The following is a 144,179-nucleotide window of genomic DNA, read 5'->3' as shown; positions in this document are numbered from 1 at the left end:
TTCTATCCCTTTACTTCTTGGTCACTTAGCCCTTACATAACCTGCTTTGGGCCATTGTCCTATTTCCTCACAAATGATGAGTAGCCGTCACCAGCTCTGCAAGTCCTTGGCCTTACCTCGTGCTCTTCAGAGATCTAGTCCTAGTCCCAGGACCTCCCAACACAGAGGCCATTCAGGATCATGGCCTCACCAGGTGCTATTCAGGACGCCTGTCCCCGGCTGGGACTGTTCAACACACAGGCCACTAGTGCCAAAGCCCCTACATGTGCTATTCAGGGAGATAGCACTCCCAACACATAGGCTTTTCCGGGACCTTGCATACGGACCATACAGATCCAAACACTCTCCTCTATGTGACCCACACCCTGGTCACATTATCAAGCTGTAACCACTCCCATAGATGGGTGGTGGTGTGTGAGTGGCTAGTTCGACCCACCCAGCTCTCAGAACTAACTCTGCCAGCCTCCCTACAAAACAACATAATTACTTGTGGGACTACAAGTCCCAGAACAAACTTACTTCAGGCTGGCAGTGCAGAGTGTCTTCCTCTGCGACACACATACCGGCCATTCACAATAATGCCAGACTTTGACTCATCACCACAGTTATACCTGAGATTGCCATGCATTCCTATGGCCTCAATACGCCTCCATGCGTATTCTGGGAAGACCATGCAGCACCCCTTACCTGTAACAGGGGTCACTGCATCACATATTCCCACCACTGTTCAAACCTGTGGGATTGAACATTTGTCACATACCAAGGGTCTCAAGACTGGGTACCCAAGTCACCTTGCCCTACCAGTCGAGAGGACCTTCTCAGTCAGGTTTGAGCATCCCTCATCATCATACCCTTGTTAGGTTTTTCCTGCCCCCAGCGGTCAACATGTAGACCTTGAGCTTTGGCCCCTAAGTCAGAGTCTGTCTGTGTCACCAGACCTTTAGTCACCACATTTTTCCAGTACGCCCTTTTTACCTAACCATTCTCTCCATGGCCGCCAACCACGGTTGGTGCGGTCATGAGACCCACTTACAGTCGAGCCTGCTGTCTGGTCTGGGTCTGAGTCTGGCCCATCTAACACTTGACAGGGGCTATTGTCCAGTTCTCTCAGTCTTGTACTGGGAATAGAACTGCTACTTGCAGATTCACGGCCTCCTAGTCTTGCTGAGCATCTTTGGTTGTCAGCCATCCCATTATTTGGAGGGCCCCTTCTTTTCCCTGTAACTTGGGTTGAAGGTGGCAGCCATCTTCTGTCAATTTGGTGCAGCATCCCTGTAAGGCGCCGTCTTTCAAGCCTTAACTGCTCTATCTCCCTTAAATATGCCACACGGTACTCCAGAAGAGTCCGTATTTTGCTAAGACTCTCCTCTGTTCCCACAATGAAGAAGGGAACCATACCCTTTTCCCGGGGTAAATGGTCTTCGGGGACACCTGGTATTCTCGACCTCACCACTCCAGACTTATCCACCACCTCTTGCATGGCTTGACCATTCCTTCCAATGACTTTCTTCACCATAGAGACAGGCATCTCTATTACACCTTCCTGAAGATTCCAAGCTTTTCTCACATGCTTCAGCCGCCTAGCAGCATCTTCATTCCTCAACTGGATCAGCCACTTTGTACGCACATATCTCAAGTACATGTCACTCATGGTAGCTACTCTTTTTGCTGTGACCTCAATTGTGGACAGTATCACTAACTGACTCGTTTCCGGGGTCCAGTTCACCTTACACGCCCTCACAGCCTTCTTGAACTCTTCATGCATAGACTCCCTGGCACATGTGTTGTGAATTCTGTTTGTGGGCTCCCTCTGGTGGCGACTGGTGGTACTGGTTGACTTTCGTTCTTTATCTCCAGTGCACCTGTTCCCATCAGGAAATGGGAGTTTCCTATATAGTCTGGCTTTTCAGTCATTTACTTGCCGGCTATCAATGTTACCAGAGCTCCTCTGTTACTTGCTACCTGCTCCAAGTCTGCTGATTCAGATAAGTTGGATCATTTGTATCTTTTTGTCCAGCGTGCATTTATATGAATCTTGCTGCTGGAAGCTCTAGTGAACTGATATGACCACTCCGGTGTCATGAGTTGATACCGGAGTTTAAAGTTATTTCAGGATGGTATTTTGTAGGGTTTTGAGTTGACCGCGCAGTCCACTTTTGTATTTTCTGCTATCTAGTTAGTGGGCCTCTCTTTGCTGAACCTGTATTCATACTACGTATGTGTTTTCTTCTTAACTAACCGTCATTATATGTTGGGGGCTACTATCACTTTGGGGTTTTCTCTAGAGGCAAGCCAGGTCTGTGTTTCCTCTATTAGGGGTAGCTAGATCTCCGGCTGGTGCGAGACGTCTAGGGATAAAACGCAGGTACGTTCCCCGGCCACTGGTAGTTGTGCGTGAGGTTCAGCATCGCGGTCAGCTTAGATTCCATCTTCCTAGAGCTAGTCCTGTTTTTGCCTATGTCCCTGCCATTGGGAACCATGACAGTATAGCCGGCCCGACTGTGTTAAGTATTGGCTGAAGAAGGAGAGAAAAGAAGTCTTTGACACCTTTTTTTTTTTTTTTTTTTACTCTGAAGTCTGTCTAGCCATAATTGCAGTCTGCTTCTTTCCCCTCCTCTTAATCCCTGAATGGCTCAGATCTCAGCTGCTGAGAAATGGATATCCAGAGTTTAGCTTCAAATCTGAATGATCTGGCTTCTAAGGTTCAAAATATACAAGACTTTGTCATACATGCTCCTATGTCTGAACCTAAAATTCCTATACCAGAGTTTTTTTCTGGAGATAGATCTCGTTTTTTGAATTTTAAGCACAATTGTAAATTGTATCTTTCTCTGAGATCTTACTCCACTGGAGACCCCGCTCAGCAGGTTAAGATTGTTATTTCCTTGCTGCGGGGTGACCCCCAGAATTGGGCATTTGCATTGGCGCCAGGGGACCCTGCGCTGCTCAATGTGGATGCGTTTTTTCTGGCGCTGGGGTTGCTCTATGAGGAACCTAATTTGGAGATTCAGGCTGAAAAAGCCTTGATAGCCCTCTCTCAAGGGCATGATGAAGCTGAAGTATATTGTCAAAAATTTCGAAAATGGTCTGTGCTGACTCAGTGGAATGAGTGCGCCCTGGCGGCGAATTTCAGAGAGGGTCTCTCTGACGCCGTTAAAGATGTCATGGTGGGGTTTCCTACGCCCACAGGTCTGAATGAGTCCATGACAATGGCTATTCAGATTGACCGGCGTTTACGGGAGCGCAAACCTGTGCACCATTTGGCGGTGTCTTCTGAGCAGGCACCGGAGAATATGCAATGTGATAGAATTCTGTCCAGAAGTGAACGGCAGAATTATAGGCGTAAAAATGGGTTGTGCTTCTATTGTGGCGATTCTGCTCATGGTATATCAGCATGCTCTAAACGCACAAAAAGGGTTGATAAGTCTTTTGCAGTTAGCACTTTGCAGTCTAAGTTCCTTTTGTCTGTGACTTTGATTTGTTCGTTATCATCTATTACCGTGAATGCCTATGTGGACTCTGGCGCCGCCCTGAGTCTTATGGATTGGTCCTTTGCCAGGCGCTGTGGGTTTAGTCTAGAGTCTCTGGAGGTCCCTATTCCTTTGAAGGGTATTGACTCCACACCATTGGCTAGGAATAAACCTCAATACTGGACACAAGTGACTATGTGTATGACTCCAGACCATCAGGAGGTGATTCGATTCCTTGTGTTGCATAATTTGCATGATGTCTTAGTGCTTGGATTGCCATGGTTACAAACTCACAACCCAGTTCTTGACTGGAAAACAATGTCCGTATTAAGCTGGGGATGTCGGGGGGTTCATGGGGAAGTACCTTTGGTTTCCATTGCTTCATCTACTCCCTCTGAGGTTCCGGCATTTTTGTCTGATTATTGTGATGTTTTTGAGGAGCCTAAACTTAGTTCGCTCCCTCCTCACAGGGATTGCGATTGTGCTATAGATTTGATTCCTGGCAGTAAGTTTCCTAAAGGTCGTTTGTTCAATCTGTCTGTGCCAGAGCATGCTGCTATGCGAGAGTATATTAAGGAGTCCTTGGAAAAGGGACATATCCGTCCATCCTCATCCCCTTTAGGAGCAGGTTTTTTTTTCGTGGGTAAAAAAGATGGTTCCCTGAGGCCTTGTATTGATTATCGGCTGTTGAATAAGATTACAGTCAAATATCAGTATCCTTTGCCACTGTTGACTGATTTGTTTGCTCGTATTAAGGGGGCAAGGTGGTTCTCTAAGATTGACCTTCAGGGTGCGTATAATTTGGTGCGGATTAAGCAGGGAGATGAGTGGAAAACTGCATTTAATACGCCCGAGGGCCATTTTGAGTATCTGGTAATGCCTTTTGGTCTTTCTAATGCCCCTTCAGTCTTTCAGTCCTTTATGCACAATATTTTCCGTGATTATCTGGATGGTTTTATGATTGTGTATTTGGATGATATTTTGATTTTTTCTGATGACTGGGAGTCGCATGTTCAACAGGTCAGGAAGGTTTTTCAGGTTTTGCGGGCCAATTTTTTGTTTGTAAAGGGTTCAAAGTGTATTTTTGGGGTTCAGAAGATCTCTTTTTTGGGGTACATTTTTTCCCCTTCTTCTATTGAGATGGATCCTGTCAAGGTTCGGGCTATTTGTGATTGGACGCAACCGACTTCCCTTAAGAGTCTTCAGAAATTCTTGGGCTTTGCTAATTTCTATCGTCTATTTATAACTGGTTTTTCAAGTGTTGTTAAGCCTCTAACGGATTTGACTAAGAAGGGTGCTGATGTTTCCAATTGGTCCTCGGCGGCTGTGGAGGCCTTTCGGGAGCTTAAGCGCCGCTTTTCTTCTGCTCCTGTGTTGCGCCAGCCTGATGTTTCACTTCCTTTTCAGGTTGAAGTTGATGCTTCAGAGATCGGAGCGGGGGCGGTTTTGTCGCAGAGAAGTTCTGATTGCTCGGTGATGAGACCATGTGCGTTCTTTTCTCTAAAATTTTCGCCCGCCGAGCGAAATTATGATGTTGGTAATCGGGAGCTATTGGCTATGAAGTGGGCCTTTGAGGAGTGGCGTCATTGGCTTGAGGGTGCTAGGCATCAGGTGGTGGTCTTGACTGATCACAAGAATCTGATTTACCTTGAGTCAGCCAGGCGTCTGAATCCTAGACAGGCACGCTGGTCGTTGTTTTTCTCCCGGTTTAATTTCGTAGTCTCGTATCTGCCGGGTTCAAAAAATGTGAAGGCAGATGCCCTTTCTAGGAGTTTTGAGCCTGACTCCCCTGGTGATTCTGAGCCTACGGGTATCCTTAAGGATGGGGTGATATTGTCTGCTGTCTCTCCAGACTTGCGACGTGCTTTGCAGGAGTTTCAAGTGGATAGGCCTGATCGTTGTCCGCCTGGGAGACTGTTTGTTCCAGATGAGTGGACCAGTAGAGTCATCTTGGAAGTTCATTCTTCTGTGTTGGCAGGCCACCCTGGAATCTTTGGTACCAGAGATTTGGTGGCCAGGTCCTTCTGGTGGCCTTCCTTGTCTCGGGATGTGCGTACTTTTGTACAGTCTTGTGATGTTTGCGCTCGGGCCAAGCCTTGCTGTTCTCGGGCTAGTGGATTGTTGTTGCCCTTGCCTATTCCGAAGAGGCCTTGGACGCACATCTCTATGGACTTTATTTCGGATCTCCCGGTTTCTCAGAAAATGACCGTCATCTGGGTGGTGTGTGACCGTTTTTCTAAAATGGTTCATTTGGTACCCTTGCCCAAGTTGCCTTCTTCATCTGAGTTGGTTCCTCTGTTTTTTCAGAATGTGGTTCGTTTACATGGTATCCTGGAAAACATCGTTTCTGACAGGGGATCCCAATTTGTGTCTAGATTTTGGCGGGCGTTCTGTGCCAGGATGGGCATTGATTTGTCTTTTTCGTCTGCCTTCCATCCTCAGACGAATGGCCAGACAGAGCGAACTAATCAGACCTTGGAGACTTACAGTTAGGTCCATATATATTTGGACAGAGACAACCTTTTTCTAATTTTGGTTATAGACATTACCACAATGAATTTTAAACAAAACAATTCAGATGCAGTTGAAGTTCAGACTTTCAGCTTTCATTTGAGGGTATCCACATTAAAATTGGATGAAGGGTTTAGGAGCTTCCGCTCCTTAACATGTGCCACCCTGTTTTTAAAGGGACCAAAAGTAATTGGACAATTGACTCCAAGGCTATTTCATGGACAGTTGTGGGCAATCCCTTCATTATGTCATTCTGAATTAAGCAGATAAAAGGCCTGGAGTTGATTTGAGGTGTGGTGCTTGCATTTGGAAGGTTTTGCTGTGAAGTAAACATGCGGTCAAAGGAGCTCTCCATGCAGGTGAAACAAGCCATCCTTAAGCTGCGAAAACAGAAAAAAACCCATCTGAAAAATTGCTACAATATTAGGAGTGGCAAAATCAACAGTTTGGTACATCCTGAGAAAGAAAGAAAGCACTGGTGAACTCATCAATGCAAAAAGACCTGGGCGCCCACGGAAGACAACAGCGGTGGATGATCGCAGAATAATCTCCATGGTGAAGAGAAACTTCTTCACAACAGCTAACCAAGTGAACAGCACTCTCCAGGAGGTAGGCGTATCAATATCCAAATCTACCATAAAGAGAAGACTGCATGAAAGTAAATACAGAGGGTTCACTGCACGGTGCAAGCCACTCATAAGCATCAAGAATTAAAAGGCTAGACTGGACTTTGCTAAAAAACATCTAAAATAGCCAGCACAGTTCTGGAAGAGCATTCTTTGGACAGATGAAACCAAGATCAACCTCTACCAGAATGATGGAAAGAGAAAAGTATGGCGAAGGCATGGTACAGCTCATGATCCAAAGCATACCACATCATCTGTAAAACACTGCAGAGGCAATGTGATGGCTTAGGCATGCATGGCTGCCAGTGGCACTGGGTCACTAGTGTTTATTGATGATGTGACACAGGACAGAAGCAGCCAAATGAATTCTGAGGTATTCAGAGCCATACTGTGTGCTCAGATCCAGCCAAATGCAGCCAAACTGGTTGGTTGTCGTTTCATACTACAGATGGACAATGACCCAAAACATAAAGCCAAAGCAACTCAGGAGTTTATTAAAGCAAAGAAGTGGAATATTCTTGAATGGCCAAGTCAGTCACCTGATCTGAACCCAATTGAGCATGCATTTCACTTGTTATAGACTAAACTTCAGATAGAAAGGCCCATAAACAAACAGCAACTGAAAACCACAGAGCATCAAAAAGGAGGAAACACAGCGTCTGGTGATGTCCATGAGTTCAAGACTTCAGGCAGTCATTGCCAACAAAGGATTTTCAACCAAGTACTAGAAATGAACATTTTATTTACAATTATTTAATCTGTCCAATTACTTTTGGTCCCTTTAAAAACAGGGTGGCACATGTTAAGGAGCTGAAACTCCTAAACTCTTCATCCAATTTTAATGTGGATACCCTCAAATGAAAGCTGAAAGTCTGAACTTCAACTGCATCTGAATCGTTTTGTTTAAAATTTATTGTGGTAATGTCTAGAACCAAAATTAGAATAATGTTGTCTCTGTCCAAATATATATGGACCTAACTGTATTTGAGGTGTTTTGTGTCTGCTGATCAGGATGACTGGGTCGCCTTTTTGCCGTTGGCGGAGTTTGCCCTTAATAATCGGGCTAGTTCTGCCACTCTGGTTTCTCCTTTCTTTTGCAATTCGGGGTTTCACCCTCGTTTTTCATCTGGCCAGGTGGAATCTTCGGATTGTCCTGGAGTGGACACTATGGTGGATAGATTGCACCAGATTTGGAGTCATGTGGTGGACAACTTGAAGTTGTCCCAGGAGAAGACTCAGCAGTTTGCTAATCGTCGTCGTCGTGCTGGTAATCGTCTTCGTGTTGGGGACTTGGTGTGGTTATCTTCTCGTTTTGTCCCTATGAAGGTCTCTTCTCCTAAGTTTAAACCTCGGTTCATAGGTCCTTATAAGATTTTGGAGATTCTTAATCCTGTATCGTTTCGTTTGGACCTACCAGCATCTTTCACTATTCATAATGTCTTCCATCGGTCTTTGTTGCGGAGGTACGAGATACCGGTTGTTCCTTCTGTTGAGCCTCCTGCTCCTGTGCTGGTGCAGGGTGAATTGGAGTATGTTGTGGAGAAGATTTTGGACTCTCGCATTTCCAGACGGAGACTTCAATATTTGGTTAAATGGAAGGGATACGGTCAGGAGGATAATTCTTGGGTGACTGCCTCTGATGTTCATGCCTCTGATTTGGTTCTCGCCTTTCATAGGGCTCATCCAGATCGCCCTGGTGGTTCTCATGAGGGTTCGGTGCCCCCTCCTCAAGGGGGGGGGGTACTGTTGTGAATTCTGTTTGTGGGCTCCCTCTGGTGGCGACTGGTGGTACTGGTTGACTTTCGTTCTTTATCTCCAGTGCACCTGTTCCCATCAGGAAATGTGAGTTTCCTATATAGTCTGGCTTTTCAGTCATTTACTTGCCGGCTATCAATGTTACCAGAGCTCCTCTGTTACTTGCTACCTGCTCCAAGTCTGCTGATTCAGATAAGTTGGATCATTTGTATCTTTTTGTCCAGCGTGCATTTATATGAATCTTGCTGCTGGAAGCTCTAGTGAACTGATATGACCACTCCGGTGTCATGAGTTGATACCGGAGTTTAAAGTTATTTCAGGATGGTATTTTGTAGGGTTTTGAGTTGACCGCGCAGTCCACTTTTGTATTTTCTGCTATCTAGTTAGTGGGCCTCTCTTTGCTGAACCTGTATTCATACTACGTATGTGTTTTCTTCTTAACTAACCGTCATTATATGTTGGGGGCTACTATCACTTTGGGGTTTTCTCTAGAGGCAAGCCAGGTCTGTGTTTCCTCTATTAGGGGTAGCTAGATCTCCGGCTGGTGCGAGACGTCTAGGGATAAAACGCAGGTACGTTCCCCGGCCACTGGTAGTTGTGCGTGAGGTTCAGCATCGCGGTCAGCTTAGATTCCATCTTCCTAGAGCTAGTCCTGTTTTTGCCTATGTCCCTGCCATTGGGAACCATGACACACATGCCTCTCTCAGGTCTTCATGTACGTCTATCAAGCATTTAAACAGAGAAATCTATTTCTCTCCTGTTGTCATTAGACACCCATCTTGTTCAGTTCTCAGGGCCATCTTCCTCTGAATGTCACCTGCTTCCAGATGTTTGGCCAGGATAGACACCTGACGATACATCTTCTCCCAAGGCTGCTTTATTCATTGACTGGCTTTCTGCCAGGCAACCTCTGAGCTCCGCCACCTCTTTCTCCAAGGCACCAACATGGCACTCAGCAGCCTGTCTCCGAAGCTCCTCTTGCTTCAACCAGGCTTCTACAGTCTCTTGGACCCTCCTTAGCTCGCTTCCTCCATCCTCTGGATTGTTGGAGCTTTCATCACGTGAGGAGGTATCTACTTCAGGCCCCACTTCTTTGGTGGGCTCCTCCACTTCTGCACCCTCGGTCTTCACCTGGGATTCAGCAATGGCATCTTCAACCCTCTCTTGGGTATCCGGGTATCCCAACTCTTCCGCATCAGGTACTATGGAGCCTTCATACTCCGCTATTTCACCCCTCTGTAATAATTATAGGGGATAACTCAGGAGACTCTTTGCATGGAACAAGACAACTACAGAACACAGTTTTATAAGTGGTAAAGTCTATATTATCACACGGTGATTCAAACAGGTGCAGAGAGAAACTCAAGTCCACAACACTTGGTGCAAATATTAAACGCAGCTTAGCAGTCTTCAGAGAAAAATGCAAACAAGCAGAAAGTCTATAAAGCACAGTTATTCTTGAGGATACTTGACAAGAATAAATCCTTGTCTTAGTCCAGACACAGATAGATATGCTTATAGGCAGTTCAAATCATATCTTAGCTCAACCAGGGAGGCCTGGTTAATAGTCTCAGGTTATAGCAAAGCAGCAGCAGCTTACATGTCCAGCAAATGCAGATGAAGTAAACACGAGCAGCAGATGAAGGAGGATTACTAGAAACTTGTGTATGCAGCAGGAACTCAGAGCAGAGTAGCAGGATCACCACACAGGTTCAGAGGAGCAGGTGTATAGCCAGGGAGTAATCAGAGGTCAGGAGCTGGATGCAAGACAGAATATTCTAGCACAGACTGAAGGCTGGGATGGAGTTTTATAGCAGGAAGACACAGTGCACATGAGACCAAAGACGCCATCTTGGAAGAGGGCAGTAATGCACAAAAGGTAAAAAATGTTCAGAGTCCTGACATTACTCCCTCCTTAGAAGCGGCCTCGGGATGATCCTGGACCTGGTTTCTCAGGGAATCTCTGATGAAAATGAGAAATCTTCTGTTGGGCATTAATGTTTTCTACAGGTTCCCAAGAGTCTTCCTCAGGGGGATATCCCTGCCATCTTATCAGATATTGGAGCCGATTCCTGTGAATCCTGGAATCAATAATTTCCTCTACCACAAATTGTTCTTGCCCATCAATCACCACAGGCTGCGGAGGTGGCACAACACGTCCCTGGAAGGTATTAGGAGATACAGGCTTTAGTAAAGATACATGAAAAACTGGGTGTACCTTCATTGTCCTAGGCAGCTTCAGCTGGCAGGCCACAGAGCTCACAATACCGTTGATCTTGAAAGGGCCAATGAATTTCTGTCCAAGTTTTTGTGAAGGAACGTTTAACTTCAGATTCTTAGTTGCTAACCACACGGAATCACCTACCTTGAACATGGGTGCTGGTTTACGGAATCTATCAGCCGATCTCTTATAACGTTCTTGAGCTGTGGTCAGGGATTCCTTCAGAACCTCCAGATTTTGTCTCATTGCAGTCAGCCTTTCCTCCACTGCTGGAACTGGAGAATTAATTGGAGACCTAGGTAAAATACACAGATGATAACCCAGATTGACAAAGAAAGGTGTAAATTTAGTGGAGGCGCTCTGAGAATTATTATATGAAAATTTGGCTAACGGCAACAACTCCAACCAATCACCCTGGAGATGACTGACATAGCATCTTAGATATTGTTCCAGCGTCTGGTTGGTACGCTCAGTCTGACCATTTGTCTGAGGATGGTAAGCAGAAGAGAGACAGACATTAATATTGAGTGCAGAGCAAAACCCCTTCCAGAATCTTGAAGTGAACTGTACTCCATGGTCAGAGATGATACCACCGGAACCCCGTGCAACCGAAAGACATTCTGTATAACCAAGTTCACTGTATCTTTAGCTGAGGGGAGGCCGGTGCACGGAATAAAATGAGCAGCTTTAGTCAGGCGATCAACTACCACCATGATTGTATTCATGCCCCCTGATGTAGGCAGCTCCACAATAAAGTCCATTGATATAGACCCCCAAGGGCGGGACAGAACAGGTAATGGTTGTAGAAGACCCGTAGGTGCCACATGAGAAGTCTTGTAATGGGCACATACCTCGCAAGAGAAAACATAGTCCTTGGTATCCTTCAGGCAAGTTGGCCACCAGAAGAATAGGCACAGGAACTCTTGTGTCTTCTGTACCCCCCCGTGACCAGCCAACTTGGAGTCATGTACCAACTTGAGGATCTGCAGACGGACGACCTCCGGGACGTAGATACGTCGATCTCTGAACCACATGCCACCCTTAAAGACAAGATTAATATCCACAGGTGGGTTGGCCAGAAATACATCACCTTCATAGGCCACCCTGCACTCTTTCCACAAGTCCTGATTGTGAATAACTCTGACAAAATTGGCATCAGATAGAATGGTCTTGGAAGGGGCTCCAGGTACGGAATCCGCAGCATGGATTCGGGATAAAGCATCAGCCTTCCCATTACAAGAACCTGGACGGTACGAAATAACAAAGTTAAATTGATTTAAAAATAAGTTCCAACGAGCCTGACGAGGAGAAAGACATCTAGCGGATCTAAGGAACTCTAAATTGCGATGGTCAGTTAGTACTATGATCTGTTGTGCAGCTCCTTGCAGATGATGCCTCCATTCTTTGAAAGCCGCAATAATAGCCAGCAATTCCTTGTCTCCCACGTCGTAGTTCTTCTCTGCTGAGGTTAGTCTATGGGAAAAGAAAGCACAAGGATGTAGCAGACCCTTCTCTCCAGTTCTTTGGGAGAGAATAGCCCCCAAAGCATTATCAGAAGCATCCACCTCCACAATGAAAGGAAGTGTTGGATCTAGGTGTATCAACAGCGGTGCTGATGTGAAACAGATCTTAAGCCGATCAAAAGCTTCTTGAGCCTGTGACGACCACTTAAAGGGCTTTTCCTTCTTTGTCAAGGAAGTAATGGGACAGACAATATCAGAAAAATTTTGAATGAAGCTTCTGTAGAAATTTGTAAAACCAATAAAACGTTGGACCTCCTTAACGTTCTTGGGTACCGGCCAGTCAAGGATAGCCTGAATCTTACCAGATTCCATGTTCAGCCCCTGGGGAGAGATTATATAACCTAAGAACTGTATCTCAGAACGATGGAACTCGCATTTCTCTGGCTTAATATACAGATGGTTCTCTTTCAGACGTCTTAAAACAGTTTTGACATGTTCTTCATGTTCCTGTAGAGAGTCAGAAAAGATTAGTATATCGTCCAAATAGATCACTACAAACTGGTCCAACAAATCTCTGAAAATGTAATTAGCAAGGTGTTGAAATGTTGCAGGGGCGTTACAAAGCCCGAAGGGCATCACAAGAGATTCAAAGTGTCCATACCGGCATCTGAATGCTGTCTTCCACTCATCCCCTGGACCAGGGGTCCCCAACCTGTAGCTCAGGAGCCACATGTGGCTCGCGGTCCCATGAATTGTGGCTCGCGGCTGTCTGTCAGCTTGGTGCATTAGCTCCAGTTCTAGCAAACAGGTATGAAGAGCACGTCTGAAACTGGGGAATTTTGTGAGTAGCCCTGCAGAGAAGAGCAGATCTGGATGCACATATACTGGTCTTAGGGGTTTTGAGATAATTTAAGTATGGTACGCTGGAGACAAGATGACACCACCTGTCAGAGGAGATGTTTGAAGCTGGATGTGACTGTGTGTTGGGAGTGCTTTATAGGAGAATACTGAATGGGGGTATTGTAGGAACCCCTGGATCTTTTTATACTGGGAGTAATCAGAGGTCAGGAGCTGGATGCAAGGCAGAATACTCTAGCACAGACTGAAGGCTGGGGTGGAGTTTTATAGCAGGAAGACACAGTGCACATGAGACCAAAGATGCCATCTTGGAAAAGTGCAGTAATGCACAAAAGGTAAAAAATGTTCAGAGTCCTGACACCCTCTCTGTCATAGCAGATGCGGGTCTACAACAGGTCAGTTTCTCATTACCTCCGTGGATTCTCAGGGCAGGCCAGACAGGTGCTGGTAGTGGGGGACTCAATTATTAGGGGAACAGATAGGGCAATCTGTCACAAAGACAGGGATCGTCGAACGGTGTGCTGCCTACCTGGCACTCGAGTCCGACACATCGCTGATCGGATAAACAGATTACTGGGAGGGGCTGGTGAGGACCCAGCGGTCATGGTGCACATTGGCACAAAGTTAGAGGTAGGTGGAAGGTCCTTAAAAATGATTTCAGGGAATTAGGTTGCAAGCAAGGACCTCCAACGTGGTATTTTCCGAAATACTGCCTGTACCACATGCCACACCAGAGAGGCAACGGGAGATTAGGTACGTTAATAAGTGGCTCAAGAATTGGTGTAGGAAGGAGGGGTTTGGGTTCCTGCAGAACTGGGCCGACTTCTCAGTTGGCTACAGGCTCTACGCTAGGGACGGGCTGCACCTCAATGGGGAGGGTGCAGCTGTGCTGGGGGAGAAAATGGCTAGAAGGTTGGAGGAGTGTTTAAACTAGGGATTGGGGGGAGGGTATTCATTTTATAGGAGGGGAAGATAGTGCAGATAGAGACCTGGGCACAAATAAGGAAGTTGGGGGTGGCAGCGGCATGGGGGGTGGAGTTAGAAGAGTTATTAATTTAAGAAAGAATAGAGGTACAGAGAGGAACATCAAGTGCATGTATACTAATGCCAGAAGCCTCGCCAACAAAATGGACGAATTAGAATTAATGTTGTTGGAGCATAATTATGACATGGTGGGGATATCTGAAACATGGCTGGATGAGAGCCATGACTGGGCTGTTAACTTGCAGGGCTATAGCCTTTTCAGGAATGACCATACAGATAAGCGAGGGGGAGGGGTGTGTCTGTATGTAAAATCGTCCCTAAAACCCATCCGGCGTGATAATATAGGTGAATTTAATGAAAATGTAGAGTCCCTGTGGGTGGAGATAAGGGGAGGGGGAAAAATAATAAATTACTGATAGGGGGTTGTTATAAATCTCCAAAAATAATGGAAGCAATGGAGATAGAATATCCTTGTAAAGCAAATAGATGAAGCTGCGACTCAAGGAGAAGTCATTATTATGGGGGACTTCAACTACCCTGAAATAGATTGGGGAACAGAAACCTGCAGTTCCAGCAAAGGTAATCAGTTTTTGACAACTATGAGAGACAATTACCTTTCACAACTGGTTCAGGACCCAACAAGAAGGGGGGCACTGCAAGACCTAATATTAACCAACAGGCCAGACCGCATATCAAATATAAGGGTTGGGGGTCACTTGGGGAATAGTGATCACAAAATAATAAGTTTTCATGTATCCTTTAATAAGATGGGTAGTAGGGGGGTTACAAGGACACTAAACTTCAGGAGGGGAAATTTCCAACGGATGAGAGAGGATCTTGGTGCAATTAACTGGGATCGATCCTGAGGCATAAAAATACACAAAGTAAATGGGAGACGTTTATTAGCATCCTGGATAGGACCTGTGCACAGTATATACCGTATGGGAATAAACATACTAGAAATAGGAGGAAACCAATATGGCTAAATAGAGCTGTAAGGGGCGCAATAAGGGACAAAAATAAAGCATTTAGAGAATTAAAGAAAGTAGGTAGTGAGGAGGCATTAAATAAATACAGAAAATTAAATAAATTCTGTAAAAAGCAAATCAAGGCAGCAAAGATTGAGACAGAGAGACTCATTGCCAGAGAGAGTAAAAATAATCCCAAAATATTCTTTTACTACATAAATAGTAAGAAACTAAAAAATGAAAGTGTTGGCCCCCTTGAAATGGTGGATGAGGATGAGGAAAAAGCTAATATACTAAATGACTTTTTTTCATCAGTATTTACAAAAGAAAATCCCATGGCAGCCAATATGACTAGTGATAAAAATTCCCAATTAAAGGTTACCTGCTTAACCCAGCAGGAAGTACGGCGGCGTCTAAAAATCACAAAAATTGACAAATCTCCGTGCCCGGATGGGATACACCCCCGAGTACTGCAGGAATTAAGTACAGTCATTGTTCAAAAAAACATTATTTTTAATCTTTAAAGAGTCCATAATAACAGGGTCTGTACCACAGGACTGGCGTATAGCAAATGTGGTGCCAATATTCAAAAAGGGGACAAATACTGAAGTCGGTAATTATAGGCCAGTAAGCTTAACCTCTACTGTGGGTAAAATCCTGGAGGGTTTTCTAAGAGATGCTATACTGGAGTATCTGAAGAGAAATAACCTCATGACCCAGTATCAGCACGGGTTTACTACGGACCGTTCATGTCAGACTAATTTGATCAGCTTCTATGAAGAGGTAAGTTCTGGACTGCACCAAGGGAACCCAGATGTAGTGTATATGGACTTTTCAAAAGCTTTTGATACGGTGCCACACAAAAGGTTGATATATAAAATGAGAATAATGGGGATAGGGGAAAATATGTGTAAGTGGGTTGAGAGCTGGCTCAGGGATAGGAAACAAAGGGTGGTTATTAATGGAGCACACTCGGACTGGGTCGCGGTTATCAGTGGGGTACCACAGGGGTCAGTATTGGGCCCTCTTCTTTTTAACATATTTATTAATGACCTTGTAGGGGGCATTCAGAGTAGAATTTCAATATTTGCAGATGACACTAAACTCTGCAGGGTAATCAATACAGGGGAGGACAATTTTATATTACAGGATGATTTATGTAAACTAGAAGCTTGGGCTGATAAATGGCAAATGAGCTTTAATGGGGATAAATGTAAGGTCATGCACTTGGGTAGAAGTAATAAGATGTATAACTATGTGCTTAATTCTAAAACTCTGGGCAAAACCGTCAATTAAAAAGACCTGGGTGTATGGGTGGATGACAAACTCATATTCAGTGGCCAGTGTCAGGCAGCTACTACAAAGGCAAATAAAATAATGGGATGTATTAAAAGAGGCATAGATGCTCATGAGGAGAACATAATTTTACCTCTATACAAGTCACTAGTTCGACCATACTTAGAATACTGTGCACAGTTCTGGTCTCCGGTGTATAAGAAAGACATAGCTGAACTAGAGCGGGTGCAGAGAAGAGCAACCAAGGTTATTAGAGGACTGGGGAGTCTGCAGTACCAAGATAGGTTATTACACTTGGGTTTTTTTAGTTTGGAAAAACGAATTCTAAGGGGTGATCTTATTTTAATGTATAAATATATGAGGGGACAGTACAAAGACCTTTCTGATGATCTTTTTAATCATAGACCTGAGACAGGGACAAGGGGGCATCCTCTGCGTCTGGAGGAAAGAAGGTTTAAGCATAATAACAAATGCGGATTCTTTACTGTAAGAGCAGTGAGACTATGGAACTCTCTGCGGTATGATGTTGTAATGAGTGATTCATTACTTAAATTTAAGAGGGGACTGGATACCTTTCTAGAAAAGTATGTTACAGGGTATATACACTAGATTCCTTGATAGGGCGTTGCTCCAGGGAACTAGTCTGATTGCCGTATGTGGAGTCGGGAAGGAAATTTTTTCCCCAATGTGGAGCTTTCTCTTTGCCACATGGGTTTTTTTTGCCTTCCTCTGGATCAACATGTTAGGGCATGTTAGGTTAGGCAATGGGTTGAACTATATGGACTTAAAGTCTTCCTTCAACCTTAATAACTATGTAACTATGTAATAATGGAGGTGGTGGAAAGGGCACTGATGGAGGTGGTGGAAAGGACAATGATGGGGGTGGGGGAGAGGGCAATGATGGAGGTGGTGGAGGAGAAGGCAATGATGGAGGTGGTGTAAAGGGCAACGGATGGGGTGGGAGGGGAGAACAATGATTGGGATGGTGGAGAGGTCAATAATGGTGGTGGTGGAGAGGGCAATAATGGTGGCGATGGAGAGGACAATGATGGATATGGGGGATTGGGATGGGAGTAAGGGGGACTTAAAATGGACTATGAACAGGAGGAGGGGGACATTAGATATGGATGTGAAATGAATTGAGTGGTGAAGGAGGGTGCTAAGCCCTTGATAGTATCCTCCTCAATCTCACAATTCATTGTGATGCTATTGGGGACTTAAAATTTATTGTGGAGAAGAGGCGATAAGGTGCATAAGACACTTTATAATAAACTGAAAGGTGGGAGAAGACGCTGTCATGAACTTGTAATGAATTGGGAGGTGGCAGAGGATATTCAATACCTGATAGCATCTTCTCCCACCCCCAAATTCATTATGATGCTATGAAGGACTTATACTGAATGGAGGGACACAGGATAGGGACTAAGGCTATGTGCACAAGTTCAGGATTTTGCAGGAGAAAATTCTGCTGCATATTCTATTGTGTTGACAGGAAGGATGCTGCATAAAACGCATTTTTTTTGTCAACGTTTTTGCCATGCAAAAACGTTGTTACGTATTTTTTCCTATTAGCATGAGTGAAATACGCTGCAAAAATTGACATCTGCTTAATCTGCTTTAATCTGCTGAAAATCTGCAAAGAAAAAATAACCGTGTGCTTGAGACTTCAAGGATCTCATTCACTTTGCTTATAATGTTAGCCTTGCATATTTTCCGTGCACACATAGCCTTACAGTTAATTGGGGAGAATCCCAGACTAAATAATGTATATTATTGGGCAGAAGAAATTATAGTTACTGGGGGGGCACGGTGCTGCTTATCACTTTATATTTTTAATAGTGGGGAACATATCTGTATTCAGGGGGAAACACATGTATGTATACAATGTATGTGACCTTGTTATTTTCAGGGCTGCGAAGATCATCGTGATTAGACGGATTGTGGCTGGGAGATGTCGACATGAAGGTCTGACCAGATGGAGAAGAAACAGGAGAAAGCGGCTCTAATTAGGCGAGATGTCAGCAGTAAGTGCCTGGATGTAGATATTATTCTGTATCTGCACTGTGTGACATGGAGTGATAATGTTATCTGTAAAATCCCTTATTCTACATTCTCACATTTGCGTGAAATGTCCGTGTGCTTCCAGATTTTTTTATCAGACAGCACACGGATTCGTAGAGTTTTATAGGTCTACTCACACATACATGAAAATCACGGATCTAAGAATGTTTTGTTCTGATCCGATTTTGAGGATCAGCATAGGACATGCTCAATGCGTGTGTAAAAGCGCACAGCACACTGACACTGCACACGGTTACAGGAATGTAACCTTAGTATTTATAGCACAGTCCCTTAGTATATAGTGTACTCACTTATTATGTATAACACAGCCCCTTAGTATATAGTGTAGTCACTTTTTATGTATAGCACAGTCCCTTAGTATAAACTGTGCTCACTTATAATAGTAATAATAATAATTTTTATTTATATAGCGCCAACATATTCCGCAGCGCTTTACAAATTATAGAGGGGACTTGTACAGACAATAGACATTACAGCATAACAGAAATCACAGTTCAAAATAGATACCAGGAGGAATGAGGGCCCTGCTCGCAAGCTTACAAACTATGAGGAAAACGGGAGACACGAGAGGTGGATAGTAACAATTGCTTTAGTTATTTGGACCAGCCATAGTGTAAGGCTCGGGTGTTCATGTAAAGCTGCATGAACCAATTAACTGCCTAAGTATGTAGCAGTACAGACACAGAGGGCTATTAACTGCATAAAGTGTATGAAAACATGATGCGAGGAACCTGATTATGGTTTTTTTTTTTTTTTTTTTTTTTTTTATTAGGCCACACAGGGATAGTTAGGTTAATGCATTGAACTCACTTAGTATATAATGTACTCACTTATTATGTATAACATAGTCCCTTAGTATATAGTGTACTCACTTGTTATGTATAGCGCCATCCTTACTTACATAGTTTCCTCTTTTATTATGTATAACACCATCCCTTATTATGTACCATCCTCTCTAGTTATATATGATGCCATCCCTTATTATATAGCTCCCTCTGCTGTTATGTACAGTACTTTCTCTTACATAGTGTATTCTTGTTATTATTGTTATTCTCCTCGCCCTTCTTTTGTAACATAGTCCACTCTCTTGTTAGATATAAAATGACTGCTGATGGAGCAGCCGATGACCAGACGACCAGTCCATCAGCTCCTCCATTAGAAAATAAGCTTTCCAATGGTACATCACTGCATTATATATCTAACAATGCAATAAAGACAGGAAGGTATGTAATAAAGACAGGGCTCTATATAATCCGATATGTAAGGGACAGAGCTGTACATAATAGAGGGCACTGTGCAATAAGAGGTTGCAATATACATAATAAAAGAGACAATATATACAGTACATGTATGTGTGTGTGGCTATATGTATATATATATATATATATATATATATATATATATATATATTTATACAGTATATATATATATATATATATAGTTTGCCCACTGACAAAGACATGAACAGTTTATAATTTTAAGGGTAGATTAATTTTAACATTGAGAGACGGAATATCAAAAAATATAATCCAGAAAATCATATTGTATAAATTTACCAGAATTTTGCAGTGAGAAATAAGTATTTGATCCCTCTGGCAAACAAGACTTAATACTTGGTGGCAAAACCCTTGTTGGCAAGCACAGCAGTCAGATGTTTTTTATAGTTGATGATGAGGTTTGCGCACATGTCAGGAGGAATTTTGGTCCACTCCTCTTTGCAGATCATCTCTAAATCATTAAGATTTTGAGGCTGTCACTTGGAGGTTCATCTCCCTCCATAAGATTTCTATGGGATTAAGATAATGAGCAGCGGTAGCACACACTGCTCTGTGTCTTTACTGGATGGCAGGCTATATAGTTGCATCATGCAACAATGCAGCCTGTAATCTAGATGTGCTTGAAAAAACAGCCGCACTCAAGATATGGATTTTCAAATGCACCAAATTGAAAGCACCACAGTGATAATAAAGTGTTGCGGTAACGTTTCGACCTCGTGATGGGTCTTTATCAAACCTCACTGAAAGAGACATAAACATGCAATATATTAAATTCCAAAAAAGGGAGAAAAAGTTATACAGCAGATCAATATTGTGCAAAGAATTATATCAGTGGTCACACAGAATATATTGGCTATGTACAAATATATATACCAATATATACAAAATTTTATACAAAATGCCCATACAGAGAATACGTATATAGGTCTATCACAACTGCGTTACAAATGCAGGCATAAGTTAGATATGGCAAAAACGGAAATGGAAAGCAATACATGTGGTCAAAAACATACAGCACATAGACATTAAGTCTCATAGATATAGGGGAGGTGTGAACAGGGAGACAGACCTTAAAGGAAGAGAGAAACAAAAGGACAAGAAGATGCCGCGCTGTAGATAATTATGGAGGTTCCTGGAAAGAACTGTGAAAAGAAGGGTATATGCTGGATGTAGGTAGGAGGAAAAAGGACAGCAATCATGGGTAATAGAAAACCAGGGGGGAAGGGGGGGAGAGAGAGCATTCCTAATAGTGTAGAGTTCAGGGGTCCAGTAAAGCACGGAAGGGGAGCATGATCCCAAAGGCGGCTGGAATAGAATATACAGATATAATTATACAGATATAATTAATGGAAGCTGAAAGGTGCCTAAAGATATGACCGAAGCTGTCAGGGTAGCGGTGCCTTAAGAAAATACCTGCGGGTCCGGAGCGTGGAGCTGACTGTGGTGATGTGCGCCATCATTGGTGTCCAGTGAGTTTATGTAGCGCCAGGACAGGAAGGGGAAAGGGGCGGGTGCGCATGCGCAGTATGAAGCCTGAGGCTGAGTCATGGGACGCAGAGAGCAGTGGACCGCTGTGAGCAGTAGGCGCCTACGTGGTAAATGAGGAGGGGTGAGGGCTGTGTGCGCATGCGCAGTGAAGCGCTGGGACCTGCTGCTGCAACATAGTAATGCAGGAATCAGCGCACGGAGGAATAAATACAAAGTGTGAGGCAAGGGAAACTAATAAGTTTTTCAAACAATCATGCTTCTTGGTCAGTCATACTACATTATGCATTGATCATATCAATCTGCTTCTTATTTGTTTTTACTTCTGCTTTCTCACAACTCGCCCGCCCTTTAACACATTCTGGGCACTCTCTCTATATCCACCCCTTCCTTCTCTGAAAATCGCCGCCAGGGCGCACTCATTCCACTGAGTAAGCACAGACCATTTGCGGAATTTTTGGCAGTATATTTCAGCTTCATCTTGCCCCTGAGACAAGGACATCAAGGCCTTTTCCGCCTGAAGCTCTAAATGAGGTTCCTCATAAAGCAACCCCAAGGCCAGAAAAAACGCATCCACATTGAGCAACGCAGGATCCCCTGGTGCCAATGCAAAAGCCCAGTCTTGAGGGTCGCCCCGGAGCAAGGAAATTACAATCCTGACCTGCTGTGCAGGGTCTCCGGCAGAGCGAGACTTCAGGGACAAAAACAATTTGCAATTATTTTTAAAATTTTGAAAGTGAGATCTATTCCCCGAGAAGAATTCAGGCAAAGGAATTCTAGGCTCAGACATAGGTGCATGAACAACAAAATCTTGCAAATTTTGTACCTTTGTGGCGAGATTATTCAAACCTGTAGCTACACTCTGAAGATCCATTTGAAACAGGTGAACACAGAGCCATTCAAGGATTAGAAGGAGAGAAAGAGAGGAAGGCTGCAGTATAGGCAGACTAGCAAGTGATTCAATTAAGAGCACACTCAGAACTAGAGGAAAAAAAAAAAAAATTGTAGCAGACTTCTTTTTTCTCTCCTTTCTCAGCCAGTAATTTAACCCTTTTTCGGGCCGGTCAAACTGTCATGATTCTCAATGGCGAGAGAACATAGCCCAGCATATATGAGAACTAGCTCTTGGAAGATGGAAACTATACTGACCATGAACTAAACCTGCCGCACAACTAGAAGTGGCCGGGTAGCATGCCTACGTTTTTTAACCCTAGATGCCCAGCGCCAGCCGGAGAACTACCTAATCCTAGCAGAGGAAAAGACAGTCCTGGCTCACCTCTAGAGAAATTTTCCCAAAAGGCAGACAGAGGCCCCCACATATATTGGCGGTGATTTTAGATGAAATGACAAACGTAGTATGAAAATAGGTTTAGCAAAATCGAGGTCCGCTTTCTAGATAGCAGGAAGACAGAAAGGACACTTTCATGGTCAGCAGAAAACCCTATCAAAACACCATCCAGAAATTCCTTTAAGACTCTAGCATTAACTCATAACACCAGAGTGGCAATTTCCGATCACAAGAGCTTTCCAGACACAGTAACGAAACAGCAGCTGTGAACAGGAACAAAATGCAAAAACACACAAGGACAAAAGTCCAACTTAGCTGGGAGTTGTCTAGTAGCAGGAACAAGCACAGAAGGCTTCTGATTACATTGATGACCGGCAAGAAACTGACAGAGGAGCAAGGTTATATAGCGACTCCCACATCCTGATAGGAGCAGGTGAACAGAGGGGATGATGCACACAAGTTCAATTCCACAAGTGGCCACCGGGGGAGCCCAGAATCCAATTTCACAACACTCACCCATGTATAACTCTGAGGCTCTACTGACATTTCTTACCCACTCCAAACCAGCCACTACCTCCATGTAGCACTCAAAACGTTCATACAAATCATCCCACCACCTGCTCTTTCTGTTTTTTCTCCTTCTACTATTTGCAGGAGACATCTCCCCCAACCCTGGGCCTCCCTCCACCAGCATACATTACTCTCCTCCAGCTGCATATAGAAACCCTGCTAATCTTATTTACATTCAGTGCATGCCTTCTCCTATCACTTTACACTGTGCTCTCTGGAATGCACGGTCTGTGTGTAACAAACAAACTTACATTCACGATCTTTTCCCCTCTAATTCCCTTAACCTTCTGGCTGTTACAGAAACCTGGATCCAGTACTCAGACACCCCCGCTGCTGCCGCTCTCTCGTTTGGTGGGCTGAAATTTTCACATACCACCAGACCTGAGAACAGACAGGGTGGAGGTGTTGGTTTGCTCCTTTCATCACAATGTGCTTTCCAGGTCATCCCCCCAGTTCCCTCACTTAGATTTCCTTCCTTTGAAATCCACGCCCTTCTCCTTGCAGGTGGCGGTTGTTTATCGCCCTCCAGGCTCCTCCCACCTGTTTCTAGACCACTTTGCCACCTGGCTAACTCACTTTCTATCCTGTGACATCCCCACCCTCATCATGGGAGAATTTAACATCCCCATCAATGATCCCCTCTCCCAATCTGCCTCTCATCTTTTTTCTCTAACTTCTTCATTCGGCCTCTCACAGTTCACTAATTCTCCTATGCATGAGGACGGGAATACTCTGGACCTGGTTTTCTCCCGTCCTGGATCGCTGCATGACTTTACTAACTTCCCTCTCCTGCTCTCGGACGACAACCTTTTTTCCTTCTCTGTCAAGAATTGTCTCCTCACCCAGGACACCCCCACTTACCACACTTATCGGAATACACGTACCATTAATACCCAGAGGCTTATGGACAACCTCCACACATCTTTAGCCCCCATCTCCTCCCTCTCCTGTCCAGACTTAGCATTGTCACACTTCAATATTACACTGAAGAATGCCCTAGATGAAGCAGCTCCTTCTACAGGCAGAAAGACCAGACACAGACAATGGCAGCCCTGGCACACTATGCAAACATGCTTTCTTCAGCATTGCTCAAGGTGTGCAGAGTGGCAGTGGAGAAAATCTCTCTTAGCAGAAGACTTCATTCACTATAAGTTCATGCTCAAAACCTATAATTCTGCCCTTTCTCTGGCCACCCACCACTTCACCACCCTCATCACCTCACTATCCAACAACCCAAAACGACTTTTTGAAACCTTAAACTCCCTCCTGAAACCTAAAGTACAGGCCCCCATCACCAATCTCAGTGGTGAGGATCTGGCCACTTATTTCCTAGAAAAAATCAACCACATCCATCAGGATATCTCAGCCCAATCTCCTCAGTGCCTGGATCCCCTTCCCTGCCGCACCACAAGCCCACTAGACCTCTTTGAGCATGTTTCAGAAGAAGAAGTTTCCAAGATCCTCACTTCTGCTCGGCCTACAACCTGCAACAGTGACCCCATTCCTTCACCTCTCCTGCAGTCTCTCTCATCAGTGGTCACCACTCACCTGACTAAAATATTTAAACTCTCTCTTTCTTCAGGTATCTTCCCCTCCTCATTTAAACATGCCATCATTACTCCTTTACTTAAAAAGCCATCCCTGGAACAGAACTGCACTGCTAACAACAGACCTGTCTCAAACCTTTCCTTAATCTCTAAACTCCTGGAACGCTTGGTCCACTCCCGTCTAATCCGCTATCTCTCAGATAACTCTCTTCTCGACCCCTTACAATCTGGTTTCCGCTCTTTACACTCCACTGAAACTGCCCTCACTAAAGTCTCTAATGATCTAACAACAGCTAAATCCAAAGGTCATTGCTCTCTGCTGATTCTCCTGGATCTATCTGCCGCATTTGACACAGTGGATCACCAGCTCCTCCTCACTATGCTCCGCTCCATAGGCCTCAAGGACACAGCCCTCTCCTGGTTCTCCTCCTACCTCTCTGACCGCTCCTTCACTGTATCTTTTGCCGGCTCCTCTTCCTCTCCTCGTCCCCTTACTATCGGGGTTCCACAGGGCTCAGTCCTAGGCCCCCTCCTTTTCTCTCTATACACTGCCCCTATTGGACAAACAATCAGCAGATTTGGGTTCCAGTATTATCTCTATGCTGATGACACCCAATTATACACTTCTTCCCCTGACATCACCCCTACCCTAATTCAAAATACCAAGGATTGTCTGTCTGCTGTCTCTAACATCATGTCCTCCCTCTATCTGAAACTAAATCTCTCCAAAACTGAACTACTTGTGTTTCTCCCTTTTACTAACCTCACTCTACCCAACATCAAAATTACCCTGGAGGGTTCAACCATAACTCCCAAGCAGCATGCCCGCTGTCTTGGGGTCATATTTGACACCGAACTTTCCTTTACTCCCTATATCCGATCACTCACTCGCTCCTGTCACCTGCATCTTAAAAACATCTCCAGAATCCGACCTTTTCTCACCTTTGAAACTGCTAAGACTCTTGCTGTCGCTCTTATTCATTCTCGTCTGGACTGCTGCAACTCTCTTCTAATTGGTCTCCCTCTTACCAAACTTTCTCCTCTCCAATCCATCTTGAATGCGGCAGCCAGGGTCATATTTCTGTCCAGCCGCTTCACTGATGCCTCCATCTTGTGCCAGTCATTACACTGGCTACCCATTCGCTACAGGGTCCAGTACAAACTCATCTCTCTCACCCACAAAGCTCTCCATAGTTCTGCACCGCCTTATATCTCCTCTCTCATCTCTGTCTATTGCCCTACACGTGCCCTCCGTTCTACAAATGACCTAAGAGTAACATCCACCGTAATCCGAACCTCGCACCTCCGTCTCCAAGACTTCTCTCGTGCTGCGCCAGCTCTCTGGCATGCACTTCCCACACGATCAGACTGATACCTAGCCCCGACCTATTCAAGCGCGCTTTAACCCCTTCACCCCCAAGGGTGGTTTGCACGTTAATGACCGGGCCAATTTTTACAATTCTGACCACTGTCCCTTTATGAGGTTATAACTCTGGAACGCTTCAACGGATCTTGGCGATTCTGACATTGTTTTCTCGTGACATATTGTACTTCATGATAGTGGTAAAATTTCTTTGATATTACCTGCGTTTATTTGCAGAAAAAATGGAAATTTGGCGAAAATTTTGAAAATTTTGCAATTTTCCAACTTTGAATTTTTATGCCCTTAAATCACAGAGATATGTCATGCAAAATACTTAATAAGTAACATTTCCCACATGTCTACTTTACATCAGCACAATTTTGGAACCAAAATTTTTTTTTGTTAGGGAGTTATAAGGGTTAAAAGTTGACCAGCAATTTCTCATTTTTACAACACCATTTTTTTTTAGGGACCACATCTCATTTGAAGTCATTTTGAGGGGTCTATATGATAGAAAATACCCATGTGTGACACCATTCTAAAAACTGCACCCCTCAAGGTGCTCAAAACCATATTCAAGAAGTTTATTAACCCTTCTGGTGCTTCACAGGAATTTTTGGAATGTTTAAATAAAAATGAACATTTAACTTTTTTTCACAAAAAATTTACTTCAGCTCCAATTTGTTTTATTTTACCAAGGGTAACAGGAGAAAATGGACCCCAAAAGTTGTTGTACAATTTGTCCTGAGTACGCCAATACCCCATATGTGGCGATAAACCACTGTTTGGGCGCATGACAGAGCTCGGAAGCGAAGGAGCGCCATTTGACTTTTCAATGCAAAATTGACTGGAATTGAGATGGGACGCCATGTTGCGTTTGGAGAGCCACTGATGTGCCTAAACATTGAAACCCCCCACAAGTGACACCATTTTGGAAAGTAGACCCCCTAAGGAACTTATCTAGATGTGTTTTGAGCGCTTTTACCCACCAAGGGCTTCACAGAAGTTAATAATGCAGAGCCGTAAAAATAAAACAAAAATTTTTTCCCACCAAAATTATTTTTTTAGCCCCCAGTTTTGTATTTTCCCGAGGGTAGCAGGAGAAATTGGACCCCAAAATCTGTTGTCCAAGTTGTCCTGAGTGCGATGATATACCATATGTGGGGAGAACCACTGTTTGGGCGCATGGGAGGGCTCGGAAAGGAAGGAGCGCCATTTGGAATGCGGACTTAGATGGAATGGTCTGCAGGCGTCACATTGCGTTTGCAGAGCCCCTAATGTACCTAAACAGTAGAAACCCCCCACAAGTGACACCATGTTGGAAAGTAGACCCCCTAAGGAACTTATCTAGATGTGTGGTGAGCGCTTTGACCCACCAAGGGCTTCACAGAAGTTTATAATGCAGAGCCGTAAAAATAAAACAAAAATTTTTTCCCACAAAAATTATTTTTCAGCCCCCAGTTTTGTATTTTCCCGAGGGTAACAGGAGAAATTGGACCCCAAAAGTTGTTGTCCAATTTGTCCTGAGTGCGCTGATACCCCATATGTGGGGGGAAACCACCGTTTGGACGCATGGAAGGGCTCGGAAGTGAAGGAGCGCCATTTGGAATGCAGACTTAGATGGAATGGTCTGCAGGCGTCACATTGCGTTTGCAGAGCCCCTAATGTACCTAAACAGTAGAAACCCCCCACAAGTGACACCATGTTGGAAAGTAGACCCCCTAAGGAACTTATCTAGATGTGTGGTGAGCGCTTTGACCCACCAAGGGCTTCACAGAAGTTTATAATGCAGAGCCGTAAAAATAAAACAAAAATTTTTTCCCACAAAAATTATTTTTCAGCCCCCAGTTTTGTATTTTCCCGAGGGTAACAGGAGAAATTGGACCCCAAAAGTTGTTGTCCAATTTGTCCTGAGTGCGCTGATACCCCATATGTGGGGGGAAACCACCGTTTGGACGCATGGAAGGGCTCGGAAGTGAAGGAGCGCCATTTGGAATGCAGACTTAGATGGAATGGTCTGCAGGCGTCACATTGCGTTTGCAGAGCCCCTAATGTACCTAAACAGTAGAAGCCCCGCACAAGTGACCCCATTTTGGAAACTAGACCCCCCAAGGAACTTATCTAGATGTGTTGTAAGAACTTTGAACCCCCAAGTGTTTTACTACAGTTTATAACGCAGAGCCGTGAAAATAAAACATCCTTTTTTTTCCCACAAAAATTATTTTTTAGCCCCCAGTTTTGTATTTTCCTAGGGGTAACAGGAGAAATTGAACCCCAAAGGATGTTGTCCTATTTGTCCTGAGTACGCTGATACCCCATATGTTGGGATAAACCCCTGTTTGGGCACACGGGAGAGCTCGGAAGGGAAGGAGCACTGTTTTACTTTTTCAACGCAGAATTGGCTGGAATTGAGATCGGACGCCATGTCGCGTTTGGAGAGCCCCTGATGTGCCGAAACAGTGGAAACCCCCCAATTATAACTGAAACCCTAATCCAAACACACCCCTAACCCTAAACCCAACAGTAACCCTAACCACACCTCTAACCCTGACACACCCCTAACCCTAATCCCAACCCTATTCCCAACCGTAAATGTAATCTAAACCCTAACCGTAACTTTAGCCCCAACCCTAACCCTAACTTTAGCCCCAACCCTAACTGTAGCCTTAACCCTAGCCCCAACCCTAGCCCTAACCCTAGCCCTAATGGGAAAATGGAAATAAATACTTTTTTTTTATTTTTCCCTAACTAAGGGGGTGATGAAGGGGGGTTTGATTTACTTTTATAGCGGGTTTTTTAGCGGATTTTTATGATTGGCAGCCGTCACACACTGAAAGACGCTTTTTATTGCAAAAAATATTTTTTGCGTTACCACATTTTGAGAGCTATAAATTTTCCATATTTTGGTCCACAGAGTCATGTGAGGTCTTGTTTTTTGCGGGACGAGTTGACGTTTTTATTGGTAACATTTTTGGGCACGTCACATTTTTTGATCGCTTTTTATTCCGATTTTTGTGAGGCAGAATGACCAAAAACCAGCTATTCATGAATTTCTTTTGGGGGAGGCGTTTATACCGTTCCGCGTTTGGTAAAATTGATAAAGCAGTTTTATTCTTCGGGTCAGTACGATTACAGCGATATCTCATTTATATTATTTTTTTATGTTTTGGCGCTTTTATACGATAAAAACTATTTTATGGAAAAAATAATTATTTTTGCATCGCTTTATTCTCAGGACTATAACTTTTTTATTTTTCTGCTGATGATGCTGTATTGTGGCTCGTTATTTGCGGGACAAGATGACGCTTTCAGCGGTACCATGGATATTTATATCTGTCTTTTTGATCGCGTGTTATTCCACTTTTTGTTCGGCGGTATGATAATAAAGCGTTGTTTTTTGCCTCGTTTTTTTTTTTTTTTCTTACGGTGTTTACTGAAGGGGTTAACTAGTGGGCCAGTTTTATAGGTCGGGTCGTTACGGACGCGGCGATACTAAATATGTGTACTTTTATTGTTTTTTTTTATTATTTAGGTAAAGAAATGTATTTATGGGAATAATATTTTTTTTTTTTTTCATTATTTTGGAATATATTTTTTTATTTTTTTTTTACACATTTGGAAAACTTTTTTTTTACTTTTTTACTTTGCCCCAGGGGGGGACAATACAGATCGGTGATCTGCCAGTTTGCATAGCACTCTGACAGATCACCGATCTGATTGAAGTGCAGGCTGCTTCACAGTGCCTGCTCTGAGCAGGCTTCTGTGAAGCCACCTCCCTCCCTGCAGGACCCGGATCCGCGGCCATCTTGGATCCGGGTCTGGAGCAGGCAGGGAGGGAGGTAAGACCCTCGCAGCAACGCGATCACATCGCGTTGCTGCGGGGGGCTCAGGGAAGCCCGCAGGGAGCCCTCTCCCTGCGCGATGCTTCCCTGCATCGCCGGCACATCGCGATCATGTTTGATCGCAGTGTGCCGGGGGTTAATGTGCCGGGGGCGGTCCGTGACCGCTCCTGGCACATAGTGCCGGATGTCAGCTGCGATAGTCAGCTGACACCCGGCCGCGATCGGCCGCGCTCCCCCCGTGAGCGCGGCCGATCGGCTATGACGTACTATCCCGTCGAGGGTCAGATAGGCCCAGGTCACCTCGACGGGATGGTACGTCAAAGGTCACAGAGGGGTTAAAAACCCATCTCTTCAAACAAGCCTACCACATCAACTACTCAGTAAACTAACTTTGCCCTGTTCCCTCCTTCCAAATATTACTCTGAATCTGCACCCTACTATTCATCTGTCTCCACACCCTCCATGCACATGATAACTGCACTTGATACTTGACTATTGCACTTAAACACACGGGCTGATGACCGGATCATGCAGCTTTATATGAAAATCCCTATTTATTATAATTGCCAGACCTGAAATAACAAGCACTTTTCACCTATTGTGTCCCCCCATTTCCTTGTAGATTGTAAGCTTGCGAGCAGGGACCTCACTCCTAATGTCACTGTTTAAATTGTCTTAACTTGTACTGAATTTATTGTCTGTACATGTCCCCTTTTAATTGTAAAGTGCTGAGGAATATGTTGGCGCTATATAAATAAAAATTATTATCATTATTATTATTATTATGGGGATAGGATGGGGGAACCTGTGGGTATGGATAGAGGGATGAGGGTGCAAGGGAAAATGGATGGAATGAAAGAAAGGGACAAAATAAAGAGATATATGAGGATGATGGATGCCATGTCCAAAGTAAATGTATTGGAGAATACAACTAAGAGGATTTATGGAAAAGGAGTTATACTCAGGAGGAGAGATGAGAGAAATAATGAAAGACAAATGGAAATAAAATAGAAAATAATAGAAGAAAATTAGAAAAAAATAGGAAAAAAATGAAAAAATGAAAATAAAAAATAAAAATAAATATTGAAAATGCATAAAGTAAAGGGCAATAACAAAAAGAATTAAAAAGAGAAAAAAGAAAAAGAAATGCAGACATGATGGGAAAAAATGAAAAAAATGAAAAAAAATGGGAAAGGAAAATAGAGAATATTTGGGAATCTAGATGTCATCTAGATGTAGCAGAGCTAAACCCAAATGAATTATTATCTTCTCAGCGGACAAGTAAGGTATATTGTGGTTTATTATTTTAAGATGACATGAGACCATGGCTTTTGTGGACTGGGAAATGACATGAGTATGGGGTAATTTAGATTCATTAAAGGAGTCTGTGACATTCTTTCATTTAAAGGACTATAATAATAGATAGGTGTCTTATAGACGCCTCTCCATTACTATCCCATGGGCTTGATGTCACCAGACAATACAATGGTGACATCAACCCCACAAATTTGAACCCCATTTGCTAACACCATAGGGCAAGTGGGAAGAGCAGGGCAAAGCACCAGGATTGGCACATCTAATAGATGCACCTTTTCTGGGGCAGCTGCAGGCTGCTCTTCTTAGGTTGGGGGCCAATATCCATGGCCCCTTACCAGCCTGGGAATACCAGCCCCCAGCTGTCTGCTATAGTTTGGTTGGTTGTCAAAAATGGGGGGACCCCATGACTTTTTTTTGTTATTTTCTTAAACAATTAAAAAATACTGCATGGTGACCCCTCTATCCTTGATAACCAGCCTTGCTGAAGCTGACACATGAGGTTTGCAGCTTGCAGCTGTCAGTTATGCTTGCCTGGTTATCAAAAATACAGGTGAACCCCATGTCATTTTTTATTATTATTTATGTATAGTGCAGCCGGCAGCTGATGACTACTCTTATCAGACGCTGCCTGCTCTCCCTGTTAACACAAGCAGGGGACTATGATGTGAGCTGTTTTCACTTCAGCACCCGGCACTGGGGAACAGTGCAAGCATCTCTGCTGATTCCCAGTCACCGGTACATGTCACACTGATGACACAAGGATGTCATCTGTGTGTCATCAGTGTGCACATGTGCGGGATGTTTTGTGTCCCGTGCTGTTACTGGAGACACTGACATCTGAAAGAGCCCTTAGTGAACTCGGTCATTTACTGAGCTACATTAGTGCCGAATTTGAGATTGTCAAATGTTTCAGAGTCATGCATCAAAGGATGGGAATAAGGAGCCATGCATACAACGATGGGAATAAGGAGCCATGCAGACAAGGATAGGGAAAAGAAGCCATGCATACAAGGATGGGCATGAGGAAGCAAGCATACCACAATAGGGATTAGGGGACAATGCATACCCGGTTTATCCTCTAGTCAATAAGTTTTCCAAGTTTTTCTAGGCAAAATTACCGTATTTTTCTGACCATAAGACGCACTTTTTTTCCTCCAAATTTGGGAGGAAAGTGTGGGTGCGTCTTATGGTAGGGATGTAGCATGTGGGGAGGGGGGCAGGAGCGAGTGGGATCGCACTGTTATCCCACTTCAGGAGGCAGAAAAATGTCCCCACTGCCAGGGAATATCAGTGCTGGGGAAACCATGTGGTCCCGATGATTAAGTGCAGTGAATATTCATTAGTAGGGTTGAGCGAAACGGGTCGATCATTTTCAAAAGTCGCCGACTTTTGGCTAAGTCGGCGTCTCATGAAACCCGATCCGACCCCTGTGCTTGTCGGCCATGCGGTACGCGACTTTCGCGCCAAAGTCGCGTTTCAATGACGCGAAAAGCGCCATTTCTCAGCCAATGAAGGTGAACGCAGAGTGTGGGCAGCGTGATGACATAGATCCTGGTCCCCACCATCTTAGAGAAGGGCATTGCAGTGATTGGCTTGCTGTCTGCGGCGTCACAGGGGCTATAAAGGGGCGTTCCCGCCGACCGCCATCTTACTGCTGCTGATCTGAGCTTAGGGAGAGGTTGCTGCCGCTTCGTCAGAAGCAGGGAGAGCGTTAGGCAGGGTCCACTAACCACCAAACCGCTTGTGCTGTAGCGATTTCCACTGTCCAACACCACCTTCGGTGTGCAGGAACAGTGGAAGCTATTTTTTTTTTTTTTTCCTCAGCGTTGTAGCTCATTGGGCTGCCCTAGAAGGCTCCGTGATAGCTGTATTGCTGTGTGTACGCCACTGTGCAAACCAACTGCTTTTTTCAAAGCACATATCCTCTTGTTCCTTTCTGCACAGCTATCTTTTTTGTTTGTCCACACTTTTTATTTAATTTGTGCATCAGTCCACTCCGATTGCTGCCTGCCATACCTGGCTTAGATTACTGCAGGGAGATAGTAATTGTAGGACAGTCCCTGTTTTTTTTTTTTTTTGTGGGAGATTAAGATTGGCATTTCTGCTACAGTGCCATCCCTGTGTGTGCCATCTCTCACTGAGTGGGCCATAGAAAGCCTATTTATTTTTTCCGTGATTTGTGTTCTAAATTCTACGTCAACACAAAAACACTACATCAATCAGTGGTAGAAAAATATTGGCCTCAGTCAGGGCTTGTGTGCCACTGCTGTGTGTGCTATCTCTCATTCAGTGGGCTATAGAAAGCCTATTTATTTATTTATTTTTTTTCTTATTATTTGGTTTCTAAAGTCTCCCTGAAAAAAAAAAAAAAAAAAAAAACAGTGGGAGAGTAATATTGCCCTTTCAGCTTGTGTGCCAGTCTTGACTCCTGGGTTTGCCACCTCTCTCTCATTCAGTGGGCCATAGAAAGCCTATTTATTTTTTTGGGTTTTTTAATATTATTTGGTTTCTAAAGTCTCCCTGAAAATAAAAAAAAAAAACTTAAAAAAACAGTGGGAGAGTAATATTGCCCTTTCAGCTTGTGTGCCAGTCTTGACTCCTGGGTGTGCCACCTCTCTCATTCAGTGGGCCATAGAAAGCCTATTTATTTTTTTTAAAAAATATTATTGGGTTTCTAAAGTCTCCCTTAAAAAACAAAAAATACATAAAAAAACAGTGGGAGAGTAATATTGCCCTTTCAGCTTGTGTGCCAGTCTTGACTCCTGGGTGTGCCACCTCTCTCATTCAGTGGGCCATAGAAAGCATTTTTTTTTTTTCCTTGATTTGTGTTCTAAAATCTACCTCAACACAAAAACACTACATCAATCAGTGGTAGAAAAATATTGGCCTCAGTCAGGGCTTGTGTGCCACTGCTGTGTGTGCTATCTCTCATTCAGTGGGCTATAGAAAGCCTATTTATTTATTTATTTTTTTTCTTATTATTTGGTTTCTAAAGTCTCCCTGAAAAAAAAAAAAAAAAAAAAAAAACAGTGGGAGAGTAATATTGCCCTTTCAGCTTGTGTGCCAGTCTTGACTCCTGGGTGTTCCACCTCTCTCTCATTCAGTGGGCCATAGAAAGCCTATTTATTTTTTTGGTTTTTTTAATATTATTTGGTTTCTAAAATCTCCCTGAAAATAAAAAAAAAAAACTTAAAAAAACAGTGGGAGAGTAATATTGCCCTTTCAGCTTGTGTGCCAGTCTTGACTCCTGGGTGTGCCACCTCTCTCATTCAGTGGGCCATAGAAAGCCTATTTATTTATTTTTTTAAATATTATTGGGTTTCTAAAGTCTCCCTTAAAAAACAAAAAATACATAAAAAAACAGTGGGAGAGTAATATTGCCCTTTCAGCTTGTGTGCCAGTCTTGACTCCTGGGTGTGCCACCTCTCTCATTCAGTGGGCCATAGAAAGCATTTTTTTTTTTTCCTTGATTTGTGTTCTAAAATCTACCTCAACACAAAAACACTACATCAATCAGTGGTAGAAAAATATTGGCCTCAGTCAGGGCTTGTGTGCCACTGCTGTGTGTGCTATCTCTCATTCAGTGGGCTATAGAAAGCCTATTTATTTATTTATTTTTTTTCTTATTATTTGGTTTCTAAAGTCTCCCTGAAAAAAAAAAAAAAAAAAAAAACAGTGGGAGAGTAATATTGCCCTTTCAGCTTGTGTGCCAGTCTTGACTCCTGGGTGTGCCACCTCTCTCTCATTCAGTGGGCCATAGAAAGCCTATTTATTTTTTTGGTTTTTTTAATATTATTTGGTTTCTAAAGTCTCCCTGAAAATAATAAAAAAAAAACTTAAAAAAACAGTGGGAGAGTAATATTGCCCTTTCAGCTTGTGTGCCAGTCTTGACTCCTGGGTGTGCCACCTCTCTCATTCAGTGGGCCATAGAAAGCCTATTTATTTATTTTTTTAAATATTATTGGGTTTCTAAAGTCTCCCTTAAAAAACAAAAAATACATAAAAAAACAGTGGGAGAGTAATATTGCCCTTTCAGCTTGTGTGCCAGTCTTGACTCCTGGGTGTGCCACCTCTCTCATTCAGTGGGCCATAGAAAGCCTATTTATTTATTTTTTTAAATATTATTGGGTTTCTAAAGTCTCCCTTAAAAAACAAAAAATACATAAAAAAACAGTGGGAGAGTAATATTGCCCTTTCAGCTTGTGTGCCAGTCTTGACTCCTGGGTGTGCCACCTCTCTCATTCAGTGGGCCATAGAAAGCATTTTTTTTTTTCCTTGATTTGTGTTCTAAAATCTACCTCAACACAAAAACACTACATCAATCAGTGGGAGAAAAATATTGGCCTCAGTCAGGGCTTGTGTGCCACTGCTGTGTGTGCTATCTCTCATTCAGTGGGCTATAGAAAGCCTATTTATTTATTTATTTTTTTTCTTATTATTTGGTTTCTAAAGTCTCCCTGAAAAAAAAAAAAAAAAAAAAAACAGTGGGAGAGTAATATTGCCCTTTCAGCTTGTGTGCCAGTCTTGACTCCTGGGTGTGCCACCTCTCTCTCATTCAGTGGGCCATAGAAAGCCTATTTATTTTTTTGGTTTTTTTAATATTATTTGGTTTCTAAAGTCTCCCTGAAAATAAAAAAAAAAAAACTTAAAAAAACAGTGGGAGAGTAATATTGCCCTTTCAGCTTGTGTGCCAGTCTTGACTCCTGGGTGTGCCACCTCTCTCATTCAGTGGGCCATAGAAAGCCTATTTATTTTTTTTTAAATATTATTGGGTTTCTAAAGTCTCCCTTAAAAAACAAAAAATACATAAAAAAACAGTGGGAGAGTAATATTGCCCTTTCAGCTTGTGTGCCAGTCTTGACTCCTGGGTGTGCCACCTCTCTCATTCAGTGGGCCATAGAAAGTCTATTTATTTTTTTTTTTTAAATATTATTGGGATTCTAAAGTCTCCCTTAAAAAACAAAAAATACATAAAAAAACAGTGGGAGAGTAATATTGCCCTTTCAGCTTGTGTGCCAGTCTTGACTCCTGGGTGTGCCACCTCTCTCATTCAGTGGGCCATAGAAAGCCTATTTATTTTTTTGGTTTTTTTAATATTATTTGGTTTCTAAAGTCTCCCTGAAAATAAAAAAAAAAAAACTTAAAAAAACAGTGGGAGAGTAATATTGCCCTTTCAGCTTGTGTGCCAGTCTTGACTCCTGGGTGTGCCACCTCTCTCATTCAGTGGGCCATAGAAAGCCTATTTATTTTTTTTTAAATATTATTGGGTTTCTAAAGTCTCCCTTAAAAAACAAAAAATACATAAAAAAAAAAGTGGGAGAGTAATATTGCCCTTTCAGCTTGTGTGCCAGTCTTGACTCCTGGGTGTGCCACCTCTCTCATTCAGTGGGCCATAGAAAGTCTATTTATTTTTTTTTTTAAATATTATTGGGATTCTAAAGTCTCCCTTAAAAAACAAAAAATACATAAAAAAACAGTGGGAGAGTAATATTGCCCTTTCAGCTTGTGTGCCAGTCTTGACTCCTGGGTGTGCCACCTCTCTCATTCAGTGGGCCATAGAAAGCATTTTTTTTTTTTGGTTTTTTTAATATTATTTGGTTTCTAAAGTCTCCCTGAAAAAAAAAAAAATAATAAATTAGGTGGGAGATTAATATTGACATTAGTGCTTGAGTGACAGTCCTGCGTGTGTGTCATCTCTGTGATTTTGTGCCACAGAAAACAGAGTGTGTAACATTGTGCCTGATTTTCCTTGTGGTCTCACCAACCTGTTAAGGGATATTGAAATCATACTGAAGTTATAGCTCACCGTGTAAGTTGTTTGACAGCAACAAATAAAGTTACTTTGGTTAAGATTTTAAAACAATGAGGAAGTCTGGTGCAAGAGGTCGTCGTGGGCGTTCATTGTCAGCTGGTAATGATGGTAGTGGTAGTGGAGCATCAGGTGGTCGTGGGGATAAAAATATTCCACCTAAGTCTGGAGCTGTGGAGCCAGTTTCGTCGTCAGGCTACACAAGGCCTCGAACGCTCTCTTTTCTGGGAGTAGGAAAACCGCTTTTAAAGGCGGAGCAGCAACAGCAAGTTTTGGCTTACATTGCAGACTCAGCCTCTAGCTCTTTTGCCTCCTCTTCCGAAACTGGTAAATGTAAAAGCAGCGCGTCGCTTGTGGATGTTCACGGTCAGGGACAAGTCGCTTCCTTGTCCTCCTCAGCAAAAACTACAACAAGAGAGAAGGATGCAGCAGGCGACACAACGGGTCACTCCATGGAGCTCTTTACACATACCGTCCCTGGCTTAGAAAGTGAAACATTTAACAGGCCATGCCCATTACAAGTATATTCTGACATGGAGTGCACTGATGCACAGCCACAGCCAGAGTACTATGCTGCTCCTTTGACTCAGACCACCACATTGCCCTCTCAGGGTACAGATCCACAATCAGACCCTGATGAGACTATGTTGCCCCGCCACGAACGCTATACCACCGACCGACACAGTGACACAGACGAAGTTGCACACGAGCTCGAAGAGGAGGTAATAGATGACCCAGTTATTGACCCCGATTGGCAGCCATTGGGGGAACAGGGTGCAGGCGGCAGTAGTTCAGAAGCGGAGGTGGAGGAGGGGCCGCAGCAGGCATCAACATCGCAACAGGTTCCATCTGCCGGGCCCGTATCTGGCCCAAAACGCGTGTCAAAGCCAAAACCTGTTGGAGGACAGCGTGGCCATCCGGTTAAAGCTCAGTCTGCAATCCCGGAAAAGGGATCCGAGTCTAGGAAGAGTGCAGTCTGGCATTTTTTTAAACAACATCCAACTGATCAGCGCAAAGTCATCTGTCAAAAATGTTCAACTAGCTTAAGCAGAGGTCAGAATCTGAAAAGTCTAAATACTAGTTGCATGCATAGACACTTAACCACCATGCATTTTCAAGCCTGGACTAACTACCAAACGTCCGTTAAGGTTGTAGCACCCTCGGCCAATGAAGCTAGTCAGCAACGCAACATCCCTTCCGTCACTGTAAGGCCACCATTTTCCGCACCACCGGCAGTATCTGTGCAGGTTTCTTTGCCAGCCAAAAGCAGTCAGGGTCAGGGAACCACCAGTTTTGTAGGAGGAAATATTGCATCTAGGGCACCGGCGGAAACAATACCGTCTCCAACCGTCTCTCAGTCTGCCATGTACACCGGCACACCCGAAAGTTCCACGATCTCCAGCTCTCCAGTCCAGCTCACCCTACATGAGACTCTGGTTAGAAAAAGGAAGTACTTATCCTCGCATCCGCGTACACAGGGTTTTAACGCCCACATAGCTAGACTAATCTCGTTAGAGATGATGCCCTACCGGTTAGTTGAAAGCGAAGCTTTCAAAGCCCTGATGGAGTACGCTGAACCACGATACGAGCTACCCAGTCGACACTTTTTTTCCAGAAAAGCCATCCCAGCCCTGCACCAGCATGTTAAACAGCGCATCGTCCATGCACTCAGGCAATCTGTGAGTACAAAGGTGCACCTGACTACAGATGCATGGACCAGTAGGCATGGCCAGGGACGTTATGTGTCCATCACGGCACACTGGGTGAATGTGGTGGATGCAGGGTCCACAGGCGACATCAATTTAGGGACAGTTGTGCCTAGCCCACGGTCTAGGAAACAGTTGGCTGTAGGCGTTCGCACCCCCTCCTCCTCCTCCTCCTCGTCCTCCTGCAGAAGCTACAGCTCTTCCACAGAACGCAGTCTGCCAACCACTCCATCGGCAGATGACACTGTTGCACACCAGTTGTCCCATTATGGGCCAGCTACTGCCAAGCGTCAGCAGGCTGTATTGGCTATGAAGTGTTTGGGCGACAACAGACACACCGCTGAAGTTCTATCCGAGTTCTTGCAACAAGAAATGCAGTCGTGGCTGGGCACAGTAGATCTTGAGGCAGGCAAGGTAGTGAGTGATAACGGAAGGAATTTCATGGCTGCCATCTCCCTTTCCCAACTGAAACACATTCCTTGCCTGGCTCACACCTTAAACCTGGTGGTGCAGTGCTTATTGAAAACTTATCCTGGGTTCTCCGACCTGCTCCTCAAAGTGCGTGCACTTTGCTCACATATCCGACGTTCGCCTGTACACGCCAGCCGTATGCAGACCTATCAGCGGTCTTTGAACCTTCCCCAGCATCGCCTAATCATAGACATTGCAACAAGGTGGAACTCAACACTGCACATGCTTCAGAGACTGTGCGAACAGAGGCGTGCTGTTATTTATTTGTGGGAGGATACACGGGCAGGCAGTAGGATGGCAGACATGGAGTTGTCAGGTGTGCAGTGGTCTAAGATACAAGACATGTGTCAAGTCCTTCAGTGTTTTGAGGAATGCACACGGCTGGTTAGTGCAGACAACGCCGTAATAAGCATGAGCATCCCCCTAATGCGTCTGCTGATGCAAAGTTTGACGCACATAAAGGAGCAGGCGTCTGCACCAGAGGAAGAGGAAAGCCTTGATGACAGTCAGCCATTGTCTGGTCAGGGCAGTGTACAGGACGAGGTAGCGGGCGAAGAGGAGGTGGAGGACGAGGAGGATGATGGGGATGAGTATATTTTTAATGCCGAACCTTTCCCGGGGGCACAGGAAATTGGTTGCGTGTCACGGCCGGGTTCTGGTTTTTTGAGGGACACAAGTGACGTAGATTTGCCTGCAACTGCCCCTCAACCAATCACAACCGGAGATTTGACAACTGGAACTTTGGCCCACATGGCGGATTATGCCTTACGTATCCTAAAAAGGGACACACGCATTACGAAAATGATGAACGATGACGATTACTGGTTGGCCTGCCTCCTTGATCCACGCTATAAAGGCAAATTGCAAAATATTATGCCACATGAGAACTTGGAACTAATATTAGCAACCAAACAATCAACTCTTGTTGACCGTTTGCTTCAGGCATTCCCAGCACACAGCGCACGTGATCGTTCTCACACGAGCTCCAGGGGGCAGCAGACTAGGAGTGTTAGGGGTGCACACATCAGAAGTGGCGTTGGACAGAGGGGTTTTCTGACCAGGTTGTGGAGTGATTTTGCTATGACCGCAGACAGGACAGGTACTGCTGCATCAATTGAAAGTGACAGGAGACAACATTTGTCCAGTATGGTTACTAACTATTTTTCATCCCTTATCGATGTTCTCCCTCAACCGTCATTCCCATTTGATTACTGGGCCTCCAAATTAGACACCTGGCCAGAATTGGCAGAATATGCATTGCAGGAGCTTGCTTGCCCGGCAGCAAGTGTCCTATCAGAAAGAGTATTCAGTGCTGCAGGTTCAATATTAACCGGAAAAAAGGACTCGTCTGGCTACCCAAAATGTTGACGATCTAACATTCATTAAAATGAACCACAACTGGATTTCGAAATCTTTTGCCCCACCTTGCCCGGCCGACACCTAGCTTTCCTATGAAAAGCTCTTGCCTGTGAATTACTTTTCTAATGTCTAATTTGCTGCAGCTGATTGTACAGCATACGACATGTTTACACCTCCCTAAATGGCAAAACTCCCCACACGGGGCCGTGGTATCGCGACTTGGCGCAAGCACCCGTGAGACTGCTGTTTGTCTGAAGAGGTGGGTGTGCTTGCTTTTGGTTGACGGCATTGCTACTGGGTCCCTCATAGTACAATGTAGTGTCTCTGGCGGTGGTGGTGCGCACCCAACGTCAGACACACCGTTGTAACATGAGGGGCCCTGGGGCGGTCCCGCCGGCCTCAAGAGAGTTCCCCCCTACCCCAGCTCAAAATGTGCTCTACCACGTGCAAAATTATGTCGCACAGCTCCACCAATCTTTAGTCTATTCGCTGACATCATTCAATGTCTGGCACTGACAATACAAATTTGTAGACATCTATGATGCAACTTAAAGTAGTCTGTGTCTGTGTCCTATATTGGCACCATTAAATAGTTACTGCCAAATTACTATGTCAGAAACTCAGTAGATGAGCCCACCCCTGTACCTAAGTATGCCACCTTTTTTTTTGTTTTGGTTGTTTTGCAAGACATTAACATCTATTTATATTTTGGGAGTACTGGGACAGACACTCCTTGCACTACTCCTCCACTCACCACCAAGCTGCCTGTGTATCCATGTAACCGCTGTAAAGCTGCCATGAGCCTATTGTTTGTTATTTTAGGCCTTTGATAGCCTGTCTGCGGTCCCTACTTTAAATACTCCTCCACTCACCACCAAGCTGCCTGTGTATCCATGTAACCGCTGTAAAGCTGCCATGAGCCTATTGTTTGTTATTTTAGGCCTTTGATAGCCTGTCTGCGGTCCCTACTTTAAATACTCCTCCACTCACCACCAAGCTGCCTGCCCGTGTATCCATGTAACCGCTGTAAAACTGCCATAAGCCTATTGTTTGTTATTTTAGGCCTTTGATAGCCTGTCTGCGGTCCCTACTTTAAATACTCCTCCACTCACCACCAAGCTGCCTGCCCGTGTATCCATGTAACCGCTGTAAAACTGCCATGAGCCTATTGTTTGTTATTTTAGGCCTTTGATAGCCTGTCTGCGGTCCCTACTTTAAATACTCCTCCACTCACCACCAAGCTGCCTGCCCGTGTATCCATGTAACCGCTGTAAAACTGCCATAAGCCTATTGTTTGTTATTTTAGGCCTTTGATAGCCTGTCTGCGGTCCCTACTTTAAATACTCCTCCACTGACCACCAAGCTGCCTGTGTATCCATGTAACCGCTGTAAAGCTGCCATGAGCCTATTGTTTGTTATTTTAGGCCTTTGATAGCCTGTCTGCGGTCCCTACTTTAAATACTCCTCCACTCACCACCAAGCTGCCTGCCCGTGTATCCATGTAACCGCTGTAAAACTGCCATAAGCCTATTGTTTGTTATTTTAGGCCTTTGATAGCCTGTCTGCGGTCCCTACTTTAAATACTCCTCCACTGACCACCAAGCTGCCTGCCCGTGTATCCATGTAACCGCTGTAAAACTGCCATGAGCCTATTGTTTGTTATTTTAGGCCTTTGATAGCCTGTCTGCGGTCCCTACTTTAAATACTCCTCCACTCACCACCAAGCTGCCTGTGTATCCATGTAACCGCTGTAAAGCTGCCATGAGCCTATTGTTTGTTATTTTAGGCCTTTGATAGCCTGTCTGCGGTCCCTACTTTAAATACTCCTCCACTCACCACCAAGCTGCCTGCCCGTGTATCCATGTAACCGCTGTAAAACTGCCATAAGCCTATTGTTTGTTATTTTAGGCCTTTGATAGCCTGTCTGCGGTCCCTACTTTAAATACTCCTCCACTCACCACCAAGCTGCCTGCCCGTGTATCCATGTAACCGCTGTAAAACTGCCATGAGCCTATTGTTTGTTATTTTAGGCCTTTGATAGCCTGTCTGCGGTCCCTACTTTAAATACTCCTCCACTCACCACCAAGCTGCCTGTGTATCCATGTAACCGCTGTAAAGCTGCCATGAGCCTATTGTTTGTTATTTTAGGCCTTTGATAGCCTGTCTGCGGTCCCTACTTTAAATACTCCTCCACTCACCACCAAGCTGCCTGCCCGTGTATCCATGTAACCGCTGTAAAACTGCCATAAGCCTATTGTTTGTTATTTTAGGCCTTTGATAGCCTGTCTGCGGTCCCTACTTTAAATACTCCTCCACTCACCACCAAGCTGCCTGCCCGTGTATCCATGTAACCGCTGTAAAACTGCCATGAGCCTATTGTTTGTTATTTTAGGCCTTTGATAGCCTGTCTGCGGTCCCTACTCTAAATACTCCTCCACTCACCACCAAGCTGCCTGCCCGTGTATCCATGTAACCGCTGTAAAACTGCCATAAGCCTATTGTTTGTTATTTTAGGCCTTTGATAGCCTGTCTGCGGTCCCTACTTTAAATACTCCTCCACTGACCACCAAGCTGCCTGTGTATCCATGTAACCGCTGTAAAGCTGCCATGAGCCTATTGTTTGTTATTTTAGGCCTTTGATAGCCTGTCTGCGGTCCCTACTTTAAATACTCCTCCACTCACCACCAAGCTGCCTGCCCGTGTATCCATGTAACCGCTGTAAAACTGCCATAAGCCTATTGTTTGTTATTTTAGGCCTTTGATAGCCTGTCTGCGGTCCCTACTTTAAATACTCCTCCACTGACCACCAAGCTGCCTGCCCGTGTATCCATGTAACCGCTGTAAAACTGCCATGAGCCTATTGTTTGTTATTTTAGGCCTTTGATAGCCTGTCTGCGGTCCCTACTTTAAATACTCCTCCACTCACCACCAAGCTGCCTGTGTATCCATGTAACCGCTGTAAAGCTGCCATGAGCCTATTGTTTGTTATTTTAGGCCTTTGATAGCCTGTCTGCGGTCCCTACTTTAAATACTCCTCCACTCACCACCAAGCTGCCTGCCCGTGTATCCATGTAACCGCTGTAAAACTGCCATAAGCCTATTGTTTGTTATTTTAGGCCTTTGATAGCCTGTCTGCGGTCCCTACTTTAAATACTCCTCCACTCACCACCAAGCTGCCTGCCCGTGTATCCATGTAACCGCTGTAAAACTGCCATGAGCCTATTGTTTGTTATTTTAGGCCTTTGATAGCCTGTCTGCGGTCCCTACTTTAAATACTCCTCCACTCACCACCAAGCTGCCTGCCCGTGTATCCATGTAACCGCTGTAAAACTGCCATAAGCCTATTGTTTGTTATTTTAGGCCTTTGATAGCCTGTCTGCGGTCACTACTTTAAATACTCCTCCACTGACCACCAAGCTGCCTGTGTATCCATGTAACCGCTGTAAAGCTGCCATGAGCCTATTGTTTGTTATTTTAGGCCTTTGATAGCCTGTCTGCGGTCCCTACTTTAAATACTCCTCCACTCACCACCAAGCTGCCTGCCCGTGTATCCATGTAACCGCTGTAAAACTGCCATAAGCCTATTGTTTGTTATTTTAGGCCTTTGATAGCCTGTCTGCGGTCCCTACTTTAAATACTCCTCCACTGACCACCAAGCTGCCTGTGTATCCATGTAACCGCTGTAAAGCTGCCATGAGCCTATTGTTTGTTATTTTAGGCCTTTGATAGCCTGTCTGCGGTCCCTACTTTAAATACTCCTCCACTCACCACCAAGCTGCCTGCCCGTGTATCCATGTAACCGCTGTAAAACTGCCATGAGCCTATTGTTTGTTATTTTAGGCCTTTGATAGCCTGTCTGCGGTCCCTACTTTAAATACTCCTCCACTCACCACCAAGCTGCCTGTGTATCCATGTAACCGCTGTAAAGCTGCCATGAGCCTATTGTTTGTTATTTTAGGCCTTTGATAGCCTGTCTGCAGTCCCTACTTTAAATACTCCTCCACTCACCACCAAGCTGCCTGCCCGTGTATCCATGTAACCGCTGTAAAACTGCCATAAGCCTATTGTTTGTTATTTTAGGCCTTTGATAGCCTGTCTGCGGTCCCTCCTTCCACTAGGCCTCCACTGACCAGACCACTGCTGCCCGTGTACCCCTGGAACCAATTTTAAAGTGCCTACAGCCAGCCCATTTTATTGTGTTAGGCCTTCGAAGCCTGTCTGCGGTCCCTCCTTCCACTAGGCCTCCACTGACCAGACCACTGCTGCCCGTGTACCCCTGGAACCAATTTTAAAGTGCCTACAGCCAGCCCATTTTATTGTGTTAGGCCTTCGAAGCCTGTCTGCGGTCCCTCCTTCCACTAGGCCTCCACTGACCAGACCACTGCTGCCCGTGTACCCCTGGAACCAATTTTAAAGTGCCTACAGCCAGCCCATTTTATTGTGTTAGGCCTTCGAAGCCTGTCTGCGGTCCCTCCTTCAAATAGGCCTACACTGACAAAGGTACACCTGACAACAGACACATGGACCTGTAGGCATGGCCACGGAAGGTTACGTGTCCTTTGTGGCTCAATGGGTTAATGTATTGGATGCATGGTCCACACAGGGGACAGCCTGCTAAGTCTGTATGCAGTCCCTAATTCAAGTTGTCCTCAACTGAATAAAGCTGAGCTTCTACCTTCTGGCTCTCATTAAGTGTTTTTTAAAAAACAAAATGGTGGTTAGGGCCTACTAACGGCTTCTGCCCCTCCCTGGTGTTGCCCTCAACTGAATAAAGCTGAGCTTCTACCTTCCGGCTCTGATTAACTGCTGTTTTTAAACACATTGCGGGTTCCGGCCTACTAACGGTGTCTGCCCCTGCCTGGTGTTGCCCTCAACTGAATAAAGCTGAGCTTCAACCTTCTGGCTCTCATTAAGTGTTTTTTAAAAAACAAAATGGTGGTTCCGGCCTACTAACGGTGTCTGCCCCTGCCTGGTGTTGCCCTCAACTGAATAAAGCTGAGCTTCAACCTTCTGGCTCTCATTAAGTGTTTTTTAAAAAACAAAATGGTGGTTCCGGCCTACTAACGGTGTCTGCCCCTGCCTGGTGTTGTCCTCAACTGAATAAAGCTGAGCTTCAACCTTCTGTTCCAAATTACCATTTTTAAAAAAGCAATTGGCTGTTCCGGCCTACTAAAGGTGTCTGTCTGCCCCTGCCTGGTGTTGTCCTCAACTGAATAAAGCTGAGCTTCTACCTTCTGTTCCAAATTACCATTTTTAAAAATGCAATTGGCTGTTCCGGCCTACTAAAGGTGTCTGTCTGCCCCTGCCTGGTGTTGTCCTCAACTGAATAAAGCTGAGCTTCTACCTTCTGTTCCAAATTACCATTTTTAAAAAAGCAATTGGCTGTTCCGGCCTACTAAAGGTGTCTGTCTGCCCCTGCCTGGTGTTGTCCTCAACTGAATAAAGCTGAGCTTCAACCTTCTGTTCCAAATTACCATTTTTAAAAATGCAATTGGCTGTTCCGGCCTACTAAAGGTGTCTGTCTGCCCCTGCCTGGTGTTGTCCTCAACTGAATAAAGCTGAGCTTCAACCTTCTGTTCCAAATTACCATTTTTAAAAATGCAATTGGCTGTTCCGGCCTACTAAAGGTGTCTGTCTGCCCCTGCCTGGTGTTGTCCTCAACTGAATAAAGCTGAGCTTCTACCTTCTGCCTCTTACTAACTGCTGTTTTTTTAAAAAATTGGCTGTTCCGGCCTACTAAAGGTGTCTGTCTGCCCCTGCCTGGTGTTGTCCTCAACTGAATAAAGCTGAGCTTCAACCTTCTGTTCCAAATTACCATTTTTAAAAATGCAATTGGCTGTTCCGGCCTACTAAAGGTGTCTGTCTGCCCCTGCCTGGTGTTGTCCTCAACTGAATAAAGCTGAGCTTCTACCTTCTGCCTCTTACTAACTGCTGTTTTTTTTAAAAATTGGCTGTTCCGGCCTACTAAAGGTGTCTGTCTGCCCCTGCCTGGTGTTGTCCTCAACTGAATAAAGCTGAGCTTCTACCTTCTGTTCCAAATTACCATTTTTAAAAATGCAATTGGCTGTTCCGGCCTACTAAAGGTGAATGTCTGCCCCTGCCTGGTGTTGTCCTCAACTGAATAAAGCTGAGCTTCAACCTTCTGTTCCAAATTACCATTTTTAAAAATGCAATTGGCTGTTCCGGCCTACTAAAGGTGTCTGTCTGCCCCTGCCTGGTGTTGTCCTCAACTGAATAAAGCTGAGCTTCAACCTTCTGTTCCAAATTACCATTTTTAAAAATGCAATTGGCTGTTCCGGCCTACTAAAGGTGTCTGTCTGCCCCTGCCTGGTGTTGTCCTCAACTGAATAAAGCTGAGCTTCTACCTTCTGCCTCTTACTAACTGCTGTTTTTTTTAAAAATTGGCTGTTCCGGCCTACTAAAGGTGTCTGTCTGCCCCTGCCTGGTGTTGTCCTCAACTGAATAAAGCTGAGCTTCAACCTTCTGTTCCAAATTACCATTTTTAAAAATGCAATTGGCTGTTCCGGCCTACTAAAGGTGTCTGTCTGCCCCTGCCTGGTGTTGTCCTCAACTGAATAAAGCTGAGCTTCTACCTTCTGCCTCTTACTAACTGCTGTTTTTTTTAAACATTGGCTGTTCCGGCCTACTAAAGGTGTCTGTCTGCCCCTGCCTGGTGTTGTCCTCAACTGAATAAAGCTGAGCTTCTACCTTCAGTTCCAAATTACCATTTTTAAAAATGCCATTGGCTGTTCCGGCCTACTAAAGGTGTCTGTCTGCCCCTGCCTGGTGTTGTCCTCAACTGAATAAAGCTGAGCTTCAACCTTCTGTTCCAAATTACCATTTTTAAAAATGCAATTGGCTGTTCCGGCCTACTAAAGGTGTCTGTCTGCCCCTGCCTGGTGTTGTCCTCAACTGAATAAAGCTGAGCTTCTACCTTCTGCCTCTTACTAACTGCTGTTTTTTTAAAAAATTGGCTGTTCCGGCCTACTAAAGGTGTCTGTCTGCCCCTGCCTGGTGTTGTCCTCAACTGAATAAAGCTGAGCTTCAACCTTCTGTTCCAAATTACCATTTTTAAAAATGCAATTGGCTGTTCCGGCCTACTAAAGGTGAATGTCTGCCCCTGCCTGGTGTTGTCCTCAACTGAATAAAGCTGAGCTTCAACCTTCTGTTCCAAATTACCATTTTTAAAAATGCCATTGGCTGTTCCGGCCTACTAAAGGTGTCTGTCTGCCCCTGCCTGGTGTTGTCCTCAACTGAATAAAGCTGAGCTTCAACCTTCTGTTCCAAATTACCATTTTTAAAAATGCAATTGGCTGTTCCGGCCTACTAAAGGTGTCTGTCTGCCCCTGCCTGGTGTTGTCCTCAACTGAATAAAGCTGAGCTTCTACCTTCTGCCTCTTACTAACTGCTGTTTTTTTAAAAAATTGGCTGTTCCGGCCTACTAAAGGTGTCTGTCTGCCCCTGCCTGGTGTTGTCCTCAACTGAATAAAGCTGAGCTTCAACCTTCTGTTCCAAATTACCATTTTTAAAAATGCAATTGGCTGTTCCGGCCTACTAAAGGTGTCTGTCTGCCCCTGCCTGGTGTTGTCCTCAACTGAATAAAGCTGAGCTTCTACCTTCTGTTCCAAATTACCATTTTTAAAAATGCAATTGGCTGTTCCGGCCTACTAAAGGTGAATGTCTGCCCCTGCCTGGTGTTGTCCTCAACTGAATAAAGCTGAGCTTCAACCTTCTGTTCCAAATTACCATTTTTAAAAATGCAATTGGCTGTTCCGGCCTACTAAAGGTGTCTGTCTGCCCCTGCCTGGTGTTGTCCTCAACTGAATAAAGCTGAGCTTCTACCTTCAGTTCCAAATTACCATTTTTAATAATGCCATTGGCTGTTCCGGCCTACTAAAGGTGTCTGTCTGCCCCTGCCTGGTGTTGTCCTCAACTGAATAAAGCTGAGCTTCAACCTTCTGTTCCAAATTACCATTTTTAAAAATGCAATTGGCTGTTCCGGCCTACTAAAGGTGTCTGTCTGCCCCTGCCTGGTGTTGTCCTCAACTGAATAAAGCTGAGCTTCTACCTTCTGCCTCTTACTAACTGCTGTTTTTTTAAAAAATTGGCTGTTCCGGCCTACTAAAGGTGTCTGTCTGCCCCTGCCTGGTGTTGTCCTCAACTGAATAAAGCTGAGCTTCAACCTTCTGTTCCAAATTGCCATTTTTAAAAATGCAATTGGCTGTTCCGGCCTACTAAAGGAGAATGTCTGCCCCTGCCTGGTGTTGTCCTCAACTGAATAAAGCTGAGCTTCAACCTTCTGTTCCAAATTACCATTTTTAAAAATGCAATTGGCTGTTCCGGCCTACTAAAGGTGTCTGTCTGCCCCTGCCTGGTGTTGTCCTCAACTGAATAAAGCTGAGCTTCTACCTTCTGCCTCTTACTAACTGCTGTTTTTTTAAAAAATTGGCTGTTCCGGCCTACTAAAGGTGTCTGTCTGCCCCTGCCTGGTGTTGTCCTCAACTGAATAAAGCTGAGCTTCAACCTTCTGTTCCAAATTACCATTTTTAAAAATGCAATTGGCTGTTCCGGCCTACTAAAGGTGAATGTCTGCCCCTGCCTGGTGTTGTCCTCAACTGAATAAAGCTGAGCCTCAACCTTCTGTTCCAAATTACCATTTTTAAAAATGCAATTGGCTGTTCCGGCCTACTAAAGGTGAATGTCTGCCCCTGCCTGGTGTTGTCCTCAACTGAATAAAGCTGAGCTTCAACCTTCAGTTCCAAATTACCATTTTTAAAAATGCCATTGGCTGTTCCGGCCTACTAAAGGTGTCTGTCTGCCCCTGCCTGGTGTTGTCCTCAACTGAACAAAGCTGAGCTTCCACATTCTGGCTTTCGCCCTATACTATCAGATATTAAACTGCATTTGGCCTACTAGTGTGGTTATGCCCTTGAAACAGTGTCTGCTGCTCTTGGGTTTGCTACTCCACTGAACAAAGCAATGCCGCCTGTTTAGTCCTGTTACCAATTTTGAACTGCATTTAGCCTACTTTATTCTTTGGCCCTATATCTGTTTCCTCCTCATCCTGCCCATTGCCCAGCCACTGCTAGATGAGTCTGCTGGTACATTGACCTAGACCACTACATTCCCCTTATACTCTACACAGCCAGAATCTGACCCTGCTGAAAGTAAGGTTCCCCTTCCCGCATGTTATACCACCTTACACAGGGACAGAGAGGAAGGTGCAGATGAAAGTGCAGGTTCCTTCATCAGGTGGGGGGGCATACTCGTTGGCGACGTCACTGGCACAGGGCCCCTCAGAGTACGCAAAAGTGTCGCTGCTGGTGGGAGGCGCCCCCGCCATGCAAACACACATCGCTGTACTTTGAGGGGCCCTGTGCCAGTGCCAATGCGAACGAGTGGGCCCCCCCTGCTTGCTCAGGATCACAGCACTTGCAACGTTGAAATACTTACCTTTCCCTGCAACACCGCCGTGACGTAGTCCGCATTTCCTGGGCCCACGAAAAACTTGAGCCGGCCGTACTCCCCCCACAACTTTTGCCAAATGACCCCCAATTCCCTATGCCCAACTATTATTATAAAGTTAATTAAGATTGACAAGCTTCAGAAACAAGAATGGATGTTTTTGGCATTAAAATGGGCACTGTAGGTGTTTTCCTGGCCTCCACTCACTGCCGACTATGCTTCCCCATTGACTTGCATTGGGTTTCGTGTTTCGGTCGATCCCCGACTTTTAGCGATAATCGGCCGACTGCACTCGACTCGACTCTGGACAAAATCGGGTTTCACAAAACCCGACTCGATCTTAAAAAAATGAAAGTCGCTCAACTCTATTCATTAGCTACTCCCCGCCCACCTATCAGCTGAGCGGTGAGCCGGGAGCAGCAAATGAATACTTCACTTAAGCAGGGACACACATGGCTTCCTCAGCGCTGATTGCTGCAGAAGCTGGGGAGATCCATGTGTCCGGGGGAGGAGGAGGCAGCAGCAGCAGGGTCCGGGGGAGAGAGGAGATCGCTGGTACCTTTCTGGGCTGGAGCTGAGTGCTGTGCAGTGTGCACAAGGAGGACCTGTGATGATGTCAGAAGTGGGCGGGCTGGAGCATCACATGGCAGCTCAGAGCCCTCCCTCTTCTTGACATCATCACAGGTCCTTCAGACTCCAACACTAGAATCTGCTGGCTTCCATTACCTGTGCTGTGGAAAGGCAACAAGAGGGAGGGCTCTGTGTGTGCAGACATGGCATGCTTTTACCTCACTACAGGCTGGCTGCCACAATTAAGAGGTTAGTCTTTCCAAAACACAATAAAGCACTCTGCTACTCCTTTAGTGAACTATAACTCCCAGCATGTCATAGGATCTGCAGGACATGCTGGGAGTTATAGTTCTCCCATGGGATTTTAAAGCAGCACTCCAGTGTTATTTTGCAGTGCTGGAGTGGTGCTTTCAATATACGGTAAGCCCTGTGCCCCCATTCTTATACTCACCCTCCAGCATTTTCATATGGTACTTCACAGACACCACACTGGTCCCGCAGCTTCCAACATAATAACATACTATTATATATAATAACACCACATATAATAGTATGTTATTTATGTTATTAAATATTTTACCACATTTTTTTGCTTCAAATATTTTTTTTGCTATTTTCCACCTCTAAAACCTGGGTGCGCCTTATAGTCCGGTGCATCTTATAGTCCGAAAAATACGGTAGGTGCCTCAGCTTATTCTCGGGTTGGCTTATACACGAGTATATACAGTGTACTGTGAATATCTGTGCCTATTTTGCAAAGGCAAAAGGTGATGCATGCTAAAACCTTGCCCCTTCTCCACATTTCCATTTTGTGTGCAGAAGAAATTCTGCAGCAAATAAATCCCATGGGAAAGTACTCTCTTAACCCCTTCACCCAACCAGCCTGTTTTCACCATCCTGACCAGGCCAATTTTTTCTATTCTGACCAGTGTAACTTTATGACGTAGTTCCTCTGGAATACTTCAAAATATCCCAGTGATTCTGAGATTTATTCGGGACATGTTGTAATTCATATTACTGGTAAATTTAGGTTGATATGAATTGAGTTCAGTTGTGAAAATGTTGAAAAATTTACAAAAATTGTGAAAGATTTTTCTTAAAAACTTAAATTTTTTATGCCCTTAGATAGCTATACCACGCAAAATAAATAATAAATAACATTTCCCGCATGCCTACTTCACATCAGCATCATTTTTTAAAAATATTATTTTTGTTAGGAAGTTAGAAGGGTTAAAAGGTTATCAGCAATTTCTCATTTTTCCTACAAAATTCACAAAACCATATTTTTAGGGACCACACCCATTTTGACATGACTTTGAGGACCCTATGTCACAAAAAATTCCTAAATGTGACACTTTCCTCAAAGTGCTCCAAACCACATTCAAGTAGTTTATTAACCCTTTAGGGGCTTCACAAGAATTAAAGCAATATGAAAGGAAACATAAATAATTTTACTTTTTCCGACCAAAATATTGATTTAGCCCCAAATTTTTCATTTTCACAAGGGTAACCAGAGAAATGTAGGAATGGTTGGACCTGACACCCATAATGTGGTGGTGCACCATCTTCGGTGTCAGGTCCGAGCATTCCTACATGAACAGTTTCCTGGAAAGTGGATTGGTCATCGTGGGCCAGTTGAATGGCCACCAAGGTCTCCTGATCTGACCCCCTTAGACTTTTAGCTTTGGGGTCATCTGAAGGCAATTGTCTATGCTGTGAAGATACGAGACGTGCAGAATCTGAAACAACAGATACTGGAAGCCTGTGTGGCATTTCTTCTGCGGTGTTGATATCAGTGGGTCAAGAGTGGGAGAAGAGGGTTGCATTGACAATCCAACACAATGGGCAGGACTTTAAACACATTTTATAAGTGGTCATAAACTTGTAAATAACTCTCGAAATCATACAGTTACATTAAAACCAAGCACACCATTGTTTTTCTTGTGAAATTCTCAATAAGTTTGATGTGTCACATGACCCTCTTCCCGTTGAACAAAATAAAGTTGGATCCAAAATGGCCAACTTCAAAATGGCCGCCATGGTCACCACCCATCTTTAAATGTTTTCTGCCTCCCATATACTAATGTGCCACAAACAGAAAGTTGATATCACCAACCATTCCCATTTTATTTAGGTGTATCCGTATAAATGGCCCACCCTGTACATCCCTCAAGGAACTTATCTAGATGTGTAGTGAGTGCCTTGAATCTGCAGGTGCTTCACAGAATTTTACCCATCATACTATGTATGGGGGAGGTGTACAAGGGGGGACATTATTAAAGAGATTTTCCCCTACTAATTTCTCCCACTTTCATTAGTCTTAACTCTTTTTTATCTAACACTTTTCTAATACACTTTTAGCACCTGCCCTGCTCCTCTAAGCTCATTTCTCTTTGGGTCATATATCCTTCTGTTTTAATTAAGCTTCTGCTACTCTTGATCTGGTGGGGACGGGGCTACATCCCGGTGAGTGACAGCAGTCTGAGCAATCATGCTCATACCAGAACTCACTCGCCTCACTGTGTATTAGACAAGAGTTAGCTAGTAGTGGAAAACCTCTTTAAAAGTTAAGTGGAGACTTAAGCCAGATGCACACATTGAGTATTTGGTGAGTTTTTTACCTCAGTATTTGAAACCCAAAATTAGGAGTTGGTGACGAATACAGAAGTGGTGCCATGTTTCTATTATACTTTTCTTCTGATTGTTCCACTCCTGGTTTTGACTTACAGATACTGAGGTAAAAAAACCTCACCAAATGCTCACCATGTGCACAGGGCCTTAAGTATTATTGCTATAGAGGCGCTCAGAGTACTGCTACCATCAAAGGTGCACACGAAGCATTATTACATTTTAGGAGCAAAATGTGGACACTATTTTCCAGGACACTTGCACAGGGCATTCATATTTTCTAGGGAGCAATTTTACCATCTAGAAGGCATTTTACTATGTAAGGGGTACAATAGTTGGCATTATTATATGAGGCAGTAAGAGGAGCCGTTATTGTACCACACGGCAGGTGCAGCTATAGGGATATATTTGGCAGTAGTAGCTGGGGTGACAACAGGGTGAGCAGTTTACTCAAGTTGGGGATAGATGGTGATCGTGCTGGAAATGTGAGAAGTCAGATGTGTCTTTGCAGTAATCTCTGCAGACGAGTTGTGGCCGAGTTGTCATGTTGGTCTGAGCCAGATGTAAAAGACAGGAAGAGTGAACGACTCCATCAGAAAGAAGACCAGCGGTAAGTCATCATCTATAACTGTACTATAATTTTTTATATGTTCTGCAGCACTGATATCTACCACTATATGGTCATCATATGGCGATAATATCAGGGTTGGTCTTTATATAGTGATTTCTTTTTATTACCAGCATAGTCGTTTGCTGAGGTTCTTCTAAATCCACCATTAGGCTGAGCCACCATAGTCATAGTTACCTGGTTAGGGGATCAATAATAATTTTCACCCCCCCTCCAAGCTGAACCCCTAGCTACACATCTGATTCCAGATATACGTAAAATGCAATTTACGGAAGACTTGGCACACATGTAATATTAGGTACAACTTAATTCAAGAAATGCCTACAGGGAGTTTACCTAAGCTCATTAGTTTTTCTCAGAAGGGAAGATAACATTTCCCTGATGTAAATTTTTGTCTATAAAAAGTAAAGGTTCTGCATAAAAAATGCTTTCCTCTTCTGATCTGTAAGAAATATGATGGGCACCTCCTGTCAGCATGAATTTCAAACAGACGTTGTTAGGACTGAGGTTTCTTTTTCTTATATGGATACTAGCTGAGAAGGAAAGCCATCCGACATGCATAGTGGATGGGCACTTTGAGCTGACAGGTATAATTAGGAAGGGAGATGTGGATATAGGGGGAATATTTTCTGTAAATTATGTAGAATCTCACCCGGACATCTCCTTCCGAGAAGACCCAGCAGGAATACTGTGCACTGGGTGAGTATCAATCTCTGAGATCCACTTTCTATGTCTCTTCTTGAAGACTTTCTGTATGTTTCACAAGAATCGAATTTGATGAAAAACATAAAGCATTGTATTTTTTATAGTATTTTTTTCTTCAGTGGATACTGTAGGACTCAATGTAATACAAAGGAAAAGCAGATTTAAAAAGATGTACAGTCTTGGGTCTCAGATTCTTATAGTCATGGAATAAAATTTGGTATATAACTCAAAATCTAAGTTTTGCACAGCCATGATAAATCTATTTGGGTTTTTTGGTCAGAATAACCGTGTGGTAGTCCAGTTATTAAAAATACATTAGAAATGTTAAAATGAGCCGTTATTTTGTACTTATTTAACCAGATGTGAGGATAGTATTCACTTTTGAATCTCTTGTTTAGGTTTGTGCTCTGTAAGAAAAGAAAATCTGGTTATCTACAATCTGTAAAGTTCAAATTGTTTTGAGTCATTTGTCCAAAAGTTGAACATCCCTTTAAGGGATCATACCTTATATCAATGTAATGCTGTATTCATGGGTCCTAAACATAATATATTCAGTAAATATATTTAAATGTTTAACTAGCAGAATCTTACAAAGCTGATCTTATTTCCAGAAAATATTTATTTGTCCCTCCTGCCCTCCAACTCACCAGTTGTGCTCAAACGTTTACATACACCTGCAGAATGTTTGCTTTTTGGCCTTTATGAATGGTATGAATATAAATGATAACACCAAAACTTTTTCTCCCCTCATGGTTAGAGGTTAGGTGAAGCCATTTATTGTCAAACTACTGTGTTTTCTCTTTTTACATCATAATGACAACCCAAAACATCCAAATGACCCTGATCAAAAGTTTACATACCCCATTTCTTAATACCGTGAATTGCCCCCTCTAACATCAATGACAGCTTGAAGTCTTTTGTGGTAGTTGTGGATGAGGTTCTTTATTTTCTCAGAGGGTAAAGCTGCCTACTTTTCTTGGTACAAAGCCTCCAGTTCCTGTAAATTCCTAGGCTGTCTAGCATGAAATGCGTGCTTGAGCTCTCCCCAGAGTGGCTCAATGATATTGAGGTCAGGAGACTGAGATGGCCACTCCAGAACCTTCACTTTGTTCTGCTGTAGTCAATGACAGGTCGACTTGGCCTTGTGTTCTGGATCGTTGTCATGTTGGAATGTCCAAGTACATCCTATGTGCAGCTTCCGGGCTGATGAGTGCAAATTTGCCTTTTCATGTGGGAAAACTTGCAAAATCAGCAGTGTATCAAATACTTATTTTCCCCACTGTATTTTGATTATATGCAGCGCCCCCACTGCCGCAGGGCTGAGGGGTACCCGGTACCGGGCCTTTGAGTCTCTGCTCTGGAGTTGTCACGGTGGCTAGACCCGGTCCGTGACCCTGCTGAGGGGCGTACAGTAATAGATAATAGGTGTGGATGGTGTTGGTAGTGCGGTGTAGTGCCGGTCGCAGTTAATAACGAGGACACCAGGTTGCAGTCTCTTTACCTCTTTACTGAAGGTCTCAAAGTCCTCAATCCGGAATACGGTTAACCAGGCTGCGCAAGTCCGGCCGGTCCGATGGCACCTCCAGAGTTCCCTTTACAGGTGGAAATCTGTGCCTTCCTACTAGTGCTATGTGTTGTGGTCCTCCCCTGCTGAGCTTACGGGATAGTCCCCACAACTGTTGTGTCTGTTTCTCGTGTTCCCTCACAACTCGATTAGATGATCTTCTGCTAATCCTCCGTCCCTCCCTGGTGTTATGGTTGGGACGCACCCGTATGACGGGTAGGCTCGGAGCTCTTCCGGGACCCTAGAGTCGCCCCTCTCCAAAGGTTGCCCCTATGTCTGCGTAGGTGATTTAGGTGAGACAGCCCGCCTGTGACTGACTGTCCTGCCATTGGTTTGAAGTATGGCTTAGAGCTCTGTACCTCCTCGGCGTTCCGGCCGCCGGTTGTTTGCACCTCAGTAGGATGTTGCCTCGATCTTACAGCACGACTCCTACTGGTATTCTCCTTCTTGCTTTGATCTCGTTTCTCACTCAGCACAATAAATCTCGCTTCTTGTCCTTTCTTAGGGCACCGCCGCTATGAAGTGCAGGCGCGGTCCCGTAGCTTTCTCTCTGTTTGCCAGGCCTCTGTCAGGATCCCACCCCTGACAGGGACCCTACCGAATCTTCCCCTACAACACCCTCTGCCACAAGGTGTTGCCTGGTTCCAACCCAGTCAGCGTTCTCTCTAACTTCCTGCCTAACCCCCAGTTTTACCAGACTGTGAGGAGTGGCCTAATGAATAGCACCCTTAGCTCCCCCTGGAGGCCAGACTGTGAAATGTATTGGTGTCTGTGATACCTGGTCAGATGAACTCCTTCAGTGCCATCAGACGTACCATAGCCCCCCTTAGCGGCGGAGCCACAGTACTGCAACGACCAGGACTCTGGGTCACTGCACTCCCCCCCGGTTAAATCCAGTACTCCGGGACTGGGAAGAAAACAACAATACATGTCAGCAAAAAGACATACAATTTTGAAAATGCAAGTACAAGTCAACTTTTTAACAGAGCTTCCCTTTATGGGAGGTGAGGACACTTGAACGTTACAAACGTGGTTAAATACTTTTTAAATAACTTTACTATAAATAACTTTTCTTACCCAACCGGGTATTCTACTAAGTGCAAAATTTTGAACAATAATTTAACATTGCCTTTAAGGACGTACTCGCTAAATCCACTAAAGACCTTCTTATATCACATATAAGGCTAATTAACTTTTATGCATTCTCCTTCTTTAAATCTGCAGGACCGCCTGTCCTAACCGCTCCAGACCTACTGCCTCTCCTTTCTGTTACAGGACCGCTCCTTTCCGCCCGAGCCTACTGTCCTTCCACTACTATACACAGTATAGAACATATCATTTTTCTTTCAGTTTAAGAGCACTGAGCCATCTCTATATGGCTCCTAGGAGGACTCACTACTAACCCCTATGGGTTCACTTCCTGTCCTCATTCCTCTATTAGCATTATTGAACATTTCTTACAATCAACTAGTTGGTTACATTTAACTTTCACATATCAACATCATCAATACTTTCTTTTCAGGACATTATTGCCATTCAACCATCTTAAGGCAACGCTGTACATAAGTGCAAGATGTGAACATCCCCTTTAAGAGGGGACCAAGTCTCTATGAGGTAGTGCAACTTCTCAAGCTGCAAGTCCGTATGCAGCAAGGACTCCAGTGCAAGTTCCAAGAACTGTATCTTCGCAAAGAGTCCGTTTTTTTATATAAAACCAGTAGAGAGCACCTTTAAGAAGGTGCAAACTATATACAAGGAGTTTGTATCATGCATTGTTCATGATTCAGCAGTTCTTTGATAACTTGTGCAAAAAGTAGAAAACAAACAAAAATAAGAAACAATAGGGATCCCGGGTCAACAAAGGGATCCCTTTAAAAGTTGACCCTGGACGGGTTTTAGCAGCAAATTAGCAGAGAAAACAATTAACTATGTACATTCATTAAAGCATTTTTGCTTACTCTGATGGTGGTTGTGCAGGGGGTGGTCTTCTATCCCCGGCTGAGGCAGCACCTGTGCTGGTAGTTGGTCTCTCAGGTGCCATCAGATCAGCCGGTGTCTGGATTTGAAGGCTAACCCTGCTTGCAAGCTCGGCGGCTGCTACAAGGCGGACGGTGATGATAGTAACGAGATCTGTCAAATCTGGATCAATCGGGGCCACGGCAACAGGTGACGCTCCCTCAGGTTCACACCGGTGGACGTTCCGAGCGCACCATCCTTGTGCATTCCGGCGACGAGTGTAGGTCACCTGATCCCCCCTTTGCAATGGGTCACCATCTCGACTGCAGCAGGGAGTTTTTACGTTGTAGCTAGTAATGAAGACGTCAGTTGGTAGTCCCGGTTCCTGTATGGAGCCCCAACCCCTCTTCGGGTGGAAGGCTAGCACAGTCCCCCGCTTTACCACGTCGTTCCTGTTGTGCGCAGGCTTCCTTCCTTGCGTCTTCGGCATATCAGATTGTTCTGTTCCATCTCGGTTTTTCCAGTGTTGGATCAGACATTGTCTATACTGTTCCCAAGTGAGCACAGCAAGGGTGAGGCTCTCCCCCGGAGCTCCATACGGCTCGTTCCAGGGGGTGTCCCACCAGAGGATCACCCCGTCCGGGCCTACATCTATGGGTTCCCCCATCTTGGTCGGTAGTGGAGGTACCAGCTTCCCCATCGCGTCGGGGGTGAGGACTACCTGCTCCACTGAGAGGAAACGGTTATTGTTGCTGGGGTGAGGAGCGGTCACTGGAGCGGGATCGGTCAGGGGAGCCGGATCGGTCGGGAGAGCAGAATCGGCCGGGGGAGTAGGGGTGCCATCCATACCTGCGCCTGATGTGATTCCACCGATGTCGATCTGTTCCGTTGACGAGGACACTGGAATCGGCTGCAGCCCGGACCGCGGCTCTTCCAGAGTGGCCTCTTGATGTGGCTCCGCCCTCCATGGCTCCGTGGCTGGGATAGGTAGGCTCGGCTCCTCCACTGGCGGCTCCAAGGAGTTCAGGTCCTTCACCGGCAGTGGACGCAAGTCCGCCTCTAATGGGTGAGGGCAAGCCGGGATCACCTCGCCGTTGCTCGGGCACTTGCTGCTCATCGTCGCTGTCTGGCATTCGGCGGCTACGCATGTACCTGGCTCCGCCATTTCTCCGAGGTCGGGCTCCTTCTTCACCTCGTTCCCGCCATTGCAAATCAGGGGGCGGTTCTCCTCTGCTGCTGGGTAGGTCGTCCTCTCGCAGCAGGAGTCGGAGGGGGCGGTCGCCACTTCTGGCGCCGCTCTGGTAGTCTCCTCCCATGGCACGCCCTTCTTCTCCCTCTGCGCTCCCTGTGGCGCTGCAATGGTGGCGAATTTTGGTGGGAACTTTTTGGCGGCAAGCGACAACACACAGTCTTTGCAATAAAGTACAGTCCAAGCACAGTAAATCACAGTTCCAAGGCACACATGACCCGATTCCTCAGGCTTTTGTAGATCCTGTTCGTGACGCCAAGTTTGCAGCTCCCCCACTGCCGCAGGGCCGAGGGGTACCCGGTACCGGGCCTCTGAGTCTCTGCTCTGGGGTTGTCACGGTGGCTAGACCCGGTCCGTGACCCTGCTGAGGGGCGTACAGTAATAGATAATAGGTGTGGATGGTGTTGGTAGTGCGGTGTAGTGCCGGTCGCAGTTAATAACGAGGACACCAGGTTGCAGTCTCTTTACCTCTTTACTGAAGGTCTCAAAGTCCTCAATCCGGAATACGGTTAACCAGGCTGCGCAAGTCCGGCCGGTCCGATGGCACCTCCAGAGTTCCCTTTACAGGTGGAAATCTGTGCCTTCCTACTAGTGCTATGTGTTGTGGTCCTCCCCTGCTGAGCTTACGGGATAGTCCCCACAACTGTTGTGTCTGTTTCTCGTGTTCCCTCACAACTCGATTAGATGATCTTCTGCTAATCCTCCGTCCCTCCCTGGTGTTATGGTTGGGACGCACCCGTATGACGGGTAGGCTCGGAGCTCTTCCGGGACCCTAGAGTCGCCCCTCTCCAAAGGTTTCCCCCTATGTCTGCGTAGGTGATTTAGGTGAGACAGCTCGCCTGTGACTGACTGTCCTGCCGTTGGTTTGAAGTATGGCTTAGAGCTCTGTACCTCCTCGGCGTTCCAGCCGCCGGTTGTTTGCACCTCAGTAGGATGTTGCCTCGATCTTACAGCACGACTCCTACTGGTATTCTCCTTCTTGCTTTGATCTCGTTTCTCACTCAGCACAATAAATCTCGCTTCTTGTCTTTTCTTAGGGCACCGCCGTTATGAAGTGCAGACGTGGTCCCGTAGCTTTCTCTCTGTTTGCCAGGCCTCTGTCAGGATCCCACCCCTGACAGGGACCCTACCGAATCTTCCCCTACAACACCCTCTGCCACAAGGTGTTGCCTGGTTCCAACCCAGTCAGCGTTCTCTCTAACTTCCTGCCTAACCCCCAGTTTTACCAGACTGTGAGGAGTGGCCTAATGAATAGTACCCTTAGCTCCCCCTGGAGGCCAGACTGTGAAATGTATTGGTGTCTGTGATACCTGGTCAGATGAACTCCTTCAGTGCCATCAGACGTACCATAGCCCCCCTTAGCGGCGGAGCCACAGTACTGCAACGACCAGGACTCTGGGGCGCTGCATATACACTGAACCTTTTGATTTTCCCTTTTATACCTCTTCTGGGTATGTTCTTTATGTGAATTTCCTTATTTGCTCTTTATTTAGTTTTTTGGCTGGATACCTTCCTGTTATTTATATTGATTTAGATATTTAGTGACAGGGAGTGTGCTAGCTTTTCCAAGTACTGTATATTGCACCTTGGATACCTTGTTTCTTCTTCCACAAAAATATGTATTTTTGCTATTTTAATTGTTTTTCATGTTTTGTACTTGTTTTGTTCGCTATGATTACTTAATATTGAACTCTTAGGCTATGTTCACACTTTGCGTTTTTTCAGCTTTTTTGTATGCATTTTTTTATTTTCAGCTGCGTTTTACAGTACCAGCCAAGTTTATGAGATTTCTAAAATCTCATGCACACAGCTTGCTTTTTTTGTCCTCAGTATTTTGTGCAATATCTTGGTTTTTGCCAAATGCAGCATGCGTTTTTCACCCATTGAAAGCACGGAGACAAATGTACCGTGGCAAAAACGCAGCAAAAAAAAAAAAAACACAGAAAAAACGCATAAAGAAATCCAACAAAAAATAAGGAAAACCTGCTTTTTTGAGGCAAGTTTCTTACTGGCAAGATCGCAGGTAGGTTTTGCCTTAAGAAAAAAAAGTAGCAAAAACGCAACGTGTGAACCTAGCCTTACTCTTTAGCACATATATTGTTCATTGTACTATAGGGGTGCTGGTGCCATTCTTCACCATTTCCCTTTTCCTTTCCATTCTATTGTTTTTTGTGTATGGCACCATATCATGGCCTTTCTTTTCTTTGCTTTTGGGTTATATGTATGCGGACACTTGTCGACTAAAGGTACCGTCACATTAAGCGACGCTGCAGCGATAGCGACAACGATGCCGATCGCTGCAGCGTCGCTGTTTGATCGCTGGAGAGCTGTCACACAGACCGCTCTCCAGCGACCAACGATGCCGAGGTCCCTGGGTAACCAGGGTAAACATCGGGTTGCTAAGTGCAGGGCTGCGCTTAGTAACCCGATGTTTACCCTGGTTACCAGCGTAAAAGTAAAAAAAACAAACAGTACATACTCACCTGCGCGTCCCCCAGCCTCTGCTTCCTGACACTGACTGAGCTCCGGCCCTAACAGCAGAGCGGCTTTCACTTTCACTTTAGGGCCGGCGCTCAGTCAGTGTCAGGAAGCAGACGCTGGTGGAGGTATGACGCTGGGTGAGTATGTACTGTTTGTTTTTTTTACTTTTACGCTGGTAACCAGGGTAAACATCGGGTTACTAAGCGCGGCCCTGCGCTTGGTAACCCGATGTTTACCCTGGTTACCAGTGTAAAACATCGCTGGTATCGTTGCTTTTGGTGTCAAACACAACGATACACGGCGATCGGACGACCAAATAAAGTTCTGGACTTTATTCAGCGACCAGCGACATCACAGCAGGATCCTGATCGCTGCTGCGTGTCAAATTAAACGATATCGCTAGCGAGGACGCTGCAACGTCACGGATCGCTAGCGATATCGTTTAGTGTGACGGTACCTTAATGGTTGGGAGAGATGTTGATCACGCATATCTGATTTCATACTGCTGCTTACATTGTTGTCGCAAAGACAAAACAGTCGATATGCTAATCATTGACTTTCTTATACATAACGCAGGAGCTCTCGGCTAAACGAGAACTACTATGTATGGAAGAGCTGACTGAAATGGCTGTTGGCCAAACGATGCCTCAGCTAATTGAATGGCTAACAGCCATTTCATGTGTGTGACCGCTTTATATGCATCTCTGACTAAGCAGTTAGCACAACACTAGAGAGGAGCGAACATCGTTGACTACCTCCTTATTCGGCAAGTTATAGGGCTTACTGAAGAAGCTGCATCAGGAACCCGGATACCTGGGTCGCTCCCGATGATCAGCTGTCCAGCGCCACAGCTGCACGTGTCGTGGCTGTGTGACAGTCACAAAACACAGGCTCTCCATGCATTTCTGATGCAGCTTCTTAGGTAAGGGCTATAGCTTGCCGAATAATGAGGGAGCCGACGATGTTTGCTCATCTCTACACAATACTGCAGCATTGCGTTTGAAAGAGATGGAGGTAAAAAAAGGTAATGAAGTATATGATAAAAATTCACAACTTTGCAAGGTTGATCAAATGTTCAGTAAATAAAAGGAATTACACTTCAAAAAGACACCTTCAGTTATAGAAGATCCTATAGCTAAAACATTAAATTGGAATAAAACAATCAGTGCTATAAAAAGGAAACAACAACAAACATTTTTATTACACTTTTCTCACATGTAAATTGGGAAAACCCATTTAATCCAAGGCTGTTGACTCTGTTTCTTGCCATTTCTCTAATATGGAACTGCTTAACTCCTTCCCAACTGGGCAATTTTCCATTTTGCACTTTCATCTTTCATTTTTTCCTCCTTTTTGTTCCAAAAAATTCCAAGCGCAGAGAAATCTGCGAAAAAGTACAATTCTGCCACTGTTTTTGGGTTTTGTTTTCACAGCGTTCATTATATAGTAAAAATGACCTGGCAGTACAATTACAGTAATACCAAACACGCATAGGTTTCTTTTACTTATAGTGGTGGAAAAAAAATTCTGAAATTCATAATAAAAAAAATTGCCTGTGTTGCTATATTCCAAGGCCTAGAACATTTTTTGGTCGATAGGGCATTATAAGGCTTTTTCTTGCTGACTTTTTTTAGTGATACCATTTTGAGGTAAATACAGTGTTTTGCCACTTAATGCATTTCTTTCAGTGTTGCAGTGGCTGAAAAATCATAATTCTGACGTTTCTTTTTTTTTTCTCATTATACCATTTAGTGATAAGATTAATGAATTTTATATTTTTGACAGCTTGGACTTTTATGCATATGGAGATGCCATATATGAGAGTTGTTTTTTTATATTATTTTTAATGGGAGCAAATATGTATTTTTTCATATTTGTAAAAACTTTTTATTTTTACTGTAATTTTTAGTCCATTTGGGAGACTTGAACCTTTGATCATCTGATTGCTAATGCTATGCACATCAATTCCCACAGTATTGGTGCATATAGGAACAATCACTTTCATGCACTATGGGTCTTCAGCAGATTCTTGTTCATCATGACATCCCGGCCTTCAGTGCTGATACACACTTACAATAGTACGTCCCCAATTGACAGCAGCATTTAACAGGTTAGCAGCCACGGGTGGAGCTCTGCTCCACTTCACAGCTCACATCAAGAACAGGGTGTTGACCTATGACTGCCATTACGTCATATGTCGGTAAGGGGTTATAGCAGCTTACCATGCAGCCAGTCATTAATAGACATTATTAGAGATGTGATATGTAATATGAAAGCAATTATTGGTATGCTAAATGCCAATATATGGTAATCATTATTAGAATCAGAGCAGTAGAATTATTTACTTGTCTCTGTATTTAAACTTAATATTTATTATTATTTGTTTTATAGGGGATATCTGGTTTAAAAACGCTATGCTGTACTGGGTAAGGGAATTCTGAGTTATTAGAAGAGGGTCCCAGGCTCAGAGCTCTCTTCTCTTGGCCATAGCGAAGATGGAGAGCATCTCGGTCTGGTGAACCTGTCCTGTTCTGATTCTCACTAGTGGACCTGTCTTGTTCTGATTCAGGTTTCTATAGAAATTACAGCTGATTGCTGGTGATACCTATTGGGGAATATCTTGTGATTAGCTTGATATTAGGTCACATGCATACGTTAGTATTTGGTGACATTTTTACCTCAGTATTTGTAAGCCAAAACCAAGAGTGGGTAATAAATGATCAAATGGTGATGTGTTTCTATTATAATTTTCCTCTAATTGTTCCACTCCTTGTTTTGGCTTCCAAATACAGAGGTAAAAAACCTCACCAAATACTCAATGTGTGGTGCACATGGCCTTAAAGAGACCCCTTAACGAGGGCAAGACCTTTAAAGATTTTGGAATGTGACAAACTTTTTAATAATTTGGCAAATAACATGTCAGAAAAGTATGATGGTGTTGAGACTTTTGGGACATTGGGACACCCTTTATTTCTGAGTATGAGGGCTCAGCTCCCATTTCAATCCAGGTAGGTTGATTGCATATACACAGCCACTCTACAGTGACATGAAGAAGTGAATGCTCACATCTCAGCTGCTAGAATGAATGCAAGTACATCCAAAATGAAATAAACTGCATGACCTGAAGGGCGAATTCACATGGAGTGGCCCAAGGTTTGCTTAATGCAAATTAGGGTTATTTTCAAACTCATTCTTACTACGGTAGTTGCACGTTTTTGTGGGTAAAATGTCATGATGTTGTGTTACTTGACCTCAGTTTCACAAAACCATTACTTTTTATAGTTTTTTAATCTCTCAACTTTTTTTTTCAGATTTAGTGTAATAGACTTTCAGTTTTTACAAACAATGATATTTGCCATTGAAGAAATTAACAGAAGTGACAAATTACTCCCTAACCTAACCTTGGGTTACAGAATCTATGATGCATGTTACACACACTTCCAGGCAACACGGGCAGCCATGTCTTTGGTCACTGGCCCCAACGATGAGCAATATACATGCACCAGGTTTCCTTCTGTGTCAGCGATAATTGGAGGGAGTTGGTCTACCCACTCAATTGCTGTATCAAGAGTAGTGGCACTTTATAACATTCCAATGGTATGTTTCCATTTTACCAGTTGATATTGGTTATTCTTGCTTCTGTGAACCAGAATGGTAAATTTGAGATATAAAACTATGAAATCACAGGAAAAAATAGCCCAAAAGTAAATAAGAAAACATAACAAAAAATTATAGTTTCGATGAATGTATATGATGTGAATTTAATTTAAACAAAATCTTTAACTCCTTCACACCATGCGATTTTCCATTTTTTTTTTTTCAATTTAGTTTTTCCTCCCATTTTTTCAAGAGCCATAACTTTATTTTTCAGTCTACATAACTGTATGAAGGCTTGTTTTTTATGGAACAAGATGTAGTTTTGAATGACACCATTAATATTATCATATGATGCACTGGAGAGAAGGAAAAGACTTCTAAGTACATTGAAATTGCAAAAAAAAGTGCAAATTCACAACTGATATTTGTGGTTTTTGTTTACATGTTCCCTATATGGTAAAACTGACCTGGCAGTATGATTCTACAGGACAATATGAGTATGCAGTTACCAAACATGAATAGTTTTTTATATAATTGGTGAGAAGTAATTCTGACATTCAAAAAAAAACAAAAAACTTTTGTCTCCATTTTCTGAGACCCGTAACATTTTCATTTTTCAGAATATGGGGATGTGTGTGGGCTTAATTTTTGGGCCTTGAGCAGACATTTTTAGTGATACCATTTTGTGGTAGATAGGAAGTTTTAATCACCTCTTATTGCATTTATAGTTTTGTTCCACCCACGGCTGTTAAAGGCACATGATGGCTGATTAAATCAGCCATCATCTGCCGTGAAAGATGTGGATTTGGCATGCGAGCTCGCATCAAAGTCAAGGACATGACCTTTAACGTACATGTACATCAAAAGTTATGAAGCAGTTAAGTTTCTTTGATTCCAGCAGTTGAACTAAATTCTAGTATTCCACTCCCACACTACGACCATGACGGGTGAGGATCAGTCTTACATGTATATATGTGATTATATGTCTGTTGGGACATATAGTGCCAGTTACTATACCGCCTATATACTTTAAGAACTTGATACCTCAGGTCAGATTTTTTTATATTAGTGTGGAGTTGTGGATGTGTTACCTGTGTCCTTCATTTTTGTAGTTACCCTGAAATGATTATATGCTTTTTACATTGTTGTACATGGTGACTTTAATATTTCATTTTGTTATTGAATAAATATTATATTTTTGTCATCAAAAAGACAGTAGTTTTGACTCCATTTTTCTAATTCTATGGAACAATAGGCAAGCAGCTTGGTGTTAAGGTAACAACTGTTCATACAGTTATTAGAAAATGGAAGAAACAAATCTTGCTTTTTGGGGTAAGGATGATTCTGAGAAAGGTAAGGAATCAGCCCAAAACTACAAGGGAGGACCTGTCTCAAAACATTACCGTAAAACATTACAGCGTCATGGATTAAAATCCTGCAGGGCAAGCAAGATACCCCTGCTAATGCCAGCACATATCCAGGCCCATTTGAAGTTCAACATTGGCCATCTAACTGATCCAGAGGAGACATGAGAGAAGGTCACGTGGTTCGATGAGACCAAAATAGAACTTTTTGTTATCAACTCCACTCGCCGTGTTTGGGGGAAGAAGAAGAATGAGTACAACCCCATGAAAACCATCCTACCCTTAAAGCATGATGGGGAAACATCATACTTTGGGGTAATTTTCTGCAAGGGGACAGGACGACAGCACCGTATTGAATGTAAGATGGATGGGGTCATGTATCGCAAAATTTTGGCCAACAACCTCCTTCCCTCAGTAAGAGCATTGAAGATGGGTCATGGCTGTGTCTTCTAGCATGACAATGACCTGAAACCCACACCCAGGGCAACTAAGGATTGGCTCCCTAACAAGCAATTCAAGGTCCTGGAGTGGCCTAGCCATTCTCCAGACCTGAACCCAATAGAAAATCTTTGCAGGGAGCTACAATCCAGTGACAGCCCTTAAACCTGAAAGATCTGGAGAAAGTTTGTATGGAGGAGTGGGCCACAATCCCTGCTGCAATGTCTGCAAACTTGGTCAATAACTACTCGAAACATCTGACCTCTGTAATTGCAAGCAAAGGTTTCTGTACCAAATATTAAGTTCTGTTTTTCTATTGTATCAAATACTTATTTCATGCAATAAATTGGGGGCTCTTTCCTTGGACACCTTACACGGGACATTGCACACATGGGTAAGCTCAGCCTAGGGCTTGTGGCTTAGTTACATATACATTTTTTCGGGCAGTTGCAATAGGGGTGGGTGTTGGTTATTTTGGGGCTTCCCCTCCATTTTGAGGTGAATCGGTCACTGTACCTTAGATGAGTGTCCCTCCCTCACCCTATGATATACAATTCCCTGATTGTGCATTTCACTGCTCGGTTTGATTGTATTTCCATGCTACATGGCTCTATGACTGTACCCTTGTTACTTTTATATGTGTGCATTCCCTTGCTGGTGTACCTATGAGTCATACACCTTATCCTCACATACCTGTGTTGTTTTTAGTCTTTTGTACCTTGTTAATAAAATTTCTAGTTTGCATACTACATTGATTATGCTGTGCACTTCTTCATCCTGGGGCATCATGCTCTTTGTAGTTTATTAAGTATATATGTATTTGGGAGTTTTTGCCCCCTTCTTCTTCCCTAGTGGAGTGCAATGGGCACATCCTGTAGAAGGGATTTGATTACTAATGAGTATATCCGCAAGATTGGTATTTGTTTTGGAATAAATTGCAAATACATTTTGTAAAAATCATACAATGTGAACTTCTGGATTTTTTTAAGATTCTGTCTCTTACAGTTGTGGTGTACCAACGATAAAAATTACAGACCTCTCCATTTTTTGCAGGTGGGAAAACTTGCAAAATTAGCAGTGTATCAAATAATTATTTTCCTCACTGTATAACTTTTATGTACATAACTCTGCCCACCAAACTATTCTCTAAGCAACCTGTCTGGGTGAGGAGACTTAACTGTTTCTTTTCCAAACGGTGCAACAGTCCATTTACAATCATATAAATCCTTACATAAAATAAATCATTTGCACGCAGTTTTAGTAATACACACCCTGGGGGAAAGGATAATGGGAATGCAGTATAGGTACATCGACAATACATGATCCAGCCTCCCCTAAAAGAGCAAATTTTCCCTTCTGATCCTAAATATCGATCATCTCGAATAATATTTAGAACAAGAATTTTACACATGAACATAAGTATTTATTTTCTTCTAAATAAGCATGTACGCTTTTTTTTTTTTAACCATTGACAGTTATGTGAATGTGTAAAAGCGACAAGCCCTCTAGCATCTTGATTCTACCGCATCCAAACTGGCTGTGACTTTGTCTTTGAAGCTCCATAATAAATATTTTCTATTTCATTTCCAGTCACAGCTGTTCAACTGGCAACCCTTTATATGTAATTTTTTTCAAGTAAAATGTTGCCAATTTATGACATATTTGTATTGTGCCAATTACCTTTCTTTAAATCATTCTATATATTATTTTAAGGTGTCATAACCACAGCCATGATATGGCAGTATATAAATTGTTTGGACACATAGCCTCTGATTATACATTGAGATTTAGGCCGGGGTCACACTTAACATATGGAAAATCGGTCTGAGTCTCCCTGCCGAGAGTCCCACAAGTGTTCTCCGTATGGTCATCCATGTGCAATGCGTTTGCAATGCGATGATGCGATTTTCTCACACCTATGCATCCGTATGTCATCCATATGACATGCTTATGGCTTTACATTTCTCACTGATTTTCCCCATTGAATTTAAGGGCTCAGTGGGCTGAAATGAGGAAAATGTGTGCGTATTTCTCGCAATCTACACTGATGGTCCATGTAGTGTCTGATTTTGGTCTCGCACCTATAGACTTGCATTGGCGAGACTCGGACGATATATGCGTAAAATCGTGCACACTTACTTCAGCCTGTTCACTCCTGCCCTGGTTTCTGGCTCAACTTGGTCACTTTGCAATGTGCCATCACTCGGACAACTCCACAGCTCACAGTGACATCCAAAGCCTGGTCAAGCCGTAAGTTGGGGACTGGAGTGAAGAGGCCGAAAAGGATGTGGGCGACATGAGAAGGAGAAAAGAGCAATGGAGGACTAGACAGCGGGCCTCAGTTTGGAGTGACAGGTGTGTTTCGAAGTCAGTATTATTGAGTTGAGCCCTCTATAGTTTCGTAAAATAGCTGTTATAATCTCCCTGTAGCCACCCACTTCCATTCATGGGCTGCCATGTGTGTATGCATGTTTCTATTCATAGCAAATTAGTTGTCTGAGGTAAATTTTCTCTTTACAGATAAGTTATTTTTCTACATGTGCTTGTCTGAGCAACAAATATGAACATCCTACATTTTTTCGTGCCATACCTAGCGATATATTCCAGTCCCAAGCCTTGGCACAGTTGGTAAGCTATTTCAACTGGACATGGATTGGCCTTATTCTTGAAGATAACGACTATGGCCTAAATGCTGGAAGTATATTTAAAGATGAAGCCCTAAAACTGGGCAGCTGTGTTGCATTTACTGGGATTATTTCAGCCATGGCCCCATCTAAGAAGATCCTTCAGACTTTTATAAGTGTAGTGACATATAAAGTCAAAGTTGTAATAACAATTGCAACAGAATTTATTGTAGGAATGATATTCCAAGAAGCAGTTCGTCAAAATTTATCAGGAATTCAGTGGATTGCTAGTGAAGCCTGGTCTACATCAAATGTGCTCTATAGTGAGCAAACACACCCAAATTTTCATGGAACACTTGGTTTTGCCATACGGAGAGGAGACATTAATGGGTTAAGAGATTTTTTAGCTTGCACTCATCTGTCCCAGCAGGAAAGAAACCCATTTATTGCACATTTTTGGGAAGAGACATTTAACTGCTTTCTTAATGGTTCATTTCAAAGGGGTAAAATCTCATGCACAGGTAAAGAAGATTTAAACACAACTAATAGCCTATATTTAGATGTGAAGAACCTACGTATATCATACAATGTGTATAAAGCAGTTTATGCAATCGCTCATGCTTTGCAGAATATATTAGGAAATAAGGAATTAGGAAATAATTTTGCCCTTACAGAAGAACCTTTAGAAAATATACAAAATCCATGGATGGTAAGTCATCCCATGTAAACAGTTTTTTTCTTTTCTGTACACATATTTAAAATATTTGATTTTATTGTTTACCATCTGTCCGCCTATAATATCAATTTACTTATTGTGGGGCCTTAAAATAGTTATCAAAGTAGAACTTTTTGCATCAAGGTGAGAGGATTATTTTCTCCTCTATGTTCTAATTGTAACAGTCTTATATCAAGATACTACAATGCAAATGTCATTCTAGGCAGGTAAGAACTTATGTAAGACCCCTGTATCCTAGATATGACTCCTAGCTTTAAAGGGAAACTGTCACCCCCAAAATCGATGGTGATGTAAGCTCACCGTCATCAGGGGCTTATCTTCAGCATTCTGTAATGCTGTAGATAAGCCCCCGATGTTACCTAAAAGAGGAGAAAAAGAGGTTAGATTATACTCACCCAAGGGCGGTCCCCCTGCGGTCCGGGTCCGATGGGTGTCTCAGGTCCGGTCTGGTGCCTCCTATCTTCATTCCATGACGTCCTCTTCTGGACTTCACGCCACAGCTGCAGCGCAGGCGTACTTTGTCTGCCCTGTTGAGGGCAGAGCAAAGTACTGCAGTGCGCAGGCGCCGGGGCAGGTCAGAGAGGCTCGGCGCTGGACCGGACCTGAGACACCCATCGGACCCGGAGCGCAGCGGGACCGCCCCTGGGTGAGTATAATCTAACCTCTTTTTCTCCTCTTTCAGGTTACATCGGGGGCTTATCTACAGCATTACAGAATGCTGTAGATAAGCCCCTGATGACGGTGAGCTTACCTCACCATCGATTTTGGGGGTGACAGGTTCCCTTTAAGATGGCACAGTGACTAACACAGATATTGCATACTAGACCTGAACCTAGTTCACTTGAAGTGAGGCAGGCAAGCATTAGAGATACCATAAGTTGCAGGGGTGTCCATAATGTTTTGGTCCATTATCATACTGAACTAATATGAAGGGCCGCAAAAAAATGTAAATTTGCATTGACATGAATACTTCGGCAGAACTAAATTTTGAGTATTTGAGAAGAATTTGGAAAGTTTCTGCTCCAAAAAGTTAATGTGAACACACACAAACTTACAGCTGTTGGAGATTAATATGCCCCCATGTACACAGCTATCACTTAAACCTGCAACTCCCAGTATGTCCTTAACAATGGTAAGGAGAACCTAGGAGTTGTGGTTATCAGCCATCATCAGACTGTGGACCATACTGGAACTACAGTACTGGTGAGACACAGAAAGGATCATAAATAAACATTTGCATGCAGGTAATTATACGTCACATCTTCTCTGTCTGGAGTCGTTCCCATCCCTTTTGCCTCCATGTAGTACAGACTCCGTGATGAGATTTCATGTCCACAGCTTGTCATATCATTATACTGCCCCATAAATAGAGATATCTCTCATGCTGCACCCTTGAAAATATAATTGCCTCTCACTGTGCTTCCTGTGCAAAATATCCTCCCCACACTTCCCCTCTCCATAATATTCCCCACACTGCCAGTCTCCATAATGTCCCTCCCACACACAGATTCTGTCAGTAATATTCCCCCGACAAAGCTCCTCTCCATTATATTCCCCACACTGCCAGTCTCCATAATGTCCCTCCCACACAAGCCCCCTCCATAATATTCTCCCCACACTGCTGCTCTCCATAATATTCTCCCCACACAGATTCTCTCAGTAATATTCCCCCCACAAAGCTCCTCTCCATTATATTCCCCACACTGCCAGTCTCCATAATGTCCCTCCCACACAACTCCTCTCCATAATATTCTCCCCACACTGCTGCTCTCCATAATATTCTCCTCACACAGATTCTCTCAGTAATATTCCCCCCACAAAGCTCCTCTCCATTATATTCCCCACACTGCCAGTCTCCATAGTGTCCCTCCCACACACAGATTCTCTCAGTAATATTCCCCCCACAAAGCTCCTCTCCATTATATTCCCCACACTGCCAGTCTCCATAATGTCCCTCCCACACACAGATTCTGTCAGTAATATTCCCCCCCCCAAAAAAGCTCCTCTCCATTATATTCCCCACACTGCCAGTCTCCATAATGTCCCTCCCACACAAGCCCCCTCCATAATATTCTCCCCACACTGCTGCTCTCCATAATATTCTCCCCACACAGATTCTCTCAGTAATATTCCCCCCACAAAGCTCCTCTCCATTATATTCCCCACACTGCCAGTCTCCATAATGTCCCTCCCACACAACTCCTCTCCATAATATTCTCCCCACACTGCTGCTCTCCATAATATTCTCCTCACACAGATTCTCTCAGTAATATTTCCCCCACAATGCTCCTCTCCATGATATTCCCCCACACTGCCCCTTTACATAATATTCCCCACACACAGCTCCTTTGTGTAAAATTCCCCCAGCACAGCTCCTTCCATAACATTTCCCCCACCAGCTCATTTCCATAATATTCCCCACATAACCTGCCCCTCTACATACTGTGCCTCCTTCACAATCATCTTCTCTGTTGCCCAATAATGTGGCCACATAATAACAGCAACCCCCTTCGTCCTACAATGGGATATTTAATCTTCGGGTTCTTCAGGAGTGCTTAATGTTTCCAGTCGCATCCTTGCCTCCTATGCAGCAGTGTGATGTGGCCACAGAGTGGGCTCAGGGCCGGGCTGACGAGCGCTGCTCTGCCCCAGTCCCAGTACTGAGATGATTAACTGTATTCGCATCTGAAAGCTGAGCATTCAATTGAAAATAGGGAGATGAGAATAGGAGTCTTCCAGTTCTCCACAGCCCATAAAACATCCTTTGGTGGGCTGCATGTGGCTCGCAGACATCATGTTGTGCAGGCCTGAACTATCGTATGAGGCTGTATCGGGTAGCTAACAATGCTGTTGCATGAATCTTGGTAATTACACTTCCACACTGGGGGACTGATCTTGGCGATTATGCAATAAAAAACAGCGTCTTATCTTAGTACACATGCTGCAAAATTGTGGCGTGGGCTCCCGCGCAATTTTCTCCGCCAGAATGGTAAAGCCAGTGACTGAGGGCAGATATTAATAGCCAGGAGAGGGTCCATGGTTATTGGCCCCCCCTGGCTAAAAACATCTGCCCCCAGCCACCCCAGAAAAGGCACATCTGGAAGATGCGCCTATTCTGGCACTTGGCCACTCTCTTCCCACTCCCCTGTAGCGGTGGGATATGGGGTAATGAAGGGTTAATGCCACCTTGCTATTGGAAGGTGACATTAAGCCAGATTAATAATGGAGAGGCGTCAATTATGACACCTATCCATTATTAATCCAATTGTTGGAAAGGGTTAAAAAAAACACACACACATGATTTAAAAGTATTTTAATGAAATAAACACAGCAGTTGTTGTAATAATTTATTGTTCTCTCAATCCATCAGTAACACCCTCGCTTGGAAAAATAATAAACGCACAAGATACATACCTTCTGGTGAACCGTCTCGTCCCACGAAGTAATCCATCTGAAGGGGTTAACTAATATTACAGGCAGGAGCCCTGCTAAATGCAGCTGTGCTCCGTGCCTGTAATCCCCCGGGTGCTGAAAGGAAAGCAGTGATCTATACTTACATTGAGTCGCGGTGATGCGCCCCTGCTGGATGTTCTCATGAACTGCAGCCTGGGAACTTTTTCCCACGCTCCAGGTCATATGAGGACATCCACCAGGGGGCGCATCACCGCGACTGAAGGAAATGTAGGTCAATGACCTACATTTCATTTATTCGCCGGGGATTACAGGCATGGAGCACAGCTGCATTTAGCAGGGCTCGTGCCTGTAATATTAGTTAACCCCTTCAGATGGATTACTTCGTGGGACGACACGGTTCACCAGAAGGTATGTATCTTGTGCGTTTATTATTTTTTCCAAGCGAGGGTGTTCCTGATGGATTGAGAGAACAATAAATTATTACAACAACCGCTGTGTTTATTTCATTAAAATACTTTGAAATCATGTGTGTGTGTGTTTTAACCCTTTCCAACAATTGGATTAATAATGGATAGGTGACATAATTGACGCCTCTCCATTATTAATCTGGCTTAATGTCACCTTCCAATAGCAAGGTGGCATTAACCCTTCATTACCCCATATCCCACCGCTACAGGGAGTGGGAAGAGAGTGGCCAAGTGCCAGAATAGGCGCATCTTCCAGATGTGCCTTTTCTGGGGTGGCTGGGGGCAGATGTTTGTAGCCACGGGGGGGCCAATAACCATGGACCCTCTCCTGGCTATTAATATCTGCCCTCAGTCACTGGCTTTACCATTCTGGCGGAGAAAATTGCGCGGGAGCCCACGCCAATTTTTTCCGCCATTTAACCCTTTATTTCAGCAGCTACAGCGCTGAAATTTTGCACATACCCACTACTAACATTAGTAGTGTGGAATATGCAAAAAAAGGGGATATGAGATGGTTTACTGTATGTAATCATGTCTCATATCCTGTCGGGTTTGTGCAGGAGAAATGAGAAGCCGGCAATTGAATTACCGGCTTTTAACACATATCGCGCTGAATGAAATCTAAATACAGAATATATATATATATGTGTCTCAATGACATATATATATATATATATATATACTGTATATATGTTTTCCCGAACATTTGAGCACATAAATCCATTAGATGTCGGTTTTGCAAGCCTGCGCGAAAATCTCGCAGTACGGATGCCATACGGATTACATACGGAGGATGCCATGCGCAAAATACGCTGACACACCCTGACTACGGATCAATATTTTGGGAACATTTCTCTGTATTACGGCCGTAGTACGGACGTATAATACATGGCGTATTGTCTTACGCCCAGTGTGAGGCCGGCCTAAGCCTCACACAAACATTTTTGTTGTATTTGCAAGCGCTGAGTTCAGGCTGCTAAACGAGCACGATCGACAATATTGAATATTGAAGTCATTTGACGCTTGTTTAGCGGCCTCTTTAGGGTAGGTGCACACATTCAGTAATTGGCAGCGCTTTGGATGCAGCACATGTCCATTGCCGACTATTGAACGCAGGTGAATCCGCATGTGTTCATTGAACCGTGTGGATTCACTGCGTCCAATACATTATACGGGTGAAATTTAAATAAAAATAAATTGACATGCTGCGGTCTGGAAAGACGTGCCGCATATCTGTATCTGCGGATGAACTGCGGGCATCTGTACATGCATAGTGGACATTCCTTGAAATCCCATCCACTATGCTGTAACATATGGATGCTGCACAAGTACACAATGTCCAACCCCCACATCATATATTGACCGTGTGCACCTACCCTTACTCCGGCTGAGGAAGAATGATTGGTACAGATAGTCCTCAATACAGTATAATGCAGGTCCCATATAGTACATATAGTAAAATGCACTACCCATGGTGCTTGGTAGAGTATAATGGGAGGATGAAAACTTGAAGGCCCCTCAGAATATTCTGCAGCCCCTCTAATAGATTATACTGCAGCCCCCACATAGAGTATACTGCAGCCTCCTCATAGAGTATAATGCAGCCCCCTCAGATTGTAATGCAGCACCCTCAGAGTATATTGCAACCCCACACACACAGTATAATGCAGTCCCCACCCCCACAAACACACAGTATAGTGCAGCCCCCTTCACACGCACAGTATAATGGAGCTCGCTAAGATTATAATGCAGCCCCCCACACACATTATAATGCAGCCCCCCGGGGTATAATGCAGCCCCACACACAGTATAATGCAGGCCCCACCCCCACACAGTATAATTCAGCCCCCCCACGAAAACACATAGTATAGTGCAGCTCCCACACACAGTATAAAGCAGCCCTCTTCACACACAGTATAATGCAACCCCCCACACACAGTATAATTCATCCCCCAGAGCATAAAGCAGCTCCCTCAGAGTATAAAACAGCCCCCTCAGAGTATAATGCTGTCCTACACAGTATAATGAAGCCCGCCACAAACACACGCAGTATAGTGCAGCCCTCACACACACAGTATAATGCAGCCCACCCACACAGTATAATGCAGCTCACTAAGATTATAATGCAGCCCCACACTCACACAGTAGAATGCAGCCCCCCAGAGTATAAAGCAGCCCCCTCAGAGTATAATGCAGCCCTACACATAGTGTAATGCAGCCCCCACAAACACACACAGTATAGTGCAGCCACCCACACACAGTATAGTGCAGCCTGCACACACACTGCAGCCCCACACACAGTACAATGCAGCCCCCCACATGCACAGTATAGTGCAACCCTCCACACAGTATAGTGCAGTCCCCCATGCACAGTATAGAGCAGTACCCCCACACACACTATCGTGCAGCACACACACTATAATGTAGTCAGGCACACACTATAATGCAGACACACACAATACTTACTGTCATGATCTGTACTTTTGCCCTGTCCTGTATTTGAATCATATGTATTTTCTTGTGCTTTGAGTCAATCTGTAACAAAATGTCTCCTTCCCCCAATACTTGCAGCCCTAAGCTATAATGTAATTAAGCTTTGTCAACATCACTAGGAAGGAATAGCCATTGTTCCTCACAGCAGGTGGCTAGTCAAATGTACATATTACTTAGACTATGTGGAGCTGACCAAAATAGAATCTTCTGGTGAACTCAACCATTGAACAGAAGATGTGACCCCTACCCCCTTCATGGGCGGATCCCAGGAGCTCAGACAATCCATTCTTATGTTGAGATCAGATGTGAGTTGATGCTGGAAGGAGAAGGAGTGGGGATTCTTAGCTGAGGCAAGACCCTACGTTCATCTGTGACTGCGGAAGCGAGACTTGAGCTGAGGCCATATCTCGTCATTCGTGAGATTGTTTGGGATCTCTTGGACTCGTGTGGACTATAATTTTGTTAGCTGGCACAAGGATTATCGGGAGGTGCCCCGAACCTGTTCCGTTGGACTAATTGTGGACTCTGTAGATCTACCTGCCTGTGTTGTTCCAGCGTTCTTGATAATAAATCTGTGGAATCATCCCTTGGCCTGTTGTCCCTTCTTGCTCTGCCGTACACCCCGTCACAAACTGGTGGCAAGCAGCGGGATCAGAGCAGAAGGAATGGAGGACAATGGCCCAACGTCTGGAACCAGCACCGCAGAGTACAAGAACTGGACTTTGGGGAGCCTACAATCAAAGGCCCGTGATGTAGGAGTCCGTTTTAAAGGACTCTCCAAGGAGCAGCTAATTGAGGCTTTGGAAGGAGTTCGCCTGCAAGATGACGCTGAGGAGGGATCCTCACAGCAAATGGAGGAAAGACTGCAGCCGGAGGTAAATACCCACAAAAGTCAGTGGGTTGTATGGTACGAGGAGGAGCTGGCATTGCTGGGAGAGGAGCTCACCATCGCCGATAAGAAGGAGGCCATTCACAGAGCTCAGGAGAGGCAGAGGGAGGCCATTCACAGAGCCGAGGAGAGAGAGAGGGAGGCCATTCACAGAGCCGAGGAGAGAGAGAGGGAGGCCATTCACAGAGCCGAGGACAGAGCTCAGGAGATGGCATTGCTGGAGAGGCAGATCGCTTTGGAAGCAGCTAGAAGCTCCAGACAGACTGTAACCCCAGCACCCACCATGAGGGAACTCCCCAGAGTGTCCCGCAAAGACTTCAAGCCGTTTAATGAGGCTTCAGGTGACATTGAGGATTTCTTCCAGGACTTTGAGCATCAGTGTCGATTAATGGAAGTCCCGGACAGGGAGCGAGTCCGACATCTGGTGGGGCTCTTAGAGGGTGGAGCTGCCGCAGCCTATAGAGCTATGGGCCCTCGAGAGAACTGTGAGTATGCGGAGATTAAACTGACTATTCTTGAACATTATGCTGTGACGCCAGACACTTACAGGACTCAGTTCCGTACTTTAGCCTGCAATGAGGAAGTGTCTTTCAAGATGTATGCCCACAGACTCAAACAAATATGTAATCACTGGCTGGAAGCAGAGGAGGCCTTAACCTGGGAGACCTTTCTCCAGGTTATCCTAAAAGAGCAGTTTTACTTCCAGTGCCCTGCTGAGATCCGGGAATGGGTGCGTGAGAGAAGACCAGCGACAGTGGAAGAAGCTGCATCTCTCGCTGATGAGGCTCTCACCATCAAGCCTCAGTGGAGGGTTCTGTTAGAGGATCAAGAGACACCTACCAGCTCCACAACATCGGTGGCCCCCAGTTCTTCTGTCCCCATTGTTCCCCGTTCCTCTAAGCCACCACCTCATGCTGATACCCGTGTAAATGTGCCTCCAGTTGCTTCTACTGCATTTTCTGGAATACGACGAGGAGAGGAAGTAGCAGAGCGCAGGTGTTATGGTTGTGGGCATCCGGGGCATCTGCAGGCCTCATGCCCAGCCAGCCCATGGAGGAGTCGTCCTCAAACCCCTACCACACCTTCAGGTGGGAGCCGGCCTCCAGGTTCCCTTACCCCTCGCCCAAGAGGACGCCTTGGATGGAGTGAGACCCAGCACAGATGCTATCGATGTGGGCAGCCGGGGCATCTGCAAGCCTCCTGCCCAGCTGTTCAAATGAGGATTGATCCTGTACCCAGTCGTATTATTAATTATGTACAGCCAAGTGCCATGGAGGAAGACGTGTCACCACTACGTGAGGACTGGCCTAGTGCCTCACCCACCCATGTTGCACCCCTAGGAGTTTATGGGGTGCGACCTGCAGCTATGATGACGTCTGCTCATCGAAGTAAGCACTTGCAGGAGGTCGTGCTGGATGGACAGAGACTTATTGGATTTTGTGACTCGGGGGCTTTCCTCACACTGGCTGATCCCCGAGTGGTTCGGCCTGAGGCAATCCATAGAGGACCTGGGATTGTTATTGAACTGGCTGGTGGACATTGGAGGACTATTCCCACAACCACTGTGGATCTGAACTTTGGTTTTGGGGTCAGGCGATGTTTGGTTGGGGTGATGGGAGGTCTGCCTGCAGATGTTCTCCTGGGCAATGATGTGGGAGAGCTACAATGCCAATTCGTGGCTGCATGAAGCCACATGTAAGTTACGCTCTGCCTGTGTGTACTTAACCAGCGACCTGTAGAGGTCCCTAGCACATACACAAATTGGGAGGGGAAGGGATTGTCATGATCTGTACTTTTGCCCTGTCCTGTATTTGAATCATATGTATTTTCTTGTGCTTTGAGTCAATCTGTAACAAAATGTCTCCTTCCCCCAATACTTGCAGCCCTAAGCTATAATGTAATTAAGCTTTGTCAACATCACTAGGAAGGAATAGCCATTGTTCCTCACAGCAGGTGGCTAGTCAAATGTACATATTACTTAGACTATGTGGAGCTGACCAAAATAGAATCTTCTGGTGAACTCAACCATTGAACAGAAGATGTGACCCCTACCCCCTTCATGGGCGGATCCCAGGAGCTCAGACAATCCATTCTTATGTTGAGATCAGATGTGAGTTGATGCTGGAAGGAGAAGGAGTGGGGATTCTTAGCTGAGGCAAGACCCTACGTTCATCTGTGACTGCGGAAGCGAGACTTGAGCTGAGGCCATATCTCGTCATTCGTGAGATTGTTTGGGATCTCTTGGACTCGTGTGGACTATAATTTTGTTAGCTGGCACAAGGATTATCGGGAGGTGCCCCGAACCTGTTCCGTTGGACTAATTGTGGACTCTGTAGATCTACCTGCCTGTGTTGTTCCAGCGTTCTTGATAATAAATCTGTGGAATCATCCCTTGGCCTGTTGTCCCTTCTTGCTCTGCCGTACACCCCGTCACACTTACCTCTCCTCCTCATTCCCCAGTTGCTCTCACGTCTGCAGAGCATCTCATCGTCTCATCAGCTCCACTGCTGAAACATGCTGAGTCACAGGCAGAGACAGAGAGGGAGTAATGCGAGAGGGAGCCTCACATGAGGCTCTCTCCTTCATCACTGCTTTCAAGTTTATCGGCATCTATGATGCCGATAAGTTGAATGCGCGATGTGGGGAGGGGGCGGCACCAGACCCCTCTTACTCAGGGGTCCTATAGCATCCACTGGCTGGGGGCCCCTGGATGAGCGGGGGCCCTAGGTGGCTGCCTGGTCTGCCTGCCCCTAATGCCAACACTGAACGCTACTTAATGTTTTTTGCCATTCACATTTACTTTTTTTGCTTCTTCATTGTGGTGCTAAATTTGCACAAATTAAATAATTTTGCAAATGTTTGAGAGTGCGGCTGATTTAACTCTTATATATGGAATCTTGGACATGTCCAGTTCAGCTCCTCCTCTTTACCAGTTGTGTGCGCTTCCTTTTTACTCTTCAACCTACTGAACTAGTCATCAGAGTCTCATGGTCCCTTATTGCCCTTTCAACATATGTTTTCTCGAAAATGCTTACATGACAGCAATAATACAACCAATGTCTATATCATGCTGCCCGTGGTTTGAGCAGCACGAGTAGCATTGACAGGAAATTTATTTTTGGCCCATGTGGTCTCTGTGTGGAAAATGGACAGCACAAGGACCCAATATTAGCCTGTGTTCTAGTTAATATGGGCTGTTTTTCACATCGACCTCAGATTTACAGACCTGACTAGGGCGTGTAAATTAGCAGAACAACACCAGCTATATAGACAGACATAGTTTGCGAATATCACTGGTCCAATAAATTATACACCAAAAAAAAACATATTAAGTGGTAGCCAAGATAGAAAATAAAATAATTTTTTTACTCGAAAACACAAAAGTATAAAAAAGGTATAAAACTGAGAATAACCACAGATAAGACACATGGAACACTCGGACCCAAAAAATTATTCTGTGTAGCTAAACAACACAGGATGAGTGGGTATGAGCAAAGTTTTATAGTGCCATAGAAAAATATATCCATAGCATTTAATAATAATAATGTGCCAATGTGTATACCAATTAAGTAAAGATCATACCATAAGCAAGAGCCCATACCTCAAGTAGCCACAGGTCCGAGCGTCTACCACACCCAACGTACGTTTCGCATATAGATGCTTCGTCCAAGATTATGATATGATCTTTACTTAATTGATATACGCATTGGCACATATATATGGCTTATGGAGGCATAGGTACTCTTTCATTAATGTTTACATAAATCACTGTATATATTGGCAATAATTACCTGCATTATGTCTGTACTTTATATTCTCACTAGATGGTAGCACGATTCTAACGCATCGGGTGTTCTAGAATATGTATGTAGTTTATTTATGAAGATTTTAGAATAATACATTGAATACACAGGATTCGCCTGTCGTTGATTGTTCGCGGCCGGCCATGTAGTATATAATAGCCCACGTAGTAAATAGCACAGCCACGTAGTATATTGCACAGCCATGTAGTATATTGCACAGCCACGTAGTATATAGCACAGCCACGTAGTATATAGCACAGCCCACAGAGTATATAGCACAGCCCACGGAGTATATAGCACAGCCACTGAGTATATAGCACAGCCCACAGAGTGTATAACAGCCCACATAGCATATAACACAGCCACGTAGTTTATAACAGCTCACGTAGCATATAACACAGCTCACGTAGTATATAACAGCTCACGTAGCATATAACACAGCTCACGTAGTATATAACAGCCCACGCATGCAGTATATAACACAGCCCACATAGTGTATAACACAGGCCACATAGTGTATAACACAGCCCACGTAGTGTATAACACAGTCCACGTAGTGTATAACACAGGCCACATAGTGTATAACACAGGCCACGTAGTATATTTCACAGCCCGCGTAGCATATAGCACAGCCCACGCAGTATATTGCACAGCCCACATAGTACATTGCACAGCCCACGTAGTATATTGCACAGCCCACGTAGTATATAGCACAGCCCACGTAGTATATTGCACAGCCCACGTAGTATATTGCACAGCCCACATAGTATATAGCACAGCCCATGTAGTATATAGCACAGCCCACGGAGTATATAGCACAGCCAACATAGTATATTGCACAGCCCACGTAGTACATTGCACAGCCCACGTAGTATATTGCTGTTTTTCAACGCATCCGCTGCCCCATTGTGAGGTGTGGGGAGGTGGGGGCGGAGTTCCGGCCACGCATGCGCGGTCGGAAATGCTGCAGACGACGCACCAAAAAACGTTACATGTAACGTTTTTTGGTGGCGACGGTCTGACGCAACACGACGCAACCGTCGCACGACGGTTGCGACGTGTGGCAATGCGTCACACTGCGTCGTTAATAAAAGTCTATGGAGAAAAAACGCATCCTGCAAGCACTTTTGCAGGATGCGTTTTTTTCTCCAAAACGACACATAGCGACGTGCAGTGCACGACGCTAGTGTGAAAGTAGCCTTAGCTACACAGAATAATTTTTTTGGTCCGAGTGTTCCATCTCTCTGTCTTATCTGTGATTATTCTCCATTTTAAACCTTTTTTATATTTTTGTGTTTTCTAATTAATATTTTATTTTCTATCTTGGCTGTTAATTAATTGGACCAAGAAGAAACAAAAACACGTATAATATGAATCCTAAAAAACTCTAAAGTAGCAAATTAATTATACACTGAAAAAACACATTAAGTGTTTTTTTCAGTGTATAATTAATTTGATACTTTAGAGTATTTTAGGATTCATACTATAGGTTTTTTTTTCTTCTTGGTCCAATTAATTAATAGATCATGTACATGTAGCCGTAGAGGGAGTCATTTTGATGGATATAAAACAAAGTTGGTCCCTGCATAATCCAATCTCTGATCTGGGGAGATTTTATTTTAAGAATTGTACCTTGTGTGGGAGGGATTTCTCATAGTTTGAAGAAATACTTTAATTTAATTCTTCTGTTAATTCTTAGCTTCTGAAATACCTGAAACATGTTAATTTTACTATGGATGCTGGTGACCAAATAAGCTTTGATGAAAATGGGGATCCTTACCCAACATATGATTTAGTGAACTGGCAAAGAAGGGACAACGCATCCAGTGTCTTCGCTCATGTAGGAGAATTTATTGGAAATGAAAACTTGAGGCTGAAGAAAAACACCATAGTTTGGCAGGGAGACAGTATAGAGGTAAATACATGTAAGTGTGATTCTTATTTGAATTTTTTTTACGCTAATTAAATCCCTATTATACATAAAGATTTAAAATGAAAAGAAAAAAAGGGTTTGGTACCGTGTTAGTCAGTTGAAAGAAGAATGCTGGGTACTGAGCTGCACAGGAAACTTGTTGGACGGTTCTCGGTGGCTTGTCCCTGCCTACTGCCCTGGAGTGATAGGTCTGCCTATAGATCGAGCAGCTTGTATCAGCAGACAAGGTCATGTTTAAGTTATACGTTCATCATTATAAATTTCTTGTATTTATCATACCTTTTAATGGCTACCAAAAATAAATGATGTTGTAAAGCAAGCTTTCAAGACTTCTTAGGTCTCTCCAACAGGCATGGTATAGCAAAGTTTCTGAAGAAACTCAAATATATCTACATTATTTGGCAATAGAGGAGGAATTTCTGCACAACCATCCATAGATAGCATACAAAAGTTGTTTTATTTAAGATCCATTAAAAAAAATGAAGAAAAACACCTACAGGGGAACATAGAAGTGAATACGTTTCAAGCAATCCAACCGCCCTCATTCATAGCAAGTTGGATCAGTACATGATGCAGTGGCTGGCAGCCTCATGGCATTCTACGCTGTTGGCAGGTGAGTCAGAGCTTTAAAGTCCTGTGTGGTGTGTACCCATGTGCCCCTTGCTACGCCTCTCCGGTCCCAGTAGCTTTCCACATAGGGGCAGCACTGAGGTTGGGGGTTTGGTGGGGTTTGGGGTTTGTGTGCATGCTGCACACACTTAGGGCCAAAGAGTAGGAATGATGACAGCAATGCAAAAACTAAGAAAGCGCGTGGAGGCAGAGGGGTCCATGACCTGGTGCTGAGGTAGGGAGCTTCTTATATATGTGACTATGAATGTGTGTATATATACTGTATGTGTATGTATACTGTATTTGTATATTTAAAATGTGTGTATAATGTATATCTATGTATACTACATTTGTGTGCAGAAATGCACTAAAAAATACATGTAATCGTGTGCACTAAAAATATGCACTTGTAATAAATAAATGAATAAATGCACTAAAACACATGATTTTGTCAATAAACTGTTATCAAAGCTAAGTCACAGGATGTAACAAAACCAAAGCAGTTTTATTTAATACATGACATACTGTAGTGCTATTGCCCACACCCCTGCATGGTGTCCCCTTCATCCCCCATGCAGAACCTCCAGCTTACTCACTGCCCTGGCCATCAGCGTGGTCCCCGGCGTGCTTCCTGCTTTCTGCTCTGTGTGCGCGTGTACTTGCCTGTTCTTAAAGGGGCAGCACGCATATAGTAGATGCCGTCAGCTTGTAGCTGAGAGGCATTTAATATATTGTGAGCACTTGCAAAATGGCTCCCAGCCAATTGCTGGGAGTCATCATATATAAAAGACTCCCTCTCCGTTAGGGATTCGCCAAGGAACAAGTTGAGTCATTAGGTAATTGGTGTTTTACCAGTGCAGTTGTGAGGTCACCTGGTCCCAGTGCGGCAAATGTCCTGAACCCGTATCCCTTGTTCCGCTGCTGCCAGTAAAGTTCCCAAAGTCCCCTGGTCCCAGTGTGACCAGTGCCTGAATATTGTCCCCTGGTTCCGGTGTTGTCTGATGTTATCCCCTGTTCCTGGTGCGGCCAGTCCTGAATCCGAAGTCCCCTGGTCCCGATGCAGCCAGTACCTGAACACTGTCTCCTGGTCCATATGTGGCCAGACCCTGAGCCAGTATCCCAGATCGGTGTGTCTGAACATTGCCCTAACCCTAATCAGTGTTAGTATACCTGACCCCTGGGGTCAGCAGCTGCAGTATCGGGCGACTACATGCAGCCCAGTCTGTCTCCACCATCAGGAGCACAAGTGAACACCAGGTAGCCGCCTAGCTAAGCCCCTTTCCCAGGCAGACCCAGCCTTGTGACACAGTTGTTCCACACATCCACGTGCGCCATCATTGGGTGTAACACATGCCAAAAGGAAAAAAAACCTCAGCAGAAAAAAAAACACGGTAAAAAAACATATGAAAAATGCATAGAAAAAACACAAGTAACCTAAATTAGCTATCTGGTGCACAAATGCTGAAAACAATCTGCAACATCAATAATGCACTAAATACTCATTGTGGAAACGTAGCCTAATGCTTCTAAAAAAAATTACCCACAACCTTGCAAATAGTCTTATTACAAGTATCCAACCACGTGTATATAAGTTTGCATATAAGAGCACTGAGTCAATGCTACATCATCTTAAAATCAAGCACAAAGTTTTATTTGAAAAAAATATACACATTTAAAATTCATAGAAAAACATGTGGAAAATAGGCAAAAAGTAAAGATGAGGGCAGGATAGTGACAATTAACTCAGAGATAAAGCGGCAGTAACACAAGTTGAAAAGCACAAAGGGTATGAAAAAAGTACCTCTATAGTTTACAACTAGTGATGAGCGAATATACTCGTTACTCGAGATTTCCCGAGCACGCTCGGGTGTCCTCAGTGTATTTTTTAGTGCTCGGAGATTTTGTTTTCATCGCCTCAGCTGAATGATTTACATCTGTTAGCCAGGCTAAGTACATGTGGGGGTTGCCTGGTTGCTAGGGAATCCCCACATCTATATATATAATTGTCTAAGGGGTACTTCCATCTTTCTGTCCTCAACTTCCGTCACGGAAATCCCGCGTTGCTGATTGGTCTCGGCAGCTGCCACCACCAATCAGCGACGAGCACAGTCCCTCCCCTACTCCCCTGCAGTCAGTGCCCGGCGCCCGCTCCATAATCCCCTCCAGTCACCGCTCACACAGGGTTAATGGCAGCGGTAACGGGCCGCGGTGTAACGCACTCCGTTACCGCTGCTATTAACCCTGTGTGTCCTCAACTATTTACTATTGATGCTGCCTATGCGTCATCAATAGTAAAAATATGTCATGTTAAAAATAATAAAAAAACCAAAAACCTGCTATACTCACCATCCGCCGCCTTTCCCGCTCCTCGCGACGCTCTGGTGACTGCTGCATGCAAGCGGCAGGTTCCGGTGGCAAGGATGGTATGCGAGAAGGACCTGCCATGACGTCACGGTCATGTGACCGCGACGTCATCACAGGTCCTGCGCTCATACCAACCCTGGGACCGGAAGCTGCCGCATGCACCGCACACAGGGCCAGGACTTCAAAGGGCCTTCGGAAGGTGAGTATATGTTTATTTTTTATTTTACGTCATTATACTACGTGGCTGTGTGCTGTATACTCCGTCGCTGTGCAATATACTACGTGGCTGTGCAATATACTACGTGGCTGGGCAATATACTCCGTGGCTGGGCAATATACTATGTGGCCTGTGCTATATACTACGTGGCTGGGTAATATACTACGTAACTGGGCAATATACTACGTGGCTGGGCAATATACTACATGGCTGGCAATATACTACGTGTCTGGCCAATATACTACGTGGCTGGGAAATATACTACGTGGCTGGGCAATGTACTACGTGGCTGGGCAATGTACTACGTGACTGGGCAATCTACTACATGACTGGGCAATATACTACGTGGCTGGGCAAAATACTACGTGGCTAGCCAATATACTACGTGACTGGGCAATATACTACGTGGCTGCGCAATATACTACGTGGACATGCATATTCTAGAATACCCGATGCGTTAGAATCGGGCCACCATCTAGTATAATATATTCAAACAGGCTAGTAGCTGTAAATCATCCAGCTGCAGCGAAGAAAACTAAATCTCCAAGCACTAAAAAATACTCGGAGGACACCCGAGTGTGCTCGAGAAATCTCGGGTAACGAGTATATTAGCTCATCACTATTTACAACATTTATCCCAGATAGAAAAAATGTAAAGTGATGAATTCTATGCAATATCCATGGTATATACACTCACCGGCCACTTTATTAGGTACACCATGCTAGTAACGGGTTGGACCCCCTTTTGCCTTCAGAACTGCCTCAATTCTTCGTGGCATAGATTAAACAAGGTGCTGGAAGCATTCCTCAGAGATTTTGGTCCATATTGACATGATGGCATCACACAGTTGCCGCAGATTTGTCGGCTGCACATCCCAAAGATGCTCCATACAAGGCAGGATGGATCCATGCTTTCATGTTGTTTACGCCAAATTCTGACCCTACCATCCGAATGTCGCAGCAGAAATCGAGACTCATCAGACCAAGCAACGTTTTTCCAATCTTCTACTGTCCAATTTCGATGAGCTTGGACAAATTGTAGCCTCAGTTTCCTGTTCTTAGCTGAAAGGAGTGGTACCCGGTGTGGTCTTCTGCTGCTGTAGCCCATCTGCCTCAAAGTTCGACGCACTGTGCGTTCAGAGATGCTCTTAGGCCTACCTTGGTTGTAACGGGTGGCGATTTGAGTCACTGTTGCCTTTCTATCAGCTCGAACCAGTCTGCCCATTCTCCTCTGACCTCTGGCATCAACAAGGCATTTCCGCCCACAGAACTGCCGCTCACTGGATTTTTTTTCTTTTTCGGACCATTCTCTGTAAACCCTAGAGATGGTTGTGCGTGAAAATCCCAGTAGATCAGCAGTTTCTGAAATACTCAGACCAGCCCTTCTGGCACCAACAACCATGCCACGTTCAAAGGCACTCAAATCACCTTTCTTCCCCCATACTGATGCTCGGTTTGAACTGCAGGAGATTGTCTTGACCATGTCTACATGCCTAAATGCACTGAGTTGCCGCCATGTGATTGGCTGATTAGAAATTAAGTGTTAACAAGAAGTTGGACAGGTGTACCTAATAAAGTGGCCGGTGAGTGTATAATCTCTTATGTAGTTGCAGTCTGTGTGAATGGAACTCCACATGTCTCGTATATTTGTAGTAAAGGTATTAGGCTACGGTCACACTATCAGTATTTGGTCAGTATTTTACATCAGTATTTGTAAGCCAAAACCAGGTGAGGAACAATCAGATAAAAAGTATAATAGAATCACATCCAACACTTCTGATTTTTTCACCCACTCCTGGTTTTGGCTTTCAAATACTGATGTGAAATACTGACCAAATACTGATAGTGTGACCTTAGCCTTAGTGTGGATTTCCAATAGTGGGCACTGCACTATGGCCACAGTATTGCAGACCTCCACACATACCCCAAACAATAACCTACAAGGAGATTCAGTATTTGGCAAAGGAGAGTCTGCCCAAGGATATACAACCCCTGGCAAAAATTATGGAATCACCGGCCTTGGAGGATGTTCATTGTTTAATTTTGTAGAAAATAAGCAGATCACAGACATGGCACAAAACTAAAGTCATTTCAAATGGCAACTTTCTGGCTTTAAGAAACACTAAAAGAAATCAAGAACAAAAAATGTGGTAGTCAGTAACGGTTACCTTTTTTAATCAAGCATAGGGGAAAAATTATGGAATCTGTTGTGAAATTGGATTTTGGGCTCCCCCGGTGGCCACTGGTGGAATTGAACTGGTGTGCATCATCCCCTCTGTTCACCTGTTTCCATCAGGATGTGGGAGTCGCTATTTAACCTTGCTCCTCTGTCACTTCCATGCCGGTCAACATTGTAATCAGAAGCCTTTCTGTGCATGTTCCTGCTGCTAGACAACTCCCAGCTAAGTTGGACTTTAGTCCTCGTTTGTTTTTGCATTTTGTTCCAGTTCACTGCTGTAGTTTTGTTTCTGTGTCTGGAAAGCTCTTGTGATCTGAAATTGCCACTCTGATGTTATGAGTTAATACTAGAGTCTTAAAGTAATTTCAGGATGGTATTTTGATAGGGTTTTCAGCTGACCATGAAAGTGCCCTTTCTGTCTTCCTGCTATCTAGTAAGCGGACCTCAATTTTGCTAAACCTATTTTCATACTACGTTTGTCATTTCATCTAAAATCACCGCCAATATATGTGGGGGCCTCTGTCTGCCTATCGGGGAAATTTCTCTAGAGGTGAGCCAGGACTATATTTTCCTCTGCCAGGATTAGTTAGTCCTCCGCCCGGCGCTGGGCGTCTAGGGATAAAAAACGTAGGCTACGCTACCCGGCTACTGTTAGTTGTGCGGCAGGTTTAGTTCATGGTCAGTTTAGTTTCCATCCTTCCAAAAGCTAGTACTTATGTTTGCTGGGCTATGTTCTCTTGCCATTGAGAACCATAACAGTTTGACCGGCCGGAAAGGGTTAAATTAATTGACAGAGAAAGGAGAGAAAAGAGAAGTCTGCTGAAGATTTTTTATTTTTTTTTCCCTTCCCTTCAGTTCTGAGTGTGCTTGTAATTGAATCTCTTGCAAGTCTGCCTATATTGCAGCCTTTCTCTCTCTCTCTCTCTCCTTCTAATCCTGGAATGGCTCTGTGTTCACCTGTTTAAAATGGATATTCAGAGTTTAGCTGCAGGTTTGAATAATCTCACCACGAAAGTTCAAAATTTACAAGATTTTGTTGTTCATGTTCCTATATCTGAACCTAGAATTCCTTTGCCTGAATTTTTCTCAGGGAATAGATCTTGCTTTCAAAATTTCAAAAATAATTGCAAGTTGTTTCTGTCCCTGAAATCTCGCTCTGCTGGAGATCCTGCTCAGCAGGTCAGGATTGTGATTTCCTTGCTCCGGGGCGACCCTCAGGATTGGGCTTTTGCATTGGCTCCAGGGGATCCTGCGTTGCTCAATGTGGATGCGTTTTTTCTGGCCTTGGGGTTGCTTTATGAGGAACCTCAGTTAGAGCTTCAGGCGGAAAAGGCCTTGATGTCCCTATCTCAGGGGCAAGACGAAGCTGAAATATACTGCCAGAAATTCCGTAAATGGGCTGTGCTTACTCAGTGGAATGAGTGCGCCCTGGCGGCGAATTTCAGAGAGGGTCTCTCTGATGCCATTAAGGATGTTATGGTGGGGTTCCCTGTGCCTGCGGGTCTGAATGAGTCCATGACAATGGCTATCCAGATCGATAGGCGTCTGCGGGAGCGCAAACCTGTGCACCATTTGGCGGTGTCTACTGAGAAGACGCCAGAGAATATGCAATGTGATAGAATTCTGTCCAGAAGTGAACGGCAGAATTTAAGACGAAAAAATGGGTTGTGCTTCTATTGCGGTGATTCAACTCATGTTATATCAGCATGCTCTAAGCGTACTAAGAAGCTTGATAAGTCTGTTTCAATTGGCACTTTACAGTCTAAGTTTATTCTATCTGTGACCCTGATTTGTTCTTTATCATCTATTACCGCGGATGCCTATGTCGACTCTGGCGCCGCTTTGAGTCTTATGGATTGGTCCTTTGCCAAACGCTGTGGGTATGATTTGGAGCCTCTTGAAACTCCTATACCCCTGAAGGGGATTGACTCCACCCCATTGGCTAGTAATAAACCACAATACTGGACACAAGTAACTATGCGGATTAATCCGGATCATCAGGAGATTATTCGCTTTCTTGTGCTGTATAACCTACATGATGTGTTGGTGCTTGGATTGCCATGGCTGCAATCTCATAACCCAGTCCTTGACTGGAAAGCTATGTCTGTGTTAAGCTGGGGATGTAAGGGGACGCATGGGGACGTACCTGTGGTTTCCATTTCATCATCTATTCCCTCTGAGATTCCTGAATTCTTGACTGAATATCGTGACGTTTTTGAAGAACCTAAGCTTGGTTCATTACCTCCGCACCGGGAGTGCGATTGTGCCATAGATTTGATTCCGGGTAGTAAATACCCTAAGGGTCGTTTATTTAATCTGTCTGTGCCTGAACATGCTGCTATGCGAGAATATATAAAGGAGTCCTTGGAAAAGGGACATATTCGTCCTTCGTCATCTCCCTTAGGAGCCGGTTTTTTCTTTGTGGCTAAGAAAGATGGCTCTTTAAGACCGTGTATTGATTATCGGCTTTTGAATAAAATCACGGTTAAATATCAATATCCGTTGCCACTGCTGACTGATTTGTTTGCTCGCATAAAGGGGGCCAAGTGGTTCTCTAAGATAGATCTCCGTGGGGCGTATAATTTGGTGCGAATTAAGCAGGGGAATGAGTGGAAGACCGCATTTAATACGCCCGAGGGCCACTTTGAGTATTTGGTGATGCCTTTTGGTCTTTCAAATGCCCCTTCAGTCTTTCAGTCCTTTATGCATGACATTTTCCGTGATTATTTGGATAAATTTATGATTGTGTATCTGGATGATATTTTGATTTTTTCGGATGACTGGGACTCTCATGTCCAGCAGGTCAGGAGGGTTTTTCAGATTTTGCGGTCTAATTCCTTGTGTGTGAAGGGTTCTAAGTGCGTTTTTGGGGTACAAAAGATTTCCTTTTTGGGATATATTTTTTCCCCCTCTTCCATCGAGATGGATCCTGTCAAGGTTCAGGCTATTTGTGATTGGACGCAACCCTCTTCTCTTAAGAGTCTTCAGAAATTTTTGGGTTTTGCTAACTTTTATCGTCGATTTATTGCTGGTTTTTCTGATGTTGTTAAACCATTGACTGATTTGACTAAGAAGGGTGCTGATGTTGCTGATTGGTCCCCTGCTGCTGTGGAGGCCTTTCGGGAGCTTAAGCGCCGCTTTTCTTCCGCCCCTGTGTTGCGTCAGCCTGATGTTGCTCTTCCTTTTCAGGTTGAGGTCGACGCCTCTGAAATCGGAGCTGGGGCAGTTTTGTCGCAGAGAAGTTCCGATTGTTCCGTGATGAGACCTTGTGCCTTTTTCTCGCGTAAATTTTCGCCCGCCGAGCGGAATTATGATGTTGGGAATCGGGAGCTTTTGGCCATGAAGTGGGCTTTTGAGGAGTGGCGTCATTGGCTTGAGGGGGCTAGACATCAGGTGGTGGTATTGACTGACCACAAAAATCTAATTTATCTTGAGTCCGCCAGACGCCTGAATCCTAGACAGGCGCGCTGGTCGTTGTTTTTCTCTCGGTTTAATTTTGTGGTGTCCTACCTGCCGGGTTCTAAGAATGTTAAGGCGGATGCCCTTTCTAGGAGTTTTGAGCCTGACTCCCCTGGTAACTCTGAACCTACAGGTATCCTTAAGGATGGAGTGATATTGTCTGCCGTTTCTCCAGACCTGCGGCGGGCCTTGCAGGAGTTTCAGGCGGATAGACCTGATCGTTGCCCACCTGGTAGACTGTTTGTTCCTGATGATTGGACCAGTAAAGTCATTTCTGAGGTTCATTCTTCTGCGTTGACAGGTCATCCTGGAATCTTTGGTACCAGGGATTTGGTGGCAAGGTCCTTCTGGTGGCCTTCCCTGTCTCGAGATGTGCGAGGCTTTGTGCAGTCTTGTGACGTTTGTGCTCGGGCCAAGCCTTGTTGTTCTCGGGCTAGTGGATTGTTGTTGCCCTTGCCTATCACGAAGAGGCCCTGGACGCACATCTCTATGGATTTTATTTCGGATCTTCCTGTTTCTCAGAAGATGTCTGTCATCTGGGTGGTGTGTGACCGTTTCTCTAAGATGGTCCATTTGGTTCCCCTGCCTAAGTTGCCTTCTTCTTCCGAGTTGGTTCCTCTGTTTTTTCAAAATGTGGTCCGTTTGCATGGTATTCCGGAGAATATCGTTTCTGACAGAGGAACCCAATTCGTGTCTAGATTTTGGCGAGCATTCTGTGCTAGGATGGGCATAGATTTGTCTTTCTCGTCTGCTTTCCATCCTCAGACTAATGGCCAGACCGAGCGGACGAATCAGACCTTGGAGACATATTTGAGGTGTTTTGTGTCTGCAGATCAGGATGATTGGGTTGCTTTTTTGCCTTTAGCGGAGTTTGCCCTCAATAATCGGGCCAGCTCTGCCACCTTGGTGTCTCCTTTTTTCTGTAATTCGGGGTTTCATCCTCGATTTTCTTCTGGTCAGGTGGAGTCTTCGGATTGTCCTGGAGTGGATGCTGTGGTGGAGAGGTTGCATCAGATTTGGGGGCAGGTAGTGGACAATTTGAAGTTGTCCCAGGAGAAGACTCAGCTTTTTGCCAACCGCCGGCGTCGGGTTGGTCCTCGGCTTTGTGTTGGGGACTTGGTGTGGTTGTCTTCTCGTTTTGTCCCTATGAGGGTTTCTTCTCCTAAGTTTAAGCCTCGGTTCATCGGCCCGTACAAGATATTGGAGATTCTTAACCCTGTGTCCTTCCGTTTGGACCTCCCTGCATCTTTTTCTATTCATAATGTTTTTCATCGGTCATTGTTGCGCAGGTATGAGGTACCGGTTGTGCCTTCCGTTGAGCCTCCTGCTCCGGTGTTGGTTGAGGGCGAGTTGGAGTACGTTGTGGAAAAAATCTTGGACTCCCGTGTTTCCAGACGGAAACTCCAGTATCTGGTCAAATGGAAGGGATATGGTCAGGAGGATAATTCTTGGGTGACTGCCTCTGATGTTCATGCCTCCGATCTGGTCCGTGCCTTTCATAGGGCTCATCCTGATCGCCCTGGTGGTTCTGGTGAGGGTTCGGTGCCCCCTCCTTGAGGGGGGGGTACTGTTGTGAAATTGGATTTTGGGCTCCCCCGGTGGCCACTGGTGGAATTGAACTGGTGTGCATCATCCCCTCTGTTCACCTGTTTCCATCAGGATGTGGGAGTCGCTATTTAACCTTGCTCCTCTGTCACTTCCATGCCGGTCAACATTGTAATCAGAAGCCTTTCTGTGCATGTTCCTGCTGCTAGACAACTCCCAGCTAAGTTGGACTTTAGTCCTCGTTTGTTTTTGCATTTTGTTCCAGTTCACTGCTGTAGTTTTGTTTCTGTGTCTGGAAAGCTCTTGTGATCTGAAATTGCCACTCTGATGTTATGAGTTAATACTAGAGTCTTAAAGTAATTTCAGGATGGTATTTTGATAGGGTTTTCAGCTGACCATGAAAGTGCCCTTTCTGTCTTCCTGCTATCTAGTAAGCGGACCTCAATTTTGCTAAACCTATTTTCATACTACGTTTGTCATTTCATCTAAAATCACCGCCAATATATGTGGGGGCCTCTGTCTGCCTATCGGGGAAATTTCTCTAGAGGTGAGCCAGGACTATATTTTCCTCTGCCAGGATTAGTTAGTCCTCCGGCCGGCGCTGGGCGTCTAGGGATAAAAAACGTAGGCTACGCTACCCGGCTACTGTTAGTTGTGCGGCAGGTTTAGTTCATGGTCAGTTTAGTTTCCATCCTTCCAAAAGCTAGTACTTATGTTTGCTGGGCTATGTTCTCTTGCCATTGAGAACCATAACAGGAATCGCCCTGTAAATTTTCATTCGCAAAACTAACACCTGCATCAAATTAGATCTGCTCGTTAGTCTGCATCTAAAAAGGAGTGATCACACCTTGGAGAGCTGTTGCACCAAGTGGACTGACATGAATCATGGCTCCAACACGAGAAATATCAATTGAAACAAAGGAGAGGATTATCAAACTCTTAAAAGAGGGTAAATCATCACACAATGTTGCAAAAGATGTTGGTTGTTCACAGTCAGCTGTGTATAAAATCTGAACCAAATACAAACAACATGGGAAGATTGTTAAAGGTAAACATGCTGGTAGACCAAGGAAGACATCAAAGCATCAAGACCGGAAACTTAAAGCAATATGTCTCCAAAACAGGAAATGCACAACAAAACAAATGAGGAACAAATGGGTGGAAACTGGAGTCAACGTCTGTGGCCGAACTGTAAGAAATTGCCTAAAGGAAATGGGATTTACATACAGAAAAGCTAAATGAAAGCCATCATTAACTATTGTTTGGTGCTGTTCCAATGAGATTTATAAAGATGACTGCCTGAAGAGAACATGCAAATTTCCAGTCATTGATGATATGGGGCTGCATGTCAGGTAAAGGCACTGGGGTGATGGCTGTCATTACATCTTCAATTAATGCACAAATTTATGTTGATATTTTGGACACTTTTCTTATCCCATCAATTGAAAGGATGTTTGGGGACGATTAAATCATTTTCCAAGATGATAGTGCATCCTGCCATAGAGCAAAAACTGTGAAAACATTCCTTGAAAAAAGATGTATAAGGTCAATGTAATTAACTGCAAATAGTCCGGATCTCAATCTAATTGAAAATCTTTGGTGGAAGTTGAAGAAAATGGTCCATGACAAGGCTCCAACCTGCAAAGCTGATCTGGCAACAGCAATCAGAGAAAGCTGGAGTCAGATTGATAAAGAGTACTGTTTGACACTCATTAAGTCCATGCCTCAGAGACTGCAAGCTGTTATAAAAGCCAGAGGTGGTGCAACAAAATACTAGTGATGTTTTTGAGTGTTTTTTTGATTGTTTGCTTTTCATGATTCCATAATTTTTTCCTCAGAATTGAGTAATTCCATAATTTTTCCCCTATGCTTGGTTAAAAAAGTGAACATTACTGACTACCACATTTTTTGTTCTTGATTTCTTTTAGTGTTTCTTAAAGCCAGAAAGTTGCCATTTGAAAGGACTTTTGTGCCATGTCTGTGATCTGCTTTTTTTCTACAAAATTAAAGAACTGAATGAACATCTTCTAAGGCCGGTGATTCCATAATTTTTGCCAGGAGTTGTATGCATGCATCCAGCATTCAAAAAAACGATGATCTTGGTAACCATAGTATAAGTGGCATGAGGATAAATTAATAAGTACCCATGGCTGACAACGGAGTGCACTGTGTCCGCAGTCCCCAAAGCATGTTTCGCTGGTGAGCTGCTTCTTCAAGGTATATAAGTTACCTGCAAGCCTATGTGTCTCCAATGTGACAGACTACAAACAAACCAACCATGTTGTGTAGTCTCATCTTCCCATCCCACTATTTTTGCTGACCTACAGACATTGGGTTAGCAGATAAACTCAAAGCTATTTTTTCTTCGTTCCACTTTTTGGTCCTTTATGCCAAAGCTATGAAGTAGTTACACTGCTCAAAAAAATAAAGGGAACACTAAAATCCCACATTCTTGATATCACTGAATGCAATATTCCAGTTGTAAATCTTTATTCATTACATAGTGGAATGTGTTGAGAACAATAAAACCTGAAAATGATCAACGTAAATCACAACTAATATCCCACGGAGGTCTGGAATTGGAATGATGCTCAAAATCAAAGTGGAAAATTAAGTTATAGGCTGATCCAACTTTAGTGGAAATGCCTCAAGACAAGAAAATTATGCTCAGTAGTGTGTATGGCCTCCACATGCCTGTATGACATCCCTACAATGCCTGGACATGCTACTGATGAGGTGGTGGATGGTCTCCTGAGGGATCTCCTCCCAGACCTGTACTAAAGCATCCGCCAACTCCTGGATAGTCTGTGGTGCAATGTGACATTGGTGGATGGTGCGAGACATGACGTCCCAGATGTGTTCAATCGGATTCAGGTCTGGGGAACAGGCGGGCCAGTCCATAGCTTCAATGCCTTCATCTTGCAGGAACTGTTGACAATCTCCAGCCACATGAGGTCTGGCATTGTCCTGCATTAGGAGGAACTCAGGGCCAACCGCACAGGCATATGGTCTCTCAAGGGTTCTGAGGATCTCATCTAGGTACTAAATGGCAGTCAGGCTATCTCTGGCGAGCACATGGAGGGCTGTGCGGCCCTCCAAAGAACTGCCACCCCATACCATTACTGACCCACTGCCAAACCGGTCATGCTGAAGGATGTTGCAGGCAGCAGAGTGCTCTCCACGGCATCTCTAGACTCTGTCACATCTGTCACAATTGCTCAGTGTGAACCTGCTTTCATCTATGAAGAGCATAGGGCGCCAGTAGCGAATTTGCCAATCCTGGTGTTCTGTGGCAAATGCCAAGTGTCCTGCACGGTGTTGGGCTGTGAGCACAACCCCTATCTGTGGATGTCAGGCACTCAGACCATCCTCATAATGAGCCTACTGGAGGTCATTTTGCAGGGCTCTGGCAGTGCTCCTCCTGTTCCTCCTTGCACAAAGGCTGCTGCTGGGTTGTTGCCCTCCTATGGCCCCCTCCATGTCTCCTGGTGTAGTGGCCTGTCTCCTGGTAGTGCCTCCAGCCTCTGGACACTATGTTGACAGACACAGCAAACATTCTTGCCACAGTTCGCATTGATGTGCCATCCTGGATGAGCTGCACTATCTGAGGCACTTGTGTGGGTTGTAGAGTCTGTCTCATTCTACCATGAGTGTTAAAGCACAACCAACATTCAAAACTGACCAAAATATCAGCCAGAAATCATTGGCACTGAGATGTGGTCTGTGGTCCCCACCTGCAGAACCACTCCTCTATTGAGTGTGTCTTGATAATTGCCAATAATTTCCATCTGTTGTCTATTCCATTTGCACAACAGCATGTGAAATTGATTGTCAAACTGTTGCTTCTTAAGTGGACAGTTTGATTTCACAGAAGTTTGATTTACTTGGAGTTATATTCTGTTGTTTAAGTGTTCCCTTTATTTTTTTGAGCAGTGTATTTATAAGTAATGATCCTGCCTGATAACAATTAAGAATACTGCAGTAACTGCTGAGTGAGTCAGAACGGTCAAGGAGTCCAAGGTCAGAAGCCAGGAAGGTATGTCATAAACAGAAGGAAGAGACAAAAGCATGGTCAGGTAATGTTCCGAGGTCAGAATGCCAGGAGGATAACGGATTAGAGCAGAAGGGGTTAAACAGTTGGATGGTCAGAACGAAGTCCAAGGTCAGGCAGAAAAAGATCAAGAATACAGAACTCAAGGCTCAAGAAGCAGAAACCTCACTAGCTGAATGTATGTCTGGCAGAGATCTGGAAGAAGCCGCTCAGTTAAGTACAATGGCAATCACCCGGGATGATGCACACTTGGAGACAGCCGAAGCCTCCCAGTCTCAGATTGGATAGACGAGCTGTCAATCAACACACTTAAAGCTCAACACGCCCCTGTACCAGATTGGATGGTCAAGCTGTCAAAGTACTGACAGCTTCAGAGCGCCCCTGCACCAGATTGGACAGCAGAGCTGTCAGTAACTGCATACCAGAGACACTGAGGGGTGGAACTATGACATTCTCTATAAGATGGAAAGATGTAAGTCTGGTTAGGACTGTCATGGTTTCTGGAAACCATGAAAATTCTACAGGTAATTGAATTATTATTATTAGGGCTAGATGTATCTCCGAGACACAATACACCCATGAGTTTTACCTACTCATAAATAATGTAAATAATGCTTTGAAACAATATAATGTGAGCAAAAAACATATTATATTCAGATAGTATAAAAAGGCCACGTGCCTAAAAAAAGGCCTACTTAAATAAACAACATGGACACTCCCAACATGGAATTCCCTGCAAGAACATGGAGCATGGAGTGGCATAGAAGTGTACATATAAAAAAATTAATAGTAAAAGACTCAGGTATTCATGGTATGTAGTCCATACATAAGTAACTGGGAGGGCAGAGTGGGTCAAGTTGCATATAGTAAGATAAAATAAAGAGCCAGTGCTAAACCTATATTAAAGTGTCATAGGCTACATAACATTCATGCAGATAATCTGATATAATCAGTAAATATCATAAATTGTCTAGTCCATATATAGTAACCATCATTATGCTCCCATACAAAAAACAAATAGGAAGGTAATATGTGTTTGCATAAAGACTTACAAATGCTAACCTTAACAACAACAAAATTATCATTTCTTAGCTATATCTCCCCATGTGGGACACCGTGCCTTCAGCCCTGACGCGCGTTTTGTATGGGCTTCCACAGGTGGGCTGTAATCAGAAAATGTACAAAAATAAGACTTTCAGCTGATGAAGAAGTTGCTTAGGTGCCAGCATTTTTTGGACTTTTCATACCTATAAATATAAATTATTTTTGTCTTTCTCAGATACCAATTTCTGTTTGCAGTGCAAGTTGTCCTTTTGGAAGCAGAAAGGCTGCTCAGAATGGAAAAAATGCTTGTTGCTTTGACTGCATCCCATGTAATCAAGGGGAGATCAGTAATCAGTCAAGTGAGTTTAATGATGCTTACAAGATGGGATATTCTGCAATCTCTCACATGTTAAGTATTCACAAACACTAATCCTATGTTCCGATTTCCTTTGGAATCTGTAATGGATCCAGATGGATATAAAAATGGTAAGGAACAAATCTGAGTGCAAATGGATACCGAATGCAAAACATAGTTTCCGCTTTTAAAAAGATCCATATACGATGGATCCCTTTAAAAATGGAATCTTTAGTGCCCATTTGCATCCACCTTGATTCTGTTTTGAACAAACCTGGTGTTCTGGGCATGAGCCGTTCTTACAAATGGTTCTCTTATCATTCATTTTCTTTAGACTTCAATGTAAAATAACCAAACACATAAGCAATAAGCTTCCACTCCATCTGCTTTATTGGGACAGAAAAAAATATATGTGCAGACCATCCATTTATTTCCTTTTTTCTGCTCTTCAAAGAGATCAGAAAAACGAAAATGCAACTAAAATTGTAAATACTGTATAATCTTCTGTGTCAGATTTTAATAGATTAAATATCAGCTTCATATACAAGCTACAATGTAAACATAGTTATTTCCTTCTGAATTAAACATTTATCAATATAATGTCAAACTTTTTTTGTATTATAGTCTCCTTTTAAAATCCCCAGAGAGACAAGCCCCTATACAGTTAAGTCCAAATATATTTGGACAGAGACAACATTTTTCTAATTTTGGTTATAGACATTACCACAATGAATTTTAAACAAAACAATTCAGATGCAATTGAAGTTCAGTCTTTTAACCCCTTCATGACCTTGGGATTTTCCGTTTTTCCGTGTTCGTTTTTCACTCCCCTCCTTCCCAGAGCCATAACTTTTTTATTTTTCCGTCAATTTGGCCATGGGAGGGCTTATTTTTTGTGGGACGAGTTGTACTTTTGAAAGACACCATTGGTTTTAGCATGTCGTGTACTAGAAAACAGGAAAAAAATTCCAAGTGCGGTGAAATTGCAAAAAAAGTGCAGTCCCACACTTGTTTTTCGTTTGGATTTTTTGCTAGGTTCACTAAATGCTAAAACTGACCTGCCATTATAATTCTCCAGGTCACTACGAGTTCATAGACACCTAACATGACTAGGTTATTTTTTACCTAAGTGGTGAAAAAAAATTCCAAACTTTGCTAAAAAAAAAAAAAAAAATGCAATGTCGCGGCGACCAAAAAAAGTAATTCTTGTGTTTCAAATTTTTTTCTCTCTATGCTGTTTAGCGATCAGGTTAATGCTTTTTTTTTTTTTGATAGATCGGGCGATTCTGAACACGGCAATACCAAATATGTGTAGGTTTGATTTTTTTTTTATTGATTTATTTTGATTGGGGCGAAAGGGGGGTGATTCAAACTTTTATATTTTTTTTATTTTTTTCACATTTTTTTTACTTTTGCCATGCTTCAATAGCCTCCATGGGAGGCTAGAAGCAGGCACAACGCGATCGGCTCTGCTACATAGCAGCGATCTGATGTTCGCTGCTATGCAGCAGAAATGTAGGTGTGCTGTGAGTGCTGACCACAGGGTGGCGCTCACAGGTACCGTGGATCAGTAACCATAGAGGTCTCAAGGACCTCTATGGTTACAATGTAGAAGCATCGCCGGCCTCCGATTATGTGACGGGGTCGGCGATGCGCTCATTTCCGGCCGCCCGGCCGGAAGTGCCGGTTAAATGCCGCGGGCGGATCGCGATTCTGCCCGCGCCTATTACGGGCACATGTCAGCTGTTCAAAACAGCTGACATGTCCCGGCTTTGATGCGGGCTCACCGCCGGATCCCGCATCAAATCGGGGCTTCTGACCTCGGACGCACTATCCCGTCCGAGGTCAGAAAGGGGTTAAGGGTATCCACATTAAAATTGGATGAAGGGTTTAGGAGTTTCAGCTCCTTAACATGTGCTACCCTGTTTTTAAAGGGACCTAAAGTAATTGGACAGATTCAATAATTGTAAATAAAATGTTCATTTCTAGTAATTGGTTGAAAACCCTTTGTTGGCCATGACTGCTTGAAGTCTTGAACTCATGGACATCACCAGACGCTGTGTTTCCTCCTTTTTGATGCTCTGCCAGGCCTTCACTGCGGTGGTTTTCAGTTGCTGTTTGTTTGTGGCCTTCCTGTCTGACGTTTAGTCGTTAACAAGTGAAATGCATGCTCAATTGGGTTGAGATCAGGTAACTGACTTGGCCATTCAAGAATATTCCACTTCTTTGCTTTAATAAACTCCTGGGTTGCTTTGGCTTTATGTTTTGGGTCATTGTCCATCTGTAGTATGAAACGATGACCAATCAGTTTTGCTGCATTTGGCTGGATCTGAGCACACAGTATGGCTCTGAATACCTCAGAATTAATTCGGCTGCTTCTGTCCTGTGTCACATCATCAATAAACACTAGTGACCCAGTGCCACTGGCAGCCATGCATGCCCAAGCCATCACACTGCCTCCGCCGTGTTTTACAGATGATGTGGTATGCTTTGGATCATGAGCTGTACCACGCCTTCGCCATACTTTTCTCTTTCCATTATTCTGGTAGAGGTTGATCTTGGTTTCATCTGTCCAAAGAATGTTCTTCCAGAACTGTGCTGGCTTTTTTAGATGTTTTTTAGCAAAGTCCAGTCTAGCCTTTTTATTCTTGATGCTTATGAGTGGCTTGCACCGTGCAGTGAACCCTCTGTATTTACTTTCATGCAGTCTTCTCTTTATAGTAGATTTGGATATTGATACGCCGACCTCCTGGAGAGCGTTGTTCACTTGGTTGGCTGTTGTGAAGGGGTTTCTCTTCACCATGGAGATTATTCTGCGATCATCCACCACTGTTGTCTTCCGTGGGCGCCCAGGTCTTTTTGCATTGATGAGTTCACCAGTGCTTTCTTTCTTTCTCAGGATGTACCAAACTGTAGATTTTGCCACTCCTAATATTGTAGCAATTTCTCGGATGGGTTTTTTCTGTTTTCGCAGCTTAAGGATGGCTTGTTTCACCTGCATGGAGCGCTCCTTTGACCGCATGTTTACTTCACAGCAAAATCTTCCAAATGCAAGCACCACACCTCAAATCAACTCCAGGCCTTTTATCTGCTTAATTGAGAATGACATAACGAAGGGATTGCCCACACCTGACCGGGATCCAAGAATCAGACGCCTCTCACTCTGCCAAACCAGGTCTCCACTTTACACTGATGAGGGGCAGTACCCCAAAACACAGTGTCTGCAAATTGAGATTCTGGTTTGGCTTTTATCCTAGGTCATGTGACAAGGCTCGTTAAAGGGTCGACATTGACTGTTAGGATTGCTACTTCCAATAGGTGTCACTGGAGTTCTAGTCCTCTTCCCCTCTGAAGAGACAATTTGCACAGACTCACAATAAAACATACAAAATCGAAAACAAAATGGTTTTTACTGGGAAATATGTTAAGGATATCCTTTCCAGGATAATGACTTGTATATAAGGCAAAATAAATAACCAAAAACAAAAATTCTCTTTCACCACTTGGGCTATGTTCACACGTAGAGTTTTTGATGCGTTTTTCAACTTTAGCATTGCTTTCAACCAAGACAAATGAATTCACTGAGAAATATAATTTTACAACCTTATCTGGCCATGTGGTGTGTGACACATCATCAGACACATCCTGTATCATTTATGAAGGAGAGACTCTGAAAGTCACAAAGCCTATTTTTATAGGGCCTTCAAGTGGCCTTTACTATTTTTAAATGGCTAGCAGTCAGCCCTCACTATTCTTACGCTAGTTTCACACTAGCATTCGGCAGGTCTGTGGTTGAAATGCCTCCTTCATACCCTATCTTTAACATTGGGTACGCAGGCCATGCGGATGTATGCCGATACCTTCGCATGCGTCGTCTTGACACATCATCTGTCATAAGCTCTCTGATCTGAGGACGAACAAATACCCCTTCCCTCAGTTTTGCTAGTGAAATGCTGGAGAATTTCTGTGAAATGTACTGGAACCCTTGTGAATTTGTCTTTGTCATGGCTTTCAATTTTTTAATCAATCCCAACTTTATATGTAGTGGAGGAAGAAAGATTTTTGTTGAAGCAACTAAAGGATTATGCTGAACATTGTCTCTACCTGGAGCATAGATGTTTCTCTGTCCCCAATCCAGGGCCGTATTTAGGGTTTCTGCTGCCCTAGGCACTTTTAGTGCTGCCCCCCCCCACCCCTTTGGTGAGTATGACACTATCGGCAGTGACTTTAGCAAGAATCGCTGATGTGAAAGTCGCCTTTTGCAGCAAATCCGGCAGTTTTTCTGCATGTGCCGCGTAACGGATCACTTACGGCAACACTGCGTTCGGCCTCATTCATTCCCTATGGGATTTGCGGCACTTTTGATCTGGCAAATGTGGTACCATACCTCCCAACTTTTGAAGAAGGGAAGGAGACAAAGTGTGCGGCGCGCATAGCGCGCCACGGCAAATTTTAGGCCACGCCTCTGACCACACCCATTTCACAACTAGTCACACCCATATCCACGTCCCAACCACAGCCATTTAGCACTGCTGATCACACTGTTTTATATACAATAATTATAAACGAAACAATATGGCCCCAGTGCTCCATACTGTATAACGGCCACACATGATGCTCCATATTGTATAACGGCCACACATGATGCTCCATACTGTATAACGGCCACACATGATGCTCCATACTGTATAACGGCCACACATGATGCTCCATACTGTATAACGGCCACACATGATGCTCCATACTGTATAACGGCCACACATGATGCTCCATACTGTATAACGGCCACACATGATGCTCCATACTGTATAACGGCCACACATGATGCTCCATACTGTATAACAGCCACACATGATGCTCCATACTGTATAACGGCCACACATGATACTCCATACTGTATAACGGCCACACATAATGCTCCATACTGTATAACGGCCACACATGATGCTCCATACTGTATAACGGCCACACATGATGCTCCATATTGTATGATGCTCAATACTGTACAATGGCCACACATGATGCTCAATACTGTATAATGGCCACACAGTTCTCCATGATACTGTATAATGACCCCCCCTCCTGTATGCATGGCTCATATTCCCCCCCTATATGCATGGCTCACACTCCCCCCCCGTATGCATGGCTCATATTCACCCCCCCGTATACATGGCTCATTTTCACCCCCCCCGTATACATGCTCATATACACCCCCCCTGTATGCATGGCTCATATACACCCCCCCCTGTATGCATGGCTCATATACACCCCCCCCTGTATGCATGGCTCATATTCACCCCCCCCCGTATGCATGGCTCATATTCACCCCCCCCGTATACATGGCTCATATTCACCCCCCCTGTATGCATGGCTCATATACACCCGCCCCTGTATGCATGGCTCATATACACCCCCCCCTGTATGCATGGCTCATATACACACACCCCTGTATGCATGGCTCATATACACACCCCCCCTGTATGCATGGCTCATATTCACCCCCCTCCCCCCCTGTATGCATGGCTCATATTCACCCCCCCCCCTGTATGCATGGTTCATATTCACCCCCCCCTGTATGCATGGCTCATATTCATTCCCATCCCCCCTATGCATGGCTCATATTCACCCCCCCCCCCCCCCGTATGCATGGCTCATCTCCCCCTCCCTCCCTGTATGCATGCATGCATGCATGGTGGCATTGGTGGCTCTGGCTTATCTCCCATCCCCCTGTATGTGTGGCTCATCTCCCATCCCCCCCTGTATGTGTGGCTCATCTCCCATCCCCCCTGTATGTGTGGCTCATCTCCCATCCCCCCCTGTATGTGTGGCTCATCTCCCATCCCCCCCCTGTATGTATGCATGCATGCATGGTGGCATTGGTGGCTCTGGCTCGTCATCTCCCATCCCCCCCTGTATGTGTGGCTCATCTCCCATCCCCCCCTGTATGTGTGGCTCATCTCCCATCCCCCCTGTATGTGTGGCTCATCTCCCATCCCCCTGTATGTGTGGCTCATCTCCCATCCCCCCCTGTATGTGTGGCTCATCTCCCATCCCCCCCTGTATGCATGCATGCATGGTGGCATTGGTGGCTCTGGCTCGTCATCTCCCATCCCCCCCTGTATGTGTGGCTCATCTCCCATCCCCCCCTGTATGTGTGGCTCATCTCCCATCCCCCCCTGTATGTGTGGCTCATCTCCCATCCCCCCCTGTATGTGTGGCTCATCTCCCATCCCCCCCTGTATGTGTGGCTCATCTCCCATCCCCCCCCTGTATGCATGCATGCATGCATGGTGGCATTGGTGGCTCTGGCTCGTCATCTCCCATCCCCCCCTGTATGTGTGGCTCATTTTCCCATCCCCCCCTGTATGTGTGGCTCATCCCCCATCCCCCCCCTGTATGTGTGGCTCATCTCCCATCCCCCCCTGTATGTGTGGCTCATCTCCCATCCCCCCCTGTATGTGTGGCTCATCTCCCATCCCCCCTGTATGCATGCATGCATGGTGGCATTGGTGGCTCTGGCTCGTCATCTCCCATCCCCCCCTGTATGTGTGGCTCATCTCCCATCCCCCCCTGTATGTGTGGCTCATCTCCCATCCCCCCCTGTATGTGTGGCTCATCTCCCATCCCCCCCTGTATGTGTGGCTCATCTCCCTTCCCCCCCTGTATGTGTGGCTCATCTCCCATCCCCCCCTGTATGTGTGGCTCATCTCCCATCCCCCCCTGTATGCATGCATGCATGGTGGCATTGGTGGCTCTGGCTCGTCATCTCCCATCCCCCCCTGTATGTGTGGCTCATCTCCCATCCCCCCCTGTATGTGTGGCTCATCTCCCATCCCCCCCGTATGTGTGGCTCATCTCCCATCACCCCCTGTATGTGTGGCTCATCTCCCATCCCCCCCTGTATGTGTGGCTCATCTCCCATCCCCCCCTGTATGTGTGGCTCATCTCCCATCCCCCCCTGTATGCATGCATGCATGGTGGCATTGGTGGCTCTGGCTCGTCATCTCCCATCCCCCCTGTATGTGTGGCTCATCTCCCATCCCCCCCTGTATGTGTGGCTCATCTCCCATCCCCCCCTGTATGTGTGGCTCATCTCCCATCCCCCCCTGTATGTGTGGCTCATCTCCCATCCCCCCCTGTATGTGTGGCTCATCTCCCATCCCCCCCTGTATGTGTGGCTCATCTCCCATCCCCCCCTGTATGTGTGGCTCATCTCCCATTCCCCCCTGTATGCATGCATGCATGGTGGCATTGGTGGCTCTGGCTCGTCATCTCCCATCCCCCGCTGTATGTGTGGCTCATCTCCCATCCCCCCCTGTATGTGTGGCTCATCTCCCATCCCCCCCCTGTATGTGTGGCTCATCTCCCATCCCCCCTGTATGTGTGGCTCATCTCCCATCCCCCCTGTATGTGTGGCTCATCTCCCATCCCCCCCTGTATGTGTGGCTCATCTCCCATCCCGCCCTGTATGCATGCATGCATGGTGGCATTGGTGGCTCTGGCTCGTCATCTCCCATCCCCCCCTGTATGTGTGGCTCATCTCCCATCCCCCCCTGTATGTGTGGCTCATCTCCCATCCCCCCCTGTATGTGTGGCTCATCTCCCATCCCCCCCTGTATGTGTGGCTCCTCTCCCATCCCCCCCTGTATGTGTGGCTCATCTCCCATCCCCCCCTGTATGTGTGGCTCATCTCCCATCCCCCCCTGTATGCATGCATGCATGGTGGCATTGGTGGCTCTGGCTCGTCATCTCCCATCCCCCATGCATGGCTCATCGGCAGCCTGCCCCGCCACTCCCCATCTATCTTGTGGCTGCCGCCTGCTGGGCTCCCAGATCCTCCTCCTTCATCCTCCCCGGCTCCCCCCGTCCCTGCCTGTCATCATACTCACCTGGCTGTGTCACCTCACGGCGCGCAGAAGAACGGGATCCTCCACCTCTGTGCTGTGTCCCGGCGCAGCACCCTCGTCGTCCTGTATGAGCGGTCAGGTGGTACCGCTGATTTAAGGTCATGACCTTAATCAGCGGTACCATGTGACCGCTCACACAGCGAGGGTGCAGTCACTGAGAGCAGACCAGGCGTCGCTGGAGCAGGTGAGGTGAGTATGCATCAATCATAGTGTGTATGGGCAAGGAGGCAGCGGCGGGGGGGCGGCGGTGGCGGCGAGGGGGGAGGGGCTTAAGCCTTTAAGTGACCCCGGCCGGACCGGACTTTGCATAAAAAAAAAAAAAAAAAAAAAAAGCACACACACCTGCTCAGGTGCCGCCCCCCCGCATGGCCCCGCCCTAGGCACGTGCCCTCAAGTGCCTAGTGGCAAATACGGCCCTGCCCCAATCACAACGAACATAATGCTCTACTGTATTTCTACTGTCCCATAAACACAAGAAACAACAATATTTTGTGAAACCTCCTTGCATTCCCATTAGCAGACCAAACATTTTCAAATCTCCACAGATATTCCATTGATGATGCTTATATTGTATAGCATCCAAAACAACTGACAGATTTTCACAACTTTACTTTAGATGACATGAGTGAGCAATAGGGGTTGATGGTTTCATATTTCCATTGTGAAGCAACACTGCTTTCAATTTTCTATGGATAAGTCAGTAAACAATTGTCCATCTGCATCAAAATACTCTTGATTTAGTTCTTCAAAGAGGCCATTCACATTGTTACAGTACACCATTGGTCTATCAACTGTAAAAAATTGTGTATAAGTGTTACTTCTGTCTCAGTAATAGCACACTTTGACATCATCATGAAGAAAAACGTAATAGCAACTGTATTTCCAGTAGATGGATAATCAGGATTCTATACAAAATCAGATATAATATAATACGTAGTATACCGAAATCCTGTTGCTAAAAGAAAGAAAAGTGACAGACCACTTGGAACTTAGTTGTGACGCCCGGGAGACCGAGGTACCCAGCACCAGATCAAAGAAGTCCGTCTCTTGAGGGGGATGTCACTAGTGGCTTGACCCGGTGCTGTGGCCTCAGGCGATGCACAGTGCATCAAATCCAAGGAATAAATTTAAAGTGCTTGTGCTGTAAATATAAAATGCTCAAGGTAATGCCAAAAAATATGTGCCAAAATATATAAACAAAGAGGAATCACGCCATACGACCCCTGATGAAGGAATCTCCGAAACGCGCGTCGGGGTGCTCTGTACTTGGCTACGCAGGACTGACAGGTATATATATTATCTATCCCTGAATCCCTCTCTATCATCGGTGTGCATATGCAATCTTGAGTTGCATGTGAGGACACGTCTATGTATGGCGTGATTCCTCTTTGTTTTATATATTTTGGCACATTTAAATATCCAAATGGCCCTTGGCAGAAAAAAAGATTCCCCACCCTGGTCTAAGGCTTGGATAAATCATTTAAAGAGAACCTGTTATCAGGATGCTATACTCCAAAGCTTTGCCACGCATGTAAAGGTGGTTTAATGCTGAGTAAATCCTTACCTTTCTTATAAAATCAGTTTTGCTGTTTTAGAGAAATCCATAGCTGAAATTGTATGCTAATAAGTTGCAAGTGCAGTGGGGCGGGCCTTGCACCTACAGCTCTGCTGTTTCTCTGCCTTTTCCCCGCCCTCTGACTGACAGGTCACTGAAACATGTTTTTTGGCCGCCATGCATATCGACTTTTTGTATGACCAAACAACTCAATCTTGGTTTCATCAGTCCACAGGACCTTCTTCCAAAAAGAAATTGGCTTCTCCAAATGTGCTTTTGCATACCTCTGCCGACTCTGTATGTGGCGTGCTTGCAGAAATGGCTTATTTCGCATCAGTCTCCCATACAGCTTCTCCTTGTGCAAAGTGTGTTGTATAGTTGACCGATGCACAGTGACACCATCTGCAGCAAGTTGATGCTGCAGCTCTCTGGAGGTGATCTGAGGATTGTCCTTGACTGATCTCACCATTCTTCTTCTCTGCCTTTCTGATGTTTTTCTTGGCCTGCCACTTCTGGCCTTAGCAAGAACTGTATCTGTGTTCTTCCATTTCCTTACTATGTTCCTCACAGTGGAAATTGACAGGTTAAATATCTTGAGACAGCTTTTTGTATCCTTCCACTGAACAACTATGTTGAATAATCCTTGTTTTCAGATCATTTGACAGTTGTTTTGAGGAGCCCATGATGCCACTCTTCAGAGGAGATTCAAACAGGAGAACAACTTGCAAGTGGCCACTTTAAGTAGCTTTTCTCATGATTGCATACACCTGGCTATGAAGTTCAAAGCTCAATGAGGTTACAAAACCAAAAAAAGGGCTTTAGTAAGTCAGTAAAAAGTAGGTAGGAGTATTTAAAACGAGAAAATGATAAGGGTGCCCATACTTATGCACCTGTCAAATTTTGTTTGAATGCAGATTGCACATTTTCTGTTAGTATAATAAACCTCATTTCAAGGTAGAAACATTACTGTGTCCAACAGTTATTAGATATATGAAACTGAAATAGCTGTTGCAAAAAAAACCCCAGTTTTTATAAATCATTAAGCTTAAGATTAATAGGGGTGCCCAAACTTTTTCATATAACTGTATATGCATATATACATACCATTAGTTTGGGGTATGAAATCCTGAAGACTTTAAATAGCATTTGTTAAGTGCACTGCGCTGCGACAGGGCTTCTGATACAAAGTATCGAGAACTAATGTCATATTGTTTTCTTTTAGCTTGCACCTTGCGCATTCCAATAACAGATAAACTATGATTCATTTTATATGTAAATTATTTTCAGCGTTTATTCTGCTCATTCATTCAAACCTGTTTAACTCAATATACAATGGAAAATAGTCTGCCTTCAGATCTATGCATCATGCATCACTGGGTTTAATATTCTGTAGCTTGGCAAGAATTGACTCTGGAGTAAAAATCCTAATGAGTTTTTAGAAATGAGCAGTTCTGACACAGTACGAGAGTGGGGTGTATTTAGCATGCAGAGAAAATGTGACAAATTAATACTTTCCTTCTTATCATCTCATTCACAATATCCTGTGTTGCACAGCTGATTCCAGTACACCATTGTTAGCATGCTCATTTAGATTTTTTATATTAAGCCAAGAAAGACACAATTGTATCTATTCTGACTATCTGATCTCAACACTTTCTCACAATGTGGTCTCACATTGGCACTTTTGTTGCTACGACGGCACGATCCGTGACGTTCCAGCGATAGCCATACGATATCGCTGTGTCTGACACGCAGCAGCGATCAGGGACCCCGCTGAGAATCGTACGTCGTAGCAGATCGTTTGGAACTTTATTTTGTCGCTGGATCTCCCGCTGTCATCGCTGGATCGGTGTGTGTGACACCGATCCAGCAATGCGTTCGCTTGTAACCAGGGTGACGTCACCGCTGTGCTCTGCTTTCACTTTACGGCCGGCAGTCAGTCAGTGCGGGAAGCAGACGGCTAGGGACCTGACGGACACCGGAATGTGAGTATGTACGTTTTTTTTTTTTTACATTTACGATGGTAACCAGGGTATACATCGGGTTACTAAGCGCGGCCCTGCACTTAGTAACCCGATGTTTACCCTGGTTACCCGGGGACTTCGGCATCGTTGGTGGCTGGAGAGCCGTCTGTGTGACAGCTCCCCAGCGATCACACAACGATTTACCAACGATCACGGCCAGGTCGTATCGCTGGTCGTGATCGTTGGTAAATCGTTTTGTGTAACGGTACCCTTACTATCTGTTTATTTGACTTATTTTACCACTGCTTCACAAATTAATAATGACACTGAAATAGCTTAACCCCTTAACGACCGCCGATACGCCTTTTAACGGCGGCCGCTAAGGGTACTTAATCCACAGCGCCGTTAATTAACGGCGCTGTGGAAAAAGTGAATAGCGCCCCCCAGAGTTGGATTTTCTCTGGGGTCTCGGTTGCCGAGGGTAGCCGAGACCCCAGAGAACATGATTCGGGGGGTTTTTACCGACCCCCGAGTTGCGATCGCCGGTAATTAACCGTTTACCGGCGGTCGCAACAAAAAAAAAAAAAAAGCGATTTGCCGTTTAATTTCTCTGTCCTCCGATGTGATCGCACATCGGAGGACAGAGAAATGTGGTCCCCGATGGCCCCCAATAGCCCCCCAATACTTACCTACCTCCCCCGGTGCTCCTCGCCCCATGGGCGCCGCCGTCTTTTTTCCGGGAAAAAATGGCGGGCGCACGCGCAGTGCGCCCGCCGCCCGGCACCCGGATGTTCTTTGGGGTCTCGGCTGCCGGGGGTAGCCGAGACCCCAAAGAACATGATCGGGGTCGGTTTGCACCGACCCCTGCTTTGCGATCGCCGGTAATTAACAGTTTACCGGCGACCGCAAAAAAAAAAAAAAAAAAAAAAGCGATCAGTTATTTCTCTGTCCTCTGATGTGATCGCACATCAGAGGACAGAGAAATAGGGGGATTCGGGGACCCTATCATACTCACCCGGGGTCCCTGGGTCCTCTTCTGTCTTCTCCTGCCAGCCGGCTTTTTCATCATGGCGGGCGCATGCGCAGTGCGCCCGCTATCTGCTGCCATCTGCCGGCCGGCAGGAGAAGACAAGTTGGGGCTAAAATTAGGGTTAGGGTTAGGGTTAGGGTTAGGGTTAGAGTTAGGGTTAGAGTTAGGGTTAGGGTTAGGGTTAGAGTTAGGGTTAGGGTTAGGGTTAGGGTTAGAGTTAGGGTTAGGGTTAGGGTTAGGGTTAGAGTTAGGGTTAGGGTTAGAGTTAGGGTTAGAGTTAGGGTTAGGGTTGGGGCTAAATTTAGGGTTAGGGTTAGGGCTAGGGTTAGGGTTAGGCTACTTTCACACTAGCGTTTTTTGGCTTCCGTCGCAATGCGTCGTTGGAGAAAAAACGCATCCTGCAAAAGTGCTTGCAGGATGCGTTTTTTCTCCAATGGCTTGCATTAGCGACGCATTGCGACGGATTGCCACATGTCGCATCCGTCGTGCGACGGATGCGTCGTGCTTCGGTGGACCGTCGACACAAAAAAAACTACATGTAACTTTTTTGTGCGACGTGTCCGCCATTTCCGACCGCGCATGCGTGGCCGGAACTCCGCCCCCGCCTCCCCGCACCTCACAATGGGGCAGCGGATGCGTTGAAAAAACAGCATCCGCTGCACCCGTTGTGCGGCGCTTACAACGCTAGCGTCGGTACGTCGGCCCGACACACTGCGATGGGCCGAGTACGACGCTAGTGTGAAAGTAGCCTTAGGCTTCTTTCACACTTGCGTCGGTACGGGGCGGTCGCAATGCGTCGGCCCGATGTACCGACGCACGTTGTGAAAATTGTGCACAACGTGGGCAGCGGATGCAGTTTTTCAACGCATCCGCTGCCCAGTCTATGTCCTGGGGAGGAGGGGGCAGAGTTACGGCCACGCATCCGCGGAAATGGCGGACGCGACGTACAAAAAAAGGGTTACATTGAACTTTTTTTGTGACGACGGGGGCTAAAGTTATGGTTAGGGTTGGGGCTAAAGTTAGGGTTAGAGTTGGGATTAGGGTTAGGGTTTGGATTAGGGTTGGGATTAGTGTTACGTTTGGGATTAGGGTTGGGATTAGGGTTAGGGTTGGGATTAGGGTTAGGGGTGTGTTGGATTTAGGGTTTTGATTAGGGTTATGGTTAGGGTTGAGATTAGGGCTGTTTTGGGGTTAGGGTTGTGATTATCGTTAGGGTTGTGATTAGGATTATGGATCGGGTTGAGATTAGGGTTAGGGCTGTGTTGGGGTTAGGGTTGGAGTTAGAATTGGGGGGTTTCCACTGTTTAGGTACATCAGGGGGTCTCCAAACACGACAGCCAATTTTGCGCTAAAAAAGTCAAATGGTACTCCCTCCCTTCTGAGCTCTGCCGTGCGCCCAAACAGTGGTTTACCCCCACATATGGGGCATCAGCGTACTCGGGATAAATTGGACAACAACTTTTGGGGTCCAATTTCTCCTGTTACCCTTGTGAAAATAAAAACTTGGGGGCTAAAAATCTTTTTTGTTGGAAAAAAATATATTTTTTTATTTTCACTACTCTGCATTATAAATTTCTGTGAAGCACTTGAGCTTTCAAAGTTCTCACCACATATCTAGATAAGTTCCTTAGGGGGTCTAGTTTCCAAAATTTGGTCACTTGTGGGGGTTTCTACTGTTTAGGTACATTAGGGGTCTGCAAACGCAACATAACGCCCGCAGACAATTCTATCAAAGTCTGCATTCCAAAATGGCGCTCCTTCCCTTCCGAGCTCTGCCGTGCGCCCAAACAGTGGTTTACCCCCACATATGGGGTACCAGCATACTCAGGACAAATTGGACAACAACTTTTGGGGTCCAATTTCTCTTGTTACCCTTGTGAAAATAAAAATTTGGGGGCTAAAAAAATCTTTTTTGTGGGAAAAAAAATATTTTTTATTTTCACTACTCTGCATTATAAACTTCTGTGAAGCACTTGGGCATTCAAAGTTCTCACCACATATCTAGATAAGTTCCTTGGGGGGGTCTATTTTCCAAAATGGGGTCACTTGTTGGGGGTTTCTACTGTTTAGGTACATTAGGGGTCTGCAAAGGCAACATAACGCCCGCAGACAATTCTATCAAAGTCTGCATTCCAAAATGGCACTCCTTCCCTTCCGAGCTCTGCCGTGCGCCCAAACAGTGGTTTACCCCCACATATGGGGTACCAGCATACTCAGGACAAATTGGACAACAACTTTTGGGGTCCAATTTCTCTTGTTACCCTTGTGAAAATAAAAATTTGGGGGCTAAAAAAATCTTTTTTGTGGGAAAAAAAATATTTTTTATTTTCACTACTCTGCATTATAAACTTCTGTGAAGCACTTGGGCATTCAAAGTTCTCACCACATATCTAGATAAGTTCCTTGGGGGGTCTATTTTCCAAAATGGGGTCACTTGTTGGGGGTTTCTACTGTTTAGGTACATTAGGGGTCTGCAAAGGCAACATAACGCCCGCAGACAATTCTATCAAAGTCTGCATTCCAAAATGGCACTCCTTCCCTTCCGAGCTCTGCCGTGCGCCCAAACAGTGGTTTACCCCCATATATGGGGTACCAGCATACTCAGGACAAATTGGACAACAACTTTTGGGGTCCAATTTCTCTTGTTACCCTTGTGAAAATAAAAACTTGGGGGCTAAAAAATCTTTATTGTTAAAAAATATATATTTTTTATTTTCACGACTCTGCATTATAAACTTCTGTGATGCACTTGGGCATTCAAAGTTCTCACTACACATCTAGATAAGTTCCATGGGGGGTCTAGTTTCCAAAATGGGGTCACTTTTGGGGGGTTTCTGCTGTTTAGGCACATCAGGGGCTCTCCAAACGCGACATGGCGTCCGATCTCAATTCCAGTCAATTTTGCATTGAAAAGTCAAATGGCGCTCCTTTGCTTCCGAGCTCAGCCATGCGCCCAAACAGTGGTTTACCCCCACATATGGGGTGTCGGCGTACTCAAGACAAATTGTACAACAGCTTCTGGGGTCCATTTTCTCCTGATACCCTTGGTAAAATAAAAATTTGGAGGCAAAAAGATCATTTTTGTAGAAAAAATGCGATTTTTTTATTTTCACGGCTCTACGTTATAAACTTCTGTGAAGCACCTGGGGGTTTAAAGTGCTCACCACACATCTAGATAAGTTCCTTAAGGGGTCTAGTTTCCAAAATGGTGTCATATGTGGGGGGTCTCTACTGTTTAGGCACATCAGCGGCTCTCCAAACGTGACATGGCGTCCGATCTCAATTCCAGCCAATTCTACATTGAAAAAGTAAAATGACACTCCTTCTCTTCCAAGCTCTGCGGTGCGCTTAAACAGTGGTTTACCCCCATATATGGGGTATCGACGTACTCAGGAGAAATTGCACAACAACTTTTGTGGTCTAATTTCTCCTGTTACCCTTGTGAAAATAAAAATTTGGGGGCAAAAAGATCATTTTTGTAGAAAAAATGAGATTTTTTATTTTCACGGCTCTACGTTATAAACTTCTGTGAAGCACTTGGGGGTTCAAAGTGCTCACCACACATCTAGATAAGTTCCTTAAGGGGTCTAGTTTCCAAAATGGTATCACTTGTGGGGGGTTTCCACTGTTTAGGCACATCAGGGACTCTCCAAACGCGACATGGCATCCGATCTCAATTCCAGCCAATTCTGCATTGAAAAAGTCAAACGGTGCTCCTTCACTTCCAAGCTCTGCGGTGCGCCCAAACAGTGGTTTACCTCCACATATGGGGTATCGACGTACTCAGGAGAAATTGCACAACAACTTTTGTGGTCTAATTTCTCCTGTTACCCTTGTGAAAATAAGAATTTGTGGGCGAAAAAATCATTTTTGTGAAAACAAATGCGATTTTTTATTTTCACGGCTCTACGTTATAAACTTCTGTGAAGCACTTGGGGGTTCAAAGTGCTCACCACACATCTAGATAAGTTCCTTGGGGGGTCTAGTTTCCAAAATGGTGTCACTTGTGGGGGGTTTCCACTGTTTAGGCACATTAGGGGCTCTCCAAACGCGACATGGCGTCCGATCTCAATTCCAGCCAATTCTGCATTGAAACAGTCAAACGGTGCTCCTTCACTTCCAAGCTCTGCGGTGCGCCTAAACAGTGGTTTACCTCCACATATGGGGTATCGGCGTACTCAGGAAAAATTGCACAACAAAATTTGTGGTTAAATTTCTGTTTTTACACTTGTGAAAATTAAAAAAAATGGTTCTGAAGTAAAATGTTTGCAAAAAAAAGTAAAATGTTCATTTTTTTCTTCCACATTGTTTTAGTTCCTGTGAAGTACGTAAAGGGTTAATAAACTTCTTGAATGTGGTTTTGAGCAGCTTGAGGGGTGCAGTTTTTAGAATGGTGTCACACTTGGTTATTTTCTATCATATAGACCCCTCAAAATCACTTCAAAGGTGATGTGGTCCCTAAAAAAAACATGGTGTTGTAAAAATGAGAAATTGCTGGTCAACTTTTAACCCTTATAACTCCCTAACAAAAAAAAAAAATTGATTCCAAAATTGTGCTGATGTAAAGTAGACATGTGAGAAATGTTATTTATTAACTATTTTTTGTGACATATCTCTCTGATTTAAGGGCATAAAAATACAAATTTTGAAAATTGCAAAATTTTAAAAATTTTCGCCATATTTCCATTTTTTTCATAAATAATCGCAAGTAATATCGAAGAAATGTTACCACTAACTTGAAGTACAACATGTCACGAAAAAACAATCTCAGAATCAGCGGGATCCGATAAAGCGTTCCAGAGTTATAACCTCATAAAGTGACACTGGTCAGAATTGTAAAAATTGGCTCGGTCATTAAGTACCAAATTGGCTCTGTCACTAAGGGGTTAAAGATAAATAAGTAAAAATGTAATAAATTAAACATTCATTTAGGACTGAACTGTAAAGCAAATGAAAAAAAATGAACTAAAGTTAATGATCGCGCGGTTTCCCTTCTCCCGCAAGATTCTTTGATTACTTGCCGCTTACATCCTGCCACTTTATACATCAAAGGCAATTTATGTACATGGAAAACATCATCCAACTGCTCTAACCAACTCAGAAACACTGTCACATCTATATTTTAAGAAATATAATTGGGGGGGGGGGGGAATACTGTAGCTCTGTGAGACAATCCAAGACTTTCCACATTTGGGCATTTTGACCACAGGAATATGCAGCTTTACCACATGGAAAAATGCAAGTCCTTATTTACAACTATGAAGAAACAGATTTTTCCAAACTCCCCTCCCCCCAATACACATGCACTTTCAGTCCAGTGTGCATGTGTTCTAATTACAGAGAAGGGAAAAAGCCTCTGCCAGACACCTTTATAAATGGCTGCTTATCTCCTCCTTCACTTATCTGATCACTCATAATCACAGCTGATACACATTTTACAGATTGTTCCTCAAGTATGTAAATCTATAAGCACAACTGCTTACGGCCCTCTATTATTTAAACTATTATTTAATGAGCACCAGTGGCGTAACTACAAAGTTATGGGCCCCGGTGCGAACTTCCAAATGCCCCCCCCCCCCCTGCAGCCCTGCCATACAATTCAGTATAACCCCCATAGAATACAATGCAGTCCCCCTCACAGTATAATGCAGCCCCTCCATACAGGGGCAGTGAGAAAATGGAGACGAGGGGGCAGGGGAGAGGGCACAAGGGGGTTAGGGGAGACAGGCACAAGGGTAAGATAGGGGGGCTAGGGAGCAAGGAAGACAGGCACAAGGGGACACATTAGGGCTAGGAGGCAGGGGAGAAGGTTACAAGGGGACTAGTGGGCAAGGGAGACTGACACAAGGGGACTAGTGGGCAAGAGAGCCTTACACAAGGGGCACACGGGGCAAGTGGGCAAGGGAGACTGACACAAAGGGCACACAGGGACTAGTGGACAAGGGAGACTAGCACAAGGGGACACAGGGACTAGTGGGCAAGGGAGACTGACTCAAGGGGACACACGGGGACTAGTGGGCAAGGGAGACTGATACAAGGGGACTAGTGGGCAATGGAGACTGACACAAGGGGACACACGGGGACAAGCAAGGGACAAGCACAAGGGGACAAGGGAGACAGGCACAAGGGGACACACAGGGACTAGTGGGCAAGAGAAACTGAATCAAGGGGACACACGGGGACAAGGGATACGAGCACAAGGGGACAAGTGGGAAAGGGAGACTGACAAACAGGGACTAGTAGGCAAGGGAGACTGACACAAGCTCAAGGGGACAAAGGAGACGGACACAAGCACAAGGGGACAAAGGAGACTGACACATGGGGACACACAGGGACTAATGGGCAAGGGAGACTGGCACACGGGGACAAGGGACACAAGCATAAGGGGACAAGGGAGACAGGCTCAAGGGGACACACGGGCCCCTGACCTGCCAGAGCCGCTTGCAGCGGCGACCGTGGTAGTTACGCCCCTGTCTCACACACTCACACACACACACTACAGATATCACACACACACATACTACAGATATCACACACACACTGCAGATATCACACACACACATACTACAGATATCACACACACACATACTACAGATATCACACAGACACTGCAGATATCACACACACACACTACAGATATCACACACACACTGCAGATATCACACACACTACAGATATCACACACACACATACTACAGATATCACACACACACTGCAGATATCACACACACTACAGATATCACACACACACTGCAGATATCACACACACTACAGATATCACACACACACTACAGATATCACACACACACACATACTACAGATATCACACACACTATAGATATCACACACACACATACTACAGATATCACACACACACACTACAGATATCACACACACATACATACAACAAATATCACGCACACACATACTACAGATATCACACACACACTACAGATAACACACACACACACTACAGATAACACACACACACACAATCTCCTCTCTGGTACAGGGGTGGCTGATGTAAACCGGCTGCAGCTCCTCAGCTTCTCCTGACTAAAGCGGCTCTGTCCCGCACCTCCCCCCTGCTCTCGCCTTCTGTCCCGGGGCTGCAGAGTGCAGAGCAGGAGAAGCTGTCTCACCGTGATGTCTGGAGCTGCTTCCTGTCTCTCACGTGCCCCAGCTGCCTCCTCCCCCTAGATACGCCTCGGACTGTTGCCGTGCAGGAGGAATCTCCTGCACTGGAACATGGTGTTGGGTGCCTCTGACCTGCCGGGCCCCTGACCTGCCGGGCCCGGTCGCGCTGGCGACCGCTGCGACCGCGTTAGTTACACCCCTGATGAGCACCATACCATACAAAACAAAAGGAAAAGAACATGTTTCTGGTACCAAATTCAGATCTTTTTATATTTTAATACAATTTTAAAATACCACTCCATTTTTTTGTTAATTTCAGAGCTGGAGTGGTGCCACTAATCTAAGTTTCCTGACCCTAGTCTTATATTTACCAGCCGCTGTCATTAGGTCATTAGCTCTTCCCAGTGTCACTTTGGTCCCGTGCCGCCATCTTTTGACCACAGTTTATGACTGACTGGAAATCAGAGTTAATGGTCACAAACTCTCAATGCAACGAAGGCATCATTATGGATCTCATAGATTTACATTGACTTGTGACTTCCAGATCGCAAAAAAAGGAATGTCCAGCTCCACCGAATCCGTGAAGATAAAATTTCTTTATTCACAAACTTGTAGCATAGAGGATACAAACTTCAGCACAAACCATATGAGTGTGAATCTCAACGCGTTTCTGGAGACTAAGCTACCTTAATCATGTCGTTTTGAATAAATCCCTAACAGTGTCACCAGCAAAGCACCCCCACACCATCACACCTCCTCCTCCATGCTTCACGATGGGAACCAGGCATGTAGAGTCCATCCGTTCACCATTTCTGCGTCGCACAAAGACACAGTGGTTGGAACCAAAGATCTGAAATTTGGACTCATCAGACCAAAGCACAGATTTCCACTGGTCTAATGATCATTCCTTGTGTTCTTTAGCCCAAACAAGTCTCTTCTGCTTGTTGTCTGTCCTTAGCAGTGGTTTCCTAGCAGTCTCCTCTTAACAGTTGTTGCAGAGATGTGTCTGCTGCTAGAACTCTGTGTGGGATTGACCTAGTCTTTAATCTGAGCTGCTGTTAACCTGCGATTTCTGAGGCTGGTGACTTGGATAAACTTATCCTCTGAAGCAGAGGTGACTCTTGGTCTTCCTTTCCTGGGGCGGTCCTCATGTGAGCCTGGTCTTTGTAGCGCTTGATGATTTTTGCCACTGCACTTGGGGACACTTATAAAGTTTTCCCAATTTTTCAGACTCACTGACCTTCATTTCTTAAAGTAATGATGGCCACTCATTTTTCTTTACTTAGAATTTGTATTATGGCAAGAAAAAAGCAGCTAACAGTCTATTCAGTAGGACTGTCAGCTGTGTATCCACCAGACTTCTGCTCAAAACAACTGATGGTCCCAACCCCATTTATAAGGCAAGAAAACCCACTTATTAAACCTGACAGGGCACACCTGTGAAGTGAAAACCATTCCCGGTGACTACCTCTTGAAGCTCATCAAGAGAATGCCAAGAGTGTGCAAAGCAGTCATCAAAGCAAAAGGTGGCTACTTTGAATAACCTAGAATATAAGACATCTTCAGTTGCTTCACACTTTTTTGTTAAGTATATAATTCCACATGTGTTAATTCATAGTTTTGATGCCTGTAGTGTGAATGTACAATTTTCATAGTCATGAAAATACAGAAAAATCTTTAAATGAGATGGTGTGTCCAAACTTTTGCTTTGTACTGTATATATATATATATATATATATATATATATATATATATATATATATATATATATATATATATTTATATTTAATACAGTGCTAGATAGCATAAAAGCCGGTAATTCAATTGCCGGTTTTTGCTACAGTATCTCCTTATCAAACCTGACAGGATATGAGACATGGTTTACATACAGTAAACCATTTCATATCAATTATATTTTTACATATTCCTTACTAATAATGTTCGTAGTGTGTGTCTGCAAAATTTGGGAGATCTAGGTGTTAAAATAAAGGGTTAAATCACGGGAAAAAAATGGCGTGGGCTCCCGCTCAATTTTCTCCACTAGAGTGGGAAAGCCAATGACTGAGGGCAGATATTAATAGCCTAGAGAGAGACCATGGTTACTGGCCCCCCTGGCTAAAAAACATCTGCCCCAGCCACCCCAGAAAAGGCACATCTGTAAGATGTGCCTATTCTGGCACTTAGCCACTCTCTTCTCACCTCCGAGTAGCGGTGGGATATGGGGTAATAAGGGGTTAATATCACCTTGCTAATGTAAGGTGACATTAAGCCAGGTTAATAATGGAGAGATGTCAATAAGACACCTATCCATTATTAATCCAATGTTAATAAAGGGTTAAAAAACACACACATTATGAATAAAGTATTTTAATGAAATAAATAAACACATGGGGTTATAATATCTTTATTGCATGCTCAATCCAACTGACGACCCTCGTTCTTCTGAAAAAAATAAAAAAACAACAATATCCCATACCTGTCCGCCGTACAGTCATATCCCATGATGTAAATCCATCTGAAGTAGTTAAATAAATTTACAACCAGGAGCCTGCTAATGCAGCTGCCCCTGGCTGTGAAAATTGGGGAATGAATGGAATGCAGCTTTCGTTGACATTCGGTGCCATCATATGAACTCTAGCGTGAGAAAATATTCAGAAAAATTCCCACGCTAGAGTTCATATGAGGTTATTCCACTATTGACAGCAGTATCACAGGGGATAAATACCCTCGGTGCTAGCATATATAGTTGACACCCGCACCCGATCGCTGCAGCGCTCAGCGTGAGCCCGCTCGATCAATGTGCCATACATATACTTCTCTTTGCGGGAACACAACTCCTGCATGGGTTCAATATGAATGAATCAATTCAATGCAAATCGAATATTGAATGTCACGGTCAGGCCCTACTCACCCTCCTGTGTGATGTGGGATGAGGGCCTCTAAGGGAACCTTGTCACTCTACAGCCCAAGGTTCACTCACACGAGCGTATAAATCAGACAAGTGCAATCTGATATAAAAGTCATTGCACTCGGACCAATGTTATTCAATGAGGCAGTACAGATATGCATATTTTTCTCAGCTGTATTCGGCAAAATTCTGAGCATGTTGCAGTTTGACTCCAAAATCAGTTCTGTCATGATTTCCCAATGGCAAGGAAATAAAAAATAACAAAACGGACTAGCTCTCGGGTAATGGAAACTAAAGTTGACCGTGACCTGAACCTCACACAACACTTGAAGCAGCCGGGGAGTGTTCCTACGATGCCCTAGACACCACGCGCCAGCCGGAGATCTAACTACCCCTATCAGAGGAATATACAGGCCTGTCTTACCTCCAGAGATGTACCCCAAAAGGAGATAGCAGCCCCCCACAGATATTGACGGTGAGTTCAGAGGAAATGACATACGTAGGATGAACAGCAGGTTTAGCATAGAGAGGTCCGCTTTCTAGATAGCAGAAGGACAGGAAAGTGTTACTTCACGGTCAACTTAAAACACTACTCAAAAACACCATCCAGAAATTACTTTAAACTCCAGTGACAACTCATGCCACTTGGAGTGGCAATTTCTGTCCACAAGAGCTTCCAGCTGCAGCGAGTCACATTACTGCAATCTGGACAAGAAGTTAGCATAAACTCAAAACAAAATTCAACTTAGCTGAACAGGAACTTGAAGCAGGAGAATGCAACAGAATGCTACTGATACATTGTTGGCCGGCATAGGACTAACAGCCAAGCAGCCTTAAATAGGAAACTCCCCTAATGGGTGGCAACAGGTGAGCAGAGATAGCAGAAAGCACACAAGTGGCACTACCATCAAACACCACCGGGGGAGCCCACAAACAGAATTCACAACAGTACCCCCCCCCTTAAGGAGGGGGCACCGAACCCTCACCAGAACCACCAGGGCGATCTGGATGAGCACTATGAAATGCACAAACCAAATCAGGAGCATGAACATCGGATGCTGTCACCCAGGAATTATCCTCCTGACCATAGCCCTTCCACTTAACCAGATACTGAAGTTTCCGTCTGGAAACACGGGAGTCCAAGATCTTTTCCACCACATACTCCAATTCACCCTCGACCAGCACAGGAGCAGGAGGATCAGCAGAAGGAACAACCGGCACCTCATACCTCCGCAACAATGACCGATGAAAAACATTATGAATAGTAAAAGATGCTGGGAGGTCCAAACGAAAGGACACAGGATTAAGCACTTCCAGAATCTTATAAGGGCCGATAAACCGAGGCTTAAACTTAGGAGACGAGACCTTCATAGGAATAAATCGAGAAGACAGCCAAACCAGGTCCCCAACACAAAGACGAGAACCAGCACGCCGATGACGATTAGTGAACTGTTGAGTCTTCTCCTGGGACAACTTCAGATTGTCCACAACCTGTCCCCAAATCTGATGCATCCTATTCACCACGGCATCCACTCCAGGACAATCCGAAGACTCCAATTGACCGGACGAAAAACGAGGGTGAAACCCCGAATTACAAAAAAAAGGAGAAACCAAAGTGGCAGAACTGGCCCGATTGTTAAGGGCAAACTCTGCCAACGGCAAAAAATCAATCCAATCATCCTGATCAGCGGACACAAAACACCTCAAGTAAGTCTCCAAAGTCTGATTAGTACGCTCAGTCTGGCCATTAGTCTGAGGATGGAATGCAGACGAAAAAGACAAATCGATGCCCATCCTGGCACAGAACGCCCGCCAAAATCTAGACACAAACTGAGTACCCCTATCAGACACTATATTCTCAGGAATACCATGCAAACGCACCACATTCTGAAAAAATAGAGGAACCAGCTCAGAGGAGGAGGGCAACTTGGGCAAGGGTACCAAATGAACCATCTTGGAAAAACGGTCACACACCACCCAGATGACAGACATCCTACGAGAAACAGGAAGGTCAGAAATAAAGTCCATAGAGATGTGCGTCCAAGGCCTCTTAGGAATAGGCAAGGGCAACAACAACCCACTAGCCCGAGAACAGCAAGGCTTGGCCCGAGCACAAACATCACAAGACTGCACAAACATACGCACATCTCGAGACAAGGAAGGCCACCAAAAGGACCTAGACACCAAATCCCTGGTGCCAAAAATTCCAGGATGACCTGCCAACGCGGAAGAATGAACCTCCGAGATAACTCTACTGGTCCAGTCATCAGGGACAAACAGTCTACCAGGCGGACAGCGATCAGGCCTATCCACCTGAAACTCCTGCAATGAGCGTCGCAGGTCTGGGGAGACAGCTGACAATATCACCCCATCCTTCAGGATGCCAGTAGGTTCGGAATCACCAGGCGAGTCAGGCTCAAAACTCCTAGAGAGGGCATCCGCCCTCACATTTTTAGAACCAGGCAGATATGAAACCACAAAGTTAAATCGGGAGAAAAATAACGACCAGCGCGCCTGTCTAGGATTCAGACGCCTGGCTGACTCAAGATAAATCAGATTCTTGTGATCAGTCAAGACCACCACCTGGTGTCTAGCACCCTCAAGCCAATGACGCCACTCCTCAAATGCCCACTTCATGGCCAAGAGCTCCCGATTTCCAACATCATAATTTCGCTCAGCGGGTGAAAACTTTCGAGAAAAAAACGCACATGGTCTCATTACTGAGCAGTCAGGACCTTTCTGCGACAAAACTGCCCCTGCTCCGATCTCGGAAGCATCCACTTCAACCTGGAAAGGGAGCGACACATCAGGCTGGCGCAACACAGGAGCAGAAGAAAAGCGGCGCTTAAGCTCCCGAAAGGCCTCCACAGCCGCAGAGGACCAATTAGCAACATCAGCACCCTTTTTAGTCAAATCAGTCAAAGGTTTAGCAATGGCAGAAAAAACAGCTATGAATCGGCGATAGAAATTAGCAAATCCCAAGAATTTCTGAAGACTCTTCAGAGAAGTAGGTTGTATCCAGTCACAAATAGCCTGAACCTTAGCAGGGTCCATTTCCATAGATGAAGGGGAAAAAATATATCCCAAAAAGGAAATTCTCTGAACCCCAAAAATACACTTTGAGCCCTTCACAAAAAGAGAATTAGCCCGCAAAACCTGAAAAACTCTCCTGACCTGTTGAACATGAGATTCCCAGTCCTCCGAAAAAATCAGAATATCATCCAGATACACAATCATAAATTTATCCAGATATTCACGGAAAATATCGTGCATAAAGGACTGAAAAACGGAAGGGGCATTCGCGAGACCGAAAGGCATTACCAAATACTCAAAATGGCCTTCAGGCGTATTAAATGCGGTCTTCCACTCATCCCCCTGCTTAATCCGCACCAAATTATACGCACCACGAAGATCGATCTTAGTGAACCACTTAGCCCCCTTTATGCGAGCAAACAGATCAGTCAGTAAAGGCAGAGGGTACTGGTATTTAACTGTAATCTTATTCAGAAGTCGATAGTCGATACAAGGTCTCAATGAACCATCCTTTTTACCCACAAAGAAAAAACCTGCCCCTAGTGGAGACAAAGAGGGGCGAATATGACCCTTTTCCAAAGATTCTCTGATATACTCCCGCATAGCAGCATGTTCAGGTACAGACAAATTAAACAGACGACCTTTAGGAAATTTACTACCGGGAATCAACTCAATTGCGCAGTCACACTCTCTGTGAGGAGGGAGAGAATCAATTTTAGGCTCCTGGAAGACATCATGACAATCTGACAGAAATGCTGGGATCTCAGAGGGAGTAGATGAAGAAATGGGAACCAAAGGAGCATTCCCATGAATCCCCCGACATCCCCAGCTCAACACAGACATTGATCTCCAGTCCAAGACTGGATTATGAATTTGTAACCATGGTAATCCAAGCACTAAAACATCATGTAAATTGTATAACACAAGGAAACGAATAATCTCTTGGTGGTCTGGGGTAAGATGCATAGTCACTTGTGTCCAGTATTGTGGTTTATTGCTAGCCAAAGGTGTAGAATCAATCCCCTTTAGGGGTATAGGAACTTCCAGAGGCTCTAAATCAAACCCACAACGCTTGGCAAAGGACCAATCCATGAGACTCAGAGCGGCGCCAGAATCCACATAAGCATCCACGGTAACAGATGATAATGTACAAATCAATGTCACGGACAAAATAAATTTAGACTGCAAGGTACCCATAGAAAAAGATTTATCAACCTTTTTATCAACCTTTTTTATGCGTTTAGAGCATGCTGATATAACATGAGCTGGATCCCCACAGTAGAAGCACAACCCATTTTTACGCCTGTAATTCTGTCGTTCGCCTCTAGACAGAACACTATCACATTGCATATGCTCTGGTGCCTTTTCAGAGGTCACCGCCAAATGGTGCACAGGTTTTTGCTCAGAAGATACCGCCAAATGGTGCATAGGTTTTTGCTCAGAAGATACCGCCAAATGGTGCACAGGTTTGCGTTCCCGCAAACGCCGATCAATCTGGATAGCCAATTTCATGGCATCATTCAGACCTGTAGGCACAGGGAACCCCACCATGACATCCTTCACGGCATCAGAGAGACCCTCTCGGAAATTCGCTGCTAGAGCGCACTCATTCCATTTAGTAAGCACCGACCATTTACGAAATTTTTGGCAGTATATCTCAGCTTCGTCTTGCCCTTGGGAAAGGGCTATTAAAGCCTTCTCAGCCAAAATCTCTAAATTAGGTTCTTCATAAAGCAACCCCAAAGCCAGAAAAAACGCATCCACACTTAGCAACGCAGGATCCCCTGGCGACAATGCAAATGCCCAATTTTGTGGGTCACCCCGCAGCAGAGAAATAACAATTTTAACCTGTTGTGCAGGATCACCAGCAGAGTGAGATCTCAGAGACAAAAACAATTTACAATTCTCTTTGAAATTCAAAAAACGGGATCTGTCTCCGGTAAAATATTCAGGCATAGGGATCTTAGGTTCAGACATTGGAGCACGTAAAACAAAATCTTGTAAGTTCTGAACCTTTGTAGCAAGGTTATTCAAACCTGCAACCAGACTCTGTGGATCCATGATTCAAACAGGTGTAACCAAAGCCATTCAGAGATTAAGAGGAGAGGAAAAAAAAAAAAAAGGCTGAAGACTGCAGTTTAAGCAAGAAGTACAAATGAGCAAACTAAGAAGCAGTTTCAAACACAATAGAGGAAAAAACTTTTCTTATCCTTTCCTGCTTTAGTGCATGGTTTTAACACATCTGGCTGGCCAAACTGTCATGATTTCCCAATGGCAAGGAAATAAAACATAACAAAACGGACTAGCTCTCGGGTAATGGAAACTAAAGTTGACCGTGACCTGAACCTCACACAACACTTGAAGCAGCCGGGGAGTGTTCCTACGATGCCCTAGACACCACGCGCCAGCCGGAGATCTAACTACCCCTATCAGAGGAATATACAGGCCTGTCTTACCTCCAGAGATGTACCCCAAAAGGAGATAGCAGCCCCCCACAGATATTGACAGTGAGTTCAGAGGAAATGACATACGTAGGATGAACAGCAGGTTTAGCATAGAGAGGTCCGCTTTCTAGATAGCAGAAGGACAGGAAAGTGTTACTTCACGGTCAACTTAAAACACTACTCAAAAACACCATCCAGAAATTACTTTAAACTCCAGTGACAACTCATGCCACTTGGAGTGGCAATTTCTGTCCACAAGAGCTTCCAGCTGCAGCGAGTCACATTACTGCAATCTGGACAAGAAGTTAGCATAAACTCAAAACAAAATTCAACTTAGCTGAACAGGAACTTGAGGCAGGAGAATGCAACAGAATGCTACTGATACATTGTTGGCCGGCATAGGACTAACAGCCAAGCAGCCTTAAATAGGAAACTCCCCTAATGGGTGGCAACAGGTGAGCAGAGATAGCAGAAAGCACACAAGTGGCACTACCATCAAACACCACCGGGGGAGCCCACAAACAGAATTCACAACACAGTTCAGTGTGAGAACAGTTACAGTTTCTGTAACATGTCAAACTGTAAATGGTCCTCTAAAAAATTAATAACTGCTGAGGAAAAAAAATGGGTTGCATAAGCACAGTACACGGGCAGCACATGGATAACAAGTGAGAAAAATCAAGCCCATTTGTCACGGGTGTGTCAGGTGTGACAGACAGTCATCCTGGATCTGGCTGTACAAGGGCTTTGCGATTAGCTCAACCTTCTTGATGTTTGCATCTCTGTTAAGGAGCAATATCCTTCTCTCTCTAGGACCCAACAGATACCTTCACCTTCTGCTGCTAATTACACACCTGTGCTATAGGTTTAAATACATTCCATTACTGCAGCATGGTGCTGGTGTTAGCTCTTACTTGTCTCTGTCTGTTTGGAAGTACTAACAATCTGTTAGTTCTTTCTCAGAGGAGTCTCGGAAGATTGCTGGCGTGACATCTTGGTTGCCTTCTCAAGCTAAGTGTTCCCCTCTTTCGTCTACCCTCTCTGTCTTAAGTTATATTGGGGACTGACTAATGTCACCACTTCCCCTCCCTAACCAGGGCCTGTCACTAGGGTCAGGCAGGGATTACGTTCCTGCTTGGCATTAGGTGCAGAACCTATATAGGGATGGTTAGGGCAGACAGGGTGATTATAGCTCTACCTAGGGGTCTCCACTCCCCACTTCCCTAGTGTTAAGGCTCCCCCCTCCCTCCCTCTCCCCGTTGTTATGCACTTACTTATCCTTCACTCAGCATGACACCACTCACCTGTATAAGAATGGGACCGATTTTTTTACCAAGAGAGTCAATGTAAGGTAATCAACCGCACTCTCAAAATTATTTCAAATGGTGGCTATTTTATTTAAAAAATTATTTCACCACGGTGTTGGATATTATGACAGATAGCAATTGGTAAACGCTAGGTTACGTTTCGAACCAACCAGGGTCTTTTTCAAGCATCGCTAAAATAAAAATATATAAAATTACTCTACTGTACTCATATATATATGTGAAATAAGAAATAGACAGAGATAATACAAAACCAGCCAGAATGCAAAAAAAAAAAAAACTAAATCTATCTCATGGAGTGAATGATACTATTGGAACATAAGATTAAAGTTTACTAGGGATAAAATTGATTTTATGCAGCAGTATGTGGGATTTGGGGGAAAAAGGGGAGTATCAAGTAAGTAGGTACTGCTAGGTGCATAAGAGGTAGTGAGGGCACAGTAAACAGATAGGAATATAAGAGTAGAGTTGTATATATGATGTTCTTGTGCCAACCTATGTCCAGAAAGCCAGGTAGAAGAGGTAAAACACGCTCGTAGTGCTGTCAGAAATCGTGTAGCAACTAATGAATCTATAGAAAATATATCTATTAATGGCTAGAGGGGACAGGGCACGGGGTGGAAGCCACGGGCGATGCGCTCAACTCCTGCTTTTACGCCCCGGTGAGATACATAAAAGTGTGGGTCCTGGCTGTATGTTGGTGTTAGTGCTGTGAATGCCTTTCATCCGTGCAGACCGCCGGTAGTATTGGCTGGCCAGGACTATAGGTTCCACAATTTAATAAAGGAGACTCCTGTACTAAAAGACAGTCTTTATTGAACGATAACTAGGTAATGGTTATGTACAACGGATAGTGGGTACAAAGTCTTATGGATGTTTCCTTTGCAGTTTAAAGCAATTTCATACACACAGTATCCTTCCACTGTAGTCTACTCCAGTGCCGGTGAAGCATACTGTTTCGCCCTACTTCATCACAGTCTGGCTTGTCGCCACAGTCCTGATTAGCAACTCTCTCTTCTTGTTGAGCAGTTCCGCATCTTATTTCTCCCCTACTGGTGCCCTTAATCTACACTCAGTACCCCCAGTAGTCCTATTTAGGCCCATTACTTTTGGCACTTTGCAAGCTCAGGGTTTTTCATGACATGTCATCCTATCCAAGAACCCCTTGTCTGGAAGGCCACTCTGTTTTGTCGGTCACTTCAGGATCTCACTATTCCCTTATCCTTTAGTTTCCTTTTCCTGTAGTTTACCTATACATTGCTAACAGAACACTTCCTACTTTTACTTGAACTCGACTTTATCTAACTAACTACAGGAAGCAATCACTTACCCCAACACTAAGCCCCTTATACTATGGGCTAGCCCAAACATTAACTCTAACTTAACCTGTCATTATCAAACTGCAGTCAACTACCTTACTCTACCTATCTTATGTACTAAACCCTAAACTATACATCCCTACACTGTACATTACCAACATTACTTATGTGATTGGTGTCTTCAGGCATAAGACTGCAACAGCCATTGTCCACTACCCTTAAAATTGAACCCTTTTAATTTGATCAATTTGCAGTCTGATTTTTGTGACTCACATAAAGTGGCAGTTGCTGTTTTATACATTGCAAAATATTGCATCATCCAGAGAAAGTTCACTTTACCTTGAGCGTGGCTAAAAAATAATATCTTGCAGGTGTCACCTCACATGGTATAGCAAAGCCAATAAGATGGAGCTTTCAAAGCCTGTAGAAGCGTAGAAGCAGAGAATGCAGCAGTCATTTTATGGTGAATCTGGATAGTAACAGAACATCACAGTTCATAGCTTAGCAACAGGGATAAGGATAGATAGACATAAAATGCTGCTGATAATGTGATAAAGCAGTTTTATACAGACGTAGGAGACCTTAATGTGTTACACATGTCTTTTCAGAGCAATAGGATGCTTTATAGTGCTTTCTTTTCGTCGAAGTTGAACCTTAATAGGGCCAACTTTTTTCTCATTTAGGATCTTAGCTGAAGTACCCATTATGTAGAATATGAATGTTTAATGTATGTATTCCTTTATTTGACAGCTGATTGTGAGTAAAGGGGTTTTCCAGGATTGATTAGCCTGAGCTCATTAAATGCATCTTACCATTAGGGACAAGTTTATGATATTACGTATTTTGCAGGTTTTTTTCTAACATCAAGTCAATGTATGAGTTTCTAGCGAGATGCCACACATCTTTCTTCAGTGGATTTAATGTATGGTGTGTGTCGTCAGGTATGTCATCTCAGCATAAAGGGGGCTTCTCTACTGGTTCCATGGAGAATGTATCATTGTGAGCTACCCAATCCCAGACTTTGCTAAAGCACATGTGCGACTGGAGACACTGGCTAGCTGATCTATGAATTGCACATTTTCAAGTTCGGGCAGCCAATCCAAATGCAGAAGACTGGAATTGGCTGAAACAAATCATCTGGCACTAACTAACCTGGAAAAAGTAGTAAAGTGGAATGTTGTATAAAATGTTTTGGGTAATAGTAGCCATCAAATTATATGTTTTTTCTCCAGAGGCCTTGAAAAAAAAATACAATAGTTCTTGACCAATTCCTTTAACTTGATGTAATATTTTGCTTCTTGTGTGCAGATTCACTGGAATGTGTGAAGTGTCCTCTAAACTACTGGTCCAACCTGCAAAGAGATGGCTGTGTACTGAAAACAATGGAGTACATTTCTCTGAAAGAAACATTAGGAGCGGTGTTGTTTGGAGGCGCCCTGCTTGGAATATTCCTCACTGTGTGTATCACCATCATTTTCATACATCACAGATCTAATCCCATTGTGCGGGCAAACAATTCACATCTAAGTTTCTGCACTTTGGCTGCTATTGTACTGTGCTTTCTGTCCTCTGTTGCATATTTGGGACAGCCATCAACCTTGTCTTGTGTTCTGCGAAATACTGGTTTTGGCATAACGTTTGCGTTTTGCATTTCCTGTATTTTGGGTAAAACTATTGTAGTCATTGTGGCATTCAATGTACAACATCCAGGTAGAAAAGCAGCCATTTTATTTACCCCCACCAAACAAAAGCTTCTCATATGTCTGTGCACTGGCTTCCAGGTTGTTGTATGCACGGCATGGAATACTCTGGCACCCCCACAGCCAGTAGCGCACACAAGCTATGACACTCCGACAACTACTTTACAATGTGATTCTGGCTCTACCGTAGCCTTTTCCATTGTCCTAGGATATATTGGTTTGCTGGTGTGTGTATCTTTCTCTCTGGCTTTCTGTGTACGGAACCTGCCATATCACTATAATGAAGCTAAATTTATAACATTTAGCATGGTGATCGTCTCAGCTGTATGGCTAACATTTGTTCCAACCTATCTGAGTTCTCCAGGGAAGTATTTAGAAGCTGTCGAAATGTTTGCCATATTATTTTCCTGCTATGGCCTTCTGATGTGCATATTTGTACCAAAGTGTTACATGATTTTATTTAAGCCTGAGAAACAGATTAAAAGATCCAGACACAGAAACGATTGAGGATTGGACTAGCTACATCCACACAGCCATAAGGTGTAATATTGACTGAGATACATGAGATGAAACCAAATATCTAAATTACTAGGACAGGAGAAGCGGCTCTACACACAAATACACACATATATACACACACACATATAAATCTACATACAAATATACTGTATATACACATACATATATATGTATATACAGATACGGTTGTGTGAAAAGGTGTCTGCCCCCTTCCTGATTTCCAATTCGTTTGTATGTTTGCTACACTTAATGTTCAGATCACCAAATTTAAATATTACGCAAAGATAACAGAAGCTAACACAAAGTGCAGTTGTGTAATGAAGGTCTTTTGTTATTAAAGGAAAAAGAAATCCAAACCTACAGGATCGTGTGTGTTTATGCTGAGAAATATATATATATATATATATATATATATATATATATATATATATATATATATATATATATATATATACACACACAGTACAGACCAAAGGTTTGGACACACCTTCTCACTTAAAGATTTCTCTGTATTTTCATGACCATGAGAATTGTAAATTCACACTGAAGGCATCAAAACTATGAATTAACACATGTGGAATTATATACTTAACAAAAAAGTGTGAAACAACTGAAATTATATCTTATATTCTAGGTTCTTCAAAGTAGCCACCTTTTGCTTTGATGACTGCTTTGCACACTCTTGGCATTCTCTTGATGAGCTTCAAGAGGTAATCACCGGAAATGGTCTTCCAACAATCTTGAAGGAGTTCCCAGAGATGCTTAGCACTTGTTGGACCTTTTGCATTCACTCTGCGTCCAGATCACCCCAAACCATCTCGTTTGGGGCCAGGTCATCTGGCATAGCACCCCATTACTCTGCTTCTTGGTCAAATAGCCTTTACACAGCCTGGAGGTGTGTTTGGGGTCATTGTCCTGTTGAAAAATAAATAATGGTCCAACTAAAAGTAAACCAGATGGAATAGCATGCCGCTGCAAGATGCTGTGGTAGACATGCTGGTTCAGTATGCCTTCAATTTTGAATAAATCCACAACAGTGTCACCAGCAATGCACCCCCACACCATCACACCTCCTCCTCCATGCTTCACGGTGGGAACCAGGCATGTAGAGTCCAACCGTTCACCTTTTCTGCGTTGCACAGTCATGGTGGTTGGAACCAGAGATTTCAAATTTGGACTCATCAGACCAAAGCACAGATTTCCACTGGTCTAATGTCCATTCCTTGTGTTCTTTAGCCCAAACAAGTCTGATTGTTGCCTGTCCTTAGCAGTGGTTTCCTAGCAGCTATTTTACCATGAAGGCCTGCTGCACAAAGTCTCCCCTTAACAGTTGTTGTAGAGATGTGTATGCTGCTAGAACTCTGTGTGGCATTGACCTGGTCTCTTATCTGAGCTGCTGTTAACCTGCGATTTCTGAGGCTGGTGACTCAGATAAACTTATCCTCAGAAGCAGAGGTGACTCTTGGTCTTCCTTTCCTGGGGCGGTCCTCATGTGAGCCAATTTCTTTGTAGCGCTTGATGGTTTTTGCCACTGCACTTAGGGACACTTTCAAAGTTTTCCCAATTTTTCGGACTGACTGACCTTCATTTTTTAAAATAATGATGGCCACTCATTTTTCTTTACTTAGCTGCTTTTTCCTTGCCATAATACAAATTCTAACAGTCTATTCAGTAGGACTATCAGCTGTGCATCCACCAGACTTCTGTTCAACACAACTGATGGTACCAACCCCATTTATAAGGCAAGAAATCCCACTTATTAAACCTGACAGGGCACACCTGTGAAGTGAAAACCATTTACGATGACTACCTCTTGAAGCTCATCAAGAGAATGCCAAGAGTGTGCAAAGCAGTCATCAAAGCAAAAGGTGGCTACTTTGAAGAACCTAGAATATAAGACATATTTTCAGTTGTTTCACACTTTTTTGTTGAGTATATAATTCCACATGCGTTAATTCATAGTTTTGATGCCTTCAGTGTGAATGTACAATTTTAATAGTCATGAAAATACAGAAAAATCTTTAAATGAGAAGGTGTGTCCAAACTTTTGGTCTGCACTGTATATATCTATATCTCTGGCAAACATTAAGAGACCACCACATCAAAACCCTGTCATGGGCAGCCCAATCTCCAGATCTGAACCCCATTGAAAACCTCTGGAATGCAATCAAGAGGATGATGGATAGTCACTAGCCATCAAACAAAGAAGAACATTTTTGCTCCAGAAGCAGTGTGAAAGACTGGTGGAAAGCACCAAGACGCATGAAAGCTGTGATTAAAATTCATGGTTATTCCACAAAATACTGATTTCTGAACTCTTCCTGAGTTAAAACATTATTGTATGTATTGTTTCTAAATGATTATGGACTTGTTTTCTTTGCATTGTTTGAGGTCTGAAAGCATTGGGGTTTTTTTGTTTTTTTTTAAGTTTTGACCATTTTTCTTTGTCAGAAAAAAATACAAAAATTATTACTTGGAAATTCAGAGACATCAGAAGTTTATAGAATAAAAGAACAATTTACATTTTTCTCAAAAATCTATATATAAAAACGAGTGTATGTGTGTGTATTGATGATGATGTCATAATGGTTGCCATGGCCACGATGATATCATAAAGGTTGCCATGGCGAAGATGATGTCATAATGGTTGCCATGGCGATGATGATGTCATAATAGGCTGCAATGTTGATGTCATAATGGTTGCTATGGTGACGATGTCATAATAGGTTGTAATGGTGACGGTTATGTCATAATGGTTGCCATGATGACGATGTCATAATAAGTTGCCATGGCGACAATGATGTCAGAATGGTTGCCATGGTGACAATGATGTCATAATAAATTGCCATGGCGACTATGATGTCAGAATGGTTGCCATGGCGAAGATGATGTCATAATGGGTATATGGGCTCGGAACTATGGGATGGAAGATGTGTGATGGGTATATGGGTATGGGACTATGGGATGGAGGATATGTATGATGGCTATATGGGCACAGGACAATGGGATGGAGGATAATCATAATTTGTTTTAACTATGTCCGGGCAACATCTGGCTCTTCAGCTAGTATACCTATAAAGAGAAAAATCAGAGAAACTGAACATTTTGCAGTGGTCTCTTAATTTTTGCCAGAGCTGTATATATATATATATATATATATATATATATATATATATATATATATATGTATATCTAATATATAATTGCCTAGAATACTACTTCCTGCAATTTGTGCCAACTTCCGTGGCTTTGTCCGGAGCTATTGTCCGGAGCTAATGTCCGTAGCTAATGTCCGGAGCTAATGTCCGGAGATAAGTGACGTCACCAGTGTCCTACACCCAGGCAGAGCACAGTGGCCCCAGGCAGAGCACAGGGGCCCCAGGCAGAACATGGGGCCCCAGGCAGAGCACAGGGGCCCCAGGCAGAGCACAGGGGCCCCAGGCAGCATATGGGGCCCCAGGCAGAGCACAGGGGCCCCAGGCAGCATATGGGGCCCCAGGCAGAGCACAGTGGCCCCAGGCAGAGCACACACCAAATCGGAGGCCGAGGGGCCCCGCCAACCAAATCGGAGGCCGAGGAGCCCCGCCCACCAAATCGAAGGCCGAGCGGCCCCGCCCACCAAAGCGGAGGCCGAGGGGCCCCGACCACCACATCGGAGGCCGAGGGGCCCCGCCCACCAAATCGGAGGCCGAGGGTCCCCGCCCACCAAATCGGAGGCCGAGGGTCCCCGCCCACCAAATCGGAGGCCGAGGGTCCCCGCCCACCAAATCGGAGGCCGAGGGTCCCCGCCCACCAAATCGGAGGCCGAGGGTCCCCGCCCACCAAATCGGAGGCCGAGGGTCCCCGCCCACCAAATCGGAGGCCGAGGGTCCCCGCCCACCAAATCGGAGGCCGGGGGTCCCCGCCCTCCAAATCGGAGGCCGAGGGGCCCCACCCACCACATCGGAGGCCGAGGGTCCCCGCCCACCAAATCGGAGGCCGAGGGTCCCCGCCCACCAAATCGGAGGCCGAGGGTCCCCGCCCACCAAATCGGAGGCCGAGGGTCCCCGCCCACCAAATCGGAGGCCGAGGGGCCCCACCAACCAAATCGGAGGCCGAGGAGCCCCGCCCACCAAATCGAAGGTCGAGGGGCCCCGCCCACGAAAGCGGAGGCCGAGGGTCCCCGCACACCAAATCGGAGGCAGAGGGACCCCGCCCACCAAATCGGAGGCCGAGGGGCCCCGCCCACCAAAGCGGAGGCCGAGGGTCCCCGCCCACCAAATCGGAGGCCGAGGGTCCCCGCCCACCAAATCGGAGGCCGAGGGTCCCCGCCCACCAAATCGGAGGCCGAGGGGCCCCGCCCACCAAATCGGAGGCCGGGGGTCCCCGCCCACCAAATCGGAGGCTGAGGGGCCCAGCCCACCACATTGGAGGCCGATGGGCCCCGCCCACCAAATCGGAGGCCGAGGGTCCCCGCCCACCAAATCGGAGGCTGAGGGTCCCCGCCCACCAAATCGGAGGCCGAGGGTCCCCGCCCACCAAATCGGCGGCCGAGGGTCCACAACCAACCAAATCGGAGGCCGAGGGGCCCCGCCCACCAAATCGAAGGCCGAGGGTCCCCGCCCACCAAAGCGGAGGCCGAGGGTCCCCGCACACCAAATCGGAGGCAGAGGGACCCCGCCCACCAAATCGGAGGCCGAGGGTCTCCGCCCACCAAATCGGAGGCCGAGGGTCCCCGCCCACCAAATCGGAGGCCGAGGGTCCCCACCCACCAAATCGGAGGCCGAGAGTCCCCGCCCACCAAATCGGAGGCCGAGGGGCCCCGACAACCAAATCGGAGGCCGAGGGGCCCCGCCAACCAAATCGGAGGCCGAGGAGCCCCGCCCACCAAATCAAAGGCCGAGCGGCCCCGCCCACCAAAGCGGAGGCCGAGGGGCCTGGGCCCACCCACCAAAGCGGAGGCCGAGGGGCCCCGCCCACCACATCGGAGGCCAAGGGGCCCCGCCCACCAAATCGGAGGCCGAGGGTCCCCGCCCACCAAATCGGAGGCCGAGGGTCCCCGCCCACCAAATCGGAGGCCGAGGGTCCCTGCCCACCAAATCAGAGGCCGAGGGTCCCCGCCCACCAAATCGGAGGCCGAGGGTCCACACCAACCAAACCGGAGGCCGAGGGGCCCCGCCCACCAAATCGAAGGCCGAGGGGCCCCGCTCACCAAAGCGGAGGCCGAGGGTCCCCGCACACCAAATCGGAGGCAGAGGGACCCCGCCCACCAAATCGGAGGCCGAGGGGCCCCGCCCACCAAATCGGAGGCCGAGGGTCCCCGCCCACCAAATCGGAGGCCGAGGGTCCCCGCCCACCAAATCGGAGGCCGAGGGTCCCCGCCCACCAAATCGGAGGCCGAGGGTCCACACCAACCAAACCGGAGGCCGAGGGGCCCCGCCCACCAAATCGAAGGCCGAGGGGCCCCGCTCACCAAAGCGGAGGCCGAGGGTCCCCGCACACCAAATCGGAGGCAGAGGGACCCCGCCCACCAAATCGGAGGCCAAGGGGCCCCGCCCACCAAAGCGGAGGCCGAGGGTCCCCGACCACCAAATCGGAGGCCGAGGGTCCCTGCCCACCAAATCGGAGGCCGAGGGTCCCCGCCCACCAAATCAGAGGCCGAGGGTCCCCGCCCACCAAATCGGAGGCTGAGAGTCCCCGCCCACCAAATCGGAGGCCGAGGGGCCCCGCCAACCAAATCGGAGGCCGAGGGGCCCCGCCCACCAAATCGAAGGCCGAGGGTCCCCGCCCACCAAAGCGGAGGCCGAGGGTCCCCGCACACCAAATCGGAGGCAGAGGGACCCCGCCCACCAAATCGGAGGCCGAGGGTCCCCGCCCACCAAATCGGAGGCCGAGGGTCCCCGCCCACCAAATCGGAGGCCGAGGGTCCCCACCCACCAAATCGGAGGCCGAGAGTCCCCGCCCACCAAATCGGAGGCCGAGGGGCCCCGCCAACCAAATCGGAGGCCGAGGGGCCCCGCCAACCAAATCGGAGGCCGAGGAGCCCCGCCCACCAAATCAAAGGCCGAGCGGCCCCGCCCACCAAAGCGGAGGCCGAGGGGCCTGGCCCCGCCCACCAAAGCTGAGGCCGAGGGGCCCCGCCCACCACATCGGAGGCCGAGGGGCCCCGCCCACCAAATCGGAGGCCGAGGGTCCCCGCCCACCAAATCGGAGGCCGAGGGTCCCCGCCCACCAAATCGGAGGCCGAGGGTCCCCGCCCACCAAATCGGAGGCCGAGGGTCCCCGCCCACCAAATCGGAGGCCGAGGGTCCACACCAACCAAACCAGAGGCCGAGGGGCCCCGCCCACCAAATCGAAGGCCGAGGGGCCCCGCTCACCAAAGCGGAGGCCGAGGGTCCCCGCACACCAAATCGGAGGCAGAGGGACCCCGCCCACCAAATCGGAGGCCGAGGGGCCCCGCCCACCAAAGCGGAGGCCGAGGGTCCCCGACCACCAAATCGGAGGCCGAGGGTCCCTGCCCACCAAATCGGAGGCCGAGGGTCCCCGCCCACCAAATCAGAGGCCGAGGGTCCCCGCCCACCAAATCGGAGGCTGAGAGTCCCCGCCCACCAAATCGGAGGCCGAGGGGCCCCGCCAACCAAATCGGAGGCCGAGGGGCCCCGCCAACCAAATCGGAGGCCGAGGAGCCCCGCCCACCAAATCGAAGGCCGAGCGGCCCCGCCCACCAAAGCGGAGGCCGAGGGGCCCGGCCCCGCCCACCAAAGCGGAGGCCGAGGGTCCCCGCACACCAAATCGGAGGCAGAGGGACCCCGCCCACCAAATCGGAGGCCGAGGGGCCCCGCCCACCAAAGCGGAGGCCGAGGGTCCCTGCCCACCAAATCAGAGGCCGAGGGTCCCCGCCCACCAAATCGGAGGCCGAGGGTCCACACCAACCAAACCGGAGGCCGAGGGGCCCCGCCCACCAAATCGAAGGCCGAGGGTCCCCGCCCACCAAATCGGAGGCCGAGGGTCCCCGCCCACCAAATCGGAGGCCGAGGGTCCACACCAACCAAACCAGAGGCCGAGGGGCCCCGCCCACCAAATCGAAGGCCGAGGGGCCCCGCTCACCAAAGCGGAGGCCGAGGGTCCCCGCACACCAAATCGGAGGCAGAGGGACCCCGCCCACCAAATCGGAGGCCGAGGGGCCCCGCCCACCAAAGCGGAGGCCGAGGGTCCCCGACCACCAAATCGGAGGCCGAGGGTCCCTGCCCACCAAATCGGAGGCCGAGGGTCCCCGCCCACCAAATCAGAGGCCGAGGGTCCCCGCCCACCAAATCGGAGGCTGAGAGTCCCCGCCCACCAAATCGGAGGCCGAGGGGCCCCGCCAACCAAATCGGAGGCCGAGGGGCCCCGCCAACCAAATCGGAGGCCGAGGAGCCCCGCCCACCAAATCGAAGGCCGAGCGGCCCCGCCCACCAAAGCGGAGGCCGAGGGGCCCGGCCCCGCCCACCAAAGCGGAGGCCGAGGGTCCCCGCACACCAAATCGGAGGCAGAGGGACCCCGCCCACCAAATCGGAGGCCGAGGGGCCCCGCCCACCAAAGCGGAGGCCGAGGGTCCCCGACCACCAAATCGGAGGCCGAGGGTCCCTGCCCACCAAATCGGAGGCCGAGGGTCCCCGCCCACCAAATCGGAGGCCGAGGGTCCCCGCCCACCAAATCGGAGGCCGGTCCCCGCCCACCAAATCGGAGGCCGAGGGTCCCCACCCACCAAATCGGAGGACGAGGGGCCCCACCAACCAAATCGGAGGCCGAGGAGCCCCGCCCACCAAAAGTAAGTGCGGCCCCAAAAGTAAGTGCGCCCCCGGGTGCAAAAGTAAGTGCGCCCCCGGGTGCAAAAGTAAGTGCGCCCCCGGGTGCAAAAGTAAGTGCGCCCCCGGGTGCAAAAGTAAGTGCGCCCCCGGGTGCAAAAGTAAGTGCGCCTCCGGGTGCAAAAGTAAGTGCGCCCCCGGGTGCAAAAGTAAGCGCGCCCCCGGCCCCGGGTGCAAAAGTAAGCGCGCCCCCCAGTCCCGTGTGTGAAAAGTGCTGCTGTAAAGCTGGTAGCGCTGTTCAAGCACCATGTATTTCCTTCAGGAAATGCCCATCTAATATACACTCACCGGCCACTTTATTAGGTACACCTGCCCAACTTCTTGTTAACACTTAATTTCTAATCAGCCAATCACATTGCGGCAACTCAGTGCATTTAGGCATGTAGACATGGTCAAGACAATCTCCTGCAGTTCAAACCGAGCATCAGTATGGGGAAGAAAGGTGATTTGAGTGCCTTTGAACGTGGCATGGTTGTTGGTGCCAGAAGGGCTGGTCTGAGTATTTCAGAAACTGCTGATCTACTGGGATTTTCACGCACAACCATCTCTAGGGTTTACAGAGAATGGTCCGAAAAAGAAAAAAAATCCAGTGAGCGGCAGTTCTGTGGGCGGAAATGCCTTGTTGATGCCAGAGGTCAGAGGAGAATGGGCAGACTGGTTCGAGCTGATAGAAAGGCAACAGTGACTCAAATCGCCACCCGTTACAACCAAGGTAGGCCTAAGAGCATCTCTGAATGCACAGTGCATCGAACTTTGAGGCAGATGGGCTACAGCAGCAGAAGACCACACCGGGTACCACTCCTTTCAGCTAAGAACAGGAAACGGAGGCTACAATTTGTACAAGCTCATCGAAATTGGACAGTAGAAGATTGGAAAAACGTTGCTTGGTCTGATGAGTCTCGATTTCTGCTGCGACATTCGGATGGTAGGGTCAGAATTCGGCGTAAACAACATGAAAGCATGGATCCATCCTACCTTGTATGGAGCATCTTTGGGATGTGCAGCCGACAAATCTGCGGCAACTGTGTGATGCCATCATGTCAATATGGACCAAAATCTCTGAGGAATGCTTCCAGCACCTTGTTGAATCTATGCCACGAAGAATTGAGGCAGTTCTGAAGGCAAAAGGGGGTCCAACCCGTTACTAGCATGGTGTACCTAATAAAGTGGCCGGTGAGTGTATAATTGCCTAGAATACTACTTCCTGCAATTTGTGCCAACTTCCGTGGCTTTGTCCGGAGCTAATGTCCGGAGATAATGTCCGGAGCTAATGTCCGGAGATAATGTCCGGAGCTAATGTCCGGAGATAAGTGACGTCACCAGTGTCCTACACCCAGGCAGAGCACAGGGGCCCCAGGCAGCATATGGGGCCCCAGGCAGAGCACAGTGGCCCCAGGCAGAGCACAGGGGCCCCAGGCAGCATATGGGGCCCCAGGCAGAGCACAGTGGTCCCAGGCAGAGCACAGGGGCCCCAGGCAGCCTATGGGGCCCCAGGCAGAGCACAGTGGCCCCAGGCAGAGCACAAGGGCCCCAGGCAGCATATGGGGCCCCAGGCAGAGCACAGGGGCCCCAGGCAGCATATGGGGCCCCAGGCAGAGCACAGTGGCCCCAGGCAGAGCACAGGGGCCCCAGGCAGAACATGGGGCCCCAGGCAGAGCACAGGGGCCCCAGGCAGCATATGGGGCCCCAGGCAGCATATGGGGCCCCAGGCAGAGCACAGTGGCCCCAGGCAGAGCACAGGAGCCCCAGGCAGAACATGGGGCCCCAGGCAGAGCACAGGGGCCCCAGGCAGCATATGGGGCCCCAGGCAGAGCACAGGGGCCCCAGGCAGCATATGGGGCCCCAGGCAGAGCACAGTGGCCCCAGGCAGCATATGGGGCCCCAGGCAGAGCACAGTGGCCCCAGGCAGAGCACAGGGGCCCCAGGCAGCATATGGGGCCCCAGGCAGAGCACAGTGGTCCCAGGCAGAGCACAGGGGCCCCAGGCAGCTTATGGGGCCCCAGGCAGAGCACAGTGGCCCCAGGCAGAACATGGGGCCCCAGGCAGTGCACAGTGGCCCCAGGCAGAGCACAGGGGCCCCAGGCAGAACATGGGGCCCCAGGCAGAGCACAGGGGCCCCAGGCAGAGCACAGGGGCCCCAGGCAGCATATGGGGCCCCAGGCAGAGCACAGGGGCCCCAGGCAGCATATGGGGCCCCAGGCAGAGCACAGGGGCCCCAGGCAGCATATGGGGCCCCAGGCAGAGCACAGTGGTCCCAGGCAGAGCACAGGGGCCCCAGGCAGCCTATGGGGCCCCAGGCAGAGCACAGTGGCCCCAGGCAGAACATGGGGCCCCAGGCAGAGCACAGGGGCCCCAGGCAGAGCACAGGGGCCCCAGGCAGCATATGGGGCCCCAGGCAGAGCACAGTGGTCCCAGGTAGAGCACAGGGGCCCCAGGCAGCCTATGGGGCCCCAGGCAGAGCACAGGGGCCCCAGGCAGCATATGGGGCCCCAGGCAGAGCACAGCGATATTTTGGACCACTGTGCGGTGTTTCAGACCCCCTGTGTGATGTCTGGGGCCCTGTTCTTAAGTATATTAAAGATTAAAGTAACGTATATTAAAGTATATTATAGATCAAATTTGACACGTTTATGAGCACCATTGAGTGATATACTCAAGAATGACATAATTTTTCAACATTTTATGGTTTCAAACTGTAAACACTCAGAGTTTTTTTTACTTCAACCAGAAAACCTTAACGGTTCATAAAAAACTTGACTGTTCAGGATATGATAAAAGTCATAGTATTCTGAATCTTTAACTTATAAAGATACCTTTACATGGGGTGATTATTGGTTCCAGAGAGGCTTTCGGCCGATAATCGTACACATGGCTGGTGACAGGACAATCTAATATATAATTGCCTAGAATACTACTTCTGGCAATTTGTGCCAACTTCCGTGGCTTTGTCCGGAGATAATGTCCGGAGATAAGTGATGTCACCAGCGTCCTACACCCGCTCAGGGTGGACAAAGATATATGCCTTCATAGTGCGCGGCACTTTTCTGATTGGTTGCCGCCTGCCGCGAGCGACCAATCAGAAATGTGCCGTACTGTCAAGAATTGTCAAGAGCTGGTGAGTGCAGCCATTTTTTGTTCCTTCTTACTATTATTTATTAATTGTATTATTCTTACATTTGAATAAATAAAGTATATATGGATTCTAGACTCCCGATTCTTTAGAATCGGGCTGCCATCTAGTATATATAATCAGAGACGCGGGATTTCCATTATGACATCTACGTCGATACTGTGCCCATCGCTGATTGGTCGAGGCCTGGCGCCCTCGACCAATCAGAGACGTGAGATTTCCAAGACAGACAGACAGAAAAACCCTTAGACAATTATATATATAGATGTATACACACACAGTAAGGCCATGTTCACACTTTGCGGGTTTTACCGCGGACCCGCAGCATTTCTGCAGCTGCGGGTCCGCAGCAGTTTCCATTGCGTCTACATTAACATGTAAACCCTATGGAAACCGCAATCCGCAGTGCACATGCTGCGGGAAAAACCGCGCAGAAACGCAGCGGTCTACAATCCGCAGCATGTCACTTCTTTGTGCAGAATCGCTGCATTAATCCGCTAACTTCCCGCATGGGGCTGTGCCCACGATGCGGGAAGTAAGCGGATCATGTGCAGATGGTACCCGGGGTGGAGGAGAGGAGACTCTCCTCCAGGCCCTGGGAACCATATTAGTGTAAAAAATAAAGAATAAAAATAAAAAATAATGATATACTTACCTCTCAGCGCTGCACGCGGCCGTCCGGTCGCTGGGTTGCTGTGCGAGCAGGACCTGCGGTGACGTCGCGGTCACATGACCGTGATGACGCCACGGTCACATGACCATGATGTCACGAAGGTTCTCCTCGCACAGCATCTTTGGAACCGGACCGGCAGCGCCGAGGAGATCGGGACGTCAGAGGGTGAGGGTGAGTATATAACCATGTTTTATTATTTTTAACATTACTATTGATGCTGCATATTGCTGCATATGCAGCATCAATAGTATAGTAGTAAACCCGCAGCGGAAACCGCAAGACAAAACGTGATGAATCTGCAGGGTTAACCGCAGCGGTTTTGCCCTGCAGATTTATCAAATCCGCTGCGGGAGAACCCGCAGGGACCCGAACCTACGTGTGCACATGGCCTAAATCTTCAGATCCCACTGGAGCTACTTGACTGGACACTTCCTTGTCTCCAAACACACAGCAGAGAAAAAAACACAACACAAAACCACACCTTTGGAAAGGAGATATTGGTGAATAGCCATCCCTTCTATCTCTTACAGTCATTCACAAAAAAAACAACCTTTTTATGACCAATTAATTCCTCAGAACATGCTGGAGAAAAACTTCTGGGTGTCATTGTAAGG

At 45.4% G+C, this 144,179-nt stretch overlaps 1 protein-coding gene across 1 annotated transcript; it reads left to right on the top strand.

The window, feature by feature from the left end:
* The first annotated feature begins 64,430 nt into the window (after window positions 1-64,430).
* Window positions 64,431-131,924, top strand: LOC143804006 (extracellular calcium-sensing receptor-like). Its single transcript, XM_077281752.1, has 6 exons — window positions 64,431-64,522; window positions 64,826-65,111; window positions 69,434-70,246; window positions 83,039-83,254; window positions 98,976-99,099; window positions 131,026-131,924. Exons 1-6 carry the CDS (start codon window positions 64,431-64,433, stop codon window positions 131,922-131,924), a joined length of 2,430 nt encoding a protein of 809 aa, XP_077137867.1.
* Window positions 131,925-144,179: the final 12,255 nt, after the last annotated feature.

The sequence above is a fragment of the Ranitomeya variabilis genome, chromosome 2 (genome assembly GCF_051348905.1).
Source record: "Ranitomeya variabilis isolate aRanVar5 chromosome 2, aRanVar5.hap1, whole genome shotgun sequence".
Classification (NCBI taxonomy): domain Eukaryota; kingdom Metazoa; phylum Chordata; class Amphibia; order Anura; family Dendrobatidae; genus Ranitomeya; species Ranitomeya variabilis.
This window is presented reverse-complemented; position numbering and strand designations above follow the sequence as displayed.

What these genes read in the sequence shown, in the direction of transcription:
- LOC143804006 (XM_077281752.1), top strand. Translation starts at nt 64,431, where the DNA reads ATGTCAGAAAAGTATGATGGTGTTGAGACTTTTGGGACATTGGGACAC. An exon ending in CACTTTATAACATTCCAATG is followed by an intron (nt 65,112 to 69,433) that starts GTATGTTTCCAT and finishes TTCTCTTTACAG; the next exon opens with ATAAGTTATTTTTCTACATG. An exon ending in ATATACAAAATCCATGGATG is followed by an intron (nt 70,247 to 83,038) that starts GTAAGTCATCCC and finishes GTTAATTCTTAG; the next exon opens with CTTCTGAAATACCTGAAACA.